The following is a 144,179-nucleotide window of genomic DNA, read 5'->3' on the forward strand; positions in this document are numbered from 1 at the left end:
AATCAATAAATTATATGTACCCCAAAATGGTGCTATTAAAAAATACAACTTGTCCCGCAAAAAACAAGACCTTATACAGCTATGTCGACAGAAAAATAAAAAAGTTATAGCTCTTAGAATGCGGCGATGGAAAAACTTAAAAAATGGCTTGGTCATTTAGGTTTAAAATAGGCTGGTCACTAAGGGGTTAAAGTTAGAAACTTTGCAAATAGAACAAACCATTGTAGGACGGAGGGAACCAATGTGACAGGGTTAGTAATCAAAACAACGGGATCATTCATGGAGGCTGCAGTGGTATATGGGTGTAATTACCGGCTGTCAGACCCTGTATATCAGGGGTTTTACCTGATCTTCTGGAGGAGCGTTTAATAAATCAGGATGAAAAGCGCTGGGGAGAGGGGGCATCCCTGCCGAGTTCAAAAAGCTTTTTCGGCATTCGTATCGAGAAGAATGAATGGGACCCTAACTGGAATAAATCCCATGTGTTCAAGACCAATCAGCTATTCCAAGAACTATCCCGGCTGCCAAAAGCTTAGACCACCGTTTTAAATCAGTATTAAGAGAAATCTCAGTAGGCCAGAAAGCACCGACCATGACGGAGTTACAATCCTTTATAGATCTGGGAACCAGGATGTCAGAGGATCTTTTGTAATAAACTGTCAGAAACCCATCTGGACCCAGTGGGATAGTAAAAAAGAGGTTATGCAGTCCTGTCCAGACAGGGATCCCGGCCGTCAGGAGTCGTGTGATATTATCAAGGTATTGGTAGTAGAAATTGAATTATTTAGCAATACTGTCCGTGTGCCAATCAGGGTATGTTCACACGGCGGGGGTCCGTAACGGCTGAAATTACGGGGATGTTTCAGCCTGAAAACATCCCCGTAATTTCAGCCGTAACGGCATGTGCAGGCGCTTGAACGCCGCGTCAATTACGGCCGTAATTAGCGCTGCTATTCATTGGAGTCAATGAATAGCGGCTCCAATTACGGCCAAAGAAGTGACAGGTCACTTCTTCTACGCGGGCGTCTATTTACGCGCCGTGATTTGACAGCGGCGCGTAAATATACGCCTCGTGTGAACAGACAAACGTCTGCCCATTGCTTTCAATGGGCAGATGTTTGTCAGCGCTATTGAGGCGCTATTTTCAGACGTAATTCGGGGCAAAAACGCCCGAATTACGTCCGTAAATAGGCCGTGTGAACATACCCTCAGCGTCATACACTTCTCTCCATTCATTTACACAGCACATAGCGATATAGCTATATCGCTATATGCAGCCACATAAACACACTATAACGCTACGGCAGTGTCCTGACAGTGAATATACATTACCTCCAGCCAGGACGGGATGTGTATTCAGAATCCTGACCACTTCTGTAGCGTCTGTGATATTTACAGCAATGCAAGCGTAATCTTGTTTGAAATGACAGGTTACATCGTAATCTCGCGAGATTACGCTTGCCTTGCTGTAAATATCACAGAGACGCTACAGAAGTGTCAGGATTCTGAATAAACATCCCATCCTGGCTGCAGGTAATGTATATTCATTGACAGGACGCTGTAGTAACGTTATAGTGTGTGTATGTCCTGTTGTAGGATGAAATTAGCTCCAATCAAGCGCTGTCCACAGGGTATGGCATGGCGTTCCAAAATGGAGTGATAGCCTTCCTTATTCAAAATCCCTTTTACCTTGTACAAATCTCCCACTTTACCAGCACCAAAGCAACCCCAGACCATCACATTACCTCCACCATGCTTGACAGATGGCGTCAGGCACTCTTCCAGCATCTTTCCAGTTGTTCTGCGTCTCACAAATGTTCTTCTGTGTGATCCAAACACCTCAAACTTCGATTCGTCTGTCCATAACACTTTTTTTCAATCTTCCTCTGTCCAATGTCTGTGTGCTTTTGCCCATATTAATCTTTTCCTTTCATTAGCCAGTCTCAGATATGGCTTTTTCTTTGCCACTCTGCCCTGAAGACCAGCATCCCGGAGTCGCCTCTTCACTGTAGACGTTGACACTGGCGTTTTGCGGGTACTATTTAATGAAGCTGCCAGTTGAGGACCTGTGAGGCGTCTATTTCTCAAACTAGAGACGCTAATGTAGTCTTGTTGCTCAGTTGTGCAGCGGGGCCTCCCACTTCTCTTTCTGCTCTGGTTAGAGCTTGTTTGTGCTGTCCTCTGAAGGGAGTAGTACACACCGTTGTAGGAAATCTTCAGTTTCTTGGCAATTTCTCGAATAGCCTTCATTTCTAAGAACAAGAATAGACTGTCGAGTTTCACATGAAAGCTCTATTTTTGTAGCCATTTTGAGAGTTTAATCGAACCCACAAATGTAATGCTCCAGATTCTCAACTAGCTCAAAGGAAGGTCAGTTTTATAGCTCCTCTAAACAGCAAAACTGTTTACAGCGGTGCTAACATAATTGCACAAGGGTTTTCAAGTGTTTTCTAATCATCCATTAGCCTTCTAACACAGTTAGCAAACACAATGTACCATTAGAACACTGGAGTGATGGTTGCTGGAAATGGGCCTCTATACACCTATGTAGATATTGCATTAAAAACCAGACGTTTGCAGCTAGAATAGTCATTTAGCACATTAACAATGTATAGAGTGTATTTCTGATTAATTAAATGTTATCTTCATTGAAAAAAACTGTGCTTTTCTTTCAAAAATAAGGAAAATTCTAAGTGACCCTAAACTTTTGAACGGTAGTGTATATTACCTGGGCAGAGTGCATCAGGGTATATGTAAGCTGGGCGGAGTATATCAGGGTATATGTAATATGTGAGGAGTACATCAGGGTATATGTAAGCTGGGCGGAGTACATCAGGGTATATGTAAACAGTGAGGAGTACATCAGGGTATATGTAATCTGTGAGGAGTACATCAGGGTATATGTAATATGTGAGGAGTACATCAGGGTATATGTAATATGTGAGGAGTACATCAGGGTATATGTAAGCTGTGCGGAGTACATCAGGGTATATGTAATCTGTGAGGAGTACATCAGGGTATATGTAATATGTGAGGAGTACATCAGGGTATATGTAAGCTGGGCGGAGTATATCAGGGTATATGTAATATGTGAGAAGTACATCAGGATATATGTAAACTGGGCGGAGTACATCAGGGTATATGTAAACAGTGAGGAGTACATCAGGGTATATGTAATCTGTGAGGAGTACATCAGGGTATATGTAAGCTGTGAGGAGTACATCAGGGTATATGTAATATGTGAGGAGTACATCAGGGTATATGTAAGCTGTGAGGAGTACATCAGGGTATATGTAAGCTGGGCGGAGTACATCAGGGTATATGTAATCTGGGCGGAGTACATCAGGGTATATGTAAGCTGGGCGGAGTACATCAGGGTATATGTAAACTGTGCGGAGTACATCAGGGTATATGTAATCTGGGCGGAGTACATCAGGGTATATGTAATCTGGGCGGAGTACATCAGGGTATATGTAAGCTGGGCGGAGTACATCAGGGTATATGTAATCTGGGCGGAGTACATCAGGGTATATGTAAGCTGTGCGGAGTACATCAGGATATATGTAAGCTGTGCGGAGTACATCAGGGTATATGTAAGCTGTGTGGAGTACATCAGGATATATGTAAGCTGTGTGGAGTACATCAGGGTATATGTAATATGTGAGGAGTACATCAGGGTATATGTAATATGTGAGGAGTACATCAGGGTATATGTAATATGTGAGGAGTACATCAAGGTATATGTAATATGTGAGGAGTACATCAGGGTGTATGTAAGCTGTGAGGAGTACATCAGGGTATATGTAATATGTGAGGAGTACATCAGGGTATATGTAATATGTGAGGAGTACATCAGGGTATATGTAATCTGTGAGGAGTACATCAGGGTATATGTAAGCTGTGCAGAGTAAATCAGGGTATATGTAATCTGTGCGGAGTACATCAGGGTATATGTAATATGTGAGGAGTACATCAGGGTATATGTAATATGTGAGGAGTACATCAAGGTATATGTAATATGTGAGGAGTACATCAGGGTGTATGTAAGCTGTGAGGAGTACATCAGGGTATATGTAATATGTGAGGAGTACATCAGGGTATATGTAATATGTGAGGAGTACATCAGGGTATATGTAATCTGTGAGGAGTACATCAGGGTATATGTAAGCTGTGCAGAGTAAATCAGGGTATATGTAATCTGTGAGGAGTACATCAGGGTATATGTAATATGTGAGGAGTACATCAGGGTATATGTAATCTGTGAGGAGTACATCAGGGTATATGTAATATGTGAGGAGTACATCAGGGTATATGTAATATGTGAGGAGTACATCAGGGTATATGTAATCTGTGAGGAGTACATCAGGGTATATGTAATATGTGAGGAGTACATCAGGGTATATGTAATCTGTGAGGAGTACATCAGGGTATATGTAATCTGTGAGGAGTACATCAGGGTATATGTAATATGTGAGGAGTACATCAGGGTATATGTAATATGTGAGGAGTACATCAGGGTATATGTAAGCTGTGAGGAGTACATCAGGGTATATGTAAGCTGGGCGGAGTACATCAGGGTATATGTAATATGTGAGGAGTACATCAGGGTATATGTAATATGTGAGGAGTGCATCAGGATATATGTAATATGTGAGGAGTACATCAGGGTATATGTAATATGTGAGGAGTACATCGGGGTATATGTAATATGTGAGGAGTACATCGGGGTATATGTAATATGTGAGGAGTACATCAGGGTATATGTAATATGTGAGAAGTACATCAGGGTATATGTAATATGTGAGAAGTACATCAGGGTATATGTAATATGTGAGGAGTACATCAGGGTATATGTAATCTGTGAGGAGTACATCAGGGTATATGTAAGCTGTGAGGTGTACATCAGGGTATATGTAAGCTGTGAGGAGTACATCAGGGTATATGTAATATGTGAGGAGTACATCAGGGTATATGTAATATGTGAGAAGTACATCAGGGTATATGTAATATGTGAGGAGTACATCAGGGTATATGTAATATGTGAGGAGTACATCAGGGTATATGCAATCTGTGAGGAGTACATCAGGGTATATGTAATATGTGAGGAGTACATCAGGGTATATGTAAGCTGGGCGGAGTACATCAGGGTATATGTATGATGGGCGGAGTACATCAGGGTATATGTAAGCTGGGCGGAGTACATCAGTGTATATGTAAGCTGTGAGGAGTACATCAGGGTATATGTAATATGTGAGGAGTACATCAGGGTATATGTAATATGTGAGGAGTACATCAGGGTATATGTAATATGTGAGGAGTACATCAGGGTATATGTAAGCTGGGCGGAGTACATCAGGGTATATGTAAGCTGTGAGGAGTACATCAGGGTATATGTAAGCTGTGAGGAGTACATCAGGGTATATGTAATCTGTGAGGAGTACATCAGGATATATGTAAGATGCGCGGAGTACATCAGGGTATATGTAATCTGTGCGGAGTACATCAGGGTATATGTAATATGTGAGGAGTACATCAGGGTATATGTAATATGTGAGGAGTACATCAGGGTATATGTAATATGTAAGGAGTACATCAGGGTATATGTAAGCTGGGCGGAGTACATCAGGGTATATGTAAGCTGTGAGGAGTACATCAGGGTATATGTAATATGCGCGGAGTACATCAGGGTATATGTAATCTGTGCGGAGTACATCAGGGTATATGTAATATGTGAGGAGTACATCAGGGTATATGTAATATGTGAGGAGTACATCAGGGTATATGTAATATGTGAGGAGTACATCAGGGTATATGTAAGCTGGGCGGAGTACATCAGGGTATATGTAAGCTGTGAGGAGTACATCAGGGTATATGTAATATGTGAGGAGTACATCAGGGTATATGTAATATGTGAGGAGTACATCAGGGTATATGTAAGCTGTGCGGAGTACATCAGGGTATATGTATGCTGGGTGGAGTGCATCAGGGTATATGTAAGCTGGGCGGAGTACATCAGGGTATATGTAAACTGGGCGGAGTACATCAGGGTATATGTAAACTGTGAGGAGTACATCAGGGTATATGTAATATGTGAGGAGTACATCAGGGTATATGTAAGCTGGGCGGAGTACATCAGGGTATATGTAAGCTGGGCGGAGTACATCAGGGTATATGTAAACTGGGCGGAGTACATCAGGGTATATGTATACTGGGCGGAGTACATCAGGGTATATGTAAGCTGGGCGGAGTACATCAGGGTATATGTAAGCTGGGCGGAGTACATCAGGGTATATGTATACTGGGCGGAGTGCATCAGGGTATAATAGGATGATGTAATAATGGGGTGAATGAATAATCCATGGATTGGTGTCGCTTTGAACCAATCCTTTATGCACAGGCCGGGATTATTGGGTATTATACAGAATATCTGCGCTCCAGTGTTGCCTAATCTTTGACTTCTTCACTAGCCCTATAAGCCGCACAAGGCTCTAAAGTTTCCTCATCTCCGCTGCATCTACGGGGTCCACCTGTGGGGTCCAGCAGATGACGATGAGGGGTATTTAGTGAAATTCTACTGGACCTAAAAAATGAGTCTGGGCCGTCATTTTGCATCATTGCGTTCTTAGAGTCATAACGTGTTATTTTTCCGGTGACGGAGCCGTGTGCGGGCGCGTTTTTTGTGTCTCGAGCTGTAATTTTTATTGGTTCCATTTTGGGGGACATGCGATTTTTTTTTTATCACTATTTATTCCATTTTTTGGGAGATGAGGAAACCAAAAAACAGCCATTCCAGCACGGTTTTTATTTTTTACAGTGTTCACCGTGCAGTATAACAACATGTTACCTTCATTCTGCGGGGCGATACGATTACAGCGACACCAAATTTATATCGTTTTCTTACGTTTCGCTGCGTTCCCACAATAATAATACTCTTTTCTAAAAAAAATCATGTTTTAGTGTCGCCATTTTCTGACAGCCATAACTTTTTTATTTTTTAGTTGATATCGCTGCGGGACGGCTTGTTTTATGCGTGACGAACTGTAGTTTCTATCGGTGCCAGTTTGCGTTACTTGCAACTTTTTGATCACTTTTTATTAAAAAATGTTTGAGACAAAATGACCAAAAATTCGTGTTTTAATTTTTCTAATAAAGGAGTTGATCGGGGAAACAGGGCGATTATTGTTTTTATTAGTTAAAGAAGCTCTGTCACCAGATTCTGCAGCCCCTATCTCCTATTGCAGCAATTCGGCGCTGCAATGTAGATTATAGTAACGTTTTTATTTTTTTTAAAACGAGCATTTTTGGCCAAGTTATGACCATTTTTGTATTTATGCAAATGAGGCTTTCTGAAGTCCAACTGGGCGTGTTTAAAGTAAAAGTCCAACTGGGCGTGTATTATGAGCGTACATCGGGGCGTGTTTATGTCTTTTACTAGCTGGGCGTTCTGACGAGAAGTATCATCCACTTCTCTTCAGAACACCCAGCTTCTGGCAGTGCAAAGACACAGCGTGTTCTCGCGAGATCACGCTGTGACGTCACTCACTTCCTGCCCCAGGTCCTGCATCGTGTCGGACGAGCGAGGACACATCGGCACCAGGCGACAGAGGCTACAGTTGATTCTGCAGCAGCATCGGCGTTTGCAGGTAAGTCGATGTAGCTACTTACCTGCAAACGCTGATGCTGCTGCAGAATCAACTGTAGCCTCTGGTGCCGATGTGGCCGACACGATGCAGGACCTGGGGCAGGAAGTGAGTGACGTCACAGCGTGATCTCGCGAGGACACGCTGTGTCTGCACTGCCAGAAGCTGGGTGGTAACGAACAGAAGTGGATGATGCTGATTCGTCAGCATCATACACTCCCATTCCTAACGCCCAGCTAGTAAAAGTAGTAAACACGCCCCGATGTACGCACATAATACACGCCCAGTTGTACTTTAACTTTTCAACACGCCCAGTTGGACTTTTGCAAGCCTCATTTGCATAAATACAAAAATGGTCATAACTTGGCCAAAATTGCTCGTTTTTTTTAAATAAAAACGTTACTGTAATCTCCATTGCAGCGCCGATCTGCTGCAATAGCAGATAGGGGCTGCAAAATCTGGTGACAGAGCCTCTTTAAACCTTTTATTTATTTATTTTTCTTTCACATTTTTTTTTACTTTTTCTTTTACACTGACCTGGGGACTTGGAGATCTGATCTTCTGATCCCCGGGACAATACACTGCACTACTTCTGTATGTACTTGTGTAGTGCAGTGTATTGTAACGTCATTCATCATCTGCCAGTTACCTATTACGTCATGCCTCGGGCAGGACCTAATAGGCTGCCGCACCTGGGCAACCAGGAAGCCTAGCAACAGTTTCCTGGTTGCCATAGCAACCATCGCCATGCGCGATCCATCGCGGGGGGGGGGGGCCTGGGGGGGTACAGAGGGAGCTCCCTCCCTCTGTCAACCACTTCAAAGTGGCGGACCCAATTGACCGCCGCATTGAAGGGGTTAAATGGCTGAGATCGGCGGTAACTGCCATCGCAGCGGGACGTCAGCTATGTATGACAGCCGCTGAAGATGAAGCGCGCAGCTCCTGTGCCGGCTTCATCTACAGGGCGTGACTGTGCGCCCGTGTGCGGGAAAGCACCTTGAATTTGGACGTACAGTCACGCCCAAAAGCGGGAAGGAGTTAAATTCCCCTCAAATCCAGCGCAACTGCTCTGGTGATCACCCACCGCTTTGTTTTTTACAGGCTGCCAGCAGTGACGTGGCGGTGTGTGACCGCTTCAGCCAATCATTGCCGGCAGCCCATAAACAAAGACCATCAAAGTCCTGTAATCCATCCGACATCCTCCTGAAGGCTTTATTCACATTGTAGTGTTTGTATCCACCGAACACATGACCCGGACGTATGAAACTGCTATACATGGCGGGAGGGCTGGGCAATTATGACCTAAATCAAAATCACAATTAATTAACGGTTAGGCCACGCTCTTATTGCAGGTCACGCCATTGAATTAATCTAGATCCTCTGAGACTACTGTATAGAATATACCCCCTGACACTGCCCCTATAGCTGCACCTCACACAGTATTATGCCCCTATAACTGCCCCTCACACAGTATTATGCCCCTATAGCTGCCCCTCACACAGTATTATGCCCCATAGCTGCCCCTCACACAGTATTATGCCCCTATAGCTGCCCCTCACACAGTATTATGCCCCTATAGCTGCCCCTCACACAGTATTATGCCCCTATAGCTACCCCTCACACAGCATTATGCCCCTATAGCTGCCCCTCACAGAGTATTATGCCCCTATAGCTACCCCTCACAGAGTATTATGCCCCTATAGCTGCCCCTCACACAGTATTATTCCCCTATAGCTGCCCCTCACACAGTATTATGCCCCTATAGCTGCCCCTCACACAGTATTATGCCCCTATAGCTGCCCCTCACACAGTATTATGCCCCTATAGCTGCCCCTCACACAGTATTATGCCCCTATAGGTGCCCCTTACACAGTATTATGACCCTATAGCTGCCCCTCACACAGTATTATGCCCCTATAGCTGCCCCCCAAACAGTATTATGCCCCTATAGCTGCCCCTCACACAGTATGCTGCCCCTCACACAGTATTATGCCCCTATAGCTGCCCCTCAGAGAGTATTATGCCCCATAGCTGCCCCTCACACAGTATTATGCCCCTATAGCTGCCCCTCACACAGTATTATGCCCCATAGCTGACCCTCACACAGTATTATGCCCGTATAGCTGCCCCCAAACAGTATTATGCCCCTATAGCTGCCCTTCACAGTATTATGCCCCTATAGCTGCCCCTCACACTGCATTATGCCCCTATAGCTGCCCCTCACAGAGTATTATGCCCCTATAGCTGCCCCTCACACAGTATTATGCCCCTATAGCTGCCCCTCACACAGTATTATGCCCCTATAGCTGCCCCTCACACAGTATTATGCCCCTACAGCTGCCCCTCACACAGTATTATGCCCCTATAGCTGCCCCTCACACAGCATTATGCCCCTATAGCTGCCCCTCACACAGCATTATGCCCCTATAGCTGCCCCTCACACAGCATTATGCCCCTATAGCTGCCCCTCACACAGCATTATGCACCTATAGGTGCCCCTCACACAGTATTATGCACCTATAGCTACCCCTCACAGTATTCTGCCCCTATAGCTGCCCCTCACACAGTATTATGCCCCATAGCTGCCCCTCACACAGTATTATGCCCCTATAGGTGCCCCTCACACAGTATTATGGCCCTCACAAAGCATTATGCCCCTATAGGTGCCCCTCATACAGTATTATGCCCCTATAGCTGCCCCTCACAAAGCATTATGCCCCTATAGGTGTCCCTCACAGTATTATGCCCCTATAGCTACCCCTCACACAGTATTATGCCCCTATAGCTACCCCTCACACAGTATTATGCCCCTATAGCTGCCCTCACACAGTATTATGCCCCTATAGCTGCCCCTCACACAGTATTATGCCCCGTAGCTGCCCTCACACAGTATTATGCCTATAGGTGCCCCTCACACAGTATTATGCCCCTATAGCTGCCCCTCACACAGTATTATGCCCCTATAGCTGCCCCCAAACAGTATTATGCCCCTATAGCTGCCCCTCACACAGTATTATGCCCCTATAGCTGCCCATCACACAGTATTATGCCCCTATAGCTGCCCCTCACACAGTGAAATATATCTATATTTTCTTCCAGTATCACGGCCTTCAGCTCCCCCATTTTGCTCGCTAGACTTCTGCCATTTGTGAACATTCACTTTAACTTGCCTTTCAGTTTTTCACTTTTATTATCAGAAATGTGATTATTGGACATTATTTGAGCATTTTTATTTTCATTGCTGTTTTGTAACAAAAGGATCTCCTTATCCAGTTGTCTAGTCCTCTCCCCACCGTCTGTCTCTCCCCGCATCAATATAGTCTGACCCCTCTCTAACCTGACTACCCCTTTATTTTCTACATTAACCTCCCTCCTCAGCCCTAGTTTAAATACTCCGCCACCCCAGCTAGAAGTCTCTCCCCTAGCACAGCGGACCAGTTGTAGAGAACAAGCCCAAAGCTCCTGAACCTGTAAAAAGACAGAATTCTTTATTGTTGTGTAATACATGAGGTCCGGCTCTTACATAAGGTACAAGGTTGGTGGGTTCCTGTGTAACGAATAACATCCCGCATACACAATCAGGACCCCGAAGTGCCCGCACATGTGAACGCAGGACCCCGAAGAGCCCGCGCATGCACACACAGGACCCCGAAGAGCCCCCGCATGCACACACAGGACCCCGAAGAGCCCACGCATGTGAACGCAGGACCCCGAAGAGCCTGTGCATGCACACACAGGACCCCGAAGAGCCCTTGCATGCACACACAAAACCCTGAAGAGCCCCCGAATGCACACAAAAGGACCCCGAAGAGCGCACACAGAACCCCGAAGAGCCCGTGCATGCACACACAGGACCCCGAAGAGCCCACACAGGACCCCGAAGAGCCCCCACATTCACACACAGGACCCCAAAGAGCCCCCGCATGCACACACAGGACTCCGAAGAGCCCATGCAGGACACCGAAGAGCCTGCGCATGCCCACACAGGACCCCGAAGAGCCCACACAGGACCCCGAAGAGCGCGCGCATGCACACACAGGACCACGAAGCGCGCGCATGCACACACAGGACCCCGAAGAGCCCGCGCATGCATACACAGGACCCCGAAGAGCCCGCGCATGCACACACAGGACCCCGAAGAGCCCCCGCATGCACACACAGGACCCCGAAGAGCCCCCGCATGCACACACAGGACCCCGAAGAGTCCGCACATGTGAACACAAGACCCCGAAGAGCCCGCACATGCCCACACAAGACCCCGAAGAGCCCACGAATGTCCACACAGGACCCCGAAGAGCCCGCAAATGCCCACACAGGACCCCGAAGAGCGTGCAAATGCCCACACAGGACCCCGCAGAGCCCGCGCATGCACACACAGGACCCCGAGGAGCCCCGCATGCGCACACAGGACCCCGAGGAGCCCCCGCATGCGCACACAGTATTATGCCCCATAGCTGCCCCTCACACAGTATTATGCCCCATAGCTGCCCCTCACACAGTATTATGCCCCATAGCTGCCCCTCACACAGTATTATGCCCCATAGCTGCCCCTCACACAGTATTATGCCCCTATCACAGTATTATGCCCCTATAGCTGCCCTCACACTGTATTATGCCCCTATAGCTGCCCCTCACACAGCATTATGCCCCTATAGCTGCCCCTCACACAGCATTATGCCCCATAGCTGCCCCTCACACAGCATTATGCCCCTATAGCTGCCCCCCAAACCGTATTATGCCCCTATAGCTGCCCCTCACACAGTATTATGCCCTATAGCTTCCCCTTACACAGTATTATGCCCCTCACACAGTATTATGCCCCTATAGCTGCCCCTCACACAGTATTATGCCCCTATAGCTGCCCCTCACAGTATTATGCCCCGTAGCTGCCCCTCACACAGTATTATGCCCCTATAGGTGCCCCTCACAGTAGCCCCTATAGCTGCCACTCACACAGTATTATGCCCTGTAGCTGCCGCTCACACAGTATTATGCCCTGTAGCTGCCGCTCACACAGTATTATGCCCCTATAGGTGCCCCTCACACAGTATTATGCCCCTATAGCCGCCCTCACACAATATTATGCCCCTATAGTTGCCCCTCACACAGTATTATGCCCCTATAACTGCCCCTCACACAGTATTATGCCCCTATAACTGCCCCTCACACAGTATTATGCCCCTATAGGTGCCCCTCACACAGTATTATGCCCCTATAGCTGCCCCTCCCACAGTATTATGCCCCTATAGCTGCCCATCACACAGTATTATGCCCCATAGCTGCCCCTCACACAGTATTATGCCCCTATCACAGTATTATGCCCCTATAGCTGCCCCTCACACTGTATTATGCCCCTATAGGTGCCCCTCACACAGTATTATGCCCCTATAGCTGCCCCTCCCACAGTATTATGCCCCTATAGCTGCCCCTCACACAGTATTATGCCCCTATAGCTGCCCCTCACACAGTATTATGCCCCTATAGCTGCCCCTCACACAGTGAAATATATCTATATTTTCTTCCAGTATCACGGCCTTCAGCTCCCCCATTTTGCTCGCTAGACTTCTGCCATTTGTGAACATTCACTTTAACTTGCCTTTCAGTTTTTCACTTTTATTATCAGAAATGTGATTATTGGACATTATTTGAGCATTTTTATTTTCATTGCTGTTTTGTAACAAAGGGATCTCCTTATCCAGTTGTCTAGTCCTCTCCCCACCGCCTGTCTCTCCCCCCACCAATATAGTCTGACCCCCCTCTAACCTGACTACCCCTTTATTTCCTACATTGACCTCCCTCCTCAGCCCTAGTTTAAATACTCCGTCACCCCAGCTAGAATTCTCTCCCCAAGCACAGCGGACCAGTTGTAGAGAACAAGCCCAAAGCTCCTGGACCTGTAAAAAGACAGAATTCTTTATTGTTGTGTAATACATGAGGTCCGGCTCTTACATAAGGTACAAGGTTGGTGGGTTCCTGTGTAATTAATAATATCCCGCATACACAATCAGGACCCCGAAGAGCCCGCACATGTGAACACAGGACCCCGAAGAGCCCGCGCATAAACACACAGGACCGCGAAGAGCCCGCGCATGCACACACAGGACCCCGAAGAGCCCGCACATGTGAACACAGGACCCCGAAGAGCCCGCGCATGCACACACAGGACCCCGAAGAGCCCCCGCATGCACACACAGGACCCCGAAGAGCCCGCACATGCGAACACAGGACCCCGGAGAGCCCCCGCATTCACACACAGGACCCCGAAGAGCCCCAGGATGCGCACACAGGACCCCGAAGAGCCCGCGCATGCACACACAGGACCCCGAAGAGCCCCCGCATGCACACACAGGACCCCGAAGAGCCCGCACATGCGAACACAGGACCCCGGAGAGCCCCCGCATTCGCACACAGGACCCCGAAGAGCCCCAGGATGCGCACACAGGACCCCCGAAGAGCCCCAGCATGCGCACACAGGACCCCCGAAGAGCCCCAGCATGCGCACACAGGACCCCCGAGGAGCCCCAGCATGCGCACACAGGACCCCCGAGGAGCCCCAGCATGCGCACACAGGACCCCCGAGGAGCCCCAGAATGCGCACACAGGACCCCCGAGGAGCCCCAGAATGCGCACACAGGACCCCCGAGGAGCCCCAGCATGCGCACACAGGACCCCCGAGGAGCCCCAGCATGCGCACACAGGACCCCCGAGGAGCCCCAGCATGCGCACACAGGACCCCCAGCATGCGCACACAGGACCCCCAGCATGCGCACACAGGACCCCCAGCATGCGCACACAGGACCCCGAGGAGCCCCAGCATGCGCACACAGGACCCCAAGAAGCCCCAGCATGCGCACACAGGACCCCCCGCATGCGCAAACAGGACCCCCTGAAGAGCCCCCGCATGCGCACACAGGACCTCAAAGAGCCCTCACATGCACACACAGGACCCCAAAAAGCCCCCGCATGCACACACAGGACCCCAAAGAGCCCCCGCATGCAGACACAGGACCCCAAAGAGTCCCCGCATGCACACACAGGACCCTATGCACACACAGGACCCCAAAGAGCCCCCGCATGCGCACACAGGACCCCAAAGTGCCCCCGCATGCACACACAGGACCCCAAAGAGCCTTTGCATGCACACACAGGACCCCCTGAAGAGCCCCCGCATGCACACACAGGACCCCAAAGAGCCCCCGTATGCATACACAGGACCCCAAAGAGCCCCCGCATGCACACACAGGACCCCAAAGAGCCCCCGCATGCACACACAGGACCCCCTTTAGAGCCCCTGCATGCGCACACACAGGACCGCCTTTAGAACCCCCGCATGCACACACAGGACCCCCTGAAGAGCCCCCGCATGCACACACAAGACCCCCTGAAGAGCCCCCGCATGCACACACAGGACCCCAAAGAGCCCCCGCATGCACACACAGGACCCCAAAGAGCCCCCGCATGCACACACAAGACCCCCTGAAGATCCCCCAAATGCACACACAGGACCCTGAAGTGCCCCCGCATGCACACACAGGACCCTGAAGAGCCCCCTCACTCACAGACTGCTCCTTATAGTTCCCCCCTCTACGACACAAGCTGTTCCCCATGGTTCAGACCCCAGACAAGACCCTCCCCTTGGTACAGACCAGACACTCCACCACAGAACATAGAACAGACCCCCTCCCATAACAGACACCAAAGCACCCCTCAACAAAGACCAAACTCTCTTTACCACTATCAACACAGACTCCCCCTTAAGACTGACCCCGCTCAGTACAGACCCCAGGCCGGCTATTCACAGCGTCTCCCCTGCTCGCTCTGGAAGATTGATCGCGCTCATGTTGGAGAACAGACACAAGACACGGACCTGGGAACGTCCCACCCTCCATATATGGCGTCTCCATGACTACAACCAAACGACAGAAAAGAAGTGTGCGGGGGCGTGGCCTGTACCGTGAGCGACTTCCGGGTGAGAGGGTAAGAGGAGGCGGGGCAGTGAGGAGACATTGCTGTGACTGTATGATAGGCTGTTATTAAAGGGAATGTGTTGCCAGAAAAACATGTTTTTTTTTTAAAATGTAAACATTTAGTGTGTGGGTGATTAAACATTGTTCAAATTTTTTTTTTTTTTTTGGCACGAGCCAGGAAATATTATAAATTATTTCTAATTTATAATACTACCCATTTTTGGCCACTAGATGGGGCTGTTCCCAAATTGCAGCATTGCAACATTGGGTTAAAAGCCCTCGCTCTAGTGAGCTCTCAGCATCCACCCCTCCTTTATCCTGGCTAGTGCCGGGATAAACGAGGGGTTTGAAAGGTTTAACCTCCTACACTGTGTGTCGCCATTTTTTGAGGTAACCCACAGTGTAGTAGGTTTACATACAGTAGTAAACACACACAAACACTAACATACATTGAAATCTCTTACCTGCTCCTGCCGCCGCGGCTCCCTCCGGCCCGTCCGCTCCGTTTGCTGCCGCTGTTCCATGTGCACAAGTCCGGAAGCCGCGACCGGAAGTAGTAATATTACTGTCCGGCCGCGACTTCCGGTCCACAGGAAAATGGCGCCGGACGGCGCCAATTTCGAATAGGACTGTGTGGGAGCGGCGCATGCGCAGTTCCCACACAGACGCCGTACACGGCAGTCAATGGGACGGGAGCCGTTCGCAGTCCCTATGTGACTGTGGCTGCCGTATTCCATGTCTGTGTGTGTCGTTAATCGACACACACAGAAATGGAACAAAAAATGGCAGCCCCCATAGGGAAGAAAAAGTGTAAAAATAAGAAACAGTAAAACACAAACACACAAATGAATATAAACGTTTTTATTAAAGCACTAACATCTTTAACATATAAAAAAATTATTTGCGATGACACTGTTCCTTTAAGGTCTGCGGCTCCATGACAGCTTGAGCATACATTCTATTAGATCTAGTGCCATTTTTCTTGTTTTGTTCTGTATTTTGGAGCAGCATGTTTGTATGTCCTTATTATTATGTATATCATATAGAAGTATATAGCAGATATATAGAGATGCTGCCCTATAGCATGTACATACCAGGTATCATATACCCCCCACAGCTCCCCATAACTGTAATAGCTGTGGTGTCCCCATAACTGTAATGGCTCAGGTGCCCCCCATAACTGTAGTAGCTGCGGTGCCCTCATAACTATAATAGCTGCGGTGCCCCCATAACTGTAATAGCTGCGGTGCCCCCATAACTGTAATAGCTGCGGTGCCCGCATAACTGTAATAGCTGCGGTGCCCCATAACTATAATATCTGTGGTGCCCGCATAACTGTAATAGCTGTGGTGTCCCCATAACTATAATATCTGCGGTGCCTCCATAACTGTAATAGCTGCGGTGCCCCCACAACTAATAGCTGCGGTGCCCCCATAACTGTAATATCTCTGGTGCCCCCATAACTGTAATATCTCTGGTGCCCCATAATTGTAATAGCTGCGGTGCCCCCATAACTGCAATAGCTGCGGTGTCCCCATAACTATAATATCTCTGGTGCCCCCATAACTGTAATATCTGTGGTGCCCCATAACTGTAATAGCTGTGATGCCCCCATAACTAATAGCTGCGGTGCCCCCATAACTAATAGCTGCGGTGTCCCCATAACTAATAGCTGCGGTGCCCCCATAACTGTAATAACTGTGGTGCCTCCATAACTAATAGCTGCGGTGCCCCCATAACTAATAGCTGTGTTGTCCCCATAACTGTAATAGCTGCGGTGCCCCCATAACTAATAGCTGCGGTGCCCCCATAACTAATAGCTGCGGTTCCCCCATAACTATAATAGCTGCGGTGCCCCCAGAACTAATAGCTGCGGTGCCCCCATAACTAATAGCTGCGGTGCCCCCATAACTGTAATAGCTGCGGTGCCCCCAGAACTAATAGCTGCAGTGCCCCCATAACTAATAGCTGCAGTGCCCCCATAACTGTAATAGCTGCGGTGCCCCCATAACTGTAATAGCTGCGGTGCCCCCACAACTAATAGCTGCGGTGCCCCCATAGCTTAATAGCTGTGGTGCCCCCATAACTGTAATAGCTGTGGTGCCCCCACAACTAATAGCTGCGGTGCCCCCATAACTGTAATAGCTGCGGTGCCCTCATAACTGTAATAGCCACCTTGTCCCCATAACTGTAAAAGTGACAGTGTCCCCATAATAGTGACACACAGTGCCTACTTGAAAGTGACAACAACAGTTCACCCTATTCAGTAACAACTACCTGCCAAAGTGTCCCCATAACAGTGATAGTCATAGTGTCCCAGTAACATTCCCAATGCCCCCATTACAGTGACATTCAAAGTGTATGCATAATAATAACAGCCACATCACCACCGTGACAGTAATAGCCATGATACAGCCACAGAGCCCCCATAACAATGACAGTAATAGCCACGGTACAGCCACAGAGCCCCCATAACAATGACAGTAATAGCCACGGTACAGCCACAGAGCCCCCATAACAATGACAGTAATAGCCATGGTACAGCCACAGAGCCCCGATAACAATGACAGTAATAGCCATGGTACAGCCACAGAGCCCCCATAACAATGACAGTAATAGCCATGGTACAGCCACAGAGCCCCCATAACAATGACAGTAATAGCCATGGTACAGTCACAGAGCCCCCATAACAATGACAGTAATAGCCATGGTACAGCCACAGAGCCCCCATAACAATGACAGTAATAGCCATGGTACAGCCACAGAGCCCCCATAACAATGACAGTAATAGCCATGATACAGCCACAGAGCCCCCATAACAATGACAGTAATAGCCATGGTACAGCCACAGAGCCCCCATAACAATGACAGTAATAGCCATGGTACAGCCACAGAGCCCCCATAACAATGACAGTAATAGCCATGGTACAGCCACAGAGCCCCCATAACGATGACAGTAATAGCCATGGTACAGCCACAGAGCCCCCATAACAATGACAGTAATAGCCATGGTACAGCCACAGAGCCCCCATAAGAATGACAGTAATAGCCATGGTACAGCCACATAGCCCCCATAACAATGACAGTAATAGCCATGGTACAGCCAGAGAGCCCCCATAACAATGACAGTAATAGCCATGATACAGCCGCAGAGCCCCCATAACAATGACTGTAATAGCCATGGTACAGCCACAGAGCCCCCATAACAATGACAGTAATAGCCATGGTACAGCCACAGAGCCCCCATAGCAATGACCGTAATAGCCATGGTACAGCCACAGAGCCCCCATAACGATGACAGTAATAGCCATGGTACAGCCACAGAGCCCCCATAACAATGACAGTAATAGCCATGATACAGCCACAGAGCCCCCATAACAATGACAGTAGCGGTGTCCTCACATAAGTAATGTACAGAGTGCTCCCATATCAGACACAGTGCCCCATAATAGTGACAGCTCAGTGACATCCACAGTTCCCCCATAACAGTGACAGCCATATTTTCCCTACAATTGTGACAGCCACAGTGCCCTCGTAACCGGGACAACCACAGTGTTTCCTTCTAGAAGGAAGTATCGGGCCTAAAATCCAGGATGCTTGGGAGCCACGCGCTTGTTAGAGAATTGGGGTCAGTTCACACGTAGCGTCAATACTGCGGAGAGTCCGCAGCGAATTACAGTAGCAGCAAAGTGGATGAGAAAGAACAAATCCACCGAAAACCCTTCATAAACTGACCGGCGGTGCGTTTTTAAGCCGTAGTTTGTCAATTTATGCTGCGGAATCGCTGCTTTTCTGGTGCAGGTTTTCCCCATTGAATTTAAAGGGAAGATAAAACCCGCAACAATGAGCCATGCGTTGCGGCGGAAACCCTGCGATTCTTCCGGAAACATCGCAAATGAGAAATAAGTGTTTGAGTTAAAATGAAGAAAATAGTTTATACTTACCCTCCGGCGTTGTCATGGCGACACGTCTCCCTCTTCTGAGCGTTGCCCGGCCTCCTGGGATAACGTTTCAACCCATGTGGTTGCAGCAGCCAATCAAAGGCTGCAGCGGTCACATGGACTACAGCGTCATCCCAGGAGGCCGGGCTACGCTCAGAAGAGGGAGACGTGTCGCCATGACAACGCCGGAGGGTAAGTATAAACAGTTTTGTTTTTTTTTAGATTTTCTGCAGCGGACATTTTTGCCTGAAAACACTGGACCACAATTTGGTGCGTTTTTTTCGGGTGGTGGATTCCCTGCGGCTTCCAGAACTAATACTGGTCCCGGAGCTGAAGTTGATCACAGAGCGCTCCTGCGGGGCCGAGTACACACAGCGGAGGGGTATGCATCGTGGCTGTGACTACTAAGAAGAAGATGAGCTAGAGAGAGTGGGGGGCCTGCTGTGACTATTGGGAGGGTGGAGGGAGTGGGGGGCCTGCTGTGCCTATTGGGAGGGTGGAGGGAGTGGGGGGCCTGCTGTGACTATTGGGAGGGTGGAGGGAGTGGGGGGCCTGCTGTGACTATTGGGAGGGTGGAGGGAGTGGGGGGGCCTGCTGTGACTATTGGGAGGGTGGAGGGAGTGGGGGCCTTCTGTGACTATTGGGAGGGTGGAGGGAGTGGGGGCCTGCTGTGACTATTGGGAGGGTGGAGGGAGTGGGGGGCCTGCTGTGACTATTGGGAGGGTGGAGGGAGTGGGGGGCCTGCTGTTACTATTGGGAGGGTGGAGGGAGTGGGGGGCCTGCTGTGACTATTGGGAGGGTGGAGGGAGTGGGGGGCCTGCTGTGACTATTGGGAGGATGGAGGGAGTGGGGGGGCCTGCTGTGACTATTAGGAGGGTGGAGGGAGTGGGGGGCCTGCTGTGACTATTGGGAGGGTGAAGGGAGTGGGGGGCCTGCTGTGACTATTGGGAGGGTGGAGGGGTGCTTCTGTAACTACTGGGGAAACGGCGGACGGCGAAGCGGGACACAAGCTTTAGGGTATCTTCACTGCATCATGGCAAACCGGCATGGAAATAAATGCAGATTTTGTGGCACTCATGGTAAAACTGCACAAAAAATACTGCCCGGTGTGAATGTGCGCTTACTACTAGAGGGGGGAGCAGATAGAAAATTGTTGGTTCAGGCTTGAAATGATTTTTTTCTCTTTCTGTAGATGGTTGCCCGATTGTGTTTATATTAGTTCCATTAATTGTGTCATCATGATGGGTAAAGGAATCCGTCATAAGAAAGAAAGGATACTAAACCTCACCCTGGAGATCATCTACCTGCTAACGGGAGAGGTGAGGGATTCTGGGAGTTATGTCACATGACGTCTCTCTAATCTATATTAATATACTACGAGTATGAGGGATTGAAAGAATGTGTATCGGGACATGTATCAGTGTCTCCCCATACACAGGACTACACTGTCCTGAAGAAAACATCTGATGAGGGTGTGACCTCCGGCGGCCGTTCCCGTGTGTCAGGAGGAGGGAGCAGGACCCACAGCCCCATCACGGGACCTCCACCTCACTCACTGATACATGAGCAGAAGATCCTGGACCTCACCAACAAGATCATTCATCTGCTGACCGGAGAGGTGAGGACCACCGGGAATGCTGGGAAATTATATAGTAACGCTATGAAGGTGTCGGGATGATGACTGTCTCATTGTGTGTCAGGTTCCTATACGATGTCAGGTTGTCACCGTCTATTTCTCCATGGAGGAGTGGGAGTATATAGAAGAACACAAGGATCTGTACAGGGACGTCATGATGGAGGACCACCGGCCCCTCACATCATCGGGTAAGAGGAATTTGTACAAGGACGTCATGATGGAGGACCACCAGCCCCTCACATCACCGGGTAAGAGGGATCTGTACAAGGACGTCATGATGGAGGACCACCAGCCCCTCACATCACCGGGTAAGAGGGATCTGTACAAGGACGTCATGATGGAGGACCATCGGCCCCTCACATCACCGGGTAAGAGGGATCTGTACAAGCACGTCATGATGGAGGACCAACAGCCCCTCACATCGCCGGGTAAGAGGGATCTGTACAAGGACGTCATGATGGAGGACCACCAGCCCCTCACATCACCGGGTAAGAGGAGACTTCCATTATAGGGGTTATGCGGGGTCCAAAAATTATTATCCCTGCAGTATGTGAGTACATTCGCTAATATACAGTGAAGGAAATAAGTATTTGATCCCTTGCTGATTTTGTAAGTTTGCCCACTGTCAAAGTCATGAACAGTCTAGAATTTTTAGGCTAGGTTAATTTTACCAGTGAGAGATAGATTATCTAAGAAAGAAAACAGAAAATCACATAGTCAAAATTATATATATTTATTTGCATTGTGCACAGAGAAATAAGTATTTGATCCCTTTGGCAAACAAGACTTAATACTTGGTGGCAAAACCCTTGTTGGCAAGCACAGCAGTCAGACGTTTTTTGTAGTTGATGATGAGGTTTGCACACATGTTAGATGGAATTTTGGCCCACTCCTCTTTGCAGATCATCTGTAAATCATTAAGATTTCGAGGCTGTCGCTTGGCAACTCGAATCTTCAGCTCCCTCCATACGTTTTCGATGGGATTAAGGTCTGGAGACTGGCTAGGCCACTCCATGACCTTAATGTGCTTCTTTTTGAGCCACTCCTTTGTTGCCTTGGCTGTATGTTTCGGGTCATTGACGTGCTGGAAGATCCAGCCACGAGCCATTTTTAATGTCCTGGTGGAGGGAAGGAGGTTGTCACTCAGGATTTGACGGTACATGGCTCCATCCATTCTCCCATTGATGCGGTGAAGTAGTCCTGTGCCCTTAGCAGAGAAACACCCCCAAAACATAATGTTTCTACCTCCATGCTTGACGGTGTTCTTTGGGTCATAGGCAGCATTTCTCTTCCTCCAAACACGGCGAGTTGAGTTAATACCAAAGAGCTCAATTTTAGTCTCATCTGACCACAGCACCTTCTCCCAATCACTCTCAGAATCATCCAGATGTTCATTTGCAAACTTCAGACGGGCCTGTACATGTGCCTTCTTGAGCAGGGGGACCTTGCGGGCACTGCAGGATTTTAATCCATTACGGCGTAATGTGTTACCAATGGTATTCTTGGTGACTGTGGTCCCAGCTGCCTTGAGATCATTAACAAGTTCCCCCCGTGTAGTTTTCGGCTGAGCTCTCACCTTCCTCAGGATCAAGGATACCACACGAGGTGAGATTTTGCATGGAGCCCCAGATCAATGTCGATTGACAGTCATTTTGTATGTCTTCCATTTTCTTACTATTGCACCAACAGTTGTCTCCTTCTCACCCAGCGTCTTACTTATGGTTTTGTAGCCCATTCCAGCCTTGTGCAGGTCTATGATCTTGTCCCTGACATCCTTAGAAAGCTCTTTGGTCTTGCCCATGTTGTAGAGGTTAGAGTCAGACTGATTAATTGAGTCTGTGGACAGCAGTCTTTTATACAGGTGACCATGTAAGAGCTGTCTTTAATGCAGGCACCAAGTTGATTTGGAGCGTGTAACTGGTCAGGAGGAGGCTGAACTCTTAATGGTTGGTAGGGGATCAAATACTTATTTCTCTGTGCACAATGCAAATAAATATATATCATTTTGACTATGCGATTTTCACTTTTTTTTTAAATATAATCTATCTCTCACTGGTAAAATTATCCTAGCCTAAAAATTCTAGACTGTTCATGACTTTGACAGTGGGCAAACTTACAAAATCAGCAAGGGATCAAATACTTATTTCCTTCACTGTACATTCCGGTCCCCTTCTTTGATGACGATTCTTTGTCACGTGACCGAGCCCGTTGTACTCTATGTAATCGCTGTTCTATTTCTCCTGCTTGTACATGGAGTAAAGCGGGGCCGGTCCCATGACGAAGAGTCATATCGTCATCAAAGAAGACCGTGCAACTAGACTTCCGGTCCCCCGGCAGCGCTATAAAAATCTATTAAATCTCATAATCCGCGCCACCGGGGACCGGCATGTTTATTAGCGAGTGTACTCACATACTGCACAGACTACACCGCTAATAAATTCTGGTCCCCGCATAACCCCTTAAGAAGAGAACGGTTTTGAGGGTCACCTATCTGTCACCCCACCATCTTTTCATCAAATATACACTATGTATTCAGTCACTGTCTACGTGTTTCCTATAGATGGATCCAGTAGGAAATGGCCAGCAGGGAGATGTGCCAGTCCAGTGAACCCCAAGGATAGACCAGAGAAAAATCACAATGTCCGACAGTCATCAGGTATATAGCAAATATCTTAGAAACGACATTTTGACCTGTGGAACCTCTACACATATTGAATGTTATTATGTTTGATTTGTAAGTTTAGCTCCCGTAAGCAAACGGGAAGGTACCCGTGGCCAATAGAAGTCTATGGGCCCGTAATTACGGGCGTTTTTACGTTCGTGTGTATGAGGCCTAATGCAGTAGCAGTAGAGGGAATGAGATTTTTTTTCTTTCTTGATTTATTTCTTTTTTTAGGCTGAAGAACTGGTTATTATTCAAGTTGAAGAGGTGGAAGGGCTAGAGGAAGAAGGAGAGACATTTATCTGGGATGATTGGCAGAATACAGAGGAGGACATTCTCACAGATACCAGTCTAGGTGATTACTAACCACTAAATACAGAAAAGAGGAACATATTGCCCATGTCTAATCACTGCGTCAGTCTCGTATTCTGCCATCTTCTCTGCCAATGTAAACTAGTGAGGAAAATGCATTTGCCATATGAGAGGTGGGAAGGAGGAGCCTTCAGTGCACATGCAAACGATGCATATTACGTGCGGAGTTGCCGTGCAGGTTTTCCTGCAGCAAATCCGCAGCATAATACAGTACCGGCGAAGGCAAATCAGGTTTCAACTAATCTCATCTACACAAAGCAGAATTTTTCCCGCACATAAATCGCCCTGCGGTGCGTATTTTATAATCTACAGCATGTCAATTTATCTTGTGTTTCTGCCTCACAATTGTATCTGACAAAATTGAAAAAAAAAAAACGCAGCAAAATGTAAAAACCGACCTAAAAACGGTGCGGATTTGACCTGCCTGTCTTTACCTACCGTTTTGATTCAGATTTTCCACATCAAATTACGCAATAGCGTAGACGACTAGGCTATTGCTTCCGGCAAAACTACGGGTCTGATGCACAACAGAGAAAATCGGAAACCATGGGCACCGGATCCGTCACCATTGAAATCAATGGCGATGGAGACGGAAACCTCTGGTTTCCGTTTAGGTCTGTTCAGGGTCCCGTTCTGACGGAAACCTCAGACGGAACGTCAGAATGGGACCGCAACGCAGATGTGAACGAGGCTTTAGTCTTGATCCTTTCAATAATAGTGATTTAGAAATATTTGCTTGTTATTGTAAGATGTTTCTGTAGTAAACTTTAATGTTTAAAGATTTTATTTTTCTCGTGCAGATGGATCCATGATCAAGAATACACTGGAGAAATGTCTCATGTTGTCTTCTGATTGTAACATAGACAATGACAAGCCCGCACACAATTCTCCAGGACATTACCCCATTTCTCACAATATAACAGACTCCCATAATGGTAGAATAGCCCATGGAAGTGGTAACAAGTATCAGTGCTCTGAATGCGGGAAATGTTTTACCCAAAACGGGTCTCTTAACGTCCATAAAAGAATCCACACTGGAGAAAAGCCCTTTGTATGTTCATTGTGTGGGAAGTGTTTCAGTCAAAAGTCAAAGCTTGTAAGTCATCAACGTACCCACACGGGCGAAATCCTCTTCCCATGTCCCGAGTGTGGAAGATGTTTTACAAATCGAGCTATACTTGCAACACATCTGAAATTTCACTCAGGAGAGAACCCATTTCAGTGTTCCGATTGTGGGACGTGTTTTCAGTACAAATTGTATCTTGTTAAACATCAAATAATTCACACGAAGACAAAACCCTTTTCTTGTTCGGAGTGTGGAAAATATTTGACCAACAAGCGCGCCCTCATCTATCACTTGAGGACACACACAGGGGAGAAACCTTTCTCCTGTTCAGAATGTGGGCGATGTTTTACAAGTAAAGGACACCTTGTCACTCATAAGCGGACCCACACAGGGGAGAAGCCATTTTCATGTGCAAAATGTGGGAAACGTTTTGCCCGTAAGGCAGACATGGCGATACATCAAATCATGCACTCAATCGAGGAGCCGTTTTCATGCTCCAACTGATGAGGAATATTACAGAAATGTCAATCAGAAAATGACTCCTAAGGCATCAATTCTATTTTTGGAACCTGTAATGCATAAAAAAAAACTAAATAAAGCTCATCTTAATTTATTACACACATGTGGATGTGAATCCATTTTTATCTTGCAACTAATAATGTATTTCTTCTCCAGTTTTTCTTCTCCAAATTTAAAGAGGACCCGTCACTTGGTCATATAAGTTGAACCAGTCTACTGACCTGATTAGCGCCGTCTCCCTGATTCCAGCGCTGTTTTTCTTTTTTTCCTGGACCCCCACATTCCAGAGATATGGCCACTGTTGTGTTGGCTCCCTATATGCTGTAGTTAGCCAACAAGGCGTGAACTACCCTGAGGCTGCCTCGCGCTGGTTGGTCAGTATCAGAGGCAGGGAAGCTAGCCCCACCCCCTTGGCTAACTACAGCAAATTAGCATATAGGGAGCCAACACAACAGTGGGTCATATCCCTATATCAGGGGGGTCCAGGAAAAAAGAAAAAAACAGTGCTGGAATCAGGGAGACAGCGCTATTCAGGTCAGTAGACCAGTTCAAGTTATATTATCTAGTCACAGGTCCTCTTTAAAGCATCAGCGTGTTAGTATTACAGACCATTTTTAAAAAAAATCTTTTCTATCTTTATGGTCACCGATAGGGTCCTGATCCACGATCATAATTTAGTCATTCAGAAACACCAAACTCGGTAAGTTGCAAAGTGAATACTTCCTTCACCTAGATAGGAGCTTTGTTTTTCTCCAGTTTGTGAAGAAGCTGCGTGACAATGCCCAAAGGAGTGCAAAAATGGCTGCCCATAGTAGTTTTTAGTCCTTTGGAAAAACTTCTTTGCATTGGTAAATAGAGGTCTGCACACATTCGGTAAGATTCATGAAAAGTAGCAGGGCTGTAAAACAGAATACTAGACTGGAACACACAATCAGGCCAGCACATGGCAAACACACAGAGTAAGAACTATAACCGACACCCTCAATCTGAGGCCAGGAGATCTGAAGGAATGGAAGAACAATCCTTTCTAACCAAGCCGCCGGCACACAACCTGCACTGATGAACCAAGTCTGCAGCAGTTTCCTCATCAACTGCCCCAACAAATATTCAATAGCCGGGAGATGAGGTGCCTGCAGGAATACACCGGCTGCCAGGGGCGTAGCTGGAGGCTCACGGGCTGCGCTGTAAAAGTTATTTTTGGGCCCAACACAACTTCACTTCATGGCCGATGGCCCAAAGCTTTCAGCTGTATCCTGGGTCTCCTAAGTGACCCATCGATGCAGCACTATCAGCCAGTGGAGTAGCTAAGGTCCTAGAACATCAGGGGCACAAGCCCCAAGACATGTTTTACCCCCCCAGAAAATGTATATTTGACAGCATATCTATAGGACTATGACCCCTATAGCTATGCCACTGGATAGGGTTATATACAGGGCCCAGCAGACAGTATCACACGTGATAAGATTGGATACAGTGGCTCAGCAGACAGTATCACACATGATAGGTTGAGATAAAGGGAACAGCAGACAGTATCACACATGATAAGATTGGATACAGCGGCTCAGAAGGCAATATCACACATGATAGGCTTAGATACAGGTCCCAGCTAACAGTATTACACATAATAGGCTTAGATACAGAGGACAGTATTACACATGATAGGCTGAGATAAAGGGAACAGCAGACAGTATCACACATGATAAGATTGGATACAGCGGCTCAGCAGACAGTATCACACATGATAGGCTTAGATACAGAGGACAGGATCACACATGATAGGCTTGGATATCAGGCCCAACTGACAGTATCACACATGATAGGCTTGGATATCAGGCCCAACTGACAGTATCACACATGATAGGCTTATATACAGTACATGGCCCAGGCAGACAGTATTGCACATGGTAGTAGGCTGTGTTCACACAGAGTTTTTTGCAGGAGGAAAATTCCTCCTGCATTAACTGCTCCAGACGTTTTTTGCACAGTGGTTTGACAAAAACTCGTCAAGGTGTTTTTTTTACCCTTTCTGACTGATTGAAAGATGGGTCAAGTCACTTCTTTTTACCGCAACGCGTTTTTTTTACTTGAGGTAAAAAAACTTGTCCAACTCCCATTAAAATTCAATGGGAGGGATTTTCGGGAGTTTTTTGACGACTTTTGTGGAGCGGTTTCCGCGCCAAAAAACTCTGTGTGAACAGGGCCTTAGATACAGGGCCCCAGCAGGTATCTGTGAGTTTGCCACTAGCATTTGGTGACATCCACTCAAGCCATTTTGCCTGGCACAGGTCTTTACAGATGTATCTCCATATGACGGCCTCCTGGATACCAACCGGCCACCTGGTATATTGATCACTGTACACAGGAAGGTGTCATCACCCTCTGAACTATGGACATCTGCAGAAAGCGGCTACAACCAGTGAACTTCTCACATCTGTGACCAACAACCCCTTCTACGCAGACTCCACCAGGAGTTCCCTTATCCATTAGATGTTACTCCCACTGGCTGGTTCCAGAATACAACAGCGACTGTAGCAGCAGCATCGTTCCGCTGAGCTCCTCCAAGTTGCCTTCTTTCTTCCACATCTGGTGAGCACAGGTCCCTTGTGGCCCTCACATCCCCTTCTTTCTAACTAACCACCTCAGGAGAGTTTTACTGCGTCTCTTTTTTAGAATCGGTCACACAACGGCCTCCCAAATCCAGGGTGTAGTTTAACCTACAGGTATTTCCAAGCCAGGCCTATAGAGACTACTAGTAGGTGCGCTCCTTTAGTGGTGCTTACACCGAACATTTTGCACTAACATTATACAGTGCGTTGAAAAAATATTTGCCCCTTACTTCAATTCTAACATTTTTGATAATTTGTCCCATTTAAATGTTTCAGATCATCCAACCTATTTTAATTCAATTCCATTTAATGAGAATAATTCAAAACCTATTTTGCCCATGCGATCAAGTATTTGCCCCCTTAAAGCGAACAACTGGTTGCGCCAGCCTTGGTGGTAACAACTGCAATCAAATGTTTGTGATAACTTGCGATGAGTCTTTTACATCTCTGTGGAGGAATTTTGGCCCGCTCGTCTTTGCAGAATTGTTTTTATTTGGTTACATTGGAGGGTTTTCGAGCATGAAGTGCCAATTTATGGATTTGCCACAGCATCTCAATGGGATTCAAGTCAGGACTTTGACTCGGCCACCCCAAATCCTTAATTTTGTTTCTGTTGACCCATTCAGAGGTGGACTGTCTTGTGGACTTCGGATCTTTGTCCTGCCCCTTGGTGCTGCAGCTAATCTGTGCTCCTGGGGGAGAAGCTCTGAGCAAAATTATTCACCTTCCTACTCTGGCATCTGACAACAGTGCTTTATTTTCCCAGCAGAAGGAGTCTCCAAAGCTATACCGACATGGAACTACAGAGGCTCCGCTCCTTTCCTGACAAGCAGGAATGAAAGCTATTTCTATTGGCTGATCTGCAGGTATCAGAAGATTACAATGCAGAGACAAGGTTGTGGGGAGATTGACTGTGCATGCATGTCCACCAGCATTGAGCTCAGTAGGTGGACGTGCACATTGCTATACACTTTGAACACCCGGAGGCGCCATACTATGTAATGTAAATTTCATAACTCTCCACTGGATCATTTTTTTTTAACAGTAAATGGAAAACATATTTTTTTTTAACAGTAAATGGAAAACATATTTTTTTTATGATCTTTACAATGTATATGATATTTAATAATGGGACAACTACGTTAAGGGCCTAAACCTATGGCTGGAGGAACAGTTGAGGAGGGAAAGCTTTGCTGCCTTTAACTTCATTGATGTAGCTCACAGAGTTCTTGCAAGGCCCTTACCACCAGCAGACTGTGACCACTAATCTTTAAGGCTATGTTCACACAGGGCGGATACGCTGCGTAAAAGCACACAGTGTATCTGTCCTGGAACTCGCATGGAATTCCGGACGAAAAAACGCACCAGATTTTGGTGCAGTTTTTCGGGCGGAATGACTGCTGCGGAAAACAGCAGGTTAAAAAAAAAGCAACTTATAATTATCCCTGGTCTTACGTAGTCATGGAGACGTGTCCCTCTATTGCCCAGCAGCCCGGCCTCCTGGGATGACGTTTCATCTCATGTCATGTGACTGCTGCAGCCTGTGATTGGCGGCAGCCAATCACATAGGATGAAACGTCATCCGAGGAGGCCGGCCTGGATGGAGAAGTATATAAAACGGATAAGTTTAAGCTTTTCTTTTGTTTCAGCTATTCCGCCGCAAAAAACGCAACATTTGAGATTTGTCGTGAGTTTTATCTCCGCATTGAATTCAATGGGGAAAACCCGCAAGAATAAAACAGCAATTTCACTGCATAATGCTGCGGATTAAATAAATCTGATTGTTCAAATCACATTCCCTCTACTGCTATTGCATTAGGCCTCATGCACACGAACGTAAAAACGCCCGTAATTACGGCCCATAGACTTCTATTGGCCACGGGTACCTTCCCGTTTGCTTACAGGAAGGTGCCCGTGCCGTTGAAAACTATGGAACATGTCCTATTTCAGACCGTAATAACGGCACAGGCAGGCCCATAGAAGTCTATGGGGCTCCTGTAATTCCGGGTGGCTACGTCTGTGCACATGTAATTACGGGAGCGTTGCTAGGCGACGTCAGGGGATAGTCACTGTCCAGGGTGCTGAAAGAGTTAAGTGATCAGCAGTAACTCTTTCAGCACCTGGGACAGTGACTACCGGAGTTAATAGTATTAAAAGTTAACTTACCCAGAACTCCCTGCTTCTTCCTCCAGTCCGGCCTCCCGGGATGATGTTTCATCCCATGTGACTGCTGCAGCCAATCACAGGCCAATCACAGGCTGCAGCGGTCACATGGACTGCCGCGTCATCCAGGGAGGTCGGACTGGATGTCAAAAGAGGGACGCGTCACCAAGACAACGGTATGTATGAACTTCTTTTACTTTCAATCGCTGCGGAAACTCTACCCGAAAGGGCTGCTCCTTCTCTCTTTCCAACCCTGATAGAGAGAAGGGGCTGCCGATTAGTGCAGAGAAAACGGGTCCGTAAATACGGGTGGAATATGGTTCGAATACGTGTGACAAAGGACCCGTATTTATGCCAGTATTGACGGGAGGAAAAAAATATGTTCATGTGCATGAGGCCTTAGGCTGCAGGTTTTACGCAATGAAATACAGCTACGTCGACAGAAAAATAAAAATGTTACGGCTCTTGGAATGCAACGATGGAAGAAAAAAAAACAATGCTTGGTCCTTAAAGGGGTTGTCCGGGCACGGGGCGTTTTTAATACGGAGGACCTATGGTCCACAGGATAGGTCCTCAGGATAGGCATGGACATCCGGTGCTCGGAATCAGCCGGAGCCGCTGATCGGTGCCGGAGCCGCTGATCGGTGCCGGGTCTTTATTTATAAAATCTGTTTTCATCTAAGGACGGTGATTTGTCAATTTCCCGTTTAGAGAACATAATCATTCTTTACATCAATGTTGTCCCACAATTGAGCATGTCATTTTTGTCTCACTTTTGTGGGATTTTTGATGTATATTAAGACTTGTTTTTTGTGCAAAACATTTTCCACAATCAGAGCAGAAAAACGGCTTCTCTCCAGTGTGCGTCCTTTGATGGATGGTCAGATACGTCTTCAATGAAAAACATGGGGGGCGTGGCCGAATGCCGAGGTGAGAGGTCGCATAACTCGGAGCTCCGCACCTAACCTTCCTTAAACCGGCTCACACAGCATCTCCACCGCAGAAAACAAGGAGATAAATCACAGGAACCGACAGACTAGTATCTTAGAATACTAGAATGGGGAAAGGCAGACCGAAAATACCGGGCCCGGCAACGCTTACCTCTTACTATCCGCCGGCGGGAACTTCACAAAATGGCGCCGGACGCTCCGGCAATGAGGAAATGAAGGAGTGTGCTGCTCCCACACTGACCCTCCACGGCACAGACACATCTCCCAGCCCTGAGTGCTCCTCGGACAGTCCACCTCTGCTGCATAAAACAGACAACAGGTCAGTGTTATCTTCATCTACAATACCTAAACTATGTGACCTGCCTGTTCTTACTCCCCATGAGGGATCAGTTATTAGTCTGGAGAGCATGAGGGGGTTAATGTCTGAACTACGCAGCTCTTTACAAAAAGACTTCCACACTGCTCTTACCTCTTTGTCCAAAGATATTAAAGACATAGGGGACAGAACATCACATCTTGAAAGTAAAATGGATGACTTCACTTCTGCATACAACACTTTGGTAGATGCGCAGAATGATACAGATGAAGACATAATGGCGGTTAAACTTAAACTAGCTGACCTGGAGGATCGCTCACGCAGAAACAACATCCGATTTCGTGGCGTCCCTGAGACCATTCTACCTGCTCAGCTTAGAGAATTTCTGATTGATTACTTCACTATCATTTTACCTGAAGCAGATCAGAGAGATCTAATCATTGATAGAGTGCGTAGACTGCCCAAAACCAAACATCTCCCACAAATGACACCAAGGGATGTCCTGGCAAAAATCCACTTTTACCAGACGAAAGAATCCATTTTAAAATTTGCTTTCAAAAATGCAAAACTTCCTGACCGTTTCACTGGTATATCATTGTATGCGGATCTATCCTCAGCCACTTTGAACCGTAGAAGAGAGTTTGCGCCATTTACCAAACAGCTACGTGAACATGACATACCATACAAATGGGGATACCCAGTCAAGCTCATTTTTACTAAAAATGGCGTCACTCACGTCCTCAACACACCTAAGGAGGCTGAAATTCTGCGGGAGAAATGGTTCCCAGAATCTTCAACATCGGATCAGCAGTCGCTTAAAAGAAAGACTCCTTCATTGTCTCCAGAGTGGACCACGGTTGGTTCATCGAAGCAATCATCTGCTCGCCAGAAATAAGGAATCAAGATTGCATTATAATATCACTATGCCTTATACTTATATATAAACAGATGGAGCGGGCTGCACAGGCGGGTACTGTAGTGATAATGGGAGATTTTAATTTCCGGGATATTAATTAGTGTCATGGTTCGGCTTCAACTGCAAAGGGGAGACATTTCCTCAACCTGTTGCAGGAAAATTTTATGGGCCAGTTTGTGGAAGACCCGACTAGAGGTGAAGCTCTGTTGGATCTGGTCATTTCTAATAATGCAGAGCTTGTTGGGAATGTCAATGTTCGTGAAAACCTCGGTAACAGTGATCATAATATAGTTATATTTTACCTATACTGTAAAAAACAAACGCAGGCTGGAAGGGCAAAAACATTTAATTTTAAGAAAGCCAATTTCCCCAGGATGAGGGCTGCAATTCAGGATATGGACTGGGAAGAACTAATGTCAAATAATGGGACAAATGATAAATGGGAGATTTTCAAATCTACCTTGGGTAATTATAGTGCAAAATTTATTCCTACAGGTAACAAGTATAAACGACTAAAATTAAACCCCACATGGCTTACACCTTCTGTGAAAGGGGCAATACATGACAAAAAAAGGGCATTTAAAAAATACAAATCTGAGGGTACATCTGCAGCCTTTGTAAAATATAAAGAGCTTAATAAAATCTGTAAAAATGTAATAAAATCAGCAAAAATACAAAATGAAAGGCAGGTGGCCAAGGATAGTAAAACAAATCCTAAAAAATTCTTCAAGCATATAAATGCAAAAAAGCCAAGGTCTGAACATGTAGGACCCCTAGATAATGGTAATGGGGAGTTGGTCACAGGGGATCAAGAGAAGGCAGAGTTACTAAATGGGTTCTTCCGCTCTGTATATACAACAGAAGAAAGAGCAGCTGATGTAGCCGGTGCCAGTGCTGTTAATATATCAGTTGATATACTGAATTGGATGAATGTAGATATGGTCCAAGCTAAATTAAATAAAATAAATGTACACAAGGCCCCGGGACCAGATGGGTTACACCCTAGAGTTCTTAAAGAGCTTAGTTCAGTTATTTCTGTCCCCCTCTTCATAATATTCAGAGAATCTCTAGTGACTGGTATAGTGCCAAGGGACTGGCGCAGGGCAAATGTGGTGCCTATTTTCAAAAAGGGCACTAGGTCTTCGCCGGGTAATTATAGACCAGTAAGCTTAACATCAATTGTGGGGAAAATGTTTGAGGGGCTATTGAGGGACTATATACAGAATTATGTGACAATAAATAGTATTATAAGTGACAGCCAGCATGGTTTTACAAAGGACAGAAGCTGTCAAACCAACCTGATTTGTTTTTATGAAGAGGTAAGCAGAAGCCTAGACAGAGGGGCCGCTGTGGATATAGTGTTTTTGGACTTTGCAAAGGCATTTGACACTGTCCCTCATAGACATCTAATGGGTAAATTAAGGACTATAGGTTTAGAAAGTATAGTTTGTAATTGGATTGAGAATTGGCTCAAGGACCGTATCCAGAGAGTTGTGGTCAATGATTCCTACTCTGAATGGTCCCCAGTTATAAGTGGTGTACCCCAGGGTTCAGTGCTGGGACCACTATTATTCAACTTATTTATTAATGATATAGAGGATGGGATTAATAGCACTATTTCTATTTTTGCAGATGACACCAAGCTATGCAATATAGTTCAGACTATGGAAGATGTTTGTGAATTGCAGGCAGATTTAAACAAACTAAGTGTTTGGGCGTCCACTTGGCAAATGAAGTTTAATGTAGATAAATGTAAAGTTATGCATCTGGGTACGAAAAACCTGCAAGCATCATATGTCCTAGGGGGAGCTACACTGGGGGAGTCAATTGTTGAGAAGGATCTGGGTGTACTTGTAAATCATAAACTAAATTTCAGCATGCAGTGTCAATCAGCTGCTTCAAAGGCCAGCAAAATATTGTCGTGTATCAAAAGAGGCATGGACTCGCGGGACAGGGAGGTAATATTACCACTTTACAAAGCATTAGTGAGGCCTCATCTAGAATATGCAGTCCAGTTCTGGGCTCCAGTTCATAGAAAGGATGCCCTGGAGTTGGAAAAAATACAAAGAAGAGCAACGAAGCTAATAAGGGGCATGGAGAATCTAAGTTATGAGGAAAGATTAAAAGAACTAAACCTATTTAGCCTTGAGAAAAGACGACTAAGGGGGGACATGATTAACTTATATAAATATATGAATGGCGCATACAAAAAATATGGTGAAATCCTGTTCCATGTAAAACCCCCTCAAAAAACAAGGGGGCACTCCCTCCGTCTGGAGAAAAAAAGGTTCAAGCTGCAGAGGCGACAAGCCTTCTTTACTGTGAGAACTGTGAATCTATGGAATAGCCTACCGCAGGAGCTGGTCACAGCAGGGACAGTAGATGGCTTTAAAAAAGGCTTAGATAATTTCCTAGAACAAAAAAATATTAACTGCTATGTGTAGACATTTTTTACTTCCCCTTTCCTATCCCACTTCCCCTTTCCCATCCCTTGGTTGAACTTGATGGACATGTGTCTTTTTTCAACCGTACAAACTATGTAACTATGTAACTATTGTATGTATGGTTACCTGGATACAACACATTTTATTTTTCAGCATTTCAACTCCTGAGAAGGTTAGGTAGGCACTGCTGTTACATTTTATTATTGTAATGTACTACCACCCTCACCACTTGCCAAAAACCCAAACAAGGTTTTGGTATGTTCACTTTGAACAACATTTTGTGTTCACTTTACGGTTCTACTGTTATATAGTTCCGCTTATTCTGTGTGAAATGTATAGTTTGCAATGCACATTACTCGGTGCACTTAGAGGAGTAAGATCTGATCATCCCTTAAAGGAGACGAATGCGGAATCTCAACGCCTCTCACCTCCATACACTGCACTCCACAATCTCAAATACAATGGTATTTAAAATCTCTTCCATAAATGTTAAGGGCCTCAATAGCCTGTTCAAACGCTCTCTTTTGTGGAGAGAATGTAAGGCACTTAATTGCGACATTTGGTGTGCACAGGAAACACATCTTTTAGACAAAGACTCCCACAGGGTTAAACACACCCAATTCCCCCATATTTTCTGCACTCCCAATGCACACAAAAAGAAAGGCACCTTAATCGCTATTAAAATTTCATTGGCTTTTCAGTTGACCCAGGTTACCTATGACAAGTGGGACAGATATATAATTCTACAATGCATTATCAACAACGAAAAATTCACTATAGTATCGCTATATGCTCCGAACAAACGTCAGGGTAAATTTCTTAAGCATCTACTCAAACGCATTGAGAATTCCAGGTATGGAGCCCTCGTTATATGTGGAGATTTCAATAAGGTACTCAATCCCCAGTTAGATAAGAGCCACTGTAAGCCAAAAGAGAAAAACACTGATGTATACAATATTACTTATAGGGAAAATCTCTACGACACATGGCGAGCGTTTAACCCTTCCGAAAGGGACTACACTTTTTTTTCACACCCCCATAAAAACTACTCGAGAATTGACTTTATTATGTTAGATCAATGGTTACTTCAACGAGTACTTAACCCTTCAATTGGCCTCATAACCTGGTCGGACCGTGCCCCGATATCAGCCCTTTTCAAAGAAAAATGTAACAATGTTCCCACCTCTCCCTGGCGGATAAACAATTCCCTTCTAAACAATGTAACTAGCAGCGACCAGATAGAAAAAGCACTGACCGACTTCTTTGATCTCAACGACGCTAAGGACACCTCAACTTTTAATAATTGGTGTGCCCATAAAGCCGTTATCAGGGGACATCTTATCAAATTGTCATCAACCGCCAAAAAAATAAGACAGTCCAAAACACAAGAACTATTAACAAACATTAAAAAACTTGAAGATCTCAATAAATCAGCAACGTCCAGAAAACTGGTTTTAGAATTAAAACAATTGAGAAACCAACTCCACCAACTGTTATATCATAAATGTGAATATGCATTGAGAAGAACTAAGATGCGATACTACTGGCAGGGCAACAAGGCTGGGAAAATGTTGGCCAACAAATTCAAAAATAAAACTAATAAAACCGAAATCCCCTTTATTTTTGATAAGACAGGGGGAAAAATTATGAACCCTCAAAAAATAGCTGAATCCTTCGCTGACTATTATAGCAACTTATATAACCTTCACAATGACCCAAATACTATCCAACCCTCACAGCAGATGATAGATAATTTCCTAAAATCTGTTAAACTGCCTCTAATATCAAGTGAACAGCTAGCCAAACTGAACGCGCCCTTCTCACTTCTAGAAATTCAAATGGTTCTTAAACACCTCAAGATCAATAAGTTTCCCGGGCCAGACGGCCTAACAAACGAATATTTCAAAAATTTCTCCCATATTCTTTCACCACATCTGGTTTCAGTGTTCAACCAAGCAACCGATATTGGCACCTTTCCTCAGGAAATGCTTCGGGCCCTTATAATAACCTTACCCAAACCTGGCAAGACCCCAGATAAACCTGAAAACTTTAGACCGATATCTCTACTCAATAGCGATTTACTCTAAGGCCATAGCTAACAGATTTGTTGATATTTTACCAGCACTAATCAAAAATGATCAAGTCGGCTTTATTAAGAATAGACAGACAGTGGATGGCACCAGAAGGATTATAAATCTTCTCCATTATGCTGAAACACACAACGTGCCCTCTTTGCTCCTGTCGCTAGACGCAGAAAAGGCATTCGACAGGGTGCATTGGGGATACTTGAAATCGGTGTTAGACAAAATAGGTATTACAGGTCCAGTTGGACGTGCCATCTTGGCTCTTTATTCGGGACCCTCCGCAGCAGTATATACAGCTGGCTTCCTGTCCTCTAGCTTTACAATCACAAATGGCACTAGACAGGGATGTCCACTCTCCCCACTGATCTTTGCCTTGCTCATGGAACCTCTAGCTGAAAAGATCAGAACATCCGATCTGATTAAAGGTATAACTATTGGTACATATGAACATCGCATAGGCCTTTTTGCAGATGACGTCATCATAATGTGCGCCTCCCCGTTGACATCTCTTCCAGAAATAGAAAAAATCCTCTGCAAATTCAGCAAAACGTCTTATTATAAAATTAACACAACAAAATCCCAAATATTAAACATGGGTCTTCCTAAGAAAACTGTTAAATATCTCAAAAATAAATTCCCTTTCAAATGGGTAGAGGGGGCCCTGCCCTACTTGGGTATTAACCTAACATTTCCTATCTCGTGCATGTTTAACCAAAACTACATACCTTTGCAAAAGTGTATAGAAGAGGATTTACGCAGCTACAAACATCACGGAGTGTCTTGGTTAGGTAGGATTGCAGCGATCAAAATGCTATCTCTTCCCAAAATACTTTATTTCTTTAGGAATGTTCGTATAAGTGTGCCTATAACTTATCTTACAAAGCTACAATCTGTTCTGATGAAATTCATATGGGGCAAAAATAAACCGAGAGTAAAGGCAGAAATTCTTTATAAACCATTGCAGAAGGGGGGAATGGGTTGCCCATCAGTATTACAATATTACCGTGCCTCTATAATGGACCAATTAAAATCCTTATGGTCCAATGACATATCGAAGTTGTGGGTATCTACCGAATCCTCTCTATTAGGGAAAATACACATCTCGGATATTCTCACTGCTTCTTCTCTCTTTGGTACTCATGTACAATCCACGCATCCCACTATCAAAGCAATTATGGATTTGTGGAATAATTTTGTACGCAGAACTGACTTGTACTCAACAAATTATAATAAATCAAATGTTATTATCTTAATGGCCCATATACCAGATCTTGACATATCAAACTGGATGGCCAATGGCTTACATATATTGTCTAACTTATGGAAAAGGGACCTGTTCATAACCTTTGAAGATCTTACCCAATCCTATTCTGTACATAAACACGACTTCTATAAATACTTACAGATCAGACATGCGACTTCTTCTCTACCCTTTCCTCTTCCCTCCATATGCTCTCCCTTACACAAATGGATGACCTCCAACTCCGCATCCAAAGGCAACATCTCACACTGTTACAGACTGATACTCAGTTCATACCCTGACGCCCTTCAAAATTATACTCAGAAATGGGAACAGGACTTGAATATTACATTCTCAGAGAATCAATGGGCCCTAGCGTTTACTGCCATTGCTTCCATTTCAAGATGTACTAATCATATAGAAACTGCTAGAAAGCTTTTATATAGATGGTATCTCACCCCGTCGAAACTTTCTAGATACTACAATGTTTCAAATAGCTGCTGGAGATGTAACGCCGTAGGGACCATGAAACATATTTGGTGGGACTGCCCCCCCATTTTGGCTTTCTGGAAAAGAATTACCAAATTTTTATCTTCAATTTGCGGGTACCCGATAATTCTGAATGCACCCTTGACTCTTTTAACCATAGACGCAGATAACTTTGACTGGACACATAGAACAGTTATTTTACACACATTAATTGTAGCAAGGTCCAAAATTGCACAAAATTGGAAATCCAACAAAATTCCTACTATGTCGGAAATCATACAGGGAATTAATAACAACTGTTGGTTTGAATCCATGATTGCTTCCTCACTAAATAGGAAAAAGGTGTTCGATGATAGTTGGGATGTGTGGATTACCAGCCGCCATTGTAAAGCGTTACATTGACTCTTCATTCTAAGACTTCGCTGCACCTACATTCTATCTATACTGCCTAATTGTACAAATAATTGCGGAAATGTTAAAATGTTAAATTTTGTTTTTCTTATTTTCTTTTCTTTTATTACCTTCAAAATCAAATGTTATTGACATATTTTTGAGTGATTGTAACTCAATGTATGCACTTCATTGCCATGTTATTTTATAAATTCACTTGAAAAAATTCAATAAAAATAAATGTGATAAAAAAAAAAAAAAAGAAGAAAAACATTTCCCACATTCGGTGCAGGAGAATGGCTTCTCCCCTGTGTGGGTTTTCCCATGGTTGACGAGACTTAGTTTATGAGCAAAGAGCTTCCCGCAATCAGCACATGGATATGGTTTCTCCCCTGTGTGAACCCTCTGGTGTCTTCTAAGTTTTGATCCACTTCGAAAGCATTTTCCGCATTGTCCACATTGGAACAGCTTATCCTCGGTGTGAGTTTTCTTATGTTTATTCAGATAGGATTTTAGTGGAAAACATTTCCCACACTCAGAACATGAACACATATTATTGTCCTTACTATCTGTACTAGGTGAATTGACGCTCAATCTAATAGAAGAACATTCCTGGTGGTCAGAAGAATCGGATGATAAACCTACACTAACAACCCTTGGAGAAGTGACGTTTTCTCCTGGAGAACCTTGAGTGATGTTGCTGTTGTCCAGTATACAGTCTGGAGATAAAAAGAGACATCCTTCCAAAATATTTTTGCTGTCCTCTCCATCTGTGAGAGCAAATGTAAAGATGTTAAATGTAAAGATCTCTTATCAAAGTGTCAGAGTAGAAAGTTATGACAATGATGATAGATGTCACAGCATTTCCAAGGATGGCAGGAGTCCAAAAGATGATGTTGGCTCCTCGTAGCCCCTACTGGACACTTCTCACATACCAATGCTACCTGCTCATGATTGTTTGTATTTGCGTACTGAAAACAATGGATCCATTGTCCGTTTTTTTGCGGTACGACAGTATGTCCTCCGCATCCGTCCCATTTGTTCCATAGGTTTGACTTGAATGGGCGAGACCGAGCCACAAATACTGACAGGAACAGGACCTGCTCTGAGTTTTGTGGCCCGGTCCCACTCAAGGATCTGTGAAGAACATGGTAGTGTGCACGGAGCCATAGAAATGAAGGGGTCAGTCTGCCGTCCGTTACAATACGGATAGCACACTGACGAGAAGAACGGTCGTGTGCATGTAGCCAAGGAGAGTTCATAAAAAGAGATTGTTTTAGTCACTGAACAGTTTGTGGTTGTCGCTCACCTGGGTAGATATTGTTAGAAGTTTCTTCCTTATTACACTTTTGATCCTCCCACACATACTCCTTGTATCCTCCGTCTACATTCTCAACTTTAATATGAATATTTCCCTAAACACTCACATAAAATATTACAAATTATTTCCTCAGTTAATGAGCTGAAATGTAACAAATTATTAGGTAATATTGGCAAAGCATGAAGTGCACATTCACCTTTATGGGATTTGACGAGACTTTGGTTCCACCTACGTGATGACCCTCTGGGACGTTGTGATATTCCTGTGGACAATCCCGGGAAAACACAGAACTGGGACATCTCTCTGATGGATTTCTCTTACTGGATATACCTGTAGGAGACACATACAGTGGAAGACATTGTTTATATGTAGTTATCAAGTGATGGGTGTATCTTGTGGACTGTCAAAAATGCTCTCCTCTTACCCGGTAATGTGAGGGGCCGGTGGTCCTCCATCATGGCGTCCCTGTACAGATCCTTGTGTCCTTCTATATACTCCCACTCCTCCATGGAGAAATAGACGGAGACATCCTGACACCTTATAGGAACCTGACACACAATGATACAGTCATCACCCCGACACCTTCATAGCGTTACTATATAATGTCCCAGCATTCCCGGTAGTCCTCACCTCTCCAGTCAGCAGATGAATGATCTTGTTGGTGAGGTCCAGGATCTTCTGCTCATTGTTTCTCTTAGGTATCAGTGAAGGCTCCGTGATGGTACTGGTCCATCTTCCAGACATGTGGGGACAGCTGTTGGGGGATAGAGAGTCACCAGAAGTTTTCTTCTCTACTGAACAATCCTGGATATCGAGATGGAATATACAAGAGAATCAAAATGAACAGGAAGTTCTTAGTAAACATTTTGATTGTATAAGCCCACTTGCCTCCTCATGGCGACTTCTTTTAAGTGGGTGCCGCACCACATGGCAACCAGTGCTACCGCAACACCCCTCCTGCAGAGCGAGCAACACAGTCCCCAGGCTAAGACACCTTATGTTGTAGCCCACAGATCAGTCCATAGTAATGCATCCAAAGGATAACTGAATGCAACCACCACCAGGTAACTCAGTCCAGGTATAGAACAGGTGAATGATAGGTTATTAACCCCTTAATGAACAGCCTATTTTCGGTTTTTTCAATTTTCGTTTTTACCTCCCACCATTCCAAAAATCATAACTTTTGTAATGCGTGTCCACCGCGGACTGTTTAGGAAGGTGGAAGCAGCATTAGGGGGTCAGTCAAAATGCTAGTGGGCGCTACCTTCACACTATGCACCAGAGAAGATTTGTTACAGCATTTATATTTACAAATCAATTATGATGACGTGATCTTTTGCTTTTTCTATAATATTGTCCGTAGGATAAAAAGATAAGAGAAAGGACATATACATGAGTCCCGGATTATTTTACCTCTCCGGTAAGAAGGTAGATTATCTCCAGGGTGACGTTCAGTATCTTTTCCGTTATGTGTCCCTTATCCATCACAAAGAACAATGACGTGTAGATGGTTTCGAATGAGATCTACAAATAAAGAGATGATAACTAGATGATAGAATTATGAAATGTTAAAGGGACACTCCGGCCAAAACTAACCTCTCCCATGTGCTGCATTCTGGTATTCCATGTGTCAGTCTCTCACCTGTTATTTATCTCTATATATCAGACCGGGATGGTTGCTTAGCAGCAGTGTGAATCCGGCTCGGTGACTACTTTCTCTACTTGGGTCTCTGGAGATCTATGTGTCACCCGTCACAGGCTTCAGCAGTTTCTGTACCGCACTAGTTATACACAGGGGGAAACAGAAACTTCTATCATCAACTGCCACTGATACTTAGACAGGTTCCTGTCACACAGGTGTAGAAGAATATAGTGCAGCCTCCCTGTCTGTATACTTATGGTTTCTCAGCTTATTTAGAAGAATATAGAGAGCATAATAATCACAGTGTCCCCCAGCATAAAGAAATTATATGGTCTTTAGCTGGTCATGTGATTGATAGCAAAGCAGAGAGGAAGAGAAAGCTGGGGAAATCTAAGAATAAAGATGGAGGCTTTTTTAAAGCACGGACAAAAAGTAAGTACAGTATACATAAAAGAAGTGTAGAGTGATATATACAGCCAGGTGGGGGTGCAGACATGGAAAGTTGTGCTTCCACTGGAGCTCTTCTTTAATTTCTAGTTCCGTGTCTTTTGGCAGTAAGGAGAAAATACAGCATGTGGGAGGTGCGAGACAATACTATATGTATAAAAGTACGTGAACACCCCACCTAATTATTGAGCTTAGGTGTTTCAGCTTCACGCATTGCAAACAGGTGCATAAAATCAAGCCCACAGCCATGCAATCTCCAGAGAAACATTGCTAGTAGTATGGGTCGTACTGAAGAGCTCAGTGGCTTTAAACATGGCACAGAACAAGAACTGTGTGTCAGGAGCTTCATGAAATGGATTTCCTTAGATCGCCATGCACAATGCCAGGCGTCAGCTGGAGAGGTGTAAAGCACGTCGTTCTCTAGAGTGATGAATAACGTCTTGTTATCTGGTAGTCTGATGGGTGAATCTGGGCCTCTGAACGTTACCTACAGGAATACATAGTGTCTACTGTAAAATTTAGGGGAGGAAAGATAAATATCTGGGGATGGTTTTTAGGGTAAGGCTACATCTCTTATTTCCATTGAAGAGTAATGTTAATGCTTCCACATAGGAAGACATTTTGGACAATTGTGTGAACAGTTTGGGGAAGGACCTTTCCTGTCCCAGCATGACTGCGCCCCTGTAAGCAAGGTCCATAAAGACATGGTTTGATGAGTTTGTTGTGTAGTGACTCGAGTGGCCTGCACAAAGGACCATCCAACACCTTTGGGATGAATTATAACACGGGTTGCGAGCAAAACCTACTCATCCAATATCAGTGCTTGTCTGTGGGAATTTGTGCCCAATCAGCCAAAAAAAAAGCATCTGTGAGGTCACACTCCAAAATCTTGTGGCAAGCCTTCCCAGAAGAGTAGAGACTGTTAAAGCTGCAAGAGGGCAATGATCGAGAACGAGGGTTCATATGGCAGTAAAACTTCTACCGATCGCAAAATGATGGCATAACCCAACGATATGCCATCACTTTGTGTGAGATCCGCACAGTAACAGCCAATATCCTGTGGCCTTCCTCTATCTATCAGAAGTTTAGTCCAGATGGGCCTGAGCTGTCTATACGTGTCTGCAGGAACATGATCAAAAGATGGTCTCTTGGTTATGGCCATGTCAACTTCCAGAAGACGGTGAGTAATGGTCATTACATTGTGATATGTACCCGGTAATGTAATAAGTGGTGAAATATGACACCCGGACCCCACACCGATCAGCTGTTCGGGCTGCCTCCGCGCACCGGATGTTATGTATAGCGGCCATGCTGCAGAACTGCAGCTCTAGTCCCATTCACGGCCGCTATACTGTGAGCCATCTGCTTCCGGAACGGACCCCCATCAATGATATACCGATGACCTATCCTGTGGAAAGGTCATCAGTATGAAAAACCGCCCCCTGCCCGGACAACCCCTTTAATTCTGGAGCACTGAACTCTCTTTAGCCGTGGGAACCTTCCAGTATTAGGGTATGTGCACACGATGATAGGCTTTTATGTCTGAAATGACAGACTGTTTTAAGGAGAAAATAGCTGCCTCGTTTCAGACGTAAATGCTCCTCCTCGCATTCTGCGAGGCTTCTCTGACAGCCGTAAATTTTGAGCTGTTCTTCATTGAGTTCAATGAAGAACGGCTCAAATTACGTCTGAAAGAAGTGTCCCGCATATAATGTATATAAGTGTCCTGCATATAATGTATATAAGTGTCCTGCATATAATGTATATAAGTGTCCCGCATATAATGTATATAAGTGTCCTGCATATAATGTATATAAGTGTCCTGCATATAATGTATATAAGTGTCCCGCATATAATGTATATAAGTGTCCTGCATATAATGTATATAAGTGTCCCGCATATAATGTATATAAGTGTCCTGCATATAATGTATATAAGTGTCCCGCATATAATGTATATAAGTGTCCCGCATATAATGTATATAAGTGTCCTGCATATAATGTATATAAGTGTCCTGCATATAATGTATATAAGTGTCCCGCATATAATGTATATAAGTGTCCCGCATATAATGTATATAAGTGTCCCGCATATAATGTATATAAGTGCCCCGTATATAATGTATATAAGTGTCCTGCATATAATGTATATAAGTGTCCCGCATATAATGTATATAAGTGTCCCGCATATAATGTATATAAGTGTCCCGCATATAATGTATATAAGTGTCCTGCATATAATGTGTATAAGTGTCCTGCATATAATGTATAGAAGTGTCCCGCATATAATGTATATAAGTGTCCCGCATATAATGTATATAAGTGTCCCGCATATAATGTATATAAGTGTCCCGCATATAATGTATATAAGTGTCCCGCATATAATGTATAGAAGTGTCCCGCATATAATGTATATAAGTGTCCCGCATATAATGTATATAAGTGTCCCGCATATAATGTATATAAGTGTCCCGCATATAATGTATAGAAGTGTCCCGCATATGATGTATAGAAGTGTCCCGCATATGATGTATATAAGTGTCCCGCATATAATGTATATAAGTGTCCCGCATGTAATGTATATAAGTGTCCCGCATATAATGTATATAAGTGTCCCGCATATAATGTATATAAGTGTCCCGCATGTAATGTATATAAGTGTCCCGCATGTAATGTATATAAGTGTCCCGCATATAATGTATAAGTGTCCTGCATATAATGTATATAAGTGTCCCGCATATAATGTATAAGTGTCCCGCATATAATGTATATAAGTGTCCCACATATAATGAATATAAGTGTCCCGCATATAATGTATATAAGTGTCCTGCATATAATGTATATAAGTGTCCCGCATATAATGTATATAAGTGTCCCGCGTATAATGTATATAAGTGTCCCGCATGTAATGTATATAAGTGTCCTGCATATAATGTATATAAGTGTCCCGCATATAATGTATATAAGTGTCCCGCATATAATGTATATAAGTGTCCCGCATATAATGTATAGAAGTGTCCCGCATATAATGTATATAAGTGTCCCGCATATAATGTATATAAGTGTCCCGCATATAATGTATATAAGTGTCCCGCATATAATGTATAGAAGTGTCCCGCATATAATGTATATAAGTGTCCCGCATATAATGTATAAGTGTCCCGCATATAATGTATATAAGTGTCCCGCATATAATGTATATAAGTGTCCCGCATATAATGTATATAAGTGTCCTGCATATAATGTATAAGTGTCCTGCATGTAATGTATATAAGTGTCCCGCATATAATGTATATAAGTGTCCTGCATATAATGTATATAAGTGTCCCGCATGTAATGTATATAAGCGTCCTGCATATAATGTATAAGTGTCCCGCATGTAATGTATATAAGTGCCCCGCATATAATGTATATAAGTGCCCTGCATATAATGTATATAAGTGTCCTGCATATAATGTATATAAGTGTCCTGCATATAATGTATAAGTGTCCTGCACTTCTTTTGACGAGGCTGACAGCTGTCAAACGACGACGCGTAAAAATACAAACGACGACGCGTAAATGACAGCCTTATTTTCAGACGTAAGACGAGGCAGAATACGCCTCGTTTACGTCTGAAAATAGGTCGTGTGAACCCAGCCTTACACTTGAAGATCTCTGACCAAAAATGGAGCCAACTCAGCGTTCTGTAAAAAAGTCAACTTTATGGTCCAGTCAGGTAATGTCCTTGTCAGAGGTTATAATGTTGTCGGTCATTATAATGCCTGAACTGAAGTGTCCACATCTCACCTGACCCAGCTGCTCTCCAGACACTGATACCTTCAACATGCTCAGAACTGACGCTGTGCCGAGAAAATCCTGACAATCCACCAAAAACTTTCACCAAATATTTTTTATCAATGCCAGATTAGGGGCCGTTCACATATGACCGTTTCTCCTGTCAGTTTCCCTCCGGCGTGTTGCAGAACAGCCATAGTGAAACTGATGCTAGAACGGATCCCATAGCTTTCTATGGGATCTGTCCTGGCACAGGGAACATCAGTTGTGGCTCCGTACAGTGATAGACCAGTGCAGGAACCAGGATCCAAAAACGTTACCTGCAGGGTTTTTTTGTCTGGCTCCCAGGATGTCCGGCGCCGTATCCTATCTATTTTAACTGTGGCCGGATGAACGCCAGGTGCTGCCGCATCCACCTTCCAGCAGCACCCGGCGGAAAGGCGGCCAGGGGTATGTCCCGCTGTCAACTGTATCTGCATCCTCAGGACGCAGATAGAGTTGAACCCAATTCTGAAGCAGGTAACCATCAGCTCCCTGCTTCAGAATTAGTTCAGAGCGGAGAAGCAGAGGGAGCTCCTCCGCTTGCTGAGGACTCTCTGGCCACAGCGCTACCTACGGGGAAGCCCTTGACGCCACTGTCCATATATGGACAGTGACGTCAGTGGCTACGGATTGGGCGGAATCCCCGTTGCCGATGATCTTGGCTCCTAGGGGAAACCCCTGAGGTTAATGTCCATATTTGGACATTGACGTCAGGGGTCTCCTCCTGGAGCGGAATCTCTGGCCAGAGTCGGCAAGGGGATTCCACTCAAGGAGTAGACACTGACGTCAATGTCCATATATGGACAGTGGCGTTAGGGGGTCCTTATTGAGGCAATCCCCGGCCACAGCATTGGTAATGCTGTGGCCGGGGATTCCGTTTGAGTAACCCCTGACGCCACTGTCCCTATATGCTAGAGGGAGCTTGAGTGGTGCTATCTACAGGAGAAGGGGGGTAGCGCTACAAACAGTGGAGGTGACGCTATCTACAGGGGGGCGCTGTGTGGCACAATCTACAGTGGGCGCTGTGTGGCATTATCTACAGGGGAGTGTGGCATTATATACAGAGGGCACTGTGGCATTATCTACAGGGGGTGTGGCATTATATACAGAGGGCACTGTGGCATTATCTACAGGGGGTGTGGCATTATATACAGGGAGTACTATGTCATTATATACAGAGGGCACTGTGGCATTATCTACAAGGGGTGTGGCATTATATACAGGGAGTACTATGGCATTATATACAGAGGGCACTGTGGCATTATCTACAGGGGGGGTGACATTTTCAGACCCTAGACGACCTTTTTGGTGGACCATTGTGGTAAAAACTGATGTTAAAAACGGATGACAACGAACGACAACTGATGGTTTTGTAGTAAAAATTGTGAAAAAGTCTGATGCAACTGATACATTTTTGAATCGGTTTTTGCATCAGTTGTAATCACTTGAGAAAAAAAAACTGATGATGATTCAATTGATATATGTGAACGCACCCTTAGATGGAACTTCAAACAATGTAACAGTGGCCATCAGCTGTTAATCAACTGTTATGGGGGACTTTGACTGTTGCTGTTATGTGGGCACTGTGACTGTCACTGTTATGGGAGCACTATGGCTGTCACTTTCCTGGGGGAGAGTTGGTTGTCCCTGTTATGGAGGACTTTGACAGTTACAGTGCCCACATAACAGCAACAGTCAAAGTCCTCCATAACAGGGACAGCCAACTCTCCCCCAGAACAGTGGCAGCCATAGTGCTCCCATAACAGTAACACTCACAGTGCCCACATAACAGCAACAGTCACAGTGCCCACATAACAGCAACAGTCAAAGGCCTCCATAACAGGGACAGCCAACTCTCCCCCAGAACAGTGGCAGCCATAGTGCTCCCATAACAGTAACACTCACAGTGCCCACATAACAGCAACTGTCAATGTTATGGGAGCACTTTGGCTGTCACTGTTCTGGCAGAAAGGTGGTTGTCCCTGGTATGGGGGCCCTTGACTGTTGCTGTTATGGGAGCACTATGGCTGTCACTGTTCTGGGGGAAGAGGTGGTTGTCCCTGTTATGGGAGCCCTTGACTGTTGCTATCATGTGGGCACTGTGACCGTCACTGTAAGGGTATGTGCACACGACCTGTTTTCAGACGTAATGGAGGCGTTTTACGCCTCGAATTACGGCTGAAAAGACGGCTCCATTACGTCGGCAAACATCTGCCCATTGCCTGCAATGGGTTTTACGATGTTCTGTTCCCACGAGGTGTAATTTTACGCGTCGCTGTCAAAAGACGGCGCGTAAAATTACGCCCGCGTCAAAGAAGTGCAGGACACTTCTTGGAACGTATTTGGAGCCGTTTTTCATTGACTCCAATGAAGAACAGCTCCAATTACATCCGTAAAAGACGCCGCAAAAAACACGAGTACATGCAAAAACGTCTGAAATTCAGGAGCTGTTCTCTTCTGAAAACAGCACCGTAATTTTAGACATATTTTGCGCTGTCGCGTGAACATACCCTTAGGGTATGTTCACACGGTCTATTTTCGGACGTTTTTTCCGGCCGTAAACTACCGAAAAGCGGCCGAAAGATCGAAAGCAGAAACATTGATTTCAATGGGAAAATGGTGTTCTGTTCCGACAGAGCGTTTTTTGCAGCATTTATTTACGCATAAAAAAAACAGCCGCGAAAAAGAAGACAGGTCACTTCTTGGGACGTTTTTAGAACCGTTTTTCATTGATTCTAGCGAAAAAAGCTCCAAAAACGGCCGTAAAAAAGCAGCGAAAAACGCAGTGAAAATCGCGAGTGGCTTAGAAAAATTCTGAAAATCAGGAGCTGTTTTCAAGGGAAAACAGCTCCTGATTTTCAGACGTTTTTTGAGCCACTCACGTTTTTGCGACGTTTTTATGGCCGTTTTCTGATCTGTTTTCAATAGAGTCAATGAAAAACGGCTCCAAAAACGTTCCAAGAAGTGACCTGCACTTCTTTTGACGAGCCGTCATTTTAAGCGCCGTATTTTGACAGCGACGCGTAAAATTACACCTTGTCTGAACAGAACATCGTAAAACCCATTGCAAGCAACGAGCAGATGTTTGTAGGCGTAATGGAGCCGGTTTTTCAGGCGTAAATCGAGGCGTAAGGCTGGGTTCACACAGAGTTTTTTGCAGGCGGAATTTCTGCCTCAAAATTCCGTTTGGAAGTTTAAGGCAGATTTTCCTCTCCCTGCACGCCGATTTTCACTGCGTTTTTCGCCCGCACCCATTGAGCGCCGCAGGCATAAAACGCCGCAAAATATGCTTTCTCTGCCTCCCATTGAAGTCAATGGGAGGTCAGAGGCGTAAACGCCCGAAGATTGGGCATGTCGCTTCTTTTTCCCGCGAGGCGGTTTTACCGCTGGCGGGAAAAAGACACCTCCTCCTCCCATTGAAATCAATGGGAAGAATTTTCGAGCCGTTTTTGACAAGTCTTTTTGGCGCGGTTTCCGCATCAAAAAACGTGTCAAAAAAACTCTGTGTGAACATAGCCTAAAATGCCTGAATTACGTCTGAAAATAGTTTGTGTGAACATACCCTTATGGCTACACTGGTGTTAACACGGTTACATAGGAGAGGGGGGTGTCACAGGGGCTCTGAAAAAAGATCAAATCTCTGTTTTATATCTCCAAAAAGTGTGAGGTTTGATTCTGGAACATGTAAATGGTAATAATATAATAATGTTATGTCATAGCACCACCTAGTGGCCATAGTACAGACTGCGTTCATCATCCGCCTGATAAGCATTTTAGTAAAAATCTCACATACAAAGAAGCTGAATATGTTTATACTACGCGCATCATGCGTCACACACTGACACCTAATAAACGGACAGGAAAGATTCTGACTGTAAATACCTGAATGATTGCCTCGCTTCAACCCAGAAGTCATAAACGTCACTTCCTGTTTGTGTGTTCCAGTCATTTTTCTTCCGGGTACTCAGATGGCCTACCAAGACAGTTGCCACAGTGACCACACGAGGCCGCTGTTGCTACTGCACATCTTTTGTGCTGTCTGCATCATATAAAACTAGGTCTATAAATTCCCTGCAGTATTGCTAGATTATTGATTAATATATACCATATCGGAATAACTTGAAAGTAAAAAGTTCCCTGCAGTGACCACACGATGGCGCGCTGCTTCTCCTTGTATCACTAGGCTGCCTGCATTAAATTGAATTTAGTGAGCATTTCACAGCATTGACCACACAATGGCGCTGCTGCTCAGCGTATATCTAAGGCAGCCTGAATTACATTGAATTTATTGTGCATTTCTCAGCATCGACCACACGATGGCGCTGATGCACAGCGTATCACTAGGCTACCTGCATTATATTGAAATTATTGTACATTTCTCAGCATCGACCACACGATTGCGCTGCTACTGCATGAATTACATTGAATAAAGTGAGAATTTCCCAGCATTGATCACAAGATGGCGCTGCTGCACAGTGTATCACTAGGCTGCCTGCATTACATTCAATTTAGTGAGATTTCTCAGCATTGACCACACGATGGCGCTGCTGCTTAGCGTATCACTAAGGCTGCCTGCAATACAATGAATTTAGTGAGCATTCCCCAGCATTGACAACACAATAGCGCTATTGCGCCGTATAGCCAATGCAGCCTTCCATAAGTAATAAGGTCGTAAAATATAGTCAGTAGTACCAGCGATGACCACATAATGGCGCTATTACTTCATCCATGAAAGTAAAGAGTTCCCCGCGGTGACCATACCGTGGCGCTCTACATTATACTTTGTAAGTTTTTTCCTGCAGCGCATCATCTATAGAGGCTGTTCCACTTGCATTATATAACTAGACGAGACACTAGAGTCTGCTGAGGGGCGTAACTAGGAAAGACTGGGCCCCATAACAAACTCTTGGCCCGGGACCCCCCCTTATAAATAGTGCCCCCTGTAGAATGTGCCATACAGCCCCCCTGTAGACAGTGCTATATAGCCCCTCCTATAGACAGTGTCACCCCATTTGTAGATAGCACCCCCACCTCTCCCTTGTAGAATGCCATAAAGCCCCACTGTATATAGTGCCACACAGCCCCCCTTAGTAGAAAGTGCAGCACAGCCCCCCCTTAGTAGATAGTGCCACACACAGACACCTGTAGATTGTGCCACACTCAGCCCCCTGTAGATAGAGCCACATCCCTCCCCCTTGTAAATAGTGCCATACAGTTCCCCCATGTGTATAGTGCCACACAGCCCCCCTATGTGTATAGTGCCACACAGCTCCCCCTTGTGTATAGTGCCACACAGCCCCCCTTTGTGTATAGTGCCACACATCTCTCCCCCTTGTGTATAGTTCCACAAGGCAATGGCGCATCCGAGAAAATTGTATCAGCCAGGGAGATGTCACTCAAACATGGAAAGGTGGGTTTGGAGGCAGGACTATGTGACTCGTGAGGATATCGGCACCGCTCCATGACCCTCTAATGAGTAATTTGCATATAGTGTGCGTCGTTTTAAAAGTGGATTTTAAGGATTTTGCTGTATCTGAAAAAAACATACAGGGGAATACTGTCAGATCATGTATTACCGCATGGTGACGGTTCAAGGGGTTAAAACTACCAAACAGGTTCCCATGAAATATACAATGAATTGAGAAAAATGCCATCTGCCCTGCAATTTTGTTATAAATATATCCTATATAATTACAGCTCCAGAACCAAGCTCTGACATATATACAGCACCAGAACCAAGCTCAGTACATATATATACAGCAATAGAACCAAGCTCAGTACATATATACAGCAATAGAACCAAGCTCTGACATATATACAGCACCAGAACCAAGCTCTGACATATATACAGTACCACAACCAAGCTCAGTACATACATACAGCACTAGAACCAAGCTCAGTATATAAAAAGAGCACTAGAACCAAGCTCTGACATATATACAGCACTAGAACCAAGCTCTGACATATATACAGTACCACACCCAAGCTCAGTACATAAATACAGCAATAGAACCAAGCTCAGTACATAAAAAGAGCACTAGAACCAAGCTCAGTACATAAAAAGAGCACTAGAACCAAGCTCTGACATATATACAGTACCACACCCAAGCTCAGTACATATATACAGCACTAGAACCAAGCTCAGTACATATATACAGCAATAGAACCAAGCTCTGACATATATACAGTACCACACCCAAGCTCAGTACATAAATACAGCACTAGAACCAAGCTCTGACATATATACAGTACCACAACAAAGCTCAGTACATAAATACAGCACTAGAACCAAGCTCAGTACATATATACAGCAATAGAACCAAGCTCTGACATATATACAGTACCACACCCAAGCTCAGTACATAAATACAGCACTAGAACCAAGCTCTGACATATATACAGTACCACAACAAAGCTCAGTACATAAATACAGCACTAGAACCAAGCTCAGTACATAAATACAGAACCACACCCAAGCTCAGTACATAAATACAGAACCACAACCAAGCTCAGTACATATATACAGCACTAGAACAAAGCTCAGTACATAAAAAGAGCACTAGAACCAAGCTCTGACATATATACAGCACCACAACCAAGCTCAGTACATAAATACAGAACCACAACCAAGCTCAGTACATAAATACAGCACTAGAACAAAGCTCTGAAATATATACAGCACCAGAACCAAGCTCAGTACATACATACAGCACTAGAACCAAGCTCAGTACATAAATACATCCCCAGAACAAACCTCAGTACATAAATACAGCACCAGAACCAACCTCAGTACATAAATACATCCAGCACCAGAACAAAACTCATTACATATATACAGCACCAGAACAAAGCTCAGTACTTACATACAGCATTAGAACCAAGAGTAGTACATATATACAACACCAGATCAAATACAACTCAATTTAGTGCAACCCCTGCCGTATAGGTTTGTACGGTGTAAAACTACAGCTCCCAGCATGGCCTGAACATGGTGAGGATATTCTGGGAGATGCTGTTTCACACAAAAAATATCATACCACCCATCATCTCGCTGCAGATCATACAGGGACAACAGTGCTGATTAGAGGCAGAATAAACATTCACATTAAGTGACTCACCGGTGACGTCTCAGATTCGAGTTCTTCTCTTCTCCCTCCGGTCCAGACCTCTATGATGGATTTCTACCGGCCATGACCCATTTCTGCAGTTTTCCGCTCAGATATCTTCAGCTTCTCACTTCCAAAATTCTCAACACCTCTAAATATAATAAAGCACCATACACTGCACCTCTAACTATAATAGCTCCATACACTGTGTCCCTGATTATAATCGTACCATACACTGTCACACACACCGTGCCCCTGTAAATAGTGCCCCCATAGCCCCCTATAAATAGTGACCCCCATAGAGCCTCTGTAGAAAGTGACCTACATAGAAGCCCCTGTAGATAGTGTCCCACATACAGCCCTCTGTAGATAGTGCCCACATATGGACTCCAGAGCTGCAAGGCAATAGTGCTAACCACTGAGCCACCATACATATAGCTTCCCCTATAGACAGTGCCCAATGTATAGCCCACATCTGTAGATAGTCTCACATATAGCTCCCCCTGTATATAGTGTCCCAAATATAGCCCACCCCTGTAGACAGTGCCCTACATATAGCCACCCTGTAGCTAGTGCCCCACAGGTAACCCACCCCTGTATATAGTGTCCCACATATAGCCCACCCTTATAGAAAGTGCCCGAAAAATAGCTCCCCTATAGATAGTGCTCTACATATAGCCCAGCCCTGTATAGTCTCACATATAGCTCCCCTGTATATAGTTCCCCGCATATAGACCCCCTGTAAATAGTGCCCCACATCCCCACATCTAGACCCCCCCTGTATATAGTGGCCCACATCTCCACATATAGACCCCCCTGTAGACAGTGGCCCAAATATAGACCCCCTGTATGTAGTGGCCCTCATATAGACCACCCCAGTATAAGGTGGCCCAAATATAGACCGCCCTGTATATAGTGGCCCACATCCCCACATATAGACCCCCCTGTATATAGTGGCCCACATCCCCCACATATAGACCCCCTGTAGATTGTGCCCCACATCCCCCACATATAGACCCCCCTGTAGATTGTGCCCCACATCCCCCACATATAGACCCTCCCCTGTATATAGTGCCCCACATCCCCACATATAGACCCCCCTGTATATAGTGGCCCACATATAGACGACCCCCTGTATATAGTGGCCCACATATAGACGACCCCCTGTAGATAGAGCCCCCACTATAGATAATGCTACTCACAGATTTATGAGAAAAAAACTTTACATACTCACATGACCCCGTTCCCACCCTGTCCGCTGACAATGCAGACATGCTCTCTTCTGAGCGGGTCTGCAGGAGCTGAATGACGCGTCGTTCAATGACGCTGATTGGCGGGGCAGAATTACTTGCCCCGTCAATCAGCACCTTTCAAGCACGGAAGCGGCGCGATGATGTCATCGTGCCGCTAGCCAATCAGTGTGATTGTAAGGCGCTGAATGGTCAAGCACGAAACATGCCCGGCCATTCAGCGCTAATGCATGTATTTGACTGTCGCTAGCATCGGGATCCCCTCCGGTGGTAGCGACGTCTACGGGCATGAGAGGGCCTGTGTCGTCCTGCCCATACTTGTTAGAGGCTCGGAGGCGTGGGCCCCATAATAGCAGCACTACCGCTGTTCTAGCCATAACGGCTGCTAGCGGCGCCACCGAGCATATGGGGGGAGCGTGTCAGCTGGCGGCACTGGCCCCCACAAGCCGCGGGCCCCGTAGCGGCTGCTACCGCGGTAGTTACGCCGAACAGTCTGCTGCTACTTTTCTACAACAAACCAGCACAGACGAGACACCACAGTCTGCTAATCATGTGTAACAATAAAGATATGTTCACACGGAAACGCAAAATACGTCTGAAATTACGGAGCTGTTTTCAGGCGAAAACAGCTCCTGAATTTCAGACGTAATTGCAAGTACTCGCGTTTTTCGCGGCGACTTTTACGGATGTAATTGGAGCTGTTCTTCATTCAAGTCAATGAATAACGACTCCAAAAATGTCCCAAGTAGTGTCCTGCACTTCTTTGTCGCGGGTGTATTTTTACATGCCGTCTTTTGACAGCGACGGGTAAAATTACAGCTCGTCTGCGCAGAACATCGTAAAACCCATTGCAAGCAACGGGCAGATGTTTGCAGACGTAATGGAGCAGACTTTTCAGGCGTAATTCGAGGCGTAATACGCCTTAATTACGTCTGAAAATAGGTCGTGTGAACATACCCTAACAAGACATACAAAACACCATAGTCTGCTCCACCTGTATTACAATAACTTGACAGACAAGACACTGCAGTCTGCTTCATCTGTATTACAATTACACGACATAGTCTTCTTCACCTGGATTACATTAGGGGGACACACTGCGGTCCACATATCCGGCACCTCACTGGAAGACCGACGTGATACTGAAGCCCCTACCCCCGTGTATATGGAAGTAGAAGGTCACTGCTCAGATGATACACGAGCGGTCACCAGCAGACATCATAGCTGATCTATAGAGGATGTGGCGGCTCTGAGAAGAGCCTTTGTGTTGTGTAAGATGGAGCAGAGCAGGAGCGGAATTAACCTCCGAAGCCGTAGAGAGTGCGGCCCTGGCGTTTGAGCGCGTACACCACGTCCATAGCGGTGACGGTCTTCCTCTTAGCGTGCTCGGTGTAGGTGACGGCGTCACGGATGACGTTCTCCAGGAAAACCTTCAGGACGCCGCGAGTCTCTTCATAGATGAGGCCGGAGATGCGTTTGACGCCTCCCCTGCGGGCTAAACGGCGGATTGCAGGCTTGGTGATGCTCTGGATGTTATCACGGAGCACCTTCCTGTGCCGCTTGGCACCGCCCTTTCCGAGTCCTTTTCCTCCTTTACCACGACCAGACATCCTGTAAGCTGGAGCTAAAGAGAAATATTGTACCGACAACCGCGGGGTGCGTCTTTATATAGACCTTGTGTGGACCAGAGAGAGAACTGTAAGGCATGTCACTTCCGGGGCGTTTCTCTCAGCAAATTCACATTACCAATCCCTGCCGTTGATTGGCTTAGCGATCAGGCGGGGTGTCAGAAGTTTGGGGGTCGGAGCACTGCCGTCACTATCACCTGTCAGAATTTATTTGACCGTTCAGTTACCCTGTAATCCAGGTGAAGAAGACTCTGGTGTCTTGAGTGTATGTCGTGTAATTGTAATACAGGTGAAGCAGACTGCAGTGTGTTCTCTCTCAAGTTATTGTAGTACAGGCGGCGCAGACTATGGTGTTTTGTATGTCTTGTTATTGTTACACATGATTAGCATACTGTGGTGTCTCATCTGTGCTGGTTTATTGTAGAAGAGTAGCAGCAGACTCTAGTGTCTCGTCTAGTTATTGTAATACAAGTGGAACAGCCTCCAGTTCAGGGGTCTCAAACTCGGCCGGGTAAGTGGGCCACATATAGGAATAAATAGAAGTTGACGGGCTGCATTTCAGCAATTAAGTGTCGCTAAGCGTTTGGCAGATACACAAATGCCATGATTGGGCAGCCCCTTTTAATATAGTGCCACAGAGCCCTCGGTAGATGCTGCCACAGTGCCCTCTGTAAATTATGCCACAGTGTCCTCTGTAGATACTGCCACACATCACCCATAGATAATGCCACAGTGTCCTCTGTAGCTGCTGCCACAGTGTCCTCTGTAGCTGCTGCCACAGTGCCCTCTGAAGATGCTGCCACAGTGCCCTCTGTATATACTGCCACAGTGCCCTCTGTAGATGCTGCCACAGTGCCATATATGGACAGTGATGTCACAGAATCCCGGAGCAGAGCCTATACTAGCGCTCTGCCTTGGACTCCGGCTCTAGGAAAGCCCTAGACATTGCGTGTCTATATATGGACAGCGATGTCAGGGATTTCCACAGAATCCCGGAGTAGAGCCTATACTAGCGCTCTGCCTTGGACTCCGGCTCTAGGAAAGCCCTAGACATTGCGTGTCTATATATGGACAGCGATGTCAGGGGATTCCACAGAGTCCTGGCGCAGAGCCTATACTAGCGCTCTACCCGGGACTCCGCTCTGGGGAAGACCCTGACAACACTGTCCATATATGGACAACGATGTCAGGGAATTCCACAGAGTCCCGGAGCAGAGCCTGTATTAGCGGCTCTGTGTCCCGCGGGCCAAGTGCTTGACACCCCTGCTCTAGTTCTAGTCTTTTCCGGCTCATTATAGTAAAATAGGAGCATTCTGGTGTCTTGTCTGTGCTGGGTAATTTGAATACAGGTGGAGCAGACTATGGTGTCTTGTCTGTGCCTGGTCATCTATTACGAAAGGAGCAGTCTCTGGTTTCTTTCCTGTGCTGGGTTATTGTAATACAGGTGGAGCAGATTCTAGCATACTGTATGTGCTGGGACTTGGGATCTTGTAATACAGGTGGAGCGTACTCTAATGTCTTGTCTGTTACAGTACACTAGAATCTGTTCCATCTGTATTACATCAATACGTATGTGCTGGGTTTTATGAATACAGGTGAAGTAGACTCTTGTGTATATTCTGTGCGGGGTTATTGTGTTACATTTGAAGCAATCTATAGTTGCTCGTCTGTTCCGGGTTATTGTAATACAGGTGGAGCAGACTATAGCTTCTTGTCTGTGCCGAGTTATTGTAATACAGGTGGAGCAAACTTTGTTGTTTCTTTTTTTTGGTGCACGGTTATTGTAGCTGCAAACTCTAGTGTGTTTAGTCGTTATTGTAATTGCCTGGTTATTGGAGGAGCAGTCCCTGGTTTCTTCTACACGCTGTAATAGAATAGGGACATAATGCGGTAATAGGAGGGAACAGGGACATAATGCCGGTAATAGGAAGTAACAGGAACATAATGCCGGTAATAGGAAGGAACAGGGACATAATGCCAGTAATATGAGTGAATAGGGACAACATGCAGGTAAGATGAGGGAACAAGGACATAATGCCGGTAATATGAAGGAGCAAGGTCATAATGCCGGTAATATGAAGGAACAGAGACATAATGCCGGTAATATGAAGGAACAGGGACATAATGCCTGTAATATGAAGGAACAGGGACATAATGGCGGTAATATGAAGGAACAGGGAAATAATGCCTGTGATATGAAGGAATAGGGACATAATGCTGGTAAGATGAGGGAACAGGGACATAATGCCAGTAATATGAAGGAACAGGGACATAATGCTGGTAAGATGAGGGAACAGGGACATAATGCATGTAATATGAAGGAACAGGGACATAATGCCAGTAATATGAAGGAACAGGGACATAATGCTGGTAAGATGAGGGAACAGGGACATAATGCATGTAATATGAAGGAACAGGGATATAATGCCGGTAATATGAAGGAACAGGGACATAATGCCTGTAATATGAAGGAACAGGGACATAAAGCCGGTAATATGAAGGAACAGGGACATAATGCCTGTAATATGAAGGAACAGGGACATAATGCCGGTAATATGAAGGAACAGGCACATAATGCTGGTAAGATGAGGGAACAGGGACATAATGCCGGTAATATGAAGGAACAGGGACATAATACCGGTAATATGAAGGAAGAGGCACATAATGCTGGTAAGATGAGGGAACAGGGACATCATGCATGTAATATGAAGGAACAGGGAAATAATGCCGGTAATATGAAGGAAAAGGGACATAATGACGGTAATATAAAGGCACAGGGACATAATGCCTGTAATATGAAGGAACAGGGACGTAATGCCGGTAATATTAAGGAACAGGGACATAATGCCGGTAATATGAAGGAACAGGGACATAATGCCGGTAATATGAAGGAACAGGGAAATAATGACGGTAATATGAAGGAACAGGGACATAATGCCAGTAATATGAAGGAACAGGGAAATAATGCCGGTAATATGAAGGAACAGGGACATAATGCTGGTAAGATGAGGGAACAGGGACATAATGCATGTAATATGAAGGAACAGGGATATAATGCCGGTAATATGAAGGAACAGGGACATAATGCCTGTAATATGAAGGAACAGGGACATAATGCCGGTAATATGAAGGAACAGGGACATAATGCCGGTAATATGAAGGAACAGGGACATAATGCCGGTAATATGAAGGAACAGGCATATAATGCTGGTAAGATGAGGGAACAGGGACATAATGGCGGTAATATGAAGGAACAGGGACATAATGCCGGTAATATGAAGGAAGAGGCACATAATGCTGGTAAGATGAGGGAACAGGGACATAATGCCGGTAATATGAAGGAAAAGGGACATAATGACGGTAATATAAAGGCACAGGGACATAATGCCTGTAATATGAAGGAACAGGGACGTAATGCCGGTAATATTAAGGAACAGGGACATAATGCCTGTAATATGAAGGAACAGGGACATAATACCGGTAATATGAAAGAACAAGGACATAATGCCTCGAAGATGAGGGAACAGGGACATATTACCGGCATTATGTCCCTGTGCCCTCCTACATGGGACATAATGCCAGTAATATGAGGGGACAGGGACATAATGCCTGTAATATGAAGGAACAGGGACATAATGCCTGTAATATGAAGGAACAGGGACATAATGCCTGTAATATGAAGGAACAGGGACGTAATGCCGATAATATGAAGGAATAGAGATATAATGCCGATAATATGAAGGAACAGGGATATAATGCCGGTAAGATGAAGGAACAGGGACATAATGGCGGTAATATGAGGGAACAGGGACATAATGCCGGTAAGATGAGGGAACAGGGAAGTAATGCAGATAATATGAAGGAGCCGGGACGTAATGCCGGTAATATGAAGAAACAGGGACGTAATGCCGGTAATATGAAGGAACAGGGACATAATGCCGGTAAGATGAATGAACAGGCACATAATGCCGGTTCAGATGAGGGAACAGGGACATAATGCCGGTAAGACGAAGGAACAGGGACATAATGCCTGTAATATGAAGGAACAAGGACATAATGCCGCTAAAATGAAGGAACAGGGACAAAATGCCTGTAATATAAAGGAACAGGGAAATAATGCCGGTAATACGAAGGAACAGGGACATAATGCCAGTAAGATGAGGGAACGGACATATTGCCGGTAAGATGAGGGAACAGGGACAAAATGCCAATAAGATGAGGGAACAGGGATGTAATGCCGGTAATATGAAGGAACAGGGACATAATGCCGGTAATATGAAGGAACAGGGACATCATGCCTGTAATATAAAGGAATAGGGACATAATGCAGGACAGGAGCCAGGGACAGCCGAGTGCAGAGAGAAAGTCAGGAGACAGGGACAGCCGAGTGCAGACAGACGGTCAGGAGTTAGGGACAGCCGAGTAGTAAGAAACGGTCAGGAGCTAGGGACAGCTGAGTGGAGTCAGACGGTCAGGAGCCAGGGACACCGAGTGCAGAAAGACAGTCAGGCGTTAGGGACAGCCGAGTGATAAGAAACGGTTAGGAGCCAGAGACAGCCGAGGGCAGAGAGACGGTCAGGAGCCAGGGACAGCCGAGTGATAAGAAACGGTCAGGATCCAGGGACAGCTGAGTGCAGAGAGACGGTCAGGAGCCAGGGACAGCCGAGTGCAGGGAGACGTTTAGGAGCCAGGGACAGTCGAGTGTAGACAGACAGGCAGGAGCCAGGGACAGCCGAGTACAAAGAGACGGTCAGGACCCAGGGACAGCCGAGTGCAGAGAGGCGGTCAGGAGTCAGGGACAGCCGAGTGCAGAGAGACGGTCAGAAGCCAGGGACAGCCGAGTGCAGAGAGACGGTCAGGAGCCAGGGACACCGAGTGCCGGGAGACGGTAAGGAGCCAGGGACAGCCGAGTGCAGAGAGACGGTCAGGAGCCAGGGACAGCCGAGTGCAGACAGACTGTCAGGAGACAGGGACAGCCGAGTGCAGAAAGACGGTCAGGAATCAGGGACAGCTGAGTGCAGACAGACAGTCAGGAGACAGGGACAGCCGAGTGCAGACAGACGGTCAGGAAACAGTGACAGCTGAGTGCAGACAGACGGTCAGGAGCCAGGGACAGCTGAGTGGAGACGGACGGTCAGGAGCCGGTAATATGAAGGACCAAGGACATAATGCCGATAAAATGAAGGAACAGGGACATAGTGCCGGTAATATGAAGGAACAGGGACATAATGCCTGTAATATGAAGAAACAGGGACATAATGCCTGTAATATGTAAAATGGCGGTAAGATGCAGGGACATAATGCCTGTAATATGAAGGAACAGACATAATGGCGGTAATATGAAGGAACAGGAACATAATGCCTGTAATATGAAGGAACAGGGACATAATGCCGGTAAGATGAGGTAACAGGGACATAGAAGGAACAGGGACATAATGCCGGTAAGATGAGGTAACAGGGACATAGAAGGAACAGGGACATAATGGCTGTAATATGAAGGAACAGGCACATAATGCCGGTAATATGAGGGAACAGGGACATAATGCCGGTAAGATGAGGGAACAGGGACAAAATGCCTGTAATATTAAGGAACAGGGACATAATGCCGGTAATATGAAGGAACAGGGACATAATGCCGGTAAGATGAGGGAACAGGGATAAATTGCCGGTAATATGAAGGAACAGGGACATAATGCCTGTAATATGAAGGAACAGGGACATAATGCCGCTAATATTAAGGAACAGGGACATAATGCCGCTAATATTAAGGAACAGGGACATAATGCCGGTAATATGAAGGAACAGGGACATAATGCCGGTAAGATGAGGGAACAGGGATAAATTGCCGGTAATATGAAGGAACAGGGCAATAATGCCGGTAATATAAAGGAACAGGGACATAATGCCGGTAATATGAAGGAACAGGGACATAAAGCCTGTAATATGAAGGAACAGGGACATAATGCCGGTAGTATGAAGGAACAGGGACATAATGCCGGTAATATGAAGGAACAAGGAAATAATGCCGGTAATATGAAGGTACGAGGACATAAAGCCTGTAATATGAAGGAACAGGGACATAATGCCTGTAATATGAAGGAACAGGGACATAATGCCGGTAATATGAAGGAACAGGGACATAATGCCGGTAAGATGAGGGAACAGGGACATAATGCCGGTAATATGAAGGAACAGAGACATAATGCCGGTAATATGAAGGAACAGGGACATTATGCCGGTAATATGAAGGAACAGGGACAAAATGCCGGTAATATGAAGGAACAGGGACATAATGCCGGTAAGATGAGGGAACAGGGATAAATTGCCGGTAATAAGAAGGAACAGGGACATAATGCCGGTAAGATGAGGGAACAGGGATAAATTGCCGGTAATATGAAGGAACAGGGACATAATGCCGGTAATATGAAGGAACAGGGACATAATGCCTGTAATATGAAGGAACAGAGACATAATGCCGGTAATATGAAGGAACAAGATATAATGCCGGTAAGATGAGGAAACAGGGACGTAATGCCGGTAATATGAAGAAACCGGGACGTAATGCCGGTAATACGAAGGAACAGGGACGTAATGCCGGTAAGATGAAGTAACAGGGACATAATGCCGGTACTATGAAGGAACATGGACATAATACCAGTAATATGAAAGAACAATGACATAATGCCGGTAATATGAAGGAACAGGGACAAAATGCCTGTAATATGAAGGGACAGGGACATAATACCGGTAATATGAAAGAACAATGACATAATGCCGGTAATATGAAGGAACAGGGACAAAATGCCTGTAACATGAAGGAACAGGGATATGTCCCTGTTTCCTCATCTTACAGGCATTATATCCCAGTTCCTTCATATTACCGACTTTATGTCCCTGTTCCCTCATATTACAAACATTATATTACCGTCATTATGTCCCAGTACCCTCCTAGAGGGGACATAATGCCTGTAATATGAGGGAACAGGTACATTATGCCGGTAATATGAGGGAACAGGGAGATAATGGCGGTAAGATGAGGGAACAGGGACATAATACCGGCATTATGTCCATTTTCCTTCCTACATATGGCATAATGCCTGTAATATGAAGGAAAAGGGACATAAAGCCTGTAATATGAAGGAACAGGGAAATGAAGCCTGTAATATGAAGGATCAGGGACATAATGCCTGTAATATGAGGGAACAAGGACATAAAGCCGGTAATATGAAGGAACAGGGACATAATGCCGGTAAGATGAGGGACCAGGGATAAATTGCCGGTAATATGAAGGAACAGGGACATAATGCCTGTAATATGAAGGAATAGGGACATAATGCCTGTAATATGAAGGAACAGGGACATAATGCCTGTAATATGAAGGAACAGGGACATAATGCCTGTAATATAAAGGAACTGGGACATAATGCCGGTAATATGAAGGAACAGGGACATAATGCCGGTAATATGAAGGAATAGGGACATAATGCCGGTAATATGAAGGAACAGGGACATAAAGCCTGTAATATGAAGGAACAGGGACATAATGCCTGTAATAGGAAGGAACAGGGTCATAATGCCGGTAATATGAAGGAACAGGGACATAATGCCGGTAATATGAAGGAACAGGGAAATAATGCCGGTAATATGAAGGTACGAGGACATAAAGCCTGTAATATGAAGGAACAGGGACATAATGGCAGTAATATGAAGGAACAGGGAAATAATGCCTGTAATATGAAGGAACAGGGACACAATGCCGGTAATATGAAGAAACAGGGACATAATGCCGGTAATATGAAGGAACAGGGACATAATGATGGTAATATAAAGGCACATGGACATAATGCCTGTAATATGAAGGAACAGGGACATAATGCCGGTAATATGAAGGAACAGGGACATAATGCCACGAAGATGAGGGAACTGGGCCATATTACCGGCATTATGACCCTGTGCCCTCCTACACGGGACATAATGGCAGTAATATGAAGGAACAGGGACATAATGCCGGTAATATGATGGAACAGGGACATTATGCCTGTAATATGAAGGAACAGGGACGTAATTCCTGTTATATGAAGGAACAAGGAAGTAATGCCGATAATATGAAGAAACAGGGAAATAATTACTGTAATATGAAGGAACAACATATAAGGCCGGTAAGATGAGGGAACAGGGACATATTGCCGGTAAGATGAGGGAACAGGGACAAAATGTCGTTAATATGAAGGAACAGGGACATAATGCCAGTAATATGAAGGAACAGGGAAATAATGCCTGTAATATGAAGGAACAGGGACATAATGCCGGTAATATGAAGGAACAGGGACATAATGCCGGTAATATGAAGGAACAGGGACATAATGATGGTAATATAAAGGCACATGGACATAATGCCTGTAATATGAAGGAACAGGGACATTATGCCTGTAATATGAAGGAACAGGGATATAATGCCGGTAATATGAAGGAACAGGGACATAATGCCACGAAGATGAGGGAACTGGGCCATATTACCGGCATTATGGCCCTGTGCCCTCCTACACGGGACATAATGGCAGTAATATGAAGGAACAGGGAAATAATGCCTATAATATGAAGGAAAAGGGACATAATGCCTGTAATATGAAGGAACAGGGACATAATGCCGGTAATATGATGGAACAGGGACATTATGCCTGTAATATGAAGGAACAGGGACATAATGCCTGTAATATGAAGGAACAGGGACGTAATTCCTGTTATATGAAGGAACAGGGAAGTAATGCCGATAATATGAAGGAACAGGGACATAATGTCGATAAGATGAAGGAACAGGGACGTAAAGCCGATAATATGAAGGAATAGAGATATAATGCCGGTTCAGATGAGGGAACAGGGACATAATGCCGGTAAGATAAGGGAACAGGGACGTAATGCCGATAATATGAAGAAGTCGGGACGTAATGCCGGTAATATGAAGAAACAGGGACGTAATGCCGGTAAGATGAAGGAACAGGGACGTAAAGCCGATAATATGAAGGAATAGAGATATAATGCCGGTTCAGATGAGGGAACAGGGACATAATGCCGGTAATATGAAGGAACAGGGAAATAATGCCGGTAATAAGAAGGAACAGGGACATAATGCCAGTAAGATGAGGAAACGGTGACATATTGCCGGTAAGATGAGGGAACAGGGACAAAATGCCGGTAAGATGAGGGAACAGGGAAGTAATGCCGATAATATGAAGGAACAGGGACATAATGCCGGTAAGATGAAGGGACAGGAACATAATGCCGGTTCAGCTGAAGGAACAGGGACATAATGCCTGGCAGATGAGGGAACAGGGACATAAAGCCTGTAATATGAAGGAACAGGGACATAAAGCCTGTAATATGAAGGAACAGGGACATAATGCCTGTAATATGAGGGAACAAGGACATAAAGCCGGTAATATGAAGGAACAGGGACATAATGCCTCGAAGATGAGGGAACAGGGACATAATGCCGGTAATATGAAGGAACAGGGAAATAATGCCGGTAATATGAAGGAACAGGGAAATAATGCCTGTAATATGAAGAAACCGGGACGTAATGCCGGTAATACGAAGGAACAGGGACGTAATGCCGATAATATGAAGGAACAAGGAGATAATGCCGGTAAGATGAAGTAACAGGGACATAATGCCTGTAATATGAAGGAACAAGGACATAATACCGGTAATATGAAGGAACAGGGACAAAATTCCTGTAATATGAAGGAACAGGGACATAATGTTGGTAATATGAAGGTACAGGGATATAATGCCGGTAATTTAAATAAATAGGGACGTAATTCCGGTAATATGAAGGAGCAGGGACGTAATGCCGGTAATATGAGGGAACAGAGACATAATGTCTGTAATATGAGGGAACAGGGACATAATGTCTGTAATATGAAGGAACAGGGACATGTCCCTCTTCCCTCATATTACAGACATTATATTACCGGGATTATGTCCCAGTACCCTCCTAGAGGGGACATAATGCCAGTAATATGAGGGAACACGGACATTATGCCTGTAAGATGAGGGAACAGGGACATATTACCGGCATTATGTCCTTTTTCCCTCCTACATATGGCATTATGCCTGTAATATGAGGGAACAGTGACATAATGCCTGTAATATGAAGGAACAGGGACATAATGCCGGTAATATGAAGGAACAGGGACATAATCCCGGTAATATGAAGGAACAGGGATATAATGCTGGTAAGATGAGGGAACAGGGATATAATGCTGCTAATATGAAGGAACAGGGACGTAACGCCGGTAATATGAAGGAACTGGGACATAATGCCTCGAAGATGAGGGAACAGGGACATATTACAGGCATTATTTCCCTGTGCCCTCCTACACGGGACATAATGCCAGTAATATGAGGGGACAGGGATATTATGCCGGTAATATGAGAGGACATGGAAATAATGCCGGTAATATGAACGAACAGGGACATAAGTGCTTAGCGCCATTTACACTATAACCAGTCCCCGTCTCTAGCACTCACGTTATCCGGCCCTTTCAGCAGTCCTGTCATGTGTTATGCCTGATGTCTGCGCTGTATTCATCACCTCCCTCTCCGGCTGTATCGTAGCGATAACCCGCCCCACTCCTCACTGATGACCGGACATCGCTCTTCCTATAATAACCTCCGCTGCTGCTGCTGCGAGGAATGACGCCGTTATGTGCAGCTAATGATCCACCGCTGACCAGTGTGTGCGGAGTCCTTGTTCCCTACTCCTTGTAAAGGCAAACCAGGCGCAGCGTGTAGGTTGGGGGAGCAGGTATCCTCCGCCCGGTGTGAACACAAGCGCAGGGGAATTCTACTCTTATTCTGTGAGGTCATGATCATCGGGTGTAGTCCTGGTCACCGTTGTAAATCAGAGATCTAAACCCATTAACACTGCCCAAGTCCCCTAATAGCGTCCTAGAAGCAGCTGACTGAATTGGGTCTTAGACCAGGGAATGTTAATCTGAAGGGAAAGAGTGCCTTAGTGCTATACTTGCTGCCGAGTGATCCTCAGGCAGGAAAACACATCCTCGTAGCGGCGCTGCCGGACGCCGTTTGTGCCGATGCCTGCATGTACACGAGTGGCAGAAACTCACCGCTGAATATCCGCACGAGCAGTGGATCAAACAGCTGACTTGCGGTGTTGCTGCTTCGGCGTCCAGCTTGCTGCTGGGCAACGTGCTTTCCGCAATCCTTGGAGAGAGGGCCAGTGTTTTCTTAGCTGCTGTCACTGCTACTAATGTTACCAGATTCTTACAACAAACAATAAATCTGTTACTGGGACCAACTTTGACACATGTATCGGCTCGTATTGCTTCGTATCTCATTCTGCCGGACGGCTGGGATTAATAAGGCTGCTGGCAATAAATCTATTAACCTCTAGTACTAATAATGAATCTGTCTGCTGTCCCTATATAGGACTCACTTTATTACAGTAACGCGTGCAGTTTCTTGCAGAGCAACATTTAGTGAGACGCATTCAATGATTGAAAAAGGACAAACTGATGCAGCCGATACGGCATTTTTCAAGAGCAAAAACCAATGTTGGAGGGGCCGTGTTTTCCAAGCTGCTCTCATTGCTACAAATGTTACGAGATTTTCAAAACAAACTAGCAATTTGTAGCACCAAGTTCCACATAAGTATGGACTTGCATTGTCTTGTATCTCACTTTGCCAGACTGCTGGTATAATCGAGCTGCTGGCAATACAATGACAGGAAACAGAAAGCACCTATTTCTACTTCGTACTAACACTGTGCGTTGTCTATACTTAGGACTCACCTCATCCCACTAACGCATGACGTTGCCTGTAGAGTAACATTTAGTGAGACGCATTCAGACTGGAAGATATAATTTAAGACACTATGTAGTCGGGGGCGGGTTGTAGATCATGAACATGAATCACTGGAGTAGTTGTACTATTAATGTGTCCTGTAGTTCATGCACCAATGAGGACAGCGCCATCATCTGCACGAGGCAGTAGTGAATGTATAGGTCATGAGTAACGCAGCAGTTCTACACCCACCCACGGCTTCTTTTTCAATGTGAAACCCCGCGGTATATGAATTCATATGACTAAATCTCTGTACAAGCAGAGCCACTTATCTGGCGCAGAACGTTTACATATCGGTGATCAACGGTGAGAGCTCTGTTCTAAGGACCATGTGGGCGGCTCTTAAAAGAGCCTTTGTGGTTAAATGTGGATAAGCGGCGCTCACTTGCTCTTGGCGCTTTTGCTGCTCTCGGTCTTCTTGGGCAGCAGAACGGCCTGGATGTTGGGCAGGACGCCTCCCTGAGCGATGGTCACACCACCCAGCAGTTTGTTGAGCTCCTCGTCATTGCGCACGGCCAGCTGCAGGTGACGGGGGATGATTCGGGTCTTCTTGTTGTCCCGGGCGGCATTTCCGGCCAGTTCCAGGATCTCAGCGGTCAGATATTCAAGCACAGCGGCCATGTAAACCGGAGCGCCGGCGCCCACCCTCTGAGCGTAGTTGCCCTTGCGTAGAAGTCTGTGCACACGACCGACAGGGAACTGAAGTCCTGCCCGAGATGAGCGTGTCTTGGCTTTAGCCCGCACTTTGCCTCCCTGTTTACCACGTCCAGACATCGCTAAAGCAGAGAAATCTTCTATCTGTATCGTAACAATCACACCCTTTCTGCTGCCTTTTATAAGCTACTGCACCGCTTATCAGCACCTGTGATTGGATAGATTTAAAGCCACCAACAGAGAACAGACTTGTGGAAACCACCAATTAGCTGCACTGGGAGTGGCTTATGAAGATTCCATAGGTCACATGACTTGCTCTTCCAGTAGAACAGCGGTCAGGCAGCATTGCTCATTTGCATAGCCCGTGTATAAATACAGCAGCGGTAGGAGGGTAAAGCATTTCATTATCTCAGTTGTGAGAAGATCGTGTGTGATCATGCCTGAGCCCGCTAAGTCTGCCCCGGCGCCCAAGAAGGGCTCCAAGAAAGCCGTGACCAAGACACAGAAGAAGGACGGCAAGAAGCGGAGAAAGAGCAGGAAGGAAAGCTACGCCATTTACGTGTACAAGGTGCTCAAGCAGGTCCACCCTGACACCGGCATCTCGTCCAAGGCCATGGGCATCATGAACTCCTTCGTCAATGACATCTTCGAGCGCATCGCAGGGGAAGCCTCCCGCCTAGCTCACTACAACAAGCGCTCCACCATCACCTCCCGGGAGATCCAGACTGCCGTGCGCCTGCTACTGCCTGGAGAGCTGGCCAAGCACGCCGTGTCTGAGGGCACCAAGGCCGTCACCAAGTACACCAGCGCCAAGTAATGTGCCCCGTCCCTGCAGTAAGAACACAAAGGCTCTTCTAAGAGCCACCCACCTTGTCTACAACAGAGCTGTGCCTGCTATTGTCTGGCCTCCCGCTAGTCCCCCTGTTCTATGTGCGGCCGCTCTCGTGTCGGTTCAGATGCTGCTTCATACATTGTGGCTGCCGGACAGGGAGGGACATTGTCGCGTGTGATGAAGCCGGGACACGGATCCTGCGGGCAGATGACCCGTCATAATATCACACTGTCCAGAAGAAACGGAACATTGTACATTAGGAGACAGAAGGAAGCATGGGGCATCTGTAAATAACAATGATGAGGGTAGTTGTCCGATTTATAACATAGATGCCGAGGAAACTGTTTGACGATAGAGAGCAAGCAATCACACTGGCGAGGACTGGATAAAGGGTGGTTATTGTAATACAGGCGGAGCAGACTCTGGTGTCTCTTCTGTGCCGGGTATTGTAATACAGGCGGAGCAGACTCTGGTGTCTCTTCTGTGCCGGGTATTGTAATACAGGCGGAGCAGACTCTGGTGTCTCGTCTCCACTGTGCCGGGTATTGTAATACAGACTTTGCTGTTACAATAATCTTGCACAAAACACCAAAGTTTGCTGCACCGGTATTACAATACCCGATAAAGAGGAGACACCAGAGTCTGCTCCACCTGCATTACAAAAACCAGTCAACCAGAGTTTGAGGCTACAATAACCTTGCACAAAGGTGTTTTTTTTGGGTGCTAGGTTAATGTAGCAGCAAAATCTAATGTGTTGACTCCTTATTGTAATACAGGTGGAGCATACTCTGGTGTCTCCTCTGTACCATGTATTGTAATACAGGTGGAGCAAACGTTGTTGTTTTTTTTTTTGATGCAAGGTTATTGTAGCGGCAAACTCTAGTGTGTTGAGTCGTTATTGTAATACAGGAGAAACAGACGATTTCTTGTCTGTGAGGGCTTAATTTCTATACAGGTGGAGCAGACTCTGGTTTCTTCTACACCCTGTAATAGAAAAGGGACAATGCTAGTAAATGGGGGAACAGGGACATAATGCCGGTAATATGAAGGAACAGGGACATAATGTCTGTAATATGAGGGAACAGGGACATATTACCGGCATTATGCCCCTGTACCCTCCTACAGGGGACATAATGCCAGTAATATGAGGGAACAGGGACATCATGCCTGTAAGATGACGGAAGAGGGACATAATGGCGGTAAGATGAGGGAACAGGGACATATTACCGGCATTATGTCAATTTTCCCTCCTACATAGGGCATAATGCCTGTAAAATGAGGGAACAGGGACATAATGCCTGTAATATGAGGGAACAGGGACATAATGCCTGTAAGATGAGGAAACAGGGACATAATACCAGTAATATGAAGGAACAGGGACATAATGCCGTTAATATGAAGGAACAGGGACATAATGCCTGTAATATGAAGGAACAGGGACATAATAACGATAATATGAAAGTACAAGTAGAAGCGGGAAAAGAGCGGCCGTTATCGTAAAATGAGCTTGCAATTCAAAATCTGAGTTAAGCCAATCAACGGGAGGGGGAGGGATTGGTAATGTGAATTTGCTGAGAGAAACGCCCCGGAAGTGACATGTATTACAGTTCTCTCTCTGGTCCACCCAAGGTCTATATAAAGACGCGCCCCGCGGTTGTCGCTGCAATATTTCTCTTTAGCTCCAGCTTACAGGATGTCTGGTCGTGGTAAAGGAGGAAAAGGACTCGGAAAGGGCGGTGCCAAGCGTCACAGGAAGGTGCTCCGTGATAACATCCAGGGCATCACCAAGCCTGCAATCCGCCGTCTAGCTCGCAGGGGAGGCGTCAAACGCATCTCCGGTCTCATCTATGAAGAGACTCGTGGCGTCCTGAAGGTTTTCCTGGAGAACGTCATCCGTGACGTAGTCACCTACACCGAGCACGCTAAGAGGAAGACCGTCACCCCGTCACCGCTATGGACGTGGTGTACGCGCTCAAACGCCAGGGCCGCACTCTCTACGGCTTCGGAGGTTAATTCCGCTCCTGCTCTGCTCTATCTTACACGACACAAAGGCTCTTCTCAGAGCCGCCACATCATCTATAGATCAGCTATGATGTCTGCTGGTGACCGCTCGTGTATAATCTGAGCAGCGATCTTCTACTTCTATATACACGGGGGTAGGGGCTTCAGTATCACGTCGGTCTTCCAGTGAGGTGCCGGATATGTGGACCGCAGTGTGTCCCCTAATAGCGTCCTAGAAGCAGCTGACTGAATTCCGTCTTAGACCAGGGAATGTTAATCTGAAGGGAAAGAGTGCCTTAGTGCTATACTTGCTGCCGAGTGATCCTCCGGCAGGAAAACACATCCTCGTAGCGGCGCTGCCGGACGCCGTTTGTGCCGATGTCTGCATGTACACGAGTGGCAGAAACTCACCGCTGAATATCAGTTTAGTTGCTCATAGCGCTGTATAAGCGCACGAGCAGTGGATCAAACTGCTGACTTGCTGTGTTGCTGCTTCGGCGTCCAGCTTGCTGCTGGGCAACGTGCTTTCCGCAATCCTTGGAGAGAGGGCCAGTGTTTTCTTAGCTGCTGTCACTGCTACTAATGTTACCAGAGTCTTAAAACAAACAATAAATCTGTTACTGGGACCAACTTTGACACATGTATCGGCTCGTATTGCTTCGTATCTCATTCTGCCGGACGGCTGGGATTAATAAGGCTGCTGGCAATAAATCTGTTAACCTCTAGTACTAATAATGAATCAGTCTGCTGTCCCTATATAGGACTCACTTTATTACAGTAACGCGTGCAGTTTCTTGCAGAGCAACATTTAATGAGACGCATTCAATAAATGAAAAAGGAGAAACTGATGCAGCTGATACGGCATTTTTCAAGAGCAAAACCCAATGTTGGAGGGGCCGTGTTTTCCAAGCTGCTCTCATTGCTACAAATGTTACGAGATTTTCAAAACAAACTCCCAATTTGTAGCACCAAGTTCCACATAAGTATCGACTTGCATTGTCTTGTATGTCACTTTGCCAGACTGCTGGTATAATCGCGCTGCTGGCAATGTAATGACAGGAAACAGAAAGCACCTATTTCTACTTCTTACTAACACTGTGCGTTGTCTATACTTAGGACTCACTTCATTCACGAGCCGGTAATATGAAGGGAAAAAGATATAATGCCGGTAAGATGAAGGAACAGGCAAATAATGCCGGTTCAGATGAGGGAACAGGGACATATTGCCGGTAAGATGAGGGAACAGGGACGTAATGCCGGTAATATGAAGGAACAGGCACATAATGCCGGTAATATGAAAGAACAAGGACATAATGTCGGTAAGGTGAAGGAACAGGTACATAATGCCTGTAATATGAAGGAACAGGGACAAAATGCCTGTAATATGAATGAACTGGGACATAATGTTTGTAATATGAAGGAACAGGGAAATAATAACAGTAATACGAAGGAACAGGGACATAAAGCCAGTAAGATGAGGGAACAGGGACATATTGCCGGTAAGATGTGGGAACAGGGACAAAATGGCGGTAAGATGAGGGAACAGGGACGTAATGCCGGTAATATGAAGGGACAGGGACGTAATGCCGATAATATGAAGGAACAGGGACATAATGCCGGTAATATGAAGGAATAGGGACGTAATGCCGATAATATGAAGGAGCAGGGACGTAATGCCGGCAATATGAAGAAACAGGGACGTAATGCCGGTAATATGAAGGAACAGGGACTTAATGCCGATAATATGAAGGAATAGAGATATAATGCCGTTAAGATGAAGGAACAGGCACATAATGCCGGTTCAGATGAGGGAACAGGGACATAATGCCGATAAGATGAAGGAACAGGGACATAATGCCTGTAATATGAAGGAACAAAGACATAATGCCGGTAATATGAAGGAACAGGGACAAAATGCCTGTAATATGAAGGAACAGGGACATAATGTTGGCAATATGAAGGAACAGGGAAATAATGCCGGTAATATGAAGGAAGAGGGACATGAAGCCTGTAATATGAAGGATCAGGGACATAATGCCTGTAATATGAGGGAACAGGCGCATTATGCCGGTAATATGAAGGAACAGGCACATAATGCCGGTAATATGAAGGAACAGGGAAATAATGCCTGTAATATGTAGGAACAGGGACATAATGCCGGTAATATGATGGAACAGGGACATAATGCCTGTAATATGAAGGAACAGGGACGTAATACCAGTTATTTGAAGGAACAGGGACGTAATGCCGATAATATGAAGGAACAGGGATATAATGCCAGTAAGATGAGGGAACAGGGACATAATTCCGGTAAGATGAGGGAACAGGGACGTAATGCCGATAATATGAAGGAGCCGGGACGTAATGCCGTCAATATGAAGAAACAGGGACGTAATGCCTATCATATGAAGGAGCCGGGACTTAATGCCGGTAATATGAAGAAACAGGGACGTAATGCCGGTAATATGAAGGAACAGGGACTTAATTCCGATAATATGAAGGAATAGAGATATAATGCCGTTAAGATGAAGGAACAGGCACATAATGCCGGTTCAGATGAGGGAACAGGGACATAATGCCGATAAGATGAAGGAACAGGGACATAATGCCTGTAATATGAAGGAACAAAGACATAATGCCGGTAATATGAAGGAACAGGGACAAAATGCCTGTAATATGAAGGAACAGGGATATAATGTTGGCAATATGAAGGAACAGGGAAATAATGCCGGTAATACGAAGAAACAGGGACATAATGCCAGTAAGATGAGGGAATAGAGATATAATGCCGGTAAGTTGAAGGAACAGGGACATAATTCCGGTTCAGAAGAGGGAATAGAGATATAATGCCGGTAAGATGAAGGAACAGGCACATAATGCCGGTTCAGAAGAGGGAACAGGGACATAATGCCGGTAAGATGAAGGAACAGGGACATAATGCCTGTAATATGAAGGAACAGGGACAAAATGCCTGTAATATGAAGGAACAGGGACATAATGTTGGTAATATGAAGGAACAGGGAAATAATGCCGGTAATACGAAGGAACAGGGACATAATGCCTGTAAGTTGAGGGAACAGGGACATATTGCCGGTAAGATGAGGGAACAGGGACAAAATGCCAATAAGATGAGGGAACAGGGACGTAATGCCGGTAATATGAAGGAACAGGGACGTAATGCCGATAATATGAAGGAACAGGGACATAATGCCGGTAATATGAAGGGACAGGCACATAATGCCGGTTCAGATGAAGGAACAGGGGCATAATGCCTGGTAGATGAGGAACCAGGGACATAAAGCCTGTAATATAAAGGAACAGGGACATGAAGCCTGTAATATGAAGGAACAGGGACATAATGCATGTAATATGAGGGAACAAGGACATAATTCCGGCAATATGATGGAACAGGGACATAATGCCGGTAATATGAAGGAACAGGGAAATAATGCCTGTAATATGTAGGAACAGGGACATAATGCCAGTAATATGATGGAACAGGGACATAATACCTGTAATATGAAGGAACAGGGACATAATGCCTGTAATATGAAGGAACAGGGACATAATGCCTGTAATATGAAGGAACAGGGACGTAATGCCTGCTATATGAAGGAACAGGGAGGTATTGCCGATAATATGAAGGAACAGGGATATAATGCCGGTAAGATGAGGGAACAGGGACATTATGTCCTTGTACTTTCATATTATTGGCATTATGTCCTTGTACTTTCATATTACCGGCATTATGTCGGTAAGATGAAGGAACAGGGACATAATGCCGGTAATATGAGGGAACAGGGACATAATGCCTGTAATTTGAAGGAACGGACATAATGTCGGTAATATGAAGGAACAGGGACGTAATGCCGGTAATATGGGGGAACAAGGACATAAAGCCTGTAATATGAAGGAACAGGGACATAAAGCCTGTAATATGAAGGAAAAGGGACATAATGCCTGTAATATGAGGGAACAAGGACATAAAGACGGTAATATGAAGGAACAGGGACATAATGCCTGTAATATGAGGGAACAAGGACATAAAGCCGGTAATATGAAGGAAGAGGGAAATAATGCCTGTAATATGTAGGAACAGGGCCATAATGCTGGTAAGATGAAGGAACAGGGACATAATGCCGGTAATATGATGGAACAGGGACGTAATGCCGGTAATATGAAGGAACAGGGACTTAATGCCGATAATATGAAGGAATAGAGATATAATGCCGTTAAGATGAAGGAACAGGCACATAATGCCGGTTCAGATGAGGGAACAGGGACATAATGCCGATAAGATGAAGGAACAGGGACATAATGCCTGTAATATGAAGGAACAAAGACATAATGCCGGTAATATGAAGGAACAGGGACAAAATGCCTGTAATATGAAGGAACAGGGACATAATGTTGGCAATATGAAGGAACAGGGAAATAATGCCGGTAATATGAAGGAACAGGGACATAATGCAAGTAATATGAAGGAAGAGGGACATGAAGCCTGTAATATGAAGGATCAGGGACATAATGCCTGTAATATGAGGGAACAGGCGCATTATGCCGGTAATATGAAGGAACAGGCACATAATGCCGGTAATATGAAGGAACAGGGAAATAATGCCTGTAATATGTAGGAACAGGGACATAATGCCGGTAATATGATGGAACAGGGACATAATGCCTGTAATATGAAGGAACAGTGACGTAATGCCAGTTATTTGAAGGAACAGGGACGTAATGCCGATAATATGAAGGAACAGGGATATAATGCCAGTAAGATGAGGGAACAGGGACATAATGCCGGTAATATGAGGGAACAGGGACATAATTCCGGTAAGATGAGGGAACAGGGACGTAATGCCGATAATATGAAGGAGCCGGGACGTAATGCCGGCAATATGAAGAAACACGGACGTAATGCCTATCATATGAAAGAGCCGGGACGTAATGCCGGTAATATGAAGAAACAGGGACGTAATGCCGGTAATATGAAGGAACAGGGACTTAATGCCGATAATATGAAGGAATAGAGATATAATGCCGTTAAGATGAAGGAACAGGCACATAATGCCGGTTCAGATGAGGGAACAGGGACATAATGCCGATAAGATGAAGGAACAGGGACATAATGCCTGTAATATGAAGGAACAAAGACATAATGCCGGTAATATGAAGGAATAGGGACAAAATGCCTGTAATATGAAGGAACAGGGACATAATGTTGGCAATATGAAGGAACAGGGAAATAAGGCCGGTAATACGAAGAAACAGGGACATAATGCCAGTAAGATGAGGGAATAGAGATATAATGCCGGTAAGTTGAAGGAACTGGGACATAATTCCGGTTCAGAAGAGGGAATAGAGATATAATGCCGGTAAGATGAAGGAACAGGCACATAATGCCGGTTCAGAAGAGGGAACAGGGACATAATGCCGGTAAGATGAAGGAACAGGGACATAATGCCTGTAATATGAAGGAACAAGGACATAATGCCGGTAATATGAAGGAACAGGGACAAAATGCCTGTAATATGAAGGAACAGGGACATAATGTTGGTAATATGAAGGAACAGGGAAATAATGCCGGTAATACGAAGGAACAGGGACATAATGCCTGTAAGTTGAGGGAACAGGGACATATTGCCGGTAAGATGAGGGAACAGGGACAAGATGCCAATAAGATGAGGGAACAGGGACGTAATGCCGGTAATATGAAGGAACAGGGACGTAATGCCGATAATATGAAGGAACAGGGACATAATGCCGGTAATATGAAGGGACAGGCACATAATGCCGGTTCAGATGAAGGAACAGGGGCATAATGCCTGGTAGATGAGGGAACAGGGACATAAAGCCTGTAATATAAAGGAACAGGGACATGAAGCCTGTAATATGAAGGAACAGGGACATAATGCATGTAATATGAGGGAACAAGGACATAAAGCCGGTAATATGAAGGAACAGGGACATAATGCCGGCAATATGATGGAACAGGGACATAGTGCCGGTAATAAGAAGGAACAGGCACATAATGCTGGTAATATGAGGGAACATGCGCATTATGCCGGTAATATGAAGGAACAGGGACATAATGCCGGTAATATGAAAGAACAGGGAAATAATGCCTGTAATATGTAGGAACAGGGACATAATGCCGGTAATATGATGGAACAGGGACATAATACCTGTAATATGAAGGAACAGGGACATAATGCCTGTAATATGAAGGAACAGGGACATAATGCCTGTAATATGAAGGAACAGGGACGTAATGCCTGCTATATGAAGGAACAGGGAGGTATTGCCGGTAATATGAAGGAACAAGGACATAATGCAGGTAATAAGGAACAGGCACGTAATGCTGGTAAGATGAGGGAACAGGGACATAATGGCGGTAATATGAAGGAACAGGGACATAATGCCTGTAATATGAAGGAATAGGGACGTAATGCCGATAATATGAAGGAGCCGGGACGTAATGCCGGCAATATGAAGAAACAGGGACGTAATGCCGGTAATATGAAGGAACAGGGACTTAATGCCGGTTCAGATAAGGGAACAGGGACATAATGCCGATAAGATGAAGGAACAGGGACATAATGCCTGTAATATGAAGGAACAAAGACATAATGCCGGTAATATGAAGGAACAGGGACAAAATGCCTGTAATATGAAGGAACAGGGACATAATGTTGGCAATATGAAGGAACAGGGAAATAATGCCGGTAATATGAAGGAACAGGGACATAATGCAAGTAATATGAAGGAAGAGGGACATGAAGCCTGTAATATGAAGGATCAGGGACATAATGCCTGTAATATGAGGGAACAGGCGCATTATGCCGGTAATATGAAGGAACAGGCACATAATGCCGGTAATATGAAGGAACAGGGAAATAATGCCTGTAATATGTAGGAACAGGGACATAATGCCGGTAATATGATGGAACAGGGACATAATGCCTGTAATATGAAGGAACAGGGACGTAATGCCAGTTATTTGAAGGAACAGGGACGTAATGCCGATAATATGAAGGAACAGGGATATAATGCCAGTAAGATGAGGGAACAGGGACATAATGCCGGTAATATGAGGGAACAGGGACATAATTCCGGTAAGATGAGGGAACAGGGACGTAATGCCGATAATATGAAGGAGCCGGGACGTAATGCCGGCAATATGAAGAAACAGGGACGTAATGCCTATCATATGAAGGAGCCGGGACGTAATGCCGGTAATATGAAGAAACAGGGACGTAATGCCGGTAATATGAAGGAACAGGGACTTAATGCCGATAATATGAAGGAATAGAGATATAATGCCGTTAAGATGAAGGAACAGGCACATAATGCCGGTTCAGATGAGGGAACAGGGACATAATGCCGATAAGATGAAGGAACAGGGACATAATGCCTGTAATATGAAGGAACAAAGACATAATGCCGGTAATATGAAGGAACAGGGACAAAATGCCTGTAATATGAAGGAACAGGGACATAATGTTGGCAATATGAAGGAACAGGGAAATAATGCCGGTAATACGAAGAAACAGGGACATAATGCCAGTAAGATGAGGGAATAGAAATATAATGCCGGTAAGTTGAAGGAACAGGGACATAATTCCGGTTCAGAAGAGGGAATAGAGATATAATGCCGGTAAGATGAAGGAACAGGCACATAATGCCGGTTCAGAAGAGGGAACAGGGACATAATGCCGGTAAGATGAAGGAACAGGGACATAATGCCTGTAATATGAAGGAACAAGGACATAATGCCGGTAATATGAAGGAACAGGGACAAAATGCCTGTAATATGAAGGAACAGGGACATAATGTTGGTAATATGAAGGAACAGGGAAATAATGCCGGTAATACGAAGGAACAGGGACATAATGCCTGTAAGTTGAGGGAACAGGGACATATTGCCGGTAAGATGAGGGAACAGGGACAAAATGCCAATAAGATGAGGGAAGAGGGACGTAATGCCGGTAATATGAAGGAACAGGGACGTAATGCCGATAATATGAAGGAACAGGGACATAATGCCGGTAATATGAAGGGACAGGCACATAATGCCGGTTCAGATGAAGGAACAGGGGCATAATGCCTGGTAGATGAGGGAACAGGGACATAAAGCCTGTAATATAAAGGAACAGGGACATGAAGCCTGTAATATGAAGGAACAGGGACATAATGCATGTAATATGAGGGAACAAGGACATAAAGCCGGTAATATGAAGGAACAGGGACATAATGCCGGCAATATGATGGAACAGGGACATAGTGCCGGTAATAAGAAGGAACAGGCACATAATGCTGGTAATATGAGGGAACATGCGCATTATGCCGGTAATATGAAGGAACAGGGACATAATGCCGGTAATATGAAAGAACAGGGAAATAATGCCTGTAATATGTAGGAACAGGGACATAATGCCGGTAATATGATGGAACAGGGACATAATACCTGTAATATGAAGGAACAGGGACATAATGCCTGTAATATGAAGGAACAGGGACATAATGCCTGTAATATGAAGGAACAGGGACGTAATGCCTGCTATATGAAGGAACAGGGAGGTATTGCCGATAATATGAAGGAACAGGGATATAATGCCGGTAAGATGAGGGAACAGGGACATTATGTCCTTGTACTTTCATATTATTGGCATTATGTCCTTGTACTTTCATATTACCGGCATTATGTCGGTAAGATGAAGGAACAGGGACATAATGCCGGTAATATGAGGGAACAGGGACATAATGCCTGTAATTTGAAGGAACGGACATAATGTCGGTAATATGAAGGAACAGGGACGTAATGCCGGTAATATGGGGGAACAAGGACATAAAGCCTGTAATATGAAGGAACAGGGACATAAAGCCTGTAATATGAAGGAACAGGGACATATTGCCTGTAATATGAGGGAACAAGGACATAAAGACGGTAATATGAAGGAACAGGGACATAATGCCTGTAATATGAGGGAACAAGGACATAAAGCCGGTAATATGAAGGAACAGGGAAATAATGCCTGTAATATGTAGGAACAGGGCCATAATGCCGGTAAGATGAAGGAACAGGGACATAATGCCGGTAATATGATGGAACAGGGACATAATACCTGTAATATGAAGGAACAGGGACATAATGCCTGTAATATGAAGAAACAGGGACATAATGCCTGTAATATGAGCGAACAAGGACATAAAGCCGGTAATATGAAGGAACAGGGACATGAAAACCGTAATATGAAGGATCAGGGACATAATGCCGGTTATAAGAAGGAACGGGCACATAATGCCGATAATATGAAGGAACAGGGACATAATGCCTGTAAGACGAAGGAACAGGGACATAATGCCGGTAAGATGAGGTAACAGGGACATAATGCCTGTAATACGAAGGAACAGGGACATAATGCCGGTAATATCAACGATCAGGGACATAATTCCTGTAATATGAGGGAACAGGCGCATTATGCCGGTAATATGTAGGAACAGGGACATAATGCCGGTAATATGAAGGAACAGGGAAATAATGCCTGTAATATGTAGGAACAGGGACATAATGCCGGTAATATGATGGAACAGGGACATAATGCCTGTAATATGAAGGAACAGGGACGTAATGCCTGTTATATGAAGGAACAGGGAGGTAATGCCGATAATATGACGGAACAGGGATATAATGCCGGTAAAATGAGGGAACAGGGACATAATGCCGGTAATATGAGGGAACAGGGACATAATGCCGGTAAGATGAGGGAACAGGGACGTAATGCCGATAATATGAAGGAGCTGGGACGTAATGCCGGTAATATGAAGAAACAGGGACGTAATGCCGATAATATGAAGGAATAGAGATATAAAGCCGGTAAGATGAAGGAACAGGCACATAATGCCGGTTCAGATGAGGGAACAGGGACATAATGCCGGTAAGATGAAGGAACAGGGACATAATGCCTGTAATATGAAGGAACAAGGACATAATGCCGGTAATATGAAGGAACAGGGACAAAATGCCGGTAATATGAAGGAACAGGGAAATAATGCCGGTAATACGAAGGAACAGGGACATAATGCCAGTAAGATGAGGGAATAGAGATATAATGCCGGTAAGATGAAGGAACAGGGAAATAATGCCGGTAATATGAAAGAACAGGGACAAATGCCTGTGATTTGAAGGCACAGGGATATAATGCCGGCAATATGAAGGAACAGGGACATAATGCCGGTAATGTGAAGGAACAGGGACGTAACGCTGGTAATATGAAGGAACAGGGACATAATGCCTCGAAGATGAGGGAACAGGGACATATTACCGGCATTATGTCCCTATGCCCTACTACAAGGGACATAATGCCAGTAATATGAGGGGACAGGGACATTATGCCAGTAATATGAGAGGACATGGACATAATGCCGGTAATATGAAGGAACAGGGACATAATGCCTGTAATATGACGGAACAGGGACATAATGCCTGTGATATGAAGGAACAGGGACATAATGCCGGTAATATGAAGGAACAGGGACATAATGCCGGTAATATGATGGAACAGGGACATAATGCCGGTAATATGAAGGAACAGGGACATGAAGCCTGTAATATGAGGGAACAGGGGCATAAAGCCGGTAATATGAAGGAACAGGGACGTAATGCTTGTAAGATGAGGGAACAGGGACATAATGCCGGTAATATGAAGTAACAGGGACATAATGCCGGGAATATGAAGGAACAGGGACATAATGCCGGTAATATGAGGGAACAGGCGCATTATGCCTGTAATATGAAGGAACAAGATATAATGCCGGTAAGATGAGGGAACAGGGACATATTACCGGCATTATGTCCCTTTGCCCTCCTACAGGGGACATAATGGCAGTAATATGAAGGAACAGGGACATAAAGCCTGTAATATGAAGGAACAGGGACATAATGCCGGTAAGATGAGGGAACAGGGACATATTACCGGCATTATGTCCCTTTGCCCTCCTACAGGGGACATAATGCCTGTAATATGAGGGAACAGAGGCATAATGCCTGTAATATGAAGGAACAGGGACATAATGCCTGTAATATGAGGGAACAGGGGCATAATGCCTGGTAGATGAGGGAACAGGGACATAAAGCCGGTAATATGAAGGAACAGGGACATAATGCCTCGAAGATGAGGGAACAGGGACATATTACCGGTATTGTGTCCCTGTACCCTCCTACAGGGGACATAATGGCAGTAATATGAGGGGACAGGGACAATACTACGGTGTCTTGTCTTTTGCCGGCTTAATGTAGTACAAGAGGAACAAACAGTGTCTGTTCCCTCCTCTGTGCCAGGTTATAGTTATACAGGTGGAGAAGCCTCTAGTGTCCTGTCTGTGTCCGGGTAATGTACTGCTGGAGGAGCAGGTTCTGGGGTCTGGCCTGTGTCAGGTTATTTTAGTAAAGGAGGAGCAGACTTGTGTCTTTTCTGTTCTGGGAAGTTGTAATACAGGTGGAGCAGACGCTGGTGTCCTGCCTGTGACGAGTTATTGTAACATAGGTAGAGCAAACTCTGGTGTTTCCTCTGTGCTGGGTTATTGTAATACAGGTGGAGCAGTTTCTGGTGTCTCTTCTGTGCCAAGTTACGGAAGACACTGCGACATCTTGTCTGTGCCGGGTTACCCTTCTGGGCTCTCTGCAGCTCCAGGACGCCCCTGCATCGGACAATCAGCTTCCCGCACGTTAGACATTGTGGTAAAGAACCCTGTGATAATGACAAGTGCCGGGAATACAGGGAACGAGCTCCCGCAAACACATTTATCTTGTCCGATCACAGCGATGTGCAGATCGGCAGGACACTGGCAGAGATCCCGGGGCCTCCTCCCGGCTCCTTCCCAGCATCTCTGACAATTAAGGCTAGAAATGAGTAGGGGGAATGTCAGAGAGGGGGAAGTCACGTAGAGTGCCCCCTCGCCCGGCCGCTTATAGTCGTTAAAGGGCTCTTATCCCGGGCAGGGAAGCACAAGGGGAGAGCGGAGCTTCACTCCTGTCAGATGAGGAAAGGGAGGCCATGTGGTCAATGTCAGCCAATAGACGCTCAGGACAATCGCAGCCAATCACCGAGCAGCTGCTGTACATATGAGAGGTGCCAGCTCCGTCCTCAGTGTTTCCCTCGCAGGATTATTGTTTTAGTGTAGTCCCGTGTTATACGATGGCAGAGACCGCACCAGCCGCCGCTGTTCCTCCCACCGAGCCTGCCGCCAAATCCAAGAAGCAGCCGAAAAAAACTGCAGCAGGGGGCGCCAAGAAAAACAAAAAACCCTCCGGTCCCAGCGTGTCCGAGCTCATCGTGAAAGCCGTGTCCGCCTCCAAAGAGCGCAGTGGGGTGTCTCTGGCCGCCCTGAAGAAGGCTCTGGCTGCTGGAGGATACGATGTAGACAAGAACAACAGCCGCCTGAAGATGGCGCTCAAGACTCTGGTGACCAAGGAAACCCTGCTCCAGGTGAAAGGTAGCGGCGCCTCCGGCTCCTTCAAGCTCAACAAGAAGCAGCAGGAGACTAAGGACAAGGCGGTCAAGAAGAAGCCGGCGGCTGCTGGCAAATCCCCGAAGAAGACTCCGGCCAAGAGGCCTGCCGCTGCCAAGAAGGTGGCGAAGAGCCCCAAGAAGCCAAAACCTGCCCCCAAGAAAATAACAAAGAGCCCAGCAAAGAAAGCTGCCAAGAGTCCGGCTAAGAAAGCTGCCAAGAGTCCGGCTAAGAAAGCTGCCAAGAGTCCGGCTAAGAAAGCGCCCAAAGCTGCCAAGAGTCCTGCTAAGAAAGCGTCTAAATCCAGGAAGACCGTGGCGAAGAAATAACCGAGAGCCGCCCGTTTCTTGTCTCACAAAGGCTCTTTTCAGAGCCACCACCTTCTCCCCGGCAGAGCTGTATGATCACTGGCCGCTCTTTCCTCCGGTGCAGACAGCAGCGCGATCCTGAGATAAAGGAGGCGCCATCATCGCGTGTGCACGGAGGAGCTTCATGTCCCTGTTACTCTATGACAAGGGTCATTTCTGGTCATTGCGCTGCACGCCATAGCTGCTGTATCCGGACCTCCACAGTGTCCGTCCCGTCACTATGGTGTAACATCCAGGCAGAGTTTATCAGGTCACAGCCCACCAGGTGTAATGTGTGAATAAGGACCGGGGCAGCAATAGACTTGTAGCTTACAGCTCAGGATCCACGTGAAGGAGGCCGATGGTTTACATTCTCTCCGGTGTAAATAGAGCACAATGTCCCCTCCTCCTCATTGCACGTGGTGGATGGTGACCCTTATATGCTGCCTCTGGATGTGGGGCACAGTGTCCTGTGTAAGGATGGGGTGGGGGATTGTCCCTTTGTGTAATCTATAAAAACCACTGCAGCGGCGGATGATGGGGAAGTAGTCTCATATAACGCTGTGTACGTGATCTGCGGACATGGAAATACTGTGAGCTGTTACTGATGATAACTATTTCGCAGAGAGCTGGAGAAATGATCTCATTAACGCCCCCTGCTGTAAAAGCTGCGTATGGACGTCATGTAAACCGGTGTCCGCCTCTTCGGAACGGTGATTGGTCGCGAATATCACATTTGCTTTGTCGGTCGCATATTTTTTTTATGAAGAAGCCAATAGAATGTAGGGGTGTGCCTTTCATGGACCAATGAGGACACGCTCAAGTGTATAAATACTCAGCTCTGTCCTCTCCTCGTATCAGTCTACGAGTGTGCACGTTGTTGTAGAGCTATGGCCAGAACAAAGCAGACTGCGCGTAAATCCACCGGCGGGAAAGCTCCCCGCAAGCAGCTGGCTACTAAAGCTGCACGGAAGAGCGCTCCCGCTACCGGCGGAGTAAAGAAGCCTCATCGTTACCGCCCGGGCACAGTCGCTCTCCGTGAAATCCGCCGCTACCAGAAGTCCACCGAGCTTCTTATCCGTAAGCTGCCCTTCCAGCGCCTGGTGCGAGAGATCGCTCAGGACTTCAAGACCGATCTGCGCTTCCAGAGCTCCGCAGTCATGGCTCTGCAGGAGGCCAGCGAGGCTTATCTGGTGGGACTGTTTGAGGATACCAACCTGTGCGCCATCCACGCCAAGAGGGTCACCATCATGCCCAAAGACATTCAACTGGCCCGCAGGATCCGTGGGGAGAGGGCTTAGGTCTGAACCCGGCAACGACTACAACACAAAGGCTCTTTTCAGAGCCACCAAATCCTCTCTCAAACGAGCTGAATCCCTTTCCTCCTTTGTTCTACCGCGTTTCTCCGCCGGCCCGCTGGCTTCTCGGTGCTCTGCTATTAATATGTGGAGATGCTATGTTAACCCTTTCAGTGCTTAGTTAGCGCCATTTACACTATAACCAGTCCCCGTCTCTAGCACTCACGTTATCCGGCCCTTTCAGCAGTCCTGTCATGTGTTATGCCTGATGTCTGCGCTGTATTCATCACCTCCCTCCGGCTGTATCGTAGCGATAACCCGCCCCACTCCTCACTGATGACCGGACATCGCTCTTCCTATAATAACCTCCGCTGCTGCTGCGAGGAATGACGCCGTTATGTGCAGCTAATGATCCAACGCTGACCAGTGTGTGCGGAGTCCTTGTTCCCTACTCCTTGTAAAGGCAAACCAGGCGCAGCGTGTAGGTTGGGGGAGCAGGTATCCTCCGCCCGGTGTGAACACAAGCGCAGGGGAATTCTACTCTTATTCTGTGAGGTCATGATCATCGGGTGTAGTCCTGGTCACCGTTGTAAATCAGAGATCTAAACCCATTAACACTGCCCAAGTCCCCTAATAGCGTCCTAGAAGCAGCTGACTGAATTGGGTCTTAGACCAGGGAATGTTAATCTGAAGGTCTGCATGTACACGAGTGGCAGAGACTCACCGCTGAATATCCGCCCGAGCAGTGGATCAAACAGCTGACTTGCGGTGTTGCTTCTTCGGCGTCCAGCTTGCTGCTGGGCAACGTGCTTTCCGCAATCCTTGGAGAGAGGGCCAGTGTTTTCTTAGCTGCTGTCACTGCTACTAATGTTACGAGATTCTTACAACAAACAATAAATCTGTTACTGGGACCAACTTTGACACACGTATCGGCTCGTATTGCTTCGTATCTCATTCTGCCGGACGGCTGGGATTAATAAGGCTGCTGGCAATAAATCTATTAACCTCTAGTACTAATAATGAATCTGTCTGCTGTCCCTATATAGGACTCACTTTATTACAGTAACGCGTGCAGTTTCTTGCAGAGCAACATTTAATGAGACGCATTCAATGAATGAAAAAGGACAAACTGATGCAGCTGATACGGCATTTTTCAAGAGCAAAACCTAATGTTGGAGGGGCCGTGTTTTCCAAGCTGCTCTCATTGCTACAAAGGTTGAGATTTTCAAAACAAACTACCAATTTGTAGCACCAAGTTCAACATAAGTATCGACTTGCATTGTCTTGTATCTCACTTTGCCAGACTGGTGGTATAATCAAGCTGCTGGCAATACAATGACAGGAAACAGAAAGCACCTATTTCTACTTCGTACTAACACTAAAACTGTTCGTTGTCTATACTTAGGACTCACTTCATCACGAACACATGAAGTTGGGTGAAGGAACAGGGACATAATGGCGGTAATATGAAGGAACAAGGATATAATGCCGGTAATAAGAAGGAACAGGGAGGTAATGCCTGTTATATGAAGGAACAGGGACGTAATGCCTGTAATATGAAAGAACAGGGACATAATACCTGTAATATGAAGGAACGGGGATATAGTGCCTGTAATATGAAGGAACAGGGAGGTAATGCCGGTAATATGAAGGAACAGGGAAATAATGCCTGTAATATGTAGGAACAGGGAAATAATGCCGGTAATATGATGGAACAGGGACATAATACCTGTAATATGAAGGAACAGGGACGTAATGCCGATAATATGAAGGAGCCGGGACGTAATGCCGGTAATATGAAGGAACAGGGACGTAATGCCGATAATATGAAGGAAAAAAAGATATAATGCCGGTAAGATGAAGGAACAGGCACATAATGCCGGTTCAGATGAGGGAACAGGGACATAATGCCGGTAAGATGAAGGAACAGGGACATAATGCCTGTAATATGAAGGAACAAGGACATAATGCCGGTAATATGAAGGAACAGGGACAAAATGCCTGTAATATGAATGAACTGGGACATAATGTTGGTAATATGAAGGAACAGGGAAATAATAACGGTAATACGAAGGAACAGGGACATAAAGCCAGTAAGATGAGGGAACAGGGACATATTGCCGGTAAGATGTGGGAACAGGGACAAAATGCCGGTAAGATGAGGGAACAGGGACGTAATGCCGGTAATATGAAGGAACAGGGACATAATGTCGGTAAGATGAAGGAACAGGTACATAATGCCGGTAAGATGAGTTAACTGGGACATAATGCCGGTAAGATGAGGGAACAGGGACGTAATGCCGATAATATGAAGGAGCCGGGACGTAATGCCGGTAATATGAAGAAACAGGGACGTAATGCCGGTAATATGAGGGAACAGGGACATAATGCCGATAATATGAAGGAATAGAGATATAATGCTGGTAAGATGAAGGAACAGGCACATAATGCCGGTAATAAGAAGGAACAGGGAAATCATGGCTGTAATATGTAGGAACAGGGACATAATGCCGGTAATATGATGGAAAAGGGACATAATACATGTAATATCAAGGAACTGGGACATAATGTTGGTAATATGAAGGAACAGGGAAATAATATCGGTAATACGAAGGAACAGGGACATAAAGCCAGTAAGATGAGGGAACAGGGACATATTGCCGGTAAGATGTGGGAACAAATACAAAATCTCCTGTGTGTCTTGTGCTGTTGATCCTTCAGATTGGAACGTCTTTGTTTACTTCCTATTACATTAGACTTTATTATGTTATATATTTACTTTCTTGGTTATTTAGGATGAAGGCCTAGTCATAGTGAAAGTAGAAGTAGAGCAAGAGAAGTATGTGTGGCATGATCAACAGTGTAAGGAGGAAATCCCAGCAAACATCAGCCCGGGTCAGTAATGACCATTCAATGCAGCCATTTTTCAGATTTTCATTTTTCCCTCCCGCCTTCCAAAAGCCATAACTTTTTGTTTTTCTATTGACATAACCGTATGATTTCTTGTTTTTTGCGGGACGAGCAGGGGCGTAGCTAAAGGCTCATGGGCCCCGATGCAAAAGTTCTTATTGGGCCCCCCGCAAACTCCTCATGGCCGACGGTCCGCAGCTTTCAGCTGCATCGCTGGGTCTCCTAAGTGACCCAACAATGCAGCACTAGCAGCCGGGGCGTCACTAAGGCTGGGTTCACACACACTATTTACGGACGTAATTCGGGAGTTTTAGGGTATGTTCACACGGCCTATTTACGGACGTAAATCGGGCGTTTTTGCCCCGAATTACGCCCGAAAATAGCGCCTCAATAGCGCTGACAAACATCTGCCCATTGAAAGCAATGGGCAGACGTTTGTCTGTTCACACGAGGCGTATATTTACGCGCCGCTGTCAAATGACGGCGCGTAAATAGACGCCCGCGTAGAAGAAGTGACCTGTCACTTCTTTGGCCGTAATTGGAGCCGCTATTCATTGACTCCAATGAATAGCAGCGCTAATTACGGCCGTAATTGACGCGGCGTTCAAGCGCCTGCACATGCCGGTACGGCTGAAATTACGGGGATGTTTTCAGGCGGAAACATCCCTGTAATTTCAGCCGTTACGGACCCCCGCCGTGTGAACATACCCTTAGCATTGAATTATGTCCGAAAATGCGGCTCAAAAGCGTTGGGACACATCTGCCCATTCATTTGAATGGGTCTTACGATGTTCTGTGCCGACGGTAATTTTTTTTAGGCGCCACTGTCAAAAGGCGGCGCGTAAAAAAGACGCCCACGTCAAAGAAGTGCCTGTCACTTCTTCAGACGTAAATGGAGCCGTTTTCCATGGACTCCATGGAAAAACAGCTCCAATTACATCCGTAATGGACGCTGCGAAAAACGCCTGCACATGCCATTACGTCTGAAATTCCGGAGCTGTTTTCTCCTGAAAACAGCTCTGTAATTTCAGCCGTAACGGACGCTGCCGTGTGAACATACCCTCAGGGCTTAAAATGTCAGGGGAAATAGCCCCAATACATATGTGTCCGCCTAAAAAAAAATGTGTGTATAGGAGACAGCATAGCATATCTATAGCACTACGACCCTATCAACTATGGATAGGATTAGATACAGAGGCTCAGCAGACAGTATCACACATGATAGGATTAGATACAGTGGCTGAGCAGACAGTATCACACATGATAGAATTAGATACAGTGGCTGAGCAGACAGTATCACACATGATAGGATTAGATACAGTGGCTGAGCAGACAGTATCACACATGATAGGATTAGATACAGTGGCTCGGAAGGCAGTATCACACATGATAGGATTAGATGCAGTGGCCCAGCAGACAGTATCACACATGATAGGATTAGATACAATGACTCAGCAGACAGTATCACACATGATAGGATTAGATACAGTGGCTGAGCAGACAGTATCACACATGATCGGATTAGATACAGTGGCTCGGAAGGCAGTATCACACATGATAGGATTAGATACAGCGGCTCAGCAGACAGTATCACACATGATAGGATTAGATATAGGGCCCAGCAGACAGTATCACACATGATAGAATTAGATATAGGGCCCAGCAGGCCAAAAACAGTGGCCCCTACCACCCTGGTAATGCTGCTGCTGCTGCTGCTGTGTTGTATCTGGCTGGTTATGAAAATTGGGGGGGACCAGACACCGTTCTTTCCAATTTTTTTTTTTTTTTTAAATTACGTGGGGTCCCCCCATTTTTCATAACCAGCCAGATACAATAAAGCAGCAGCAGCCTAGCATTACCAGGGTGGGAAGGGCCACTGTATCTGGCCTTTCCCCTCCTGATAATACCAGCCTGCGGCCACCCCAGTGGCCGACCATCACTACAGATGGTCAAGTACTGGATCATACCCGGCTCTTCCCAGCACCCCTGGTGGCGGTGGGTACCGGGGTAATAAAGGGGGTTAGTGTTAGCCTCTGCACCGGCTAACACTAAGCCCCGCCTTAGCAATGGATGTTGTCAATCAGCCGGCGGCCATTACTAAGGCGGTAGTAATATAGTTTAAAAAAAACCACAAAGACATCGAAAAAATATTTTATTGAAATAAAAAAAAGACCACACAACCCTCATTAACCATTTTATTGATAATAAAAAAAAAGCTGTCATCGAACTAGTCCTGGAATCCGCCGTAGTCCAACGACCGAACCTGTAAGAAAACACACAAGAAAAATGATTAGTAACACATGTGCTAGGCTTAGATACAGGGCCCATGTGTGATACTGTCTGTGGGACCCTGTATCTAAGCCTACCACAACGTAGGCTTAGATACAGGGTCCAGCAGACAGTAATCTTATACAGTATAAGATTACTGTCTGCTAGACCCTGTATCTAAACCTACAGTGTGGTAGGCTTAAATATAGGGCCCAGCAGACAGGATCACACATGGGCCATATATCTAAGCCTACCATGTGATTGGCTTAGATACAGGGCCCAGCAGACAGCATCACACAATCTGTGATCCTGTCTCATGGGCCCCCTAAGCCTGCTACATCGTAGGCTTAGGGGTTGTGCAGTCCCTAAACATTGATGGCCTATCCACAGGATAGGCCATCAATAGCTGATATGTCTCCCGGGACCCGCAAATCAGCAGTTTTGAAGGGGCTGCAGCACTCGTACGAGAGCTGTTTCCCCTTCATTTCACTACTCGCTCACACTGTGAATCGCCGACACCGATTCACAGTGTGACCGGAATGAAGTGACCGGAATGAAGGGGAGCAGCTCTCGTACGAGTGCTGCGGCCCCTTCAAAACAGCTGATTGGCGGGTCCCGGGAGTCGGACCGCGCCAGTCAGGGCTAATCTTACCTTCCTCTTCAGCCGCGGCGGTAGGTCTGTCGTCTCGATGCTGTGCGCGGCGCATAGTGCTGTGACGTCATGCGCTGCGCACAGCGCTTGACGTCAGGACCTCCGCTGCGATCCGGAACCAGGAAGGTAAGTAAAGTCTGTTACTATAGTAACTTTTTATTGATGTGGTGCGGGGGGCTGTGGGCCCCCCTGGCTTCAGGGCCCGGTCGCAATTGCGACCGCTGCGACCCCTATAGCTACGCCAGTGGGGACGAGTATATTAATGTCCCTGGTGGGAAAACCCCTTCCCGACATATGATGTATGGTCAATATACGTCAGGGCTTAATAGGAGCACAAAGATGGCAGACCTGGGGGCCTTCATTAGGCCCCCAGGCAGCCATAGCAACCATCGCCACCCCGCGGTTGCATTGAGGGGGGTGCGATGAGCCCCCCTCATTGTAAGCATTTAAATGCCGCCGTTGCTATTGAACACAGCATTTAATGGGTTAAACGAGCGGGAACGCGCTCGAGCGCGATCCCGCTCGTTACTGTGAAGTGTCGGCAGTAACATACAGCCGACACCCGCATCGAATGGTGCGGGCTCACTCTGTGAGCCCGTTCCATACTTCTCCCTACCCGGCTATGGCGTAACCAATCGTCAATTGTAGGGAAGGGGCTTTCCCACCAGGGACATTTATGACATATCCACAGGATATGAACAGGGTTTAGGGGGCCCCGTTCTACAGATAGGTGCGGATCTCAGAGGTGCGACCCTCATCTGACCTTTATGACATATCCTGTAGATATGCCATAAATGTCCCTGGTGGGAAAACTCATTTAAATGGTCACTAACTTTTCAACAAACTTTCTATAAGTTAATAGCACAAGCGAATATAAGAAACTTTGTAATATTTCTTATTACAGAAAAATGTCCCTTTCATCACTTATCAGGTTCCTTTTCTCGCCTCCATCTCCTAACTGTTCACTCACTCTAAATTTACTGCTAAATCCGTCTTCTCAAGAAGAGTTGATGTAATGATGGGGATAGGGAAACATACAAGTGAGCCCTAATCTACCCGCCACTCAGTCCCTGCCTACTTGCAACGACCCACCCTAGGTGACGGGGTACAACTGGACAACAGTCCCTACACTCAATAGGTGCACGACAGACAAACAGACAAGGGTACAAAGAAGCAAGGGCAATGGGGAAGTTGCCCACCGAACACCGTGAGCAACAAGCGAGGTGAACGAGCCGAGTCAAACCAGGAGATGAGCGAGGTACAAATACGCGGAGCAGAAGAGTGGTCAGAAAAGCCAAGGTCAATCACAAGCAGAGGGTAAGTAGTTCTAGAAGCTGCAGCAGGGCCAGGAAACCAACAGAGAAGAATCACAAGCAAGGAGGAACAGGAAAGGCAGGTATAAATAGACAGAGGGCGGGAGCTAGCTCCGTCTGGCCAGGCTGTGATAGGCTCTCCCACTCCTAAGCCTACCATCCTGAGTGGTGGATGATGGAGTCAATCTCACAGACATAGAAGCAGGTGCAGACTGATTACCTATGGGCGTTGACACAGAAGCTGTGCCTGGCAGATCCTTTACAGTACCCCCCTTTTATGAGGGGCCACCGGACCTGGTTTATTGGGGAAACGAAGGTGGAACCTCCTGACCAATACCCCAGCGTGAACATCCCGGGTGGGTACCCAAGTCCTCTCCTCAGGCCCGTATCATCTCCAATGGACCAGGTACTGGAGGGAGCCTTGGACCATCTTGCTGTCCACAATCTTGGCCACCTCGAATTCTACCCCCTCAGGGGTGAGAACAGGGATCGGAGGTTTCCTCGAGGGAGCCAAGGACGGGGAGCAGCGTTTAAGGAGGGAGGCATGAAACACGTCGTGTACTCGAAAAGATGGGGACAACTCCAGTCGGAAGGAGACGGGATTGAGGACCTCAATGACCTTGTACGGCCCTATGAACCGGGGAGCAAACTTCTTGGACGGAACTTTAAGGCGCAAATTTTTTGACGATAGCCACACCAGATCCCCGACCATAAACAAGGGGTTAGCAGAACGTCTTTTATCTGCCTGAGTTTTTTGTATGCTCTGGGACGCCTCTAGGTTCTTCTGAACCTGGGCCCAGACTGTGCACAGCTCCCGATGAATGACCTCTACCTCGGGATTGTTGGAACTACCAGGTGAAACGGAGGAGAACGGTGGATTAAACCCAAAATTACAGAAAAAGGGGGAGACCCCTGACGAGTTACTGACCCGGTTATTAAGAGAAAATTCGGCGAGGGGAATGAATGAGACCCAATCATATTGACAGTCAAGAGATAAAACACCTTAAATATTGTTCTAGAGACTGATTAGTCCTCTCAGTTTGGCCATTAGTTTCAGGATGGAAGGCAGAGGAGAAGGACAGATCCATCTCCAACTTTTTACAGAAGGCTCTCCAAAACAATGAAACAAATTGTACCCCTCTGTCAGAAACAATATTGACAGGGACCCCATGGAGACGCAGGATGTGTTTGACAAACAAGGTAGCTAACGTCTTAGAATTGGGTAGTTTCTTGAGGGGCACAAAGTGGCACATCTTATTGAAGCGGTCTACTACAACCCACACCACCGACTTGCCTTGGATGGAGGCAAATCGGTGATAAAATCCATGGAGATATGGGTCCAAGGTCTCTGGGGAATGGGCAAAGAACGTAGTAAGCCCACTGGTCGGGACCTGGGAGTCTTGGACCTAGCACAAACTTCACAAGCGGCGACGTAGGCCTTAACGTCTTTAGGCAACCCAGGCCACCAATAGTTTCTGGCAATGAGATGCTTGGTACCCAGGATACCTGGATGACCAGATAGTGCGGAGTCATGATTTTCCCTAAGTACCCTTAGCCGGAATTGCAGGGGAACAAACAGCTTGTTCTCAGGAAGGTTCCCGGGAGCTGAACCTTGATCAGCTGCAATTTCAGAGACTAAATCAGAATCAATAGAGGAAATGATTATACCTGGAGGCAAAACGCAAGTAGGATCTTTCTCCGAAGGAGGGCTGGCCATGAAGCTACGTGACAGTGCATCAGCCTTAATATTTTTAGACCCAGCCCTATAGGTGACCAAAAAGTTGAATCTGGTAAAAAAACAACGCTCATCGAGCTTGTCTCGGGTTTAGCCTCCGGGCAGATTCTAGGAAAACCAGATTCTTGTGGTCGGTAAGGACCGTTACCTGGTGCCTAGCCCTCTCCAGGAAGTGGTGCCACTCTTCAAATGCCCATTTAATGGCTAAGAGTTTGCGGTTGCCAATATCATAGTTACTCTCAGTGGGCGAAAACTTCCTGGAGAAGTAGGCACAGGGACGGAGATGGGTGAGGGACCTGGTACCCTGGGACAAGACAGCCCCCACTCCCACCTTGGACGCATCAACCTCCACGATAAATGGCTCCATTTGGTTGGGCTGAACCAACACCGGGGCCGAGATAAAGCACTTCTTAAGGACCTCAAAAGCCTGGACAGCCTCATGAGGCCAGTGGAGGAGATCAGCACCATTGCGAGTGAGATCCGTAAGAGGCTTAGCGATGACCGAGAAGTTAGCAATAAATCTCCTGTAATAATTAGCGAACCCCAGGAAGCACGGTAACGCCTTCAGGGAGGCAGGTTGGACCCATTCCACCACAGCCTGGGCCTTGGCGGGGTCCATGCGGAATCATGAGGAGTGAGGATTTGGCCCAAAAATGGTATCTCCTGCACCCCAAACACACATTTTTCGGTTTTCGCAAACAGTTTGTTTTCCCGAAGGACCTGGAGCACCTTCCTGACATGCTCAGTGTGGGAGGACCAGTCCTTGGAAAACACAAGTATGTCATCAAGGTACACTACAAGAAATACCCCCAGGTAGTCTCTTAAAATCTCATTTATGAAATTCTGGAAGATCGCAGGAGCATTACACAACCCAAAGGGCATGACGAGGTATTCGAAGTGACCTTCGGGCGTGTTAAACGCAGTCTTCCACTCATCCCCCTCTTTGATGCGGATAAGGTTATAGGCCCCCCGTAGATCAAACTTAGAGAACAATTGGGCCCCCAGAACCTGATTAAAGAGATCAGGAATCAAAGGAAGGGGATACTGGTTCCTTACAGTGACCTTATTCAAGTTTCGGTAGTCAATGCATGGCCTAAGACCACCATCCTTCTTCCCTACGAAGAAGAAGCCAGCACCTACCGGAGAAGTAGAGGGGCGATTGTAACCCTTCGCCAGGCATTCCTGGATATACTCTCTCATGGCTGGTACCAAATCGATTGCGCAATCGTATTCTCTATGAGGAGGTAACACTTCGGAGGCCTCCTTAGAGAAAACATCAGCGAAGTCCTGACCAAACTCAGGTAGCGTGTTCACCTCCTCAGGGGGAGAAATAGGATTAACAGAGAAACATGACGTCAATAATTCATTACCCCATTTGGTAAGATCCCCAGTATTCCAGTCAAATGTGGGATTATGCAACTGCAACCAGGGAAGGCCTAAAACCAAATCGGACGATAATCCCTGCATCAACAGTACAGAGCACTGCTCCAAATGCATGGAGCCAACAAGGAGTTCAAAAACAGGGGTATGCGGGTGTAAAATAACCATTAGCAAGAGGAGTGGATTCGATACCCACTACCGGGACAGGTTTAGGCAAATCAATCAAAGGCATAGCTAGAGACATAGCAAATTCCACAGACATGATATTAGCAGAAGACCCTGAATCCACGAAGGCACTGCCGGTAGCAGACCTACCACCAAAAGAGACCTGAAAGGGAAGCAAGATTTTATTACGTTTCATATTTATGGGAAATACCTGTGCGCCCAAGTGACCTCCCCGATGATCACTTAGGCGCGGAAGTTCTTCCGGCTGCTTATTCTTACGCCTAGGACAGGTGTTCACTTGATGCTTGTCATCCCCACAGTAGAAGCAGAGACCATTCTTCCTGCGGAACTCTCTACGTTGTTGGGGGGACACGGAGGCCCCGAGTTGCATAGGTACCTCCGAGTCTTCCGTGGAAGAACAAAGCAACGGAACCTCGGGAGGCATCATGGGGGAGTCAGAGGAGAAAACACAAAAACGTTCAAGTCGTCGTTCCCTGAGACGTCGGTCAAGTCGTACCGCTAAAGCCATAACCTGGTCTAGGGAGTCAGAAGAGGGGTAGCTAACTAGCAGGTCTTTCAGGGAGTTCGACAGACCCAACCTAAACTGGCACCTTAAGGCAGGGTCATTCCACCGAGAAGCTACGCACCACTTCCTAAAGTCAGAACAGTACTCCTCAAAAGGTCTCTTACCCTGACGTAAGGTCACCAGCTGACTCTCGGCAAAGGCAGTCTTGTCAATCTCGTCATAAATGAGTCCGAGAGCAGAAAAGATCAACGGAGGAAAGTTCCGGGGCGTCAGGAGCCAAGGAGAAGGCCCATTCTTGGGGCCCGTCCTGGAGCCGGAACATAATTATACCCACCCGCTGGCTCTCAGAACCTGAGGAGTGGGGCTTTAAGCGAAAATAGAGCCTACAACTCTCCTGAAAGGAGAAAAAAGTCTTCCGGTCCCCTGAGAACCGGTCAGGCAACTTGAGGTGGGGTTCAAGAGGTGAGGTGGGGGGCACTACCAGGGTAGCATCATGCTGGTTGTCCCTCTGAGCCAGGGCTTGGACCTGTAGGGAGAGGCCCTGCATTTGCTGAGCCAGGGTCTCAAGGGGGTCCATAGTTGTATCAGGGACCAGGGTAGACTAGGTATATGGGCCTGTGGTTATGTAATGATGGGGTAGGGAGACAGACAGGTGAGCCCTAATCTACCCGCCACTCAGTTCCTGCCTTCTTGCAATGACCCGTCCTAGGCGACGGGGTACAACTGGGCGACGGTCCCTACGCTCAGTAAGTGCACGACAGATAAACAGACAAGGGTACAAAGAAGCTAGGGAAACGGGGCAGCTGCCTACGGAGACACCGTGAGCAACGAGAGTAGTGAACGAGCCGAGTCAAACCAGGAGTGCACGAGGTACAAAACGCTGAGCAGGAGAGTGGTCAGTAAGCCAAGGTCAATAACAAGCATAGGATAAGTAGTTCAAGCAGCAGCAGCAGTAGCAGAGCCAGGAAACAAGCAGAGCAGAATAACAGGCAAAGGAGGAACAGGAAAGGCAGGTATAAATAGACAGTGGGCGGGAGCTAGCTCCGTCTGGCAAGGCTGTGATAGGCTCTCCCACTCCTAAGCCTGCCATCCTGAGTGGTGGAAGATGGAGTCAGTCTCACAGACATAGGAGCAGGTGCAGACTGATTACCCACGGGCGTCGACACAGAAGCTGTGTCTGGCAGATCCTTTACACAAGCTCTGAAATATATACAGCACCAGAACCAAGCTCAGTACATACATACAGTACCACAACCAAGCTCAGTACATAAATACAGCACTAGAACAAAGCTCAGTACATAAATACAGCACTAGATCAAAGCTCAGTACATAAATTCATCCCCAGAACCAACCTCTGTACATAAATACAGCACACGAACCAACCTCAGTACATAAATACATCCAGCACCAGAACCAAACTCATTACATATATACAGCACCAGAACCAAACTCATTACATATATACAGCACCAAAACAAATCTCATACGTATATACAGCACCAGAACAAAGCTCAGTACTTACATACAGCATTAGAACCAAGAGTAGTACATATATACAACACCAGATCAAATACAGCTCAATTTAGTGCAACCCCTGCCGTATAGGTTTGTACGGTGTAAAGCTACAGCTCCCAGCATGGCCTGAACATGGTGAGGATATTCTGGGAGATGCTGTTTCACACAAAAAAATCATACCACCCATCATCTCGCTGCAGATCATACAGTGACTACAGTGCTGATTAGAGGCAGAATAAACATTTACATTAAGTGACTCACCGGTGACATCTCAGATTCGAGTTCTTTTCTTCTCCCTCCGGTCCAGACCTCTGTGATGGATTTCTACCGGCCATGACCCATTTATGCAGTTTTCCGCTCAGATATCTTCAGCTTCTCACTTCTAAAACATTTCTGCACCTATAAACGAAGTTAAAATTCTCAACACCTCTAAATATAATAAAGCGCCATTCACTGCACCTCTAACTATAATAGCGCCATACACTGTGTCCCTGATTATAATTGTACCATACACTGTCACACACACCGTGCCCCCTGTAAATAGTGCCCCCATAGCCCCCTATAAATAGTGACCCCCATAGCCTCTGTTGAAAGTGACTTACATAGAAGCCCCTGTAGATAGTGTCCCACATACAGCCCTCTGTAGATAGTGCCCACATATGGACTCCAGAGCTGCAAGGCAAAAGTGCTAACCACTAAGCCACCATACATATTGCTTCCCCTATAGACAGTGCCCATTGTATAGCCCACATCTGTAGATAGTCTCACATATAGCTCCCCTGTATATAGTGTCCCAAATATAGCCCACCCCTATAGACAGTGCCCTACATATAGCCACCCTGTAGCTAGTGCCCCACAGGTAACCCACCCCTGTATATAGTGTCCCACATATAGCCCACCCCTATAGAAAGTGCCCTAAAAAAATAGCATCCCTATAGATAGTGCTCTACATATAGCCCAGCCCTGTATATTCTCATATATAGCTCCCCCTGTATATAGTTCCCCGCATATAGACCCCCTGTAAATAGTGCCCCACATCCCCACATATAGACCCCCCTGTAGACAGTGGCCCAAATATAGACCCCCCTGTATATAGTGGCCCACATCTCCACATATAGACCCTCCTGTAGACAATGGCCCAAATATAGACCCCCTGTATGTAGTGGCCCTCATATAGACCACCCCAATATATAGTGGCCCAAATATAGACCACCCTGTATATAGTGGCCCACATCCCCACATATAGACCCCCCTGTAGATTGTGCCCCACATCCCCACATATAGACCCCCCTGTAGATTGTGCCCCACATCCCCACATATAGACCCTCCTCTGTATATAGTGCCCCACATCCCCACATATAGACCACCCCTGTAGATAGTGCCCACATCCCCACAAATAGACCCCCCTGTATATAGTGGCCCACATATAGACGAGCCCCCTGTAGATAGAGCCCCCACTATAGATAATGCTACTGACAGTTTTATGAGAAAAAAACTTTACATGCTCACATGACCCCGTTCCCACCCTGTCCGCTGACAATGCAGACATGCTCTCTTCTGAGCGGGTCTGCAGGAGCTGAACGACACGTCGTTCAATGACGCTGATTGGTGGGGCAGAATGACTTGCCCCGTCAATCAGCACCTTTCAAGCACGGAAGCGGCACGATGATGTCATCGCACCGCTAGCCAATCAGCATCATTGTAAGGCGCTGAATGGTCAGGCACAAAACATGCCCGGCCATTCAGCGCTAATGCATGTATTTGGCTGTCGCTAGCACCGGGGCCCCCTCCGGTGGTAGTGACGCCTACGGGCATGAGAGGGCCTAGGTCGTCCTGCCCATACTTGTTAGGGGCTCAGAGGTGTGGGCCCCATAGTAGCAGCACTACTGCTGTACTAGCCATAACGGCTGCTAGCGGCACCACCGAGCATATGGGGGGAGCGTGTCAGCTGGCGGCACTGGCCCCCACAAGCCGCGGGCCCCGTAGCGACTGCTGCGGCTGCTACCGCGGTAGTTACGCCAATGAGTCTGCTGCTACTCTTCTACAACAAGACAGCACAGATGAGACACCACAGTCTGCTAATCATGTGTAACAATAAGGATATGTTCACACGGAAACGCAAAATACGTCTGACATTACGGAGCTGTTTTCAGGCGAAAACAGCTCCTGAATTTCAGACGTAATTGCAAGTACTCACGTTTTTCGCGGTGTCTTTTACGGACATAATTGGAGCTGTTCTTCATTGGAGTCAATGAATAACGACTCCAAAAACGTCCCAAGAAGTATCCTGCACTTGTTTGACGCGGGCGTATTTTTACACACTGTCTTTTGACAGCGACGGGTAAAATTACAGCTCGTCTGCACAGAACATCGTAAAACCCATTGCAAGCAATGGGCAGATGTTTGCCGACGTAATGGAACAGTCTTTTCAGGCGTAATTCGAGGCGTAACAAGCCTGAATTACGTCTGAAAATAGGTCGTGTGAACATACCCTAACAAGACATACAAAACACCATAGTCTGCTCCACCTGTACTACAATAACTTGACAGACAAGACACTGCAGTCTGCTTCATCTGTATTACAATTACACGACATAGTCTTCTTCACCTGGATTACATTAGGGGACACACTGCAGTCCACATATCCGGCACCTCACTGGAAGACCGACGTGATACTGAAGCCCCTACCCCCGTGTATATAGAAGTAGAAGATCGCTGCTCAGATTATAAACGAGCGGTCACCAGCAGACATCATAGCTGATCTATAGATGATGTGGCGGCTCTAAGAAGAGCCTTTGTGTTGTGTAAGATAGAGCAGAGCAGGAGCGGAATTAACCTCCGAAGCCGTAGAGTGTGCGGCCCTGGCATTTGAGCGCGTACACCACGTCCATAGTCCAGAGAGAGAACTGTAAGACATGTCACTTCCGGGGAGTTTCTCTCAGCAAATTCACATTACCAATCCCTCCTGCTGATTGGCTTAGCGATCGGACGGGGTTTCAGAAGTTTGGGGGTCGGAGCACTGCCGTCACTATCACCTGTCAGAATTTATTTGACCGTTCAGTTAGGGTATGTGCACACACACTAATTACGTCCGTAATTGACGGACGTATTTCGGCCGCAAGTACCGGACCGAACACACTGCGGTCTTCCTCTTAGCGTGCTCGGTGTAGGTGACGGCGTCACGGATGACGTTCTCCAGGAAAACTTTCAGGACGCCGCGAGTCTCTTCATAGATGAGACCGGAGATGCGTTTGACGCCTCCCCTGCGAGCTAGACGGCGGATTGCAGGCTTGGTGATGCCCTGGATGTTATCACGGAGCACCTTCCTGTGACGCTTGGCACCGCCCTTCCTGAGTCATTTTCCTCCTTTACCACGACCAGACATCCTGTAAGCTGGAGCTAAAGAGAACTATTGCACCGACAACCGCGGGGTGTGTCTTTATATAGACCTTGTGTGGACCAGAGAGAGAACTGTAAGACATGTCACTTCCGGGGAGTTTCTCTCAGCAAATTCACATTACCAATCCCTCCTGCTGATTGGCGTAGCGATCGGACGGGGTTTCAGAAGTTTGGGGGTCGGAGCACTGCCGTCACTATCACCTGTCAGAATTTATTTGACCGTTCAGTTAGGGAATGTGCACACACACTAATTACGTGCGTAATTGACGGACGTATTTCGGCCGCAAGTACCGGACCGAACACACTGCAGGGAGCCGGGCTCCTAGCATCATACTTATATACGATGCTAGGAGTCCCTGCCTCGCTGCAGGACAACTGTCCCGTACTGTAATCATGTTTTCAGTACGGGACAGTTGTCCTGCAGCGAGGCAGGGACTCCTAGCGTCGTACATAACTATGATGCTAGGAGCCCGGCTCCCTGCACTGTGTTCGGTCCGGTACTTGCGGCCGAAATACGTCCGTCAATTACGCACGTAATTAGTGTGTGTGCACATACCCTTACCCTGTAATCCAGGTGAAGAAGACTCTGGTGTCTTGAGTGTATGTCGTGTAATTGTAATACAGGTGAAGCAGACTGCAGTGTGTTCTCTGTCAAGTTATTGTAGTACAGGCGGAGCAGACTGTGGTGTTTTGTATGTCTTGTTATTGTTACACATGATTAGCATACTGTGGTGTCTCATCTGTGCTGGTTTATTGTAGAAGAGTAGCAGCAGACTCTAGTGTCTCGTTTAGTAATTGTAATACAAGTGGAACAGCCTCCAGTTCAGGGGTCTCAAACTCGTCCGGGTAAGTGGTCCACATATATGAATAAATAGAATTTGACGGGCTGCATTTCAGCAATTAAGTGTCGCTAAGCGTTTGGCATACACACAAATGCCATGATTGGGCAGCCCCTTTTAATATAGTGCCACAGAGCCCTCTGTAGATGCTGCCACAGAGCCCTCTAAAGATGCTGCCACAGTGCCCTCTGTAGATGCTGCCACAGTGCACACTGTAGATGCTGCCACAGTGCCCTCTGTAAATTCTGCCACAGTGCCCTCTGTAGATAATGCCACACACCCCTAGATAATGCCACAGTGTCCTCTGTAGATACTGCCACAGTGCCCTCTAAAGATGCTGCCACACACCCACCTATAGATACTGCGACAGTGCCCTCTGTAGCTGCTGCCACAGTGTACTCTGTAGATGCTGCCACAGTGTCCCCCTGTAGATACTGCCACACGCCACCCATAGATAATGCCACAGTGCCCTCTGTAGATGCGGCCACAGTGCCCTCTGTAGATGCTGCAACAGTGCCCTCTGAAGATGCTGCCACAGTGCCCTCTGTAGATGCTGCCACAGGGCCATATATGGACAGTGATGTCACGGAATCCCGGAGCAGAGCCTATACTAGCGCTCTGCCTGGGACTCCGGCTCTAGGAAAGCCCTAGACATTGCGTGTCTATATATGGACAGCGATGTCAGGGGATTCCACAGAGTCCAGGAGCAGAGCCGATACTAGCGCTCTGCCCGGGACTCCGCTCTGGGGAAGACCGTGACAACACTGTCCACAGTGGCGTCGCTATAGGGGTCGCAGTGGTCGCAATTGCGACCGGGCCCCAAAGCCTGGGGGGCCCACGGGCCCCCGTTGCCATACAGCATGTTTTCTAACTGAATCTTCTGTCCGTGAAGCCGGCACTTCCTGGTTACGGTCACATGATACACTTAGTGTACCATGTGACCGTGTTGTCACGTGACACGGCTTCCAGACAGAGCAGAAGAGGCGGTGCGGAGGACTCCAGGTAAGCTGCAGTGTAATGTAATGTATATTGTAATGTAATGTATTGTGTTGTAACGTTATGTATTGTAATGTAATGTAATGTGTTGTGATGCCTTGTAATGTATTGTGTTGTTTGCGGTGGAGAGGGGGGGGGGGCGTTAAATCACAGCCCCCCCTCCTCCACCGCAAACTGCACAATACAACACAATACAGTATAGTACACACGAGTGTATGAGAGCGGGGCTGCGGCTGTGTAATACAGTCACTGTCCCGCTCCTGAGTCCTGACATCTGCGCGCCGTCAGGATGATGTGATGCGGCCGGCGCTGCACTAATGAGCGTCGGCACTGAAGACAGAACATGGTGGGCGCGCTACAAAACACCCCCATGTTCTGTCCTCAATGCCTGAACCGCCGCTCATTAGTGCAGCGCCGGCCGCATCTCCTCATGCTGACCGCGCGCGCGCTCATATCAGGAGCGGGGCAATGGCTGTATTACACAGCCGCAGCCCTGCTCTATAACGGCGGAGATCAGAGAAACCGCTCATCTCCGCCGCTATTCTCCTGAATGCTGCGATCAAAGCTGACAGCAGCATTCAGGGGAAAATGAGAAGGGGGGATGCCCCTGGATCGCGTCACAGGGAATTCCTGCGACGCGATTAAGGGACATCCCATATATGGGCAGACAGCCCAGGGTCTATTGAAGGACCCCAGGGCTGTCCTACCATATTTCCTGTTGTTAGGGAATACTGAGGTATGTCCTAACAACTGCCTGTGTACTATCAGTACACAGGCTAATGTACTAGCATATAGCTATAGGCCAGTACATTGAAGTTTTAAAATAAAGTAAAAACAAAGTAATGTTAAATTAAAAAAATACACATACACCTTTTTTTATAATAAACATTAAAATAAGTCTCAATACATAAAACATACACATAATCGGTATTGGCGCGCCCGTAATTACCTGCACAACTATTTTTTTGCATCATTTATGATGTGTACTCTGTAAAAAAATAAAATAAAAATTGCTTTCTATCACTTAGGCCCCATTCACACGACCGTGCCCGCAATCACGGCCCGCAATTGCGGGCACGGTCGGCCGCCCACTGCCACCCGCATTTTCGGGCCGTGCTCCCATACAAAGTATGGGAGAACGGCCCGCAAAATGCAAAAGGACGGACATGTTCCATAATTTTCGGAACATTTCTACGGCACGGACACCCATCCGTAGCGCTACGGAAATGTGTCCGCGCTCAATGAAAGTGAATGGAGGTTATTTACGGTCGTGTGCATGGGGCCTAATTATGAGGCACAAGGTGCGATGATGAATTTAACCTCCATGTGCCTCACATTAATAGTAATTAACTCCATCATGTACCTTACATATTAACCCATTATGACTGAGAAACATAATGGGGTTAATTACTATTAATGTGAGGCACATTCATCATCACACCTCGTGCCTCACATCAGAAAATGGAAGAACTTTTTTTTATTTTTATTACTGTTGGCAAAGTAAACGAAATATCGGTATCGAAGTCCAAATTTTGGTATCGTAACATCCCTACACTGTGGGTCGCGTCCCCCTGGGGGTTCGTGAGTCACTCACCGAGGTCCCGGTTCCAATCAATGCTGGAGCAAGGAGCTGACATCTCCTTGATCCAGCATTCCCTGTGCCGTGAGTGGCTCGACACAGGCAGGCGGGATGTAGCGACATCATCGCGCCTGCCTGCGCTGAGTCACTCATAGTACACACCGGAGGAGGCGAAGGATCCTCCACTCAACGTGGGAACGGGGATAGGTAAGTAATTATGCACATATGGGGGCATTATACTGTATGGGGGGGCTGATATTGTGGGGGGGGGGGCATTATACTGTATGGGGGGCTGATATGGGGAGCATTATACGGTATGGGGCTATTATGGGGGGGCAGTATACGTTATGGGGCATTATACTGTGTGGGGGCAGCTATGGGAGTATTAACTGTGTGGGGGCATTATACTATGGGGGCTGTTGGGCAAGGCATCTGGGCATAGGAGCGCGCAGGGGTCTGATGATGATGGTGGTGCTGGGGAGGGGTAGGGGGGCCCAAGCTGAATTCTTGCACCCGGGCCCATGAGCCTTTAGCTACGCCCCTGACTGTCCATATATGGACAACGATGTCAGGGAATTCCACAGAGTCCCGGAGCAGAGCCTGTATTAGCGGCTCTGTGTCCCGCGGGCCGAGTGCTTGACACCCCTGCTCTGGCTCTAGTCTTTTCCAGCTCATTGTAGTAAAATAGGAGCATTCTGGTGTCTTGTCTGTGCTGGGTAATTTGAATACAGCTGGAGCAGACTATGGTGTCTTGTCTGTGCCTGGTCATTCTATTACGAAAGAAGTGGTCGCTGGTGTCTTTCCTGTGCTGGGTTATTGTAATACAGGTGGAGCAGATTCTAGCGTACTGTATGTGTTGGGACTTGGGTTCCTGTAATACAGGTGGAGCGTACTCTAATGTCTTGTCTGTTACAGTACACTAGAATCTGTTCCATCTGTATCACATCAATACGTATGTGCTGGGTTTTATGAATACAGGTGAAGTAGACTCTGGTGTCTATTCTGTGCGGGGTTATTGTATTACATGTGAAGCAAACTATAGTTGCTAGTCTGTTCCGGGTTATTGTATTACAGGTGGAGCAGACTATCGTTGCTAGTCTGTGTCGGGTTATTGTAATACAGGTGGAGCAAACTTTGTTGTTTCTTTTTTTTGGTGCAAGGTTATTGTAGCCACAAACTCTAGTGTGTTTAGTCATTATTGTAATTGCCTGGTTATTGGAGGAGCAGTCTCTGGTTTCTTCTACACGCTGTAATAGAATAGGGACATAATGCGGTAATAGGAGGGAGCAGGGACATAATCCTGGTAATAGGAAGGAACATGGACATAATGCCGGTAATAAGAAGGAAAAGGGACATAATGGCGGTAATATGAAGGAACAGGGACATAATGGCGGTAATATGAAGGAACAGGGACATAATGCCGGAAATATGAAGGAACAGGGACATAATGCCAGTAATATGAAGGAACATGGAAATAATGCCGGTAATAAGAAGGAAAAGGGACATAATGGCGGTAATATTAAGGAACAGGGACATAATGCCGGTAATATGAAGGAACAGGGACATAATGCCAGAAATATGAAGGAACAGCGACATAATGCCAGTAATATGAAGGAACATGGAAATAATGCCGGTAATATGAAGGAACGGGGATATAGTGCCTGTAATATGAAGGAACAGGGACATAGTGCCGGTAATATGAAGGAACAGGGACATAATGACGGTAATATGAAGGAACAGGTACATAATGCCGGTAATATGAAGGAACGGGGATATAGTGCCTGTAATAAGAAGGAACAGGGACATAATGGCGGTAATATGAAGGAACAGGGACATAATGCCAGTAATATGAAGGAACAGGGACATAATGCGGTAATATGAAGGAACAGGGACATAATGCCCGTAAGATGAGGGAACAGGGACAAAATGCCGGTAAGATGAGGGAACAGGGACGTAATGCCGGTAATATGAAGGAACAGGGACGTAATGCCGATAATATGAAGGAACAGGGAGATAATGCCGGTAAGATGAGGGAACAGGGACATAATGCCTGTAATATGAAGGAACAGGGACATGAAGCCTGTAATATGAAGGATCAGGGACATAATGCCTGTAATATGAAGGAACAGGGACGTAATGCCGGTATGATGATGGAACAGGGAGATAATGCCTGTAAGATGAAGGAACAAGGACATAATGCCTGTAATATGAAGGAACAGGGACATGAAGCCTGTAATATGAAGGATCAGGGACATAATGCCTGTAATATGAAGGAACAGGGAAATAATGCCGGTAAGAACAGGTAATTTGATGGAACAGGGACATAATGCCTGTAATATGAAGGAACAGGGAAATAATCCCTGTAATATGAAGGAAGAGGAACGTAATGCCGTTAAGATGAGGGAACAGGGACATAATGCCGTTAAGATGAGGGAACAGGGACATAAAGCATGTAAGATGAGGGAACAGAGACAAAATGCCGGTAAGATGAGAGAACAGGGACGTAATGCCGGTAATATGAAGGAACAGGGACGTAATGCCGATAATATGAAGGAACAGGGACATAATGCCGGTAAGATGAAGGAACAGGCACATAATGCCGGTTCAGATGAGGGAACAGGGACATAAAGCCGGTAAGATGAAGGAACAGAGACATAATGCCTGTAATATGAAGGAACAAAAACATGATACCGGTAATATAAAAGAACAAGGACATAATGTCGGTAATATGAAGGAACAGGGACATAATGCCGGTAATATGAAGGAACAGTGACATAATGCCTGTAATATGAAGAAACAGGGACGTAATGCCGATAATATGAAGAAACAGTGACATAATGCTGGTGAGATGAGGGAACAGGGACATAATGCCGGTAATATGAAGAAACAGGGATATAATGCCAGTAAGATGAGGGAACAGGGACATAATGCCGGTAATATGAAGGAACAGGGACATAATTACGGTAATATGAAGGAATAGGAACGTAATGCCGGTAATATGAGTGAATAGGGACATAATGTCTGTAATATGAGGGAACAGGGACATAAAGCCGGTAATATGAAGGAACAGGGGCATAATGCCAGTAATATGAAGGAACAGGGACATAATGCCTGTAATATGAGGGAACAGGGGCATAATGCCTGGTAGATGAGGGAACAGGGACATAAAGCCTCGAAGATGAGGGAACAGGGACATATTACCGGCATTATGTCCCTGTGCCCTCCTACAGGGGACAGAATGTAAGTAATATGAGGGGACAGAGACAATACTACGGTGTCTTGTCTTTTGCCGGCTTACAGTTATACAGCTGGAGAAGCCTCTAGTGTCCTGTCTGTGTCCGGGTAATGTACTGCTGGAGGAGCAGGTTCTGGGGTCTGGCCTGTGTCAGGTTATTTTAGTAAAGGATGAGCAGACTTGTGTCTTTTCTGTGCTGGGAAATTGTAACACAGGTGGAGCAGACGCTGGTGTCTCCTCCGTGCCAAGTTACAATAAGACAGGCGGAAGACACTCCGACATTTCGTCTGTGCCGGGTTACCCTTCTGGGCTCTCTGCAGCTCCAGGTCGCCCCTGCATCGGACAATCAGCTTCCCGCACGTTAGACATTGTGGTAAAGAACCCTGTGATAGTGACAAATGCCGGGAATACAGGGAACGAGCTCCCGCAAACACATATATCTTGTCCGATCACAGCGATGTGCAGATCGGCAGGACACTGGCAGAGATCCCGGGGCCTCCTCCCGGCTCCTTCCCAGCCAGTGAAGGCTAGAAATGAATAGGGGGAATGTCAGGGAGGGGGAAGTCACGTAGAGTGCCCGCTCGCCCGGCCGCTTCTGTTTACCTTTAGATTTGGGGCATATAGAAATTACACAGCAGTCGCGCTAGACGCGGGAAAAGAGCGGCCGGAATTGTAAAATGAGCGTGAAATTCAAAATCTGAGTTAAGCCAATCAACGGGAGGGGGAGGGATTGGTAATGTGAATTTGCTGAGAGAAACGCCCAACCGGAAGTGACATGTATTACAGTTCTCTCTCTGGTCCACCCAAGGTCTATATAAAGACGCACCCTGTGGTTGTTCTCTTTAGCTCCAGCTTAGAGGATGTCTGGTCGTGGTAAAGGAGGAAAAGGACTCGGAAAGGGCGGTGCCAAGCGGCACAGGAAGGTGCTCCGTGATAACATCCAGGGCATCACCAAGCCTGCAATCCGCCGTCTAGCTCGCAGGGGAGGCGTCAAACGCATCTCCGGTCTCATCTATGAAGAGACTCGCGGCGTCCTGAAGGTTTTCCTGGAGAACGTCATCCGTGACGCCGTCACCTACACCGAGCACGCTAAGAGGAAGACCGTCACCGCTATGGACGTGGTGTACGCGCTCAAACGCCAGGGCCGCACTCTCTACGGCTTCGGAGGTTAATTCCGCTCCTGCTCTGCTCTATCTTACACGACACAAAGGCTCTTCTCAGAGCCGCCACATCCTCTATAGATCAGCTATGATGTCTGCTGGTGACCGCTCGTGTATCTGAGCAGTGACCTTCTACTTCTATATACACGGGGGTAGGGGCTTCAGTATCACGTCGGTCTTCCAGTGAGGTGCCGGATATGTGGACCGCAGTGTGTCCCCTAATAGCGTCCTAGAAGCAGCTGACTGAATTCCGTTTTAGACCAGGGAATGTTAATCTAAAGGGAAAGAGTGCCTTAGTGCTATACTTGCTGCCCAGTTATCCTCCGGCAGGAAAACATCCTCCTAGCGGCGCTGCCGGACGCCGTTTGTGCCGATGCCTGCATGTACACGAGTGGCAGAAACACCGCTGAATATCCGCACGAGCAGTGGATCAAACTGCTGACTTGCGGTGTTGCTGCTTCGGCGTCCAGCTTGCTGCTGGGCAACGTGCTTTCCGCAATCCTTGGAGAGAGGGCCAGTGTTTTCTTAGCTGCTGTCACTGCTACTAATGTTACGAGATTCTTACAACAAACAATAAATCTGTTACTGAGACCAACTTTGACACACGTATCGGCTCGTATTGCTTCGTATCTCATTCTGCCGGACGGCTGGGATTAATAAGGCTGCTGGCAATAAATCTGTTAACCTCTAGTACTAATAATGAATCAGTCTGCTGTCCCTATATAGGACTCACTTTATTACAGTAACGCGTGCAGTTTCTTGCAGAGCAACATTTAGTGAGACGCTTTCAATGAATGAAAAATGACAAACTGATGCAGCTGATACGGCATTTTTCAAGAGCAAAACCCATTGTTGGAGGGGCCGTGTTTTCCAAGCTGCTCTCATTGCTACAAATGTTACGAGATTTTCAAAACAAACTAGCAATTTGTAGCACCAAGTTCCACATAAGTATCGACTTGCATTGTCTTGTATCTCACTTTGCCAGACTGCTGGTATAATCGCGCTGCTGGCAATATAATGACAGGAAACAGAAAGCACCTATTTCTACTTCGTACTAACACTGTGCGTTGTCTATACTTAGGACTCACCTCATCACACGAACGCATGAAGTTGCCTGCAGAGTAACATTTAGTGAGACGCATTCAGAGAATGAAAAGTACAAATTGATGCAGCTCTATTCAGAAGTAAAATCTAATATCAGAGCTCCAATAGTGCGGTACTTGAGGGAGACGAACATTACAGCCCAGTGTGTCCCCTTTCTGCCCCCACTTTTGATATTTGATTTATGTACCTTTCCCTTTTATTCCCCTTCATCTACGATAAGTCACAATGCTGAATGGGCTTTGTTCATTAAATGGGGTGTTCTCTAAATAGGGACTGTTCACCCCTTCCCTGTTAGGTAGAATATACCTCTCTAACCTCGTTGTTTTATTGATCTATAATTTTTCTTAATTCCAGAGATCCTTTGATCCGTGTGCTTCTTGCCCTTCTCTTCCCCTCCCTTTTTCATTTCTTGACATTTAGTTGGTGGTGTACACCAGGGCAGAATTAGAAGCAATAAGAGTCCTTGAGAGGAATGGTTTGTTACCCTAATAGCGTCTCCTGTGTATATAAAGCATTGCCGCAGACCCCTCGTAGGACTTCTCCTTTGTAGTTTAGGAACTGCTCTTATCGGTACATGACGCGGGGATGGAATCTTCATCTAAACACCTGGGATGATGGTGGTTATACTCCAGGAGGACCGAATTGTGACAACGCTCTTGAGACTGGAAGATATAATTTAAGACACTGTAGTCGGGGACGGGTTGTAGATCATGAACATGAATCACTGGAGTAGTTGTACTGTGTCCTGTACAGTATAGTTAGTGCATCAATGAGGACAGCGCTATCATCTACACGAGGCAGTAGTGAATGTGTAGGTCATAATTAACGCAGCAGTTCTACACCCACCCACCCTACGGCTTCCTCTTCAATGTGAAAACTAGCGGTATATGAATTCATATGGCTAGATCTCTGTACAAGCAGAGCCACTTATCTGGCGCAGAACGTTTACATATCGGAGATCAGCGGTGAGAGCTCTGTTCTAAGGACCATGTGGGCGGCTCTTAAAAGAGCCTTTATGGTTAAATGTGGATAACCAGCGCTCACTTGCTCTTGGCGCTTTTGCTGCTCTCGGTCTTCTTGGGCAGCAGAACGGCCTGGATGTTGGGCAGGACGCCTCCCTGAGCGATGGTCACACCACCCAGCAGGCAACTTGAGGTGGGGTTCAAGAGGTGAGGTGAGGGGCACTAGCATGGTGAGCGAGGTACAAATACGCAGAGCAGAAGAGTGGTCAGAAAAGCCAAGGTCAATCACAAGCAGAGGGTAAGTAGTTCTAGAAGCTGCAGCAGGGCCAGGAAACCAACAGAGAAGAATCACAAGCAAGGAGGAACAGGAAAGGCAGGTATAAATAGACAGAGGGCGGGAGCTAGCTCCGTCTGGTCAGGCTGTGATAGGCTCTCCCACTCCTAAGCCTGTCACCCTGAGTGGTGGAAGATGGAGTCAATCTCACAAACATAGAAGCAGGTGCAGACTGATTACCTATGGGCGTTGACACAGAAGCTGTGCCTGGCAGATCCTTTACAGTAGAACTATCAACTCACTGAAGGATCACAGCTGCCAATAGAAGTCTATGGAGAGGGGGAGGAGTAAGAGAGAGGCTGAGATACACACACAGAGATGCTGTAGCATCTGGTAAGTGCTCTATCTAACCTAGTACTGGGTTTATAGCTACACTGCTGTGTAATTTCCTCCATGCTGCTGCTTCTGAGAGTGAGCTACAGAGCGATAGGAGAGCGGTACTCCTCTCTATGTGTACAGTGCATGGGAGACATCATAGAAGTTAGGCTCCACCTGCTAGCTCAGGGAAAACTGAGGATTTAAAGCCTTAAAGGTGTATTTTTTTTCAGCAGATGGAGAGAGGAACACGTCAGAGGAACGACTTGTTTTATCCTGTGAAATTGAAGATAGCCCCGTACCGACTTACATCCAGGAGTCTCCAGGAGAAAAGTCCAATTCCCAAAATGTAAATCCAGTCCTTAGTATATCCGATCCATGCCAAGTAGAACTTTCTTGTGACGAGTCGGAGCTCATAACACACAATCTATGGCAAGATAGCAAAAGCTTTTCCTGCCCTGAATGTGGGAAATGCTTTACGCAGAATGCAGGTCTTATTAGACATCTTAGAATTCACACGGGGGAGAAACCATTTGTTTGTTTTGAGTGTGGAAAACGATTCACCCGGAACGAAAATCTCATATTCCATCAGAAAATCCACAGACGTATTAAACCATTTACTTGTGCGGAGTGCGGAGAATGCTTTAATTTGGACTCTGACTTGAAGATACATCAAAGGTCCCACAGAGGCGAGCAGTGTTACTCGTGCTCCAACTGCAGCAAACCTTTTATTGAGAAGTATGAACTTATTAGCCACCAAGCGATTCATCTAAAGGAGAAGACGTTTTCATGTTCTGAGTGCGGAAAAAACATTTCTGAAGAAATCTCAGTACATAGGACATCAAACGACTCACACAGGGGAGAAGCCATTCTCATGTCCCGAATGTGGCAAATGTTTTCTCGGAAAACATTTCTCTTTAATCATCGACGTACCCACACTGGAGAGAAACCATTCCCGTGTTTTGAGTGCGGAAAAGGTTTCACAAATAAATCTGATATGCTTAAACATCAGAGAGTCCACACGGGGGAGAGACCTTTTCCATGTTCCGAGTGCGGCAAGTACTTCGGACAGAAGTCAGATCTTCTTAAACACCAGAGAATTCACACGGGAGAGAAACCCTTTCCGTGTTCGGATTGTGGGAAATGTTTCACACAGAAGTCACATCTTCTTAAACACCAGAGAGTTCACGCTCCAAACCCCAATTTCTGACTTTGGGAAATGTTGTACTAGTCTTTGATCATAGCAGGCTTTTAAATCGGTCGTATCTTCTTTTATATTTATTTAATGTATTTGTATTTCCTTCAGTGAACGTCTGATTGAAGTGCCACATAGACCTCCTAGTGGTGTTTATTTGGGGGTTCGTCATCTTAACCTGTTACTATAGATAAAAAGCCTTCTTGCAATGAAGTCAGCGACCGCTAGAGTCCATCGATGACATCAGTCAGTGCTTTGTATCTATTGGTTGATGGTGCAGAGCATTGACATCATGCACCCTTCCTCATTAAAGGGATTGTCAAGGCAGGGGGCTGTTTCTTTTTATACTGATGACCTATCCACAAGAAAGGTCATAAGTATATGATTGTGGGGGTCCGACACCCAGACCCCGCAATGATCAGCTGCTTCCGGACACCGGAGGTTATGCATGGTCGGTGCCGGAAGCTGAAGGTTTCTGACCACCGTATATTCAAGTGAATAGGAGCAGAGCTGCAGTGTTACAGACCAGACGTTATACAGTGGTCGGAGCCATCTGCTTCTGGCACTGACCCTGCATAGGTTTTGGCACCACGGAACAGCTGATAGGTGCGGGGTATCGGGTGTCAGACACCCACCGATGGTATACTGATGACCTATCCTGTAAATATGTCATTAGTATAGAAAACAGCCCCCAACCTGGACAACCACTTAAAGAGTCTCTGTCACCACATTATAAGTGCCCTGTCTTCTATATAATGTGATTGGCGCTGTAATGTAGATTACAGAAGTGTTTTTATTTAGAAAAACGATCTATTTTCACCAAGTTATGACCTATTTTAGCTTTATGTTAATTACTTTCTTAATGCCCAACTGGGCGTGTTTTTACTTTTTGGCCAAGTGGGCGTTGTGGAGAGAAGTGTATGACGCTGACCAATCAGTGACCAATCAGCGTCATACACTTCTCTCCATTCATGTAATCAGCACAGCGTGATCTCGCGAGATCATGATGTGCAGTCACATACTCACACATTAAAGTTACTGAAGTGTCTTGACAGTGAATAGACATCAGTTCCAGCCAGGACGCAATGTTTATTCACAATCCCAACACTTTGCTAACGTTTGTGTGGGACTTACAGCACAGCAGGCGTGATCTCGATGTAAATGACAGTTTACAGCGTGCTCTCGCGAGATCACGCTTGCTGTGCTGTAAGTCCCACACAAACGTTAGCAAAGTGTCGGTATTGTGAATAGACATCCCGTCCTGGCTGGAACTGATGTCTATTCACTGTCAAAACACTTCAGTAACGTTAATGTGTCAGTATAAGACAGCACATACAGGATCACTATGTGCTGATTATATGACTGGAGAGAAGTGTATGACGCTGATTGGTCACTGATTGGTCAGCGTCATACACTTCTCTCCACAACGCCCACTTGGTCAAAAGTAAAAACACGCCCAGTTGGGCATTAAGAAAGTAATTAGCATAAAGCTAAAATAGGTCATAACTTGGTGAAAATATATATTGTTTTCTAAATAAAAAACACTGCTGTTATCTACATTACAGCGTCGATCTCCTTATGTACAAGATAGGGCACTTATAATCTGGTGCCTCTTTAAAGGTACACAGTGTATTCGTCCTGGTCGCCGCAGGGAATTGTGGTGCAGTTTTTCTGCTAGAATGTCCGATGCGGAAAACTGCACATACAAAAAAAAAGTGTCATACTTATCTGCATCCAAGGCCGTCCTTCAGCCCGACCTCCTGGGATGACGTTTCAGCCCATGTGACCGCTGCAGCCTGTGATTGGCCGGCCTGGCTGAAGAAGCACAGAATTCTGGGTGAGTATAAGATTTTTTTTTTTTCTGAGTGGCGATTTTTGCGGCCGACTCGCAGCTTTCCCGCCGTAAAAATTGCAAATTGGGGAGAACCCGCAACAGAAAAGCAGCGATTCTGCAAAATAAATTGACATGATTGAAAAAAATGCACCACTGGTCAATTTCTGAAAGTTTTTTTCGTTTGATTTTTTTATGCGGCATGTTAAGATTTGTTCAAATCTCATCCACTTTCCTGCATTATGCTGCGGATATTCCGCGACTCAATCCGTTGCGGAAAATCTGCAGTATTTACGACCCTTATAATAAAAATAAGTATACTGATCACATGACAGTCGTTTGGCATATGTTTAGCTATTGAAGGGGTTTGTTCAAGCATAGGTGATAAGTGTCTGATCGCTGGGACCCCCACAATCAGAACAGAGGTCAAGTGTTGAATAGAGCGGAGGCCAAACATGCGCACTGCCGCTTTATTTGGAGTCTGTGGGACTGCCGAGGTTACAGTGCTTGGTTATCTCTGGCAGTCCCATAGAGTTGAATGGAGCGTCACCGCGCGTGCTCTACGGCTACTTCATTCAAACAAGGACCCCACTAACCAGACACATCACCATCCGTATTATGGCCAAAATGTAGGAAGTCCGGCCGAATTACTCAGCTCTGCCACAAATACCGCGAGGAAAATACACAACTCTACTACACAAACAGCTCTGCTACCCAAACAGCTCTGCTACACAAACAGCTCTGCTACATGTGCTTTAGCCTAAGGCCTCATGCACACGACCGTTGGGTCTTACTGTCCGCAAACACGGCACGTGGTGCATCCGTATTTACAGATCCGCATAAAACAAGGGAGGCTACAAATGATGTCACCAACATGTCCCAACCCCTTAAATAGGTCACATGATCGCTCAGGTGCCATTTTCTTAGGGAATCCCACGCCGTCACAGGCATCTGCAATTTTGCACGCGCCCAGTCTTCTATGGGCGAGCTCGTGCCGTATTTGCGGACAGAAATAGGACATGTTCTATATTTTGCGGATCATTTCTATGGCCCGGACACACATCCGTAAATATACGGGAAGGTGCCTGTGGCCTATAGAAAGGAACGGCTCTGCAGATTATCCGAAATTACGGATAAAAAAAATAATAATACGGTCATGTGTATGGGGGCAATTTTGTAACTACCGCTATAGCAGCCGTAGCTCCTGCTACAGGGCCCGCAGCATGAGGGGGCCTGTGCCACCCGCCGGCACGGGGCCCTCCACCCATGGCCGGAGGCTCCGCTAGCAGCCGCTATGGCTGCTACAGCGCGACGCCACTGAAGGGGTTGTTCCTACAAAAGACATGCATCCCCTGTCCACCCCCCCCCCTATTTTTTTTTGGGGGGGGGGCTATAAGGCGTTATCTACAAAGGGGGGTCTGTATGACGTTATCTACAAGGGGGGGGTCTGTATGGCGTTATCTACAAGGGGGGGTCTGTATGACGTTATCTACAAGGGGGGGGTCTGTATGGCGTTATCTATAAGGGGGGGTCTGTATGGCGTTATCTACAAGGGGGGGGGGTCTGTATGGCCTTATCTACGAGATTTGGGGCTGTATGGCGTTATCTACAGGGGGGATTTGGGGCTGTCAGACGTTATCTACAGGGGGCTGTGTATGGCGCTATCTATAGGGGGGTGCTATCTACAAGGGGGGGTTGTGTGATACCCAGCGGATGGGGGCCCCAGTCAAAAGTTTGCTATGGGGCCCAGTTTTTCCTAGTTTCGCCCCTGTATGGGGGCCTGACTGCTTATACACAAAACTTTCCTTCACTCACATCAAACGCACGCGATTTCTGCTGGCAATATTACACACACAGCTCTGCTACGTGTACAGCACACTGCAAAGAAAATATAATCTGCTATACACACACAGCTCTGTAAACACATTACATAATTGCGAATAGCGGACTGCATAGAAAACAAAGGTTTGGCACACGCTAAACACACACAACTCTGCTACATATACGCGCGTCATATACAGGACTGTTCTGTGTGGAGTAACAAGCTCCGCCCCTTCCCGAGCGTGACTCCTCCCAGAAGTGACTGATCACGTGATCCCAGGTCCTGTCGACAATGGGATCCGGCATGTCTGTGGAGTAGCCCGGCAGCAGGTAATGGCCGCTGCTCTTTACAATGCGGTGCTGGGCAGTGATATAATGGATGTGTGACGTCATCCGTTATCGTGTAGTACTGTACCGGCCTCACAAATTACCCAGGGTTCCTTAGTCCTAACAGCTGGGGAACATTCAGAACCGTTACCAGTGTCACCGTCCTGCCAGCAGAGGGCAGCAGCGATCTACTGCAGGAAACTCATTCTCAGAAGAGGGGGAGGCAGCAGAGTTTCTGGATACTGAGCTGTGATTGGTGCAGTGGTCTGTCAATCAGAGGTCTGAATTATAAAAGCTGCAGCAATGAGACCAAATTAAATTTTCTGTGGCCGAATTAAAAATCTGAATTATTTGTGATATAATGGGTTACACCAGAGTGCGGACTGGCCGACAGCAGCCTCGACGCCGGAGTGTGAGCAAAACATAGAGCCTGCATCCGTTTTCAGTACAATTAAGTTCTATGCGGGTTTTCACCCGGCCATTTTTTTAATGGCCCGCGAATACTGGCCATTAAAAATTTTAACGTGTCCTATTTTCGTCCATTTTCACGGCCCCCTGAGAGGTCAATGGATCCGTTTTTTAACGGGGGTTTTTCACATTAAAAACTGATTCTGGCCCTCAGAAGGGGACATCTCCTTCGACAGATCTCACAAGGGGACATGTCCTTCGACAGCGCTCACAAGGGGACATGTCCTTCGACAGATCTCACAAGGGGACATGTCCTTCGACAGCGCTCACAAGGGGACATGTCCTTCGACAGCGCTCACAAGGGGACATGTCCTTCGACAGATCTCACAAGGGGACATGTCCTTCGACAGATCTCACAAGGGGACATGTCCTTCGACAGATCTCACAAGGGGACATGTCCTTCGACAGATCTCACAAGGGGACATGTCCTTCGACAGATCTCACAAGGGGACATGTCCTTCGACAGATCTCACAAGGGGTCATGTCCTTCGAAGGCGCTGGCGAGGCAAGGGTTCCCTTCCACACCACTTGGCGCTTTTTTGTGATGCAGGCCTGTTCAGAAGAGGGTGTGGCATAATCTACAGGCGTGTGTGGCGCTATCTACGTGGGCACAATCTACAGGCGTGTGTGGCGCTATCTACATGGGCACTATGTGGGCACTATGTACATAAGTTTGGATCGGTGAGGGTCCGGGTGCTGAGACCCCCCCCAGAAGCAGTCCGCTCCTTCACCTGTGATCGGTGCTCATCATCAGGCTGAAGACGGCGCTCGTAGAACGTCTGTGTGAGCCGTCTTCAGCTTGACAGATAGCGCCAATCACACCCGAAGGGGCAAAGCGCTCAAGTAAGCGCTTCCACACCTTAGTTTCTGCAACAGTGGGGGTCCGGGTGCTGAGAAACTTCTGATATGTCTCTGACATATCAAAAGTTTGATAAAAGTGCAGTTACTCTTTACGGTCCCTTTTACCCTGGCAGATTTCGGCCCATAACGAGTGCTGATGGGTGATAAAGCAAATCGGTCGGCGCTCGCTTAATGTACACAAGCCGATGCAACCTGTATGGGGACGAACAATCGTTATTACGCTTTGATATTGTCGGCAGCACATCCCCTATTAACACGGGAAGATGTGCTGCTGACAACGATTCATTTTTGGGCTGCCCAAAATAAGTGATGATCTGACAAATGATCGTTTGATCGTTCATCGGCTGATTGTTGCCGTGTTTACACAGGTCAATGATCGGGAACGAGCCTTCATATGAACACTTGTTCGGCCGGTCTTCGGCCCGTGTAAATGTGCCTCAGGGCTTTGCTTGGGTCAGCCTTTTATCCACAAGCATGAATTTTCATGCTTTTTTTTTTTGGTGTTCAACTCCAACTACAAGTCTTGACGATGACGGGTGGTGCCAACTAGATATTTGCCTGCCGCATGGGCTTTGTTTTAGAATATGAGTATTCCACAGTTTAATGTTACATTGTTTAGTTATGTCGTGTGGTCACCTAAAGTGAAATGTTGTCAATGGTACAGTAAACATCCACACAAATAACTACTAATGTATTCCTTATCTTTCAACAGAGGACTGGACTTCATTCCTAGAACTTTCAAGATGGACAACAACAAGAATACCATCTCCGAGAGAATATTAAACCTCACCGTTGAAATCATTAACTTGTTGATGGCAGAGGTGAGGGATTCTGGGAATGATGTCATCATGACATCATTGTTCACGCAAAGACAAAGGTTTTTTTTATCTTCTTTTTCTTTACGTTACTGTTGTTATTGTAGAGTATTGTCGTGGAAGTCAATGGCTCAAAATATATATTAGACTGAAATTTAGACGAGTGTTCCAACAGACACTCACACCAGGAACTTTATCCAGCATCCTAATCAAGAGATTTCATACCAATATATATTGAGAGAGGAGAAATAACACACAGACATTGCTTGTATACTCAAAATTCTCCTCTGGGGGTTTATTGCCAAACTCAATTACAATAATATCATTCAAAAGGGGTGTAGGCTTGAGGTTAACCTATCAGGGGCAATGTGACCATTTTTATTCAGCCAATAGCATACAATGAGAATATTTCAAATATATCATTATAATTCTTCATTAAAATGCTGACATCAGGTAACACCTGGAGACCAGCGTACAATAGGGTGCTGTTAACTGTTCTTTCCCATGAGGGAGTTTGTTGCGATAACGACAAATAGTTGTATTTCATGTCTGGCCGTTCAGCCAAACCGCTAGCATGGATGTATGAAGACCACACGATGATCACATAAAGATAACACATTTATTTGAGACCCGAACAGAACTATGTAGAGGAAAGGTCATTAAATTAATGTAGAACACATATCTTAGTAATTCGGCATGCTGCTTGATCATTTATAATGTAATTTAATACAGAGAATATAAGCAAATAGACCCTCCTTCTCAGTATTTTCACCTGAAACAGTACATGGATGTCTACATGCTGCTTAGATAGGTGGTAGAGGGCTAGGGCACCCAAAAAGTTGAAGCTGTGTCTTAATTCACAGGAATACTTGGTTGTGAAGGCATCTACTCAACCTGTGACATCCGGCAACTATCATAGTATTTCAGAAGAATTTAATAGGACTCAGAGCCCCATGAAGGGGACTCTACCTCATTCACCTGAACATAAGAGTAACAAAAATCGGGAGATCCTAAATCTCATCAACCAGATCGCTGATCTCCTGACCGGAGAGGTGAGGACTACTGGGAATGCTGGGACATTATATAGTAACGCTATGAAGGTGTCGGGATGATGACTGTCTCATTGTGTGTCAGGTTCCTATAAGATGTCAGGACATAACAGGACATAATTTTACATTCTTGAAAGTAGCCACCCTTTGCTTTGATGACATCATGATGGAGGGGTCATGCTTCTGGCAACAAATTATTTTCATCAGATATAACAGATGGGAGGGTCGGAGCTGTATGGGCCTAGCTCCCACCTTAAATCCCTGTGTCGGGTCCCTGAATGTGTAGGGGGTATCACTGTCTTAGGTGCTTAGGATCCATGCAGCAGAATGGGTTACTCCATGGGTGTTTACCGCTATGACCAGGTTTTCGTTAGGACCTCACAGTCATTTCTCCAGTAGGACTCTGGCGGTAGTTTCTGCCTCCACCTGAATGGATGTGTCCAGGCCATTTCCAGTTGTATTTCATGAGGTGGAAGGAGAAAAGACACGGCACCTATTGCGGGTCATCTTCCTCTGGTGCAGCGGTTCCTGGATAGAATTCCAGGAGTTTTTTGCCGCTTATTATTGTGGTCAGGTTGGAAGAATCAAGGACCTGATCGGGCTGAACATTGTTTAGCTTTAACAGATAAAACCAAGGGGACATATATACAAAAACACCAAAAAAGGCCATACTTACAAATGGACACAGCCAGGTCAGAAACACTGATGAAGGATAGCGAGCAGGTGCTTTAAATAATAATAGCCACTCCCACTAGTCTTGAGGGGAGTGGTGTGTGGTGCATGGGATGTGTAGTAAGAAATAATAAATGAATAGTGTATGTGCAAGTGTAATACTATAAGTGAAATATAGGGGGCAGTAATGAGTAAAGTGCCTCAATACAAATAATGGGGTGCAAGTGTGTGAAACATGGAGGGATAGTGTGTAAGTCATGAGGCGCAACGTGTATAGCCAGGTAGAAGCCTATTTGTGACGCCTTGATAATTCATAGAGCGGGATACCCTGCTTGCTAAGCCAAACAACAACACACCATGCTCTCCCAGCATCAAAGACCCGGCTGTGTCCAAGAGAAGCGAATATAAGTAATAATGAAAAATACATGGGGTATTAGTGATTTCATTATTACTATCCCTCCATGTTTCACACACTTGCACCCCATTATTTGTATTGAGGCACTTTACTCATTACTGCCCCCTATATTTCACTTATATTATTACACTTGCACATACACTATTCATTTATTATTTCTTACTACACATCCCATGCACCACACACCACTCCCCTCAAGACCAGTGGGAGTGGCTATTATTATTTAAAGCACCTGCTCGCTATCCTTCATCAGCGTTTCTGACCTGGCTGTGTCCATTTGTAAGTATGGCCTTTTTTGGTGTTATTGTTTAGCTTTACAGCCTTTTTGAGGGTCAAAAAGTCTATCGGCAGGAGTTGAATTTTTTTTTTATTCAGCTTGTCTGGTAAGTTACCAGCCAGGCTTTTCTCTAAAAAATTAATTCTATTTTGTTCACTAGATTCTTTTTGGAAAATATATTTTGGTCTTTTTTCTTCTTCTACAGTAGTAGGGATTAATGTCAGTCTTTGACTATTGCATCTGAAAATATTTGTAATTGTATCCTCTCCCACCAATTAAAGTTGAGTTAAGGCCCTTTTACACAGGCAGATAAGCGACATTGTTGATCGGCGCTCCTTTGCTCCTGTCACACGGAGCTATGGATGGGGACGAGTGGTCATTACTCCGATCGCTCGTTCCCATCCATTATTATCATGTTGGCAGCGCGTCTCTGTGTTTACACAGGAGACGCGCTGCCAACAACGATAATCTTTTACTTTTTAAAACGGTACGACCAGCAGATGATCAAGCTCGTTCATCCGATGATCGTTCCCCTGTTTACACATGGCAACCATTGGCAACGAGCGTTCTATGAACGCTCATCTGTCCAATAATCGTCTTGTGTAAAACCCCCTTTAGGGTGTATTCACACAGCGCGTAGAGTTCCAAACTGCCCCTAGAAGTGACATCATCGCAAGTGAATCGGGAGGTTCAGCATCAGGTGGAGAGGTGTAAAGCACCCCACCAGTGTAAACGTGCTCTCTAATGGTGATGCACAGCGGAATAGAAAAGGTGAGGGATCAACGGCGCTCCTCCGAGGCTATGCGTGGAATGAGATGGTGTAGGTTTCCGGCTCCCACCCACTGCAGTCCCTCGGCGATATTTCCTTGATACCGGGGACAAAGCATATAGAAGAAAATGAACAGGAAAAGGGCAGTGTAGTATTGGGTAATGGCGCCCGGCTCAGGAGGACAAGGAACGAGGCTAGGGAAGTATGATCAAGGTGATCTTTTTATTCAAACGACGACGCGTTTCTGGACCGGACTGATCCCTTCGTCAGGTCAGTTTACCAATTGCTAAATACTACACTGCCTTTTTCCTATTCCTTTTCTTCTCTAATGCTGATGGGTCACGTTTTACTATTTGGCAGTCTGATGGATAAATCTACATTTGGCAGATGTCAGGATGCTTCCTACTGGAGTGCATTGTGTCTACTGTAAAATTTGGTGGAGGAGGGATAATGGTCTGGGGCTGCTTTTCAGGGGTTGGATCAGTCCCCTTTTTTCCAGGGTAATGTTGATGCTACGGCATACAAAGACTTTTAGACAATTGTACGCTTCCAACTTTTCCAGCAAGACTGTTCCCCGGAGCATAAAGATAAGGTTGGGTAAGTTTGCCGTACATAAACTCGAGTGTCTTGCCCAGATCCCTGACCTCAAACCTATCCCTACACCTTTGGGACGAATTGGAATGCCGATTTCACAAATTCCGAAATTTTGTAGAAAGCCTTTTAAGAAGAGTGGAGGTTGGATAGAAGTGGATAGCCGCAAAAAGGGGATCAAAACGGGATGTTTAACAAGCGCAGAGGCTTCTTCTATTTGTTTTTACAGATTTACAAGATAACTTTTCTTAATTTCACGTGTAGGAGGCAATACCAAGAGAAGGCCTCCCAATGTAAACCAGGCATCAGTGTTAAATTTAGCTGGGGGATCGGCTGTACTTTTCATATTCCAAGTATTCAATTCAAAATTGTTCATGATCATGGTGCCTCCCGAGGTTTTTTTAGGTGTAGTTCTCTGTTGGTGTTGTCATGAGCCGACCTGATAGCAGCCATATAACCCAGCCTAAAAGGTTTTTTACATTGACTTATCAAACACTTCTTAGGAAAACACTGGTGATGGGTGGAAGTGGAGCGGCTTTTATTCTTTTTAGTTTTTGGTGTCTGTCACACGGCTCCAGATGGCGACTAAAATGTGCCCATGCGATCAAAATATATAATTTCGCTCCTAATTTTTTTTTCTGTAAATGCTGCGGTCAGTCCACAGTATAGTGTAAACGCTGCAGGCGGTCAGTCAACTCTTAGTGTAAATGCTGCGGTCAGTGCACAGTGTAGTGTAAACGCTTCAGGCGGTCAGTCAACTCTTAGTGTAAATGCTGCGGTCAGTCCACAGTGTAGTGTAAACGCTGCAGGCGGTCAGTCAACTCTTAGTGTAAATGCTGCGGTCAGTGCACAGTGTAGTGTAAACGCTGCAGGCGGTCAGTCAACTCTTATTGTAAATGCTGCGGTCACTCCACAGTGTAGTGTAAACGCTGCAGGCGGTCAGTCAACTCTTAGTGTAAATGCTGCGGTCAGTCCACAGTATAGTGTAAATGCTGCGGTCAGTCCACAGTATAGTGTAAATGCTGCGGTCAGTCCACAGTATAGTGTAAACGCTGCAGGCGGTCAGTCAACTCTTAGTGTAAATGCTGCGGTCAGTCCACAGTGTAGTGTAAACGCTGCAGGCGGTCAGTCAACTCTTAGTGTAAATGCTGCGGTCAGTCCACAGTGTAGTGTAAACGCTGCAGGCGGTCAGTCAACTCTTATTGTAAATGCTGCGGTCAGTGCACAGTATAGTGTAAACGCTGCAGGCGGTCAGTCAACTCTTAGTGTAAATGCTGCGGTCAGTGCACAGTATAGTGTAAACGCTGCAGGCGGTCAGTCAACTCTTAGTGTAAATGCTGCGGTCAGTCCACAGTGTAGTGTAAACGCTGCAGGCGGTCAGTCAACTCTTAGGGTATGTTCACACGGCCTATTTACGGACGTAATTCGGGCGTTTTTGCCCCGAATTACGTCTGAAAATAGCGCCTCAATAGCGCTGACAAACATCTGCCCATTGAAAGCAATGGGCAGACGTTTGTCTGTTCACACGAGGCGTATATTTACGCGCCGCTGTCAAATGACGGCGCGTAAATAGACGCCCGCGTAGAAGAAGTGACCTGTCACTTCTTTGGCCGTAATTGGAGCCGCTATTCATTGACTCCAATGAATAGCAGCGCTAATTACGGCCGTAATCGACGCGGCGTTCAAGCGCCTGCACATGCCGTTACGGCTGAAATTACGGGGATGTTTTCAGGCTGAAACATCCCCGTAATTTCAGCCGTTACGGACCCCCGCCGTGTGAACATACCCTTAGGGTATGTTCACACGGCCAAATTTCAGACGTATACGAGGCGTATTTTGCCTCGTTTTACGTCTGGAAATACGTCTCAAATACGTCGGCAAACATCTGCCCATTCATTTGAATGGGTTTGCCGACGTACTGTGCAGACGACCTGTTATTTACGCATCGTCGTTTGACAGCTGTCAAACGACGACGCGTAAAAATACAGCCTCGGCAAAAGAAGTGCAGGACACTTCTTTGGACGTTTTTGGAGCTGTTTTCTCATAGACTCCAATGAAAACAGCTCCAAAAACGGACGTAAAAAACGCCGCGAAAACGGCGTGAAAACGCCGCGAAAAATGCGAGTTGGTAAAAAAACGTCTGAAAAGCAGGGTCTGTTTTCCCTTGAAAACAGCTCTGGATTTTCAGACGTTTTTGTTGACTACGTGTGAACATACCCTTGTTCTAAATGCTGCGGTCAGTGCACAGTATAGTGTAAACGCTGCAGGCGGTCAGTCAACTCTTAGTGTAAATGCTGCGGTCAGTCCACAGTATAGTGTAAACGCTGCAGGCGGTCAGTCAGTCAACTCTTATTGTAAATGCTGCGGTCAGTGCACAGTATAGTGTAAACGCTGCAGGCGGTCAGTCAACTCTTATTGTAAATGCTGCGGTCAGTCCACAGTATAGTGTAAACGCTGCAGGCGGTCAGTCAACTCTTAGTGTAAATGCTGCGGTCTGTCCACAGTATAGTGTAAACGCTGCAGGCGGTCAGTCAACTCTTATTGTAAATGCTGCGGTCAGTCCACAGTGTAGTGTAAACGCTGCAGGCGATCAGTCAACTCTTAGTGTAAATGCTGCGGTCAGTGCACAGTATAGTGTAAACGCTGCAGGCGGTCAGTCAACTCTTAGTGTAAATGCTGCGGTCAGTCCACAGTGTAGTGTAAACGCTGCAGGCGGCCAGTCAACTCTTATTGTAAATGCTGCGGTCAGTCCACAGTATAGTGTAAATGCTGCAGGCGGTCAGTCAACTCTTATTGTAAATGCTGCGGTCAGTCCACAGTGTAGTGTAAACGCTGCAGGCGGTCAGTCAGTAAACTCTTATTGTAAATGCTGCGGTCAGTGCACAGTATAGTGTAAACGCTGCAGGCGGTCAGTCAACTCTTAGTGCAAATGCTGCGGTCAGTGCACAGTATAGTGTAAACGCTGCAGGCGGTCAGTCAACTCTTATTGTAAATGCTGCGGTCAGTCCACAGTATAGTGTAAACGCTGCAGGCGGTCAGTCAACTCTTATTGTAAATGCTGCGGTCAGTGCACAGTGTAGTGTAAACGCTGCAGGCGGTCAGTCAACTCTTATTGTAAATGCTGCGGTCAGTCCACAGTATAGTGTAAACGCTGCAGGCGGTCAGTCAACTCTTATTGTAAATGCTGCGGTCAGTGCACAGTGTAGTGTAAACGCTGCAGGCGGTCAGTCAACTCTTATTGTAAATGCTGCGGTCAGTCCACAGTGTAGTGTAAACGCTGCAGGCGGTCAGTCAGTCAACTCTTATTGTAAATGCTGCGGTCAGTGCACAGTATAGTGTAAACGCTGCAGGCGGTCAGTCAACTCTTAGTGCAAATGCTGCGGTCAGTGCACAGTATAGTGTAAACACTGCAGGCGGTCAGTCAACTCTTATTGTAAATGCTGCGGTCAGTGCACAGTATAGTGTAAACGCTGCAGGCGGTCAGTCAACTCTTATTGTAAATGCTGCGGTCAGTCTACAGTGTAGTGTAAACGCTGCAGGCGGTCAGTCAACTCTTAGTGTAAATGCTGCGTTCAGTCCACAGTATAGTGTAAACGCTGCAGGCGGTCAGTCAACTCTTATTGTAAATGCTGCGGTCAGTCCACAGTATAGTGTAAACGCTGCAGGCGGTCAGTCAACTCTTATTGTAAATGCTGCGGTCAGTGCACAGTATAGTGTAAATGCTGCAGGCGATCAGTCAACTCTTATTGTAAATGCTGCGGTCAGTGCACAGTATAGTGTAAACGCTGCAGGCGGTCAGTCAACTCTTAGTGTAAATGCTGCGGTCAGTCCACAGTGTAGTGTAAACGCTGCAGGCGGTCAGTCAACTCTTATTGTAAGTGCTGCGGTCAGTCCACAGTATAGTGTAAACGCTGCAGGCGGTCAGTCAACTCTTATTGTAAGTGCTGCGGTCAGTGCACAGTATAGTGTAAACGCTGCAGGCGGTCAGTCAACTCTTAGTGCAAATGCTGCGGTCAGTGCACAGTATAGTGTAAATGCTGCAGGCGGTCAGTCAACTCTTAGTGTAAGTGCTGCGGTCAGTCCACAGTGTAGTGTAAACGCTGCAGGCGGTCAGTCAACTCTTAGTGTAAATGCTGCGGTCAGTCCACAGTATAGTGTAAACACTGCAGGCGATCAGTCAACTCTTAGTGTAAGTGCTGCGGTCAGTCCACAGTGTAGTGTAAACGCTGCAGGCGATCAGTCAACTCTTAGTGTAAATGCTGCGGTCAGTGCACAGTATAGTGTAAACGCTGCAGGCGGTCAGTCAACTCTTAGTGTAAATGCTGCGGTCAGTCCACAGTGTAGTGTAAACGCTGCAGGCGATCAGTCAACTCTTATTGTAAGTGCCCCTCCAACAGGATATACCACACCTACAGACAGCTTAGTGTCCATATGATCTAGAGACGCTCCTACTGGAACAGATAATTTTCAGGTTTTTATATGTTACTCCTGGTGGGCACATGGATTCAACCCTGTTGCGCCATTGAAGCCAAGAGAGACAGAAGTGCAAGCTTCTGTCGCCCACCAGGCTAAGGGGAATCCACCTGCAGCAAGTGCTATAAACATAGCAGAACCTAGGTAGCTCTGAGCAGCTTTTACCCCCTTTCCCATTTGACCCACTGTGCAGCATTCGAGTAGTCTCTTTGGTCAACGTCACCCTACTTTATTAAGGCAGTATGTTGTGACCCCCATTACTGCAATGTCAAACCCCAGAAGAGAGTTTTCCCCCCAGGCAACCTTCACTGTTTATTATGCCTGCACTAAATGCAGCACTAAGTTTTCATGTGGTCTACCTACTTGTCTGTGTGATACATGCCGACCTCCTAGCCAACATCCCTACAAGAAGTTTTCCCATACCTCCCGGTTGGATGCTATGTATCCCTTACCCGAGGGCCTCTCTTCAAAATGGTCCAAATCTCCAGCGGTGAACCCCCCCAGTCTCCTGCCTGGCCATAACAACTAACATACCTATGACGGATGCAGCATCTTTCTGTGACCTGCTGAACTGCTGTATCGAGTCGATTTCCTGTTCTTCCATCGAGGCTACTGACTTATTGGTTCCGCTTGGGCTAGCAGGGCTTCCACTGAGTGGGCCTGACAACTCCGACACGGCATTCTTTCAGGAGCCCCTCAGGAGGAACTGGTGGATCTATTTTGCTAACTGTCTAGCAGGACAAAATTTCAGTGAGAAGCCTCACTGGATGCTGGACGTCTGGTGGCCCATGCTTCTGCTTCCATCATCGCCACCCGAAGAACGACTTGGCTCAAGTGCTGGTCTGCGGACACCTGTTTCCACACGATCCCTAAATGCTCTTCGATTGGTAGGTTCCCGTCTCTTTGGTACCCATCTTGACTAGATAATCCCTTGAGTTTAGGTAGTGGTGTCCTCAGGATACAAAATCGAATTCACCAGCCTTCCTACCCATTGTTTCTTCTAGTCCACGCTTCCTCAGTCGCCTATCAGAGCAGCTACTTTTTTCAGGCAATAGATTTTTTGCTACTAAAATGGGTCATCATCCATGTGCCTCCAGGCCGAAGATTTTACGGTTTCTACTCCAATCTCTTTGTATTGCCAAAAAAGGACGGGTCGGTTTGACCCTTTTTGGATGTCAAAAGACTGAACGCTGTCATTTCTGTAGGTCTCTCTGTTCGGTCATTGCTTCTATGGACCAGGGGGAGTATCTTGGTACTGTGGGTATAAAGTATGCTTACCTTTGCGTCCCTATTTGCCAATCCCACCAGTGCCTCCTGCGCTTCACGTTCCTTCCTCACCATTACCAGTCTGGGTCTCTCCCGTTTGACCTGGCACCAACCCCACATGTCTTCTTTAAAATTCTCTCTGTGGGGATGGCACTTCTTCAAACAATTGGGATTTCTGTCACTCCCTACACAGAATACCTTCTGATATAATGTTTCACCTCGGGAGGATGACTCAGCCGCTCCCTAGATCACCCTGGATACCTTAATCCAATTCGGTTAGATCATCAATCTCTCTAAGTCCTGTCCCAGACGCTAAACTTTCTGGGCATAACCTTCGCACTCATTCGACGAGAGTGTTTCTTGCATGGGAGAGGTTGTCCGCTCTTCAGACCAGGATCCGGGCCTTACAGAAGGGTTCCCCGACCTTTCTACGTCTCTGCATGAGCGTCATCGTCACCATGGTAGCTTCCACACTAGTCCTCTTCAAAGGATGATCCACTACCAGTGTAACCGTTACCCAAACTCCTTGGATTGCCCATTAAGCACATTACTGGTGGCTCTCCTACCCGACCATTCCCTGCGGCCACTACATCCTTCTGCTGAAGTGGCAGATCCTTTCCACGAATTAGTCTCAGGGACTAGCGAGAAATGTTCCTGAAACCTCACGCACAGGGGGTGCTCCCAGAAAGAATCCTCTCTTCCCATCTCCTGGAATGTAAAGCAATCTTCCCATGCGCCTTCAGTCCTCTTCCATCAATCACTAGTATCTAATTCTCACATTCAAACCTTTTTACACAGGGTTGCTCACTCTGCCACCCCCCTTACCGTACCCCGACTCAGATTAAGTTCCTTACCTTGTATTGTTTCTGCTTCTCCTACTGCTTATAGACAGACTGAATTATCTGAGTGTCTGTAGGTGATGTATATCCTGTAGAAGGGGCTAGCACTTTTTTAATTCTTCGTGTCAAACCTCTTAGTTGCAACAGCATATGCCCACAGTCTGTGTCCCCCAATAAACTGGACGAGTATAGGTCATGTGGCAGGGAGGGGATGGATAGCGGTGTCCATTAACTAACATTGTAATCCTGCCTGTGATGTTATTGGCATGACCGCTTAGAAGTGATCTCTACAGAACAGGAAGGATCAGTCTATTATAAATAGTGGATCCTATGTTTATCTATCTCATATCTATCTATCTATCTATCTATTATCTATCTATCTATCTATTTATCTATCTATCTATCTATCTATCTATCATATGTGTTACCTTCCATTGTAATCCTCCATATTATAGGATTATTTTTTAATGTAGATAATGAATTGAAAAAAAAAAAATCTCCAAAAATATGTTTAACATTACACATTCCCTTAAAGAACTCTGAGGTGTAATCCATCTGGTCCCGGAGTCTTGTTCGAATTTACTTTATTTTTCTTGGACCATATCTATATTCAGCCAATTAGCTATAATATTGATATATTAACCCCTTAAAGACCAGGCATTTTTCCTTTTTTCCTTTTTGTTTTTTCCTCCCTGCCTTCAAAGGGCCATAACTATTTAATTTTTTCTGTCGCCGTATAAAGTCTTGTTTTTTGTGGGACGAGTTGTAGTTTTTAACTTTTGTACCTTTCTATTGTACTGAACACTGAAAAATTCTTCATAGGGTTGTATAGAAAAAAACCTGTGATTCCTCCACTGTTTTTAGTTTCTACGGCGTTCACTGTGCAGTAAAAAGAACATGATAACTTTTTTTCTGGAGGTTTATATAAGTTTTTATAATTTCCTACTTTTTTTTAGGGTGCAGTCACACTTGGCGTATTTGCATCTTCCCATAGGCTTGTAAATACAAGGCAAATATGCCACCTGTAACTGCACCCTTACAAAGTAAAAAATATTTGTTAAAAAAAAAAAATGAATTGTGAGAACCATAACTTTTTTTCTTTTCAAAGATGGAGCAATGTGAGGTACCCAAATAAAACAGCAATTCTGGTGGGGTTTTTTTTTTCTCGTTCTTGCGCGGGCATGAGATTTTCTTATTCACTTTGCTGCTACTGTGAATGCTGTGGAATATCCGCACAGAGTTCAGTTGTGGAAATTCCGCAGCATTTATGCTACGCGGGAACCCGGCCTTACTCTTTTGTTTTTTTTTGTAGACATTTTTTCCATCCCCCTAAGGACTTACGTATTGCTGTGTATTGTGCTATTTACAGCCTCCTATTAAAGGTCTTAATAGGAGCACAAAGATGGCAGACCTGGGGTCCTTTTTATTAGGCCCCCAGACTGCCATGACAACCATCAACACCGATCAAACCATCAAAGCCGATCAGTAACTAAGCCGCTCAGCGCTCACCTGAGCACTTCTCCTGCTTCGTTTTAATGTGGGGGTCTCCGTGCTCGGACACCCAGTCATCAAAACTTCAGACATCTCACTATGACACGCCAGAAGTTTTTTGAAAGGTCAATTACCGTTTAAACTGCAGAAATGTGCCTTTTTAAAAAAAATAATAATAATAAAAAAAAAAAAAGCTGTGTTTTTGACCACCTAGCCCGTGTTTATTTTTTGCAGTTTATATAATAAAATGATATTGTGATCACTGTTACCAAAGTTTTCACACACAGTGACATTCCCAACCAGCTCTGCATTGTTAGACATTACCAGATTTTAACTGAGCATCACATTTTGTTCGGTTCTCCACAAAAGCTGGCACGTAATATTTATTTTGGCACAAAAATGTTATTCCCTTTGCAGTTGGAGCAGAATGGTTCCTATTCTCGCATTATCACTACAGTACCAGCCTGGGCAGCCCACTCTATCTGTTTCTATATCTGACCATCCGTCTCCTTAGTGACTTGTGGGGGGGGGTCTAGATTACACCCCAAAAATAATAATTTCTGTGTTCCTTTGTAATTCCAGCCGCAAGTTTGCCACCTCCTGACAATCTTCCTCCAGTATTGCTTCTTTTACACTTCCCTTCGTATGACGTTTAACATGCAGACATACTCCCCCACCTTTCCTATTTGCCCTGTCTTTCCGAACGAGTGTAAAACACTGAAGATTGACAGCCCAATTGTGTGAAGGGCCCGGCTATGTTTCTGCGAAACCAACTATATCGATATGTTCCTCCAGTACCAAGGCCTCAAGCGCCCACAGTTTTGCTTCCTAGACTTCTGGCATTTGTGAACATACAGTATTGGTTGCCGTCCAATTTTTCATGTTCAGTTTCAGGAATGTGATTGACATTTTTTAGGCACATGTGTCTTCAATGTTGGTTTGTAACGCACGGATCTCATTATCCTGTGACCTAATACTTCACCCACCAATATAGTCTGACGCCACTTGATGACTGAATCCCCTAGAACCACTTCTTATCTTGCCCTAACTTCATTACCATCCCCCCGACTACCAGCTGAGCTGTTCCCCCGGCTGTCGGGGAGAGCAGTATCCAGTAGGGCTGCCATTTCTGAGACCGACACCCTCGGATCATCGCCCAACTTGTACATTTTTCTTGGAATCACATAGACAGGAGTGATCTTCCTTTTCTCTGAATCATTTCTACTCCCCCTAACTACATTAACCCAGCTACTTGTGTGGTCCTCCTGACCCATTTCTCCACATCTACCCCACTAACTGCATGCTACGTGAGCACATGAATGACTATTGTCGTGGAGCAGCCAGGATGTCAGTCTAGTGTTTATCACCTATCTCCGTAAAGAAAACAAATGGATATATCCTAGTGTTCTATTCTAATATTTTTGTAATGTAAGCTTATATGTTTACAGATATTTATTTTCTTAGCAGATGGATGCCAGAACACGTTAAATGGACATCTTGTTTTATCTCAGAAATTTGAAATGGACGCTAACTCCATAGAGGATTACATACAGGACTCACGTGGAGAGAACTCCATTACCCCAATCCCAGTCCTTCGTATATCAGATCTATGCCACATGAAACTTTCCTGTGATAAGTCCAATATTGTTCGACACAATCCAAGTCAACATCGCAAAACTTTTTCCTGCCCTGGATGTGGGAAATGCTTTATACAGAATGCAATCCTTAATAGGCACCTGAGAATGCACACGGGGGTGAAACCATTTGTCTGTTTTGAGTGTGGGAAACGATTCACCCGGAATCAAAATCTACTTTCCCATCAGAGACTCCACAGGCGAATTAAGCAGTTTCCTTGTGCCGAGTGCGGAGAACGATTTAATCTTGACTCGGACTTGAAGATACATCAAAGGACTCACCGAGGCGAGCAGTGTTACATGTGCGTTGACTGCGGCAAACCTTTTATTGAGAAGTATGAACTTATTAACCACGAAGCAATTCATTTAGATGAAAAGATGTTTTCATGTTCTGAATGTGGCAGATGTTTCTCTCGTAAAACATTTCTCGTTACTCATCAGCGAACCCACTGGAGAGAAACCATTCCCGTGTTATGAGTGCGGATAAATCTGATCTGCTGAAACATCAGAGAGTCCACACCGGGGAGAGACCTTTTCCATGTTCCGAGTGCGGGAAGTCCTTTGGACAGAAGTCCGATCTTGTTAAACATCAGAGAATTCACACGGGAGAGAGACCTTTTTTATGTTCGGATTGTGGGAAATGTTTCACACAGAAGTCACATCTTCTTAAACACCAGAGGGTTCATAGACCAAATCCCAATTTTTGAAGCAGACTGTGATCATTGCAAGTACTTACACTAGTCGTAAACTTGTTGTGAACTTTTCAGAAGAATGTGGATGTCAAAACACTAAGGCCTCATGCACACGAACGTATTTTTTCCCTCCTGTAAATACTGGCGTAAATACGGGTCCGGTGTCACACATATTCGACCTGTTTTGCACCAGTATTTACGGACCCGTGCCCGTAAATACTGTTCCGGTGTCACCCGTATTCCACCCATATTTACGGGCACGTTTTCTATGCAAAATTGCACTGCACTAATCGGCAGCCCCTTCTCTCTATCAGTGCAGGATAGAGAGAAGGGGCAGCCCTTTCCGAGGTAAAAGTAAAAGAAATTCATACTTACCCGGCCGTTGCCTTGGTGACGCGTCCCTCTCTTGACATCCAGCCCGACATCCTTGGATGACGTGGCAGTCCATGTGACCGCTGCAGCATGTGATTGGCCTGTGATTGGCTGCAGCGGTCACATGGGCTGAAACGTCATCCAGGGATGTCGGGCCAGATGTCGAGAGAGACACGTCCCCAAGGCAACGGCCGGGAGACCGGACTGGAGGAAGAAGCAGGAAGTTCTCGGTAAGTATGAACGTCTTGTGATCGGAATTCACTGTCCAGGGTGCTGAAAGAGTTACTGCCGTTCAGTTAACTCTTTCAGCACCCTGGACAGTGACTATTTACTGATGTCGCCTAGCAACGCTGCCGTAATGACGGGTGCACACATGTAGCCACCCGTCATTACGGGAGCTCCATAGACTTCTATGGGCTGCCCGTGCCGTAATTACGGCCTGAAATAGGACATGTTATATCTTTTTCAACGGCACGGGCACCTTCCCGTAAGAAAACGGGAAGGTACCCGTGGCCAATAGAAGTCTATGAGCCCGTTATTACAGGTCGCAATTACGACCCGTAATAACGGGAGTTTTTACGGTCGTGTGCATGAGGCCTTAGACTTTGAAAAATTGTTATTCTTTCTTTTTAAGGAAATGTCAGATTTGTGGAAGGCTCAACAGTCATGGAGTATTTAAAGTTCCCATTAATTCCCACTTATTGGTGATCCCATGGGTGACCTTTACTTTCTGGTAACCACACACTTTGGGGACAAGTAGGCAAGCATTTCCTCAGCTGATGACACAGAGATCAAATGACCCTTCCATGGTGGTCCATCAGAAAAATAGTGGTCCCACCCCGATGACCTAATGAGGTGGGGAGATGTTTTGTCTCTGGTGTCCCAATAACCTGTATTATGTGTAACTGAAACTCAAGCTTAAAGACTTGTAAGTACATATATTTGAATCCTAGTTATTCCTCCCTGCTTTCATATATGGGGGGGGGGGGGGGGGGGAGACAGAGATAGACGTTGGGATGTGTGCTCTACATACATTTTCAAGATGACACTTTTTCAGATGCCTTTATAACTATGTAGTGCTTATGACAGACGTATGGCTATTGTCAAACATATTAAGAATGAATAAACGGATATATATATTTAAAAAAAATAAACCCCCCCAAAAAAAGACATTGATGAATATATGTATAACAATATACACACAAAAAGGGCAGACCTGTAGGTTCTTTTTTGCCATCGAATTCTGTTTCTAAGCCGGCCACAATGTCTGCAAACAGAGCTGAACTCCTTGACCAGCCGGTATGTATTGAAGAGTCTTGATTAGGTAACCAAGAAGCGTGGTATCCTGGGATTCCGGCACTGTGGAGACAATTGGGACCTGTCTCACTCCATCTGGGACACTTGGGATGTTTCAGTGTTTCTAAGAATTGCCAAAGCGGAAAAAAAGGTGTAACCAATACTGTAAATACAGTACAAGATTAATACACTACTTAAAATAGTAAAATTGGAGGCTATGTGGTCAGAAGCAAAGGAGATGGAGATAGAATACAATATTTGACGAATACCTAATAGGCATTTCCATCAATACAATCACTGCACATGTGGCGCCATTTTGTATTGCAACTTAGATCGAAGCAGCATATGCATTCTAAAGTAAGTGTGGGACACGGGAAATTTGCACTCATCGATACCGCTAAGGGGTGTGTTCACACGGCATATGTGTGAAGCTGAAAAATACGTGGCTGATTTCAAGAGCAAACAGGAATATTTTTGGAGCTGATTTTCAAAGCGTATTTGGTTTTTGCAACTTTTTTAAGCATATTTTGAAGTATCTTTGAAGCTTATTGTAAGGCGTACATTCAAAGCATTTTGTCTCAAGGGAAAATCTGCTTGTAAAACATGTCACTACTTTTTTATGAGGCGGTTTTTTAATTCAGCATCGTAAAAATACTCCTAATATGAACTACACAGTGTTTTTCCAATTGACATCAATAGGAAGCTGTTTGCGAGCATATTTCGGAGCGTAATACAAGCGTTCAGCTCTCTGAAATATGCCCGAATATACCCGAAGTCTGGCAGGATTTTTTATATTTGCATGATAAACCATAAGAGATTGTTTTTTATATCTTTTCACCCAGTTAGGCAGAGCAGTCATCGTTCGCTCGGAAACTAATTGATCAAATTATTTTTAAAGGGGTATTCCCAACTCCCACATTTATGCCATACGCGGTGTATAGGTGCAGGTCCCACCTCTGGGACTCGCACCCATGTGGAGAACAGGCGCCTCCGACCCCTGTCTAGCCTGGTGAGACAACCATCTTTATCGAGGCGGAGAATGAATGGAGAGATGCTTACAATTTAGTTCTATGGAAGTTCTGAAAACAGTCGAGCCCGCTTGCACGTGCGTGGCTACATCTCCGTTCTGCGCCTGGATCGGGTGTGCCTCTAGGACTTGCACCTACTAAATGTGTTTATAGATAAATGTGGGATAGATATGAGGGCCATAGATGGATGTTAGATGATGTAAATTCAGTATGGTAGGATGAGGTGTGTACGCCTAATGAGTCGAAATGTATCCCCTGATGCATCACGTTTCTCCCTCGTTTGGGGACAGCGGTTAACACAGAGCTCACGTGTTACCTGCTAAACTTTGCCCCCACAGGAAAAAAGAGATTAAAAAAGTATAAATTAAATTTGAATAAAAGCCCCCTCCCCAGAAATGTGCTCACCTCACCAAACCCACATGCACCAATTTTATACATTCGGTGTAATACAATCGCTTTTTGCATGGACGTCGGGTGCTCCGGTGTTAATACATTTCGGTCAGGCAGAATTTACTGTACACTATTCATTTTGTTGGAATTATTTTATGTTTAAATATCCATTCCAATTTTAAATAATAAGACAAAACATTTTGGAGTAGACGAAGAAACAAAAAAAAAATGATCTTAATAATGCAGCATTCCAAAAGTTAACATTTTACTCTGGACATGAAGGTTCAAAACTGCTCATAAACGAATTAAAGAAGCGTCTAATTTGGCCTTGAGAACGCAGCAAATTTTTTTTATAGACAAATTCCAAGAGTCACATTTTTTTTTTTTTTCTTTTTGACGTATCATTCTAAGGGCTTGTTTTTGTGAGATGTATAAAATTGAATGAACTTTTATACATTTTTGGGGTATGCAATGTTAAATAGTTTTGTGTCAAAAAAGACAAAAGTATAGAAGGTATGATACCTTTATTGGCTAAGCATAAAAGTTCCATACGCGGCTTTCAGAGCACACAGGCCCCTTCGTCAAGCAAGTTTACAAGTGAAATACATTTTTGGGGGAAAAAAACATCAATTCTGCCATGTAAGGCTGGGTTCACACAGGATTTTTTACAGGAGGATTTTCCGTTTGGAATTTTGAGGCAGATTTTCCTCTGCCTGCACACCGGTTTTTGCAGCGTTTTTCACCTGCGGTCATTGAGCGCCATTGAGCGGACATAAAACGCAGCGAAATACACTTTCTCTGCCTCCTATTGATATCAATAGGAGGTCAGAGGCGTAAACGCCCGAAGATATGGCATGTCCCTTCTTTTTCCCGCGAGCCGGTTTTTCTGCATGCAGGAAAAAAACGCCTCTGCCTCCCACTGAAATTAATGGGAGGCATTTTCGTCTATTTTTTGGCGCGGTTTCGGACGCAGTTTCCGCATCAAAAAACTAGTCAAAAGACTCTGTGAACTCCCCCTAAGGCGTTTTTCACATCGTTTACCATGCAGTATCCATAACATGTTAACGTCATTCTATGGGACATTATTATTGCTATGATACCAAATATACTTGTTTTATGTGTACACAATAAAAAATAATAATAAAAAAAGGGTTTTTATGTTTCTTTTTGACTTTTTTTTTTTTTTCCATTAAGCATCGGGACCAGGATCATTTCTATGGTGGTTAGAGGACCACAATTAGGTACGTCTATTTGCAGAAGGGGTAAAAGAGGATCTATCACCAATTTATATTCTATAAAAAAATGATAGCTATTAAAAAATATATTTTTTTTTGCCACGTGCTAATTAGGCAACTCTTCTGCGAAGTTGCTGTCAGACAGACTCCCTGGAAGTTCCCAGCATGCCCAGTGGCGCAATGTTACAGTCCCACAATGCATAGAGTGGAGGTGGCAGGGCATGTACAGATCAGGTGCCCCTGCAGTATTTACATGCAGAGGCGCTTAGGTCAGTGGGTGTGATAGGCAGGGAGGGAGCTTATTTGAACATAAGTGGAAAGGCCGCTACATAACCCCCTCCACACCACCTCCTCCCTGCGCCCTGGCTGCTGCTGGCTTCTCCGCACTTTCCCGGTTTCTGTGCTACTGCCACTGCGTAAGCAAATGTTGCCAACCAGGGCCGGACTAGCCATCTGGCAGTTCTGGCAAATGCCAGATGATCTGGTGTACAGTGGGATGGTTGGCTGTCACCCACAGTTTTTTTTAAAAGGGTTTTCCCAAAAATAATAAATTATCACCAATTTACTTTTCGCTAAGGTCCCCACTGCTGGGACCCCCATCGATTGTGAGACTGAAGGTCCTGAACTCCCAGATCCTCCTCACTGCTCGACTGCAGTGACGGACATTGGATGGAGCGGCGGTGGAGCTTCTGTCATTCTCATAGTAAATGGAGCTGCGGGCGCCACTCCATTCAAGATCCTCACTGCGGGGGTGCAGTGTGGAGGACCTGGGGGTTCAGAACATTTTGTTCTCCCGATTGATGGGGGTCCCAGTGGTGGGGTCGCCAGGGATCAGAAAATTATCACCTATCCTTGGGATAGGTGGTAATTTATGATTTTGGGAAAAACCCTTTAATTATAGCTGCGGACCGGGTGGCTGATCAAGCTTATGTGTAAGTGGCCGCTAATACCCAGAGAGATGCCAAAGGAAAGAAGTGGGATGAAGTTTGCTACCTCTATATAATGAATCAGCAAAGTGGCGAAGACGAAGCAGTGCCCAAAAGGGGAGAGCCTGTGTATCAGCCCAGCATTGGTTACTCCTCCCTTTGGTGCATTCGGGTGGAGTCGCATCAGTTGATTTCTCAGACCTCATTTGATTAGAGCATTAAGCAGCCACTGGACCTGGAATACAATAGCTGCTCAGCAGTGCCACTCTATTCATTACTGTCTACAGTAAACCAACACCCCCAGTAGCTGCCGAGAAGTTAAGGTCTGTTCTCATCTGCGTCTATGGCAGTTTCCATATGCACATACCCCCTGAGGAAGCACTCAAAGCGAAACGCGCGTTGAGGTCTTTGTGGCAGAGCCAACACGGGTTTGGATACCCTTTTGCTGTAATGGGTAAGGCTGTTTTTCTGACTGTCTACTGCAGATATTGATACCTCCCTCTGCCTCTTCCCTGCTTCTACTAGTCTATAATGTGTATGGGATTGTAATGGCAGGAAGGAGGTGAAGGAAAAGTGAGCCCTAATCTACCCACCGCCCTGTCCCTGCCTACTTGCAACGACCCGCCCTAGGCGACGAGGTACAACTGGGCGGCGGTCCCTACGCTGGCTAAGTGCACAGGAAGACAAACAGGGAACACGCAAGGGAAGGGGCAGTAGCCACGGAACGCCACGAGGGAACGGGGCGGCGAACGAACAGTCAGGACCAGGACGAAGTGAGTACACCCGAGCGGGCACGGAGACAGAAGCAAGCCAGGGGCAAAGCAAAGCAGGTCAAGCAGAACTGCAGCAAGGCAGAAGCACGGCAGAAGCAGGCTGGAGCAAGCAGCAGTGGGGCCAGGAATCCAAAAGAATTACAAGCACTGAGGGAGAGCACAGGGCAGGTAATAAAGGGCAGGGGGCGGAGCTAACTCCGACAGACCAGGCCGCGATAGGCTCTCCCACTCCTGAGCCTGCCACCCTGGTTGGTGGGAGATGGTGTCAGTCGAACAGGTCTGGCCTCAGGTGTGGATTGATTAATCCCAGGAGTATAGCTAGATGAAGTACCTGGCAGATCCCTAACAGTACTCCCCCTTTTATGAGGGGCCACCGGACCCTTACTAAGGGGACCCGGTTTAGTGGGGAAGAGGAGGTGGAACCTCCTGATCAATACCCCAGCGTGAACATCACGGGCAGGTACCCAAGTCCTCTCCTCCGGCCCGTATCCTCTCCAATGGACCAGGTACTGGAGGGAGCCCTGGACCATCCTACTGTCCATAATCTTGGCCACCTCGAATTCCACCCCCTCAGGGGTGAGAACGGGAACAGGAGGTATCCTCGAGGGGGACCAGGACGGGGAGCAGCGTTTATGGAGGGAGGCATGGAAGACGTCATGTATGCGAAAGGATGGGGGGAGCTCCAGACGGAAGGATACAGGGTTGAGGACTTCAATGATCTTATAAGGTCCAATAAATCGGGGAGCAAACTTCCTGGACGGGACCTTAAGGCGCAAGTTCCTGGACGACAACCAGACCAAATCCCCGATGACAAACCGGGGGTTAGCAGAACGTCTACTATCCGCCTGAATCTTTTGTGCGCTCTGGGACGCCTCTAGGTTCTTCTGAACCTGGGCCCAGACAGTGCACAGTTCCCGATGAACCTCCTCTACCTCAGGATTATTGGAACAACCAGGGGAGACGGAGGAGAACCTTGGGTTAAACCCGAAATTACAGAAAAACGGGGAGACCCCTGACGAGTTACTGACCCGGTTATTCAGGGAAAATTCAGCAAGGGGAAGGAATGAGACCCAATCGAATTGACAGTCAGAGATGAAGCACCTTAAATATTGTTCCAGGGATTGGTTGGTCCTTTCCGTTTGGCCATTAGTTTCGGGATGGAAGGCGGAGGAGAAGGACAGATCAATCTCCAACTTTTTACAAAAAGCTCTCCAAAATAAGGAAACAAATTGTACCCCTCTGTCAGAAACTATATTGACTGGGGCCCCATGGAGACGCAGGATGTGTTTCACAAACAAAGAAGCTAACGTCTTGGCGTTAGGTAGCTTCTTAAGGGGCACAAAGTGGCACATCTTGCTGAAGCGGTCGACTACCACCCACACCACCGACTTGCCCTGAGATGGAGGCAAATCGGTGATAAAATCCATGGAGATATGGGTCCAAGGTCTCTGGGGAATGGGCAAGGAAAGTAGTAGGCCCGCAGGTCGGGACCTAGGGGTTTTGGACCTAGCGCAAACCTCACAAGCGGCGACGTAAGCCCTAACATCTTTAGGCAACCCAGGCCACCAATAGTTTCTGGTAATGAGGTGTTTGGTGCCCAAGATGCCAGGATGACCAGATAGAGCGGAGTCATGGTTTTCCCTGAGTACCCTCAGCCGGTATTGCAGGGGAACAAACAGTTTGTCCCCAGGGACGTTCCCGGGAGCTGCACCCTGATCAGCCGCGATATCAGAAGCTAAATCAGAATCCGTGGCAGAGACGATTATACCAGGGGGTAAAATACAAGCAGGATCCTTCTCGGAAGGAGGATTGGCCATGAAACTACGTGACAGAGCGTCAGCCTTAATATTCTTGGACCCAGCCCTATAGGTAACCAAGAAATTAAATCTGGTAAAGAATAGTGCCCACCGAGCTTGTCTAGGATTAAGCCTCCGGGCCGATTCTAGGAAAACCAGATTCTTGTGATCCGTAAGGACCGTTACCTGGTGTCTGGCCCCCTCCAGGAAGTGCCGCCACTCCTCAAAAGCCCATTTAATGGCTAGAAGTTCGCGGTTGCCAATATCATAGTTACTCTCCGTGGGCGAAAACTTCCTAGAGAAGTAAGCACAGGGGCGGAGATGGGTGAGGGAGCTGGTACCCTGGGACAAGACGGCCCCCACTCCCACCTCGGAAGCGTCAACCTCCACAATAAATGGCTCCTCTTGGTTGGGCTGAATCAGCACGGGGGCCGAGATAAAGCACTTCTTGAGAGTCTCGAAGGCCTGGACGGCCTCAGGGGGCCAATGGAGGACATCGGCACCCTTGCGGGTAAGGTCCGTAAGAGGCTTAGCGACGACCGAGAAGTTGGCAATAAATCTCCTGTAATAGTTGGCGAACCCTAAAAAACACTGTAATGCCTTAAGGGAGGCAGGTTGGACCCATTCCGCCACAGCTTGAACCTTGGCAGGGTCCATGCGGAATTCATGAGGAGTGAGGATTTGCCCTAAAAATGGTATCTCCTGTACCCCAAAGACACATTTTTCAGTCTTAGCAAACAGATTATTCTCCCGAAGGACCTGGAGCACCTTCCTGACATGCTCCACGTGGGAGGACCAGTCCTTGGAAAACACCAGTATGTCATCAAGGTACACAACAAGAAAATTACCCAGGTACTCTCTCAGGATTTCATTAATAAAATTCTGGAAGACAGCAGGGGCATTACACAACCCAAAGGGCATGACCAGGTATTCGAAATGACCCTCGGGTGTGTTGAACGCAGTTTTCCACTCATCCCCCTCTTTGATGCGGATAAGGTTATATGCCCCCCGTAGATCGAACTTAGAAAACCATTGGGCTCCCTGAACCTGATTAAAAAGATCCGGAATCAAAGGAAGTGGGTACTGTTTCCTTACGGTGACCTTATTCAGGTTACGATAATCAATGCACGGCCTAAGACCACCATCCTTCTTCCCCACGAAGAAGAAGCCAGCACCTACAGGAGAAGTCGAGGGGCGAATGAAACCCTTGGCCAGGCATTCTTGTATATACACCCTCATCGCTTCACGTTCAGGACATGAAAGATTAAATATCCTACCCTTAGGAAGCTTGGCACCAGGCACCAAATCGATAGCACAATCGTAATCTCTATGGGGGGGCAACACCTCGGAGGCCTCCTTAGAAAACACATCGGCGAAGTCCTGAACAAACTCAGGAAGCGTGTTTACCTCCTCCCGGGGAGAAATAGAGTTAACGGAAAAACATGACATAAGACATTCATTACCCCATTTGGTGAGATCCCCAGTATTCCAATCAAATGTGGGATTATGCAACTGCAACCAGGGAAGGCCTAAAACCAGATCAGACGATAATCCCTGCATCACCAGTACAGAGCACTGCTCCAAATGCATGGAGCCAACCAGGAGTTCAAAAACAGGAGTATGCTGAGTAAAATAACCATTAGCAAGGGGAGTGGAGTCGATTCCTACTACAGGGATAGGATAAGGTAAATCAATACAAGGCATCTTTAGAGACATAGCAAATTCCACAGACATGATATTAGCAGATGAGCCAGAATCCACGAAAGCACTGCCCGTGGCAGACCGGCCAGCAAACGAGACCTGAAAGGGAAGCAAAATTTTATTGCGTTTCACATTAACGGGAAATACCTGTGCGCCCAAGTGACCTCCCCGATGATCACTTAGGCGCGGAAGTTTTCCGGCTTCTTATTCTTGCGCCTGGGACAGGTGTTCAGTAGATGCTTGTCGTCCCCACAGTAGAAGCAGAGACCATTCATTCTGCGAAACTCCCTACGTTGTCGAGGGGACATGGAGGCCCCGAGTTGCATAGGTACCTCCGAGTCCTCCGTGGAGGGGCGAGGAGACGGGACCTCGGGGGGGATCGCAGAAAAGTCAGAGGGGAGCACACTGAAGCGTTCTAGCTGACGTTCCCTGAGACGTCGGTCAAGTCGTACTGCTAGGGCCATAACCTGGTCAAGGGAGTCAGGCGAGGGGTAGCTAACCAGCAGATCCTTCAGGGCGTCAGATAATCCTAACCTAAACTGGCACCTTAGGGCCGGATCGTTCCACTGAGAAGCTACGCACCACTTCCTAAAATCAGAACAGTATTCCTCAACCGGTCTCCTACCCTGACGTAAGGTCACCAGCTGACTCTCGGCTAAAGCAGTCCTG

General features: G+C 46.1%; 7 protein-coding genes and 1 pseudogene across 8 annotated transcripts; 6 read left to right on the forward strand and 2 right to left on the reverse strand.

The window, feature by feature from the left end:
• Positions 1-24,977: 24,977 nt before the first annotated feature.
• Positions 24,978-25,868, forward strand: LOC142663746 (uncharacterized). Its single transcript, XM_075842569.1, has one exon. The coding sequence runs from the start codon at positions 25,027-25,029 to the stop codon at positions 25,786-25,788; it is 762 nt and encodes a 253-aa protein (XP_075698684.1). The 5' UTR covers positions 24,978-25,026; the 3' UTR covers positions 25,789-25,868.
• A 9,397-nt stretch (positions 25,869-35,265) lies between these two features.
• On the reverse strand, positions 35,266-50,572 carry LOC142663759 (gastrula zinc finger protein XlCGF66.1-like). Of its 2 annotated transcripts, XM_075842589.1 has the most exons (6): positions 50,512-50,572; positions 42,365-42,503; positions 42,136-42,246; positions 41,353-41,526; positions 41,147-41,270; positions 35,266-41,052 (listed from the first exon to the last, which is right to left on the reverse strand). In XM_075842589.1, the coding sequence occupies exons 3-6, from the start codon at positions 42,205-42,207 to the stop codon at positions 40,856-40,858; spliced, it is 567 nt and encodes a 188-aa protein (XP_075698704.1). In that variant the 5' UTR covers positions 42,208-42,246; positions 42,365-42,503; positions 50,512-50,572; the 3' UTR covers positions 35,266-40,855. The 2 variants fall into 2 exon arrangements, with proteins under 2 accessions (XP_075698704.1, XP_075698705.1); XM_075842590.1 differs by lacking the exon at positions 42,365-42,503 and having other exon boundaries at positions 50,512-50,565.
• Positions 50,573-68,690: 18,118 nt separating this feature from the next.
• On the reverse strand, positions 68,691-69,252 carry LOC142663772 (histone H2A type 1-like). Its single transcript, XM_075842606.1, has one exon. The coding sequence runs from the start codon at positions 69,250-69,252 to the stop codon at positions 68,860-68,862; it is 393 nt and encodes a 130-aa protein (XP_075698721.1). The 3' UTR covers positions 68,691-68,859.
• Positions 69,253-69,566: 314 nt separating this feature from the next.
• LOC142663784 (histone H2B 1.1) lies at positions 69,567-69,949 on the forward strand. The gene has a single exon (XM_075842618.1). It carries the CDS (start codon positions 69,569-69,571, stop codon positions 69,947-69,949), a length of 381 nt encoding a protein of 126 aa, XP_075698733.1. The 5' UTR covers positions 69,567-69,568.
• Positions 69,950-84,162: 14,213 nt separating this feature from the next.
• On the forward strand, positions 84,163-84,804 carry LOC142663756 (histone H1.11R-like). The gene has a single exon (XM_075842586.1). It carries the CDS (start codon positions 84,163-84,165, stop codon positions 84,802-84,804), a length of 642 nt encoding a protein of 213 aa, XP_075698701.1.
• A 908-nt stretch (positions 84,805-85,712) lies between these two features.
• LOC142662972 (histone H3) lies at positions 85,713-86,123 on the forward strand. The gene has a single exon (XM_075841264.1). The coding sequence runs from the start codon at positions 85,713-85,715 to the stop codon at positions 86,121-86,123; it is 411 nt and encodes a 136-aa protein (XP_075697379.1).
• Positions 86,124-109,492: 23,369 nt separating this feature from the next.
• LOC142663793 (histone H4) lies at positions 109,493-109,832 on the forward strand. The gene has a single exon (XM_075842628.1). The coding sequence runs from the start codon at positions 109,493-109,495 to the stop codon at positions 109,802-109,804; it is 312 nt and encodes a 103-aa protein (XP_075698743.1). The 3' UTR covers positions 109,805-109,832.
• A 1,638-nt stretch (positions 109,833-111,470) lies between these two features.
• Positions 111,471-113,878, forward strand: LOC142662973 (uncharacterized; annotated as a pseudogene).
• Positions 113,879-144,179: the final 30,301 nt, after the last annotated feature.

Source organism: Rhinoderma darwinii, chromosome 11 (genome assembly GCF_050947455.1).
Source record: "Rhinoderma darwinii isolate aRhiDar2 chromosome 11, aRhiDar2.hap1, whole genome shotgun sequence".
NCBI lineage: Eukaryota > Metazoa > Chordata > Amphibia > Anura > Rhinodermatidae > Rhinoderma > Rhinoderma darwinii.

Bases quoted from the DNA above. Each gene is read 5' to 3' on its own strand.
- LOC142663746 (XM_075842569.1), top strand. From the start codon at position 25,027: ATGATCAAGAATACACTGGAGAAATGTCTCATGTTGTCTTCTGATTGT.
- LOC142663784 (XM_075842618.1), top strand. From the start codon at position 69,569: ATGCCTGAGCCCGCTAAGTCTGCCCCGGCGCCCAAGAAGGGCTCCAAG.
- LOC142663759 (XM_075842589.1), bottom strand. From the start codon at position 42,207: ATGGATAAGGGACACATAACGGAAAAGATACTGAACGTCACCCTGGAG. The intron at 41,527-42,135 runs GTAAAATAATCC...CTCGATATCCAG, and splicing joins TCTACCTTCTTACCGGAGAG to GATTGTTCAGTAGAGAAGAA. The intron at 41,053-41,146 runs GTAAGAGGAGAG...TGTCTCCTACAG, and splicing joins CCGGCCCCTCACATTACCGG to GTATATCCAGTAAGAGAAAT.
- LOC142663793 (XM_075842628.1), top strand. From the start codon at position 109,493: ATGTCTGGTCGTGGTAAAGGAGGAAAAGGACTCGGAAAGGGCGGTGCC.
- LOC142663756 (XM_075842586.1), top strand. From the start codon at position 84,163: ATGGCAGAGACCGCACCAGCCGCCGCTGTTCCTCCCACCGAGCCTGCC.
- LOC142662972 (XM_075841264.1), top strand. From the start codon at position 85,713: ATGGCCAGAACAAAGCAGACTGCGCGTAAATCCACCGGCGGGAAAGCT.
- LOC142663772 (XM_075842606.1), bottom strand. From the start codon at position 69,252: ATGTCTGGACGTGGTAAACAGGGAGGCAAAGTGCGGGCTAAAGCCAAG.